The 110,369-nt window shown below is 61.8% G+C and overlaps 7 protein-coding genes and 1 non-coding gene across 14 annotated transcripts; 3 read left to right on the forward strand and 5 right to left on the reverse strand.

Annotated features, from left to right (window-relative positions):
• The first annotated feature begins 5,102 nt into the window (after nucleotides 1–5,102).
• Nucleotides 5,103–14,470, forward strand: NES (nestin). The gene is made up of 5 exons (XM_029055451.1): nucleotides 5,103–5,604; nucleotides 5,694–5,938; nucleotides 7,483–7,607; nucleotides 8,814–8,890; nucleotides 9,110–14,470. The coding sequence occupies exons 1-5, from the start codon at nucleotides 5,130–5,132 to the stop codon at nucleotides 13,720–13,722; spliced, it is 5,535 nt and encodes a 1,844-aa protein (XP_028911284.1). The 5' UTR covers nucleotides 5,103–5,129; the 3' UTR covers nucleotides 13,723–14,470.
• A 4,238-nt stretch (nucleotides 14,471–18,708) lies between these two features.
• LOC100088535 (zinc finger protein 250-like) lies at nucleotides 18,709–25,986 on the reverse strand. 2 transcript variants are annotated; one of them, XM_029056167.1, is made up of 5 exons: nucleotides 25,568–25,986; nucleotides 23,565–23,777; nucleotides 22,748–22,874; nucleotides 22,219–22,317; nucleotides 18,709–21,371 (listed from the first exon to the last, which is right to left on the reverse strand). In XM_029056167.1, the coding sequence occupies exons 1-5, from the start codon at nucleotides 25,628–25,630 to the stop codon at nucleotides 19,936–19,938; spliced, it is 1,938 nt and encodes a 645-aa protein (XP_028912000.1). In that variant the 5' UTR covers nucleotides 25,631–25,986; the 3' UTR covers nucleotides 18,709–19,935. The 2 variants fall into 2 exon arrangements, with proteins under 2 accessions (XP_028912000.1, XP_028912001.1); XM_029056168.1 differs by lacking the exon at nucleotides 25,568–25,986 and adding an exon at nucleotides 24,749–24,884.
• A 3,739-nt stretch (nucleotides 25,987–29,725) lies between these two features.
• BCAN (brevican) lies at nucleotides 29,726–44,603 on the forward strand. 2 transcript variants are annotated; one of them, XM_029054693.1, is made up of 14 exons: nucleotides 29,726–29,933; nucleotides 32,124–32,219; nucleotides 32,648–33,031; nucleotides 33,851–34,025; nucleotides 34,165–34,292; nucleotides 35,762–36,058; nucleotides 36,854–37,210; nucleotides 37,403–37,537; nucleotides 40,893–41,024; nucleotides 41,806–41,964; nucleotides 42,873–42,955; nucleotides 43,158–43,302; nucleotides 43,494–43,687; nucleotides 44,320–44,603. In XM_029054693.1, the coding sequence occupies exons 2-14, from the start codon at nucleotides 32,132–32,134 to the stop codon at nucleotides 44,383–44,385; spliced, it is 2,343 nt and encodes a 780-aa protein (XP_028910526.1). In that variant the 5' UTR covers nucleotides 29,726–29,933; nucleotides 32,124–32,131; the 3' UTR covers nucleotides 44,386–44,603. The 2 variants fall into 2 exon arrangements, with proteins under 2 accessions (XP_028910526.1, XP_028910527.1); XM_029054694.1 differs by having other exon boundaries at nucleotides 32,651–33,031.
• Nucleotides 44,604–45,642: 1,039 nt separating this feature from the next.
• Nucleotides 45,643–47,793, reverse strand: HAPLN2 (hyaluronan and proteoglycan link protein 2). The gene is made up of 5 exons (XM_029055453.2): nucleotides 47,703–47,793; nucleotides 47,106–47,480; nucleotides 46,773–46,889; nucleotides 46,448–46,633; nucleotides 45,643–46,049 (listed from the first exon to the last, which is right to left on the reverse strand). The coding sequence occupies exons 1-5, from the start codon at nucleotides 47,791–47,793 to the stop codon at nucleotides 45,745–45,747; spliced, it is 1,074 nt and encodes a 357-aa protein (XP_028911286.1). The 3' UTR covers nucleotides 45,643–45,744.
• A 4,512-nt stretch (nucleotides 47,794–52,305) lies between these two features.
• Nucleotides 52,306–56,629, forward strand: RHBG (Rh family B glycoprotein). 2 transcript variants are annotated; one of them, XR_003755931.2, is made up of 10 exons: nucleotides 52,306–52,480; nucleotides 53,190–53,382; nucleotides 53,627–53,777; nucleotides 53,923–54,070; nucleotides 54,907–55,073; nucleotides 55,157–55,294; nucleotides 55,474–55,607; nucleotides 55,942–56,059; nucleotides 56,250–56,323; nucleotides 56,407–56,421. XR_003755931.2 is itself a non-coding variant. In XM_029054829.2 (10 exons), exons 1-10 carry the CDS (start codon nucleotides 52,306–52,308, stop codon nucleotides 56,485–56,487), a joined length of 1,383 nt encoding a protein of 460 aa, XP_028910662.1. In that variant the 3' UTR covers nucleotides 56,488–56,629. The 2 variants fall into 2 exon arrangements, 1 of the variants encoding a protein (XP_028910662.1); XM_029054829.2 differs by having other exon boundaries at nucleotides 55,942–56,063; nucleotides 56,407–56,629.
• A 512-nt stretch (nucleotides 56,630–57,141) lies between these two features.
• Nucleotides 57,142–57,277, reverse strand: MIR1362 (microRNA mir-1362). Its single transcript, NR_034757.1, has one exon. It is a non-coding gene; the product is annotated as a microRNA mir-1362 (primary transcript).
• Nucleotides 57,278–69,231: 11,954 nt separating this feature from the next.
• On the reverse strand, nucleotides 69,232–88,535 carry MEF2D (myocyte enhancer factor 2D). 4 transcript variants are annotated; one of them, XM_029055822.2, is made up of 12 exons: nucleotides 88,336–88,535; nucleotides 79,464–79,695; nucleotides 79,099–79,302; nucleotides 78,184–78,321; nucleotides 76,628–76,823; nucleotides 76,038–76,094; nucleotides 74,714–74,913; nucleotides 74,506–74,526; nucleotides 72,372–72,501; nucleotides 72,007–72,205; nucleotides 71,331–71,634; nucleotides 69,232–70,588 (listed from the first exon to the last, which is right to left on the reverse strand). In XM_029055822.2, the coding sequence occupies exons 2-12, from the start codon at nucleotides 79,515–79,517 to the stop codon at nucleotides 70,577–70,579; spliced, it is 1,515 nt and encodes a 504-aa protein (XP_028911655.1). In that variant the 5' UTR covers nucleotides 79,518–79,695; nucleotides 88,336–88,535; the 3' UTR covers nucleotides 69,232–70,576. The 4 variants fall into 4 exon arrangements, with proteins under 4 accessions (XP_028911655.1, XP_028911654.1, XP_028911652.1 ...); XM_029055821.2 differs by having other exon boundaries at nucleotides 72,007–72,244; nucleotides 72,372–72,498; nucleotides 88,336–88,532; XM_029055819.2 differs by having other exon boundaries at nucleotides 72,007–72,244; nucleotides 88,336–88,532.
• Nucleotides 88,536–94,126: 5,591 nt separating this feature from the next.
• On the reverse strand, nucleotides 94,127–107,513 carry IQGAP3 (IQ motif containing GTPase activating protein 3). Its single transcript, XM_039910845.1, has 34 exons — nucleotides 107,453–107,513; nucleotides 106,918–107,011; nucleotides 106,362–106,518; nucleotides 106,165–106,242; nucleotides 105,484–105,560; nucleotides 105,118–105,185; nucleotides 104,527–104,909; nucleotides 104,175–104,363; nucleotides 103,924–104,084; nucleotides 103,408–103,529; nucleotides 103,136–103,287; nucleotides 102,735–102,822; nucleotides 102,205–102,375; nucleotides 101,886–102,031; nucleotides 101,614–101,787; nucleotides 101,322–101,405; nucleotides 100,952–101,023; nucleotides 100,703–100,772; nucleotides 100,287–100,486; nucleotides 99,738–99,890; nucleotides 99,481–99,644; nucleotides 98,774–98,998; nucleotides 98,415–98,555; nucleotides 98,230–98,311; nucleotides 97,785–98,020; nucleotides 97,433–97,565; nucleotides 97,234–97,336; nucleotides 96,271–96,412; nucleotides 95,989–96,076; nucleotides 95,694–95,897; nucleotides 95,275–95,447; nucleotides 95,045–95,146; nucleotides 94,804–94,912; nucleotides 94,127–94,416 (listed from the first exon to the last, which is right to left on the reverse strand). The coding sequence occupies exons 1-34, from the start codon at nucleotides 107,511–107,513 to the stop codon at nucleotides 94,303–94,305; spliced, it is 4,716 nt and encodes a 1,571-aa protein (XP_039766779.1). The 3' UTR covers nucleotides 94,127–94,302.
• Between the last annotated feature and the right edge of the window lie 2,856 nt (nucleotides 107,514–110,369).

A 110,369-nucleotide genomic window follows, 5' to 3' on the forward strand; every position in this document is an offset into this window, starting at 1 on the left:
GAGCCGGCACCAACTCCTGCCGCTGCGTGGATATCCCGAGTCGCAACGAACCCGATCACCACCACCAGTGACACTTAATGAACACCTACTGAATATCAAACAATGCACTAACCACCTGGGAAAGTTCAACAGGAGCCGGACGGCCAATCCCTGTCCTCTAGGGGCCGAGGACCTAGCAGGGTGGACTGAACGTATACATATACGCAGCATCTAGAAATAGAGGGCGCAGGAGGAGGAAAAAGGAGAAAATGTGATTGCCTCCCCCTCTAAACTGTAAACCCGTTGCGGGCAGGGGAATGTGTCCGCCAAGTCTCTTGCATTGTACTCTCCCAAGTGCTTGTGCGGTGCTCGGCACATAGTAAGTGATCGATTAAATACGACTGGTGATGATGACGATGATGATGATATGGGATGCATCGGGAGCAGCCAGGACCTTCTGGAGTTGGAGGCCCTGGGTCTAATCCTAGTTCTGGCTCTTGCCCCCCGTGTGACCTTGGGCAAGTCACTTAACCCCTCTGTGCCTCAGTTTCCTCATCCATAAAATGAGGATTCGGAATGGGTCTGGGAGTCAGAAGGACCTGGGTTCTAGTCCCGGCTCTGCCCCTTATCCGCTGTGTGATCTGGGGCCAGTCACTTCTCTGTGCCTCAGTTCTCTCATCCGTAAAATGAGGATTAAGACTGTGAGCCCCAGGTGGAACATGGACGGTGTCCAACTCGATTCTCTCGTAACTACCCCGGCACTTAGAACAATCCCCGACACGATGTAAGCGCTAAACGAATATCACAATTAGGATGATGATGATGATGACGATTCCCAAATCCTCTCCAGCCCTGACCTCTCTCCTTCTCTGCGATCTCGCATTTCCTCCTCCCTTCAGGACAACTCCAATCGGACGTCCCGCCGACAACGCCAACTTGTCCCAAACAAGTACTCTTCATCTTCCCACTCAAACCCTGTCCTCCCCCGACTTTCCCATCACTGTAGACACACCTCCATCCTCCCATCTCACAAGACCATCCCCAAGGTGGAAGAGGCACGATTTCACTGTCCCGATCCTAGAACATTTTAAAGACAAAGTCAAACAAAGTTGCATCTGAAAACTGGGAATCCATGGCTGAGGACAGACCTGCAAGGAGCACTGCCATCATGAAGGACGTGATTCTTTTTGAGCAGAAGCTTCATGGGAAGCATTGTACTCTAATGGAAAGAGCAGAGTCCTGAGAGTCAGAGGACTTGGGTTCTAATTCCAGCTCTGCCCCTTGTCTGTTGTGGGACCTTGGGCTAGTCATTTAAGGTCTCTGTGCCTCAGTTCCCTCATCTGCAAAAGGGGGATGCAATACCCAAGCAGCGTGGCTTAGTGGAAAGAGCCCAGGCTTGGGAATCAGAGGTTGTGGGTTCTAATTCCAGCTCTGCCCCTTGTCTGTTGTATGACCTTGGGCTAATCATTTAATAATAATGTTGGTATTTGTTAAGCGCTTACTAGAGCACTGTTCTAAGAGCTGGGGTAGATACAGGGTAATGAGGTTGTCCCACTTGGGGCTCACAGTCTTCATCCCCATTTTACAGATGAGGTAACTGAGGCCCAGAGAAGTGAAGTAACTTGCCCAAAGTCACCCAGCTGACAAGTGTCAGAGTGGGGATTCGAACCCATGACCTCTGACGCCCAAGCCCGTGCTCTTTCCACTGACCCATGCTTAAGTTCTCCATGCCTCAGTTCCCTCATCTACAAAATGGGGATTCAATTCCCAAGCAGCGTGGCTTAGCGGAAAGAGCGCGGGCTTGGGAATCAGAAGTCGTGGGGTTCTAATCCTGGCTCCGGCCCTTGTCTGTTGTATGACCTTGAGCTAATCATTTAAGTTCTCTGTGCCTCAGGTCCCTCATCTGCGAAATGGGGATTCAATATCCAAGCAGCGTGGCTTAGTGGAAAGAGCTCAGGCTTGGGAGTCAGAGGTGGTGGGTTCTAATCCCAGCTCCGCCCCTTGTCAGCTGGGTGATTTAGGGCAAGTCACTTCTCTGGGCCTCAGTGACCTCATCCGTCAAATGGGGGTTAAGACGGTGAGCCCCGGGTGGGACAACCTGATGACCTTGTGTCTAGGGAAGCAGAGTGGCTCAGTGGAAAGAGCCCGGGCTTGGGAGTCAGAGGTCATGGGTTCGAATCCCGCCTCTGCCACTTGTCAGCTGGGTGACTGTGGGCGAGTCACTTAACTTCTCTGTGCCTCAGTTACCTCACCTGTAAAATGGGGATAAAGACTGGGAGCCTCACGTGGGACAACCTGATGACCCTGTATCTCCCCGAGCGCTTAGAACAGTGCTCGGCACATAGTAAGCGCTTAACAAATACCAACATTATTACCCCAGCGCTTAGAACAGTGCTGGGCACATAGTAAGGGCTTAACAAATACCATCATCATTATTATTAATAACGAATAGGATGGCATGAATGAATGGTGGGGAGGAGGGGCTGCGCCCCCCCCCCGCCCCCGCGGACCGGGACAACAGCGCCCCCTTCCGCCTCGAGGGGGGAACGGGGTCACCGCGCTCTCTCTTTCTATTGGCCAAGAGCCCGCCCCGTCCCCTCAGTCCCCGCCCCTTTTCCTTTTTCTCCCTTCTCATTGGCCGTTGGCGACGCCCTGAGTCCCACCCCCGCCTTTTCATTGGCCGAAGCCAGCGAGCCCCCGCCAACCCGCGGGCTCCGTCCCGCCGCTTCCCGCCAGGCCGCTCCCCCATTGGCCGCTCGCTCGAGGCCCCACCGGGAACCTATGGCTTGGAGGCCCGGCCGAGGGCGGGAAATTCGAACCGTCGCCCGGACAAACGTTGGAGCTGGAAAGGCAGCTGGAAAGGGGGACTCTTCCCTCCCTCTGCCTCCATTTCCCTCCTAATAATAATGTTGGTATTTGTGAAGCGCTTACTATGTGCCGAGCACTGTTCTAAGCGCTGGGGTAGACACAGGAGAATCAGGATGTCCCACGTGGGGCTCACAGTCTTAACTCCCATTTTACAGATGAGGTAACTGAGGCACAGAGAAGTGAAGTGACTTGCCCACAGTCACACAGCTGGCGAGTGGCAGAGCTGGGATTCGAACTCATGACCTCTGACTCCAAAGCCCGTGCTCTTTCCACTGAGCCACACTGCTTCTCACTGCTTACTCTGTGCAGAGCATTGTTCTAAGCGCTGGGGGAGATCCAGGGTCATCGGGTGGGGCCACGTGAGGCTCCCAGTCTTCATCCCCATTTGACAGAGGAGGTGGCTGAGGCACAGAGACTTGCCCACAGTCACCCAGCTGACAAGTGGCAGAGCCGGGATTCGAACCCATGACTTCTGACCTCATCCCGCCCCGAGGTTAGAGGTGGTAGAGTCAGGCGGAGGGTCGAACGGGCCAGTCAGGTTCCGGGCTGGTTGTCCCGCGTCCCCGGGGTCCAGCTGTCCTTCCATCACACTCGTCTTAATAATAATAATAATAATAATAATAATAATAATGGCATTTGTTAAGCGCTTACTATGTCCCCAGCACTGTGGAGGATACAAGGTGATCAGGTTGTCCCCCGTGGGGCTCCCAGTCTTCATCCCCATTTTTCAGACGAGGTGACTGAAGGCCCAGAGAAGTGAAGTGACTGGCCCAAAGTCACACGGCTGACAAGCGGTGGAGCCGGGATTTGAACCCATGATCTCTGATTCCCCACCCCGTGCTCTTTCCACTGAACCACAGGGTCTCTAGACCACTTCGAGGTTGTGTTTTTTTGTCCGTTTTATGCTATTTGTTAAGCGCTTAGTATGTGTCATGCACTGTTCTAAGCGCTGAGGTAGATACAAGGTGGGACACAGTCCCTGTCCCAGCCGGGGGCTCACAGTCATCATCCCCATTTTTCAGACGAGGTGACTGAAGGCCCAGAGAAGTGAATAATAATAATAATGACGGTATTGTTAAGCGCTTACCACGTGCCAAGCGCTGTTCTAAGCGCTGGGGTAGATCCCAGGTAAACAGGTTGTCCCACGTGGGGCTCAGAGTCTTAACCCCCATTTGACAGAAGAGGTAACTGAGTCCCAGAGAAGCGAAGTGACTTGTGAGCCTGTTATTGGGCAGGGGCTGTCTCTATCTGTTGCCGAATTGTATATTCCAAGCGCTTAGTACAGCGCCCTGCACAGAGTAGGCGCTCAATTGGATTGGATTGGATCCCGGCTCTGCCACTCGTCAGCTGTGTGACTGTGGGCAAGTCACTTAACTTCTCTGTGCCTCAGTGACCTCACCTGTAAAATGGGGATTAAGACTGTGAGCCTCGCATGGGACAACCTGATGACCCTGTGTCTACCCCAGCGCTTAGAACAGTGCTCTGCACATAGGAAGCGCTTAACAAATACCAACATTATTATTACCCCAAGGCAGCCTCTGACTCCCAAGCCCGGGCTCCTTCCCCTCAGCCACGCTGGCCCACGGCCACCCAGCAGACGAGTGGCGGAGCAGGGAACGGAACCCAGGTCCTTTGGACCGCCCGGTTAGACCGTAAGCCCGTCAAAGGGCAGGGGCCGTCTCCATCTGTTACCGATTAGTCCCTTCCAAGCGCTTAGTCCAGTGCTCTGCACAGAGTAAGCGTCAATCAATACCATGGAATGGATGGGGAAGCAGCGTGGCTCAGTGGAAAGAGCCTGGGCTTCGAAGTCAGAGGTCATGGATTCGAATCCCCGCTCTGCCACTTGTCAGCTGGGTGACTGTGGGCAAGTCACTTCACTTCTCTGGGCCTCAGTCACCTCCTCTGTCAAATGGGGAGCCTCACGTGGGACAACCTGATGGCCCTGTATCCCCCCCCCCCCAGCGCTTAGAACAGTGCTCTGCACCTAGTAAGCGCTTAACAAATACCAACATTATTATTCTTATGAATGAACGACTCCCAGGCCCGGGCTCCATCCTCCGGGCCGGCCTCCTGGTCCCCCGCCTCCTCTCCACGCTCTTCCCGGGCCGTCCCCGCCCTCCGGGGAGTTAACGGGGGGCCGTGGGACCCCGCCCCTCGGGCCCCGCCCCCGGCCCGGCCCGCTAGGACTAGCGGCGGGCAGAGCGGCCCTGCGGCCATTCCCGCGGCCGTCCCGGTCCCGGTCCCGGTCCCGGTCCCGGTCCCGGTCCCGGTCCCGGAGGGAGATGCCGGGCTGCCGGGCGGCCCCCGACGGGGCGGACGAGCGCGGGCAACTGGGCCAGCTCAACCGTCGCCTGGGCGCCTACGTGTCCCGCGTGCGGGCGCTGGAGGCGGACAACGAGCGGCTGCGGGCCGAGCTGCGGGCCGAGCTGCGGGGCGTCCGGGGCGGCGACGGGGCCCGGCGGGCGCGGCTGGACGAGCAGCTGGCGGCGCTGAGGGCGGCGCTGGGCCGCCGCTGGCGGGAGCGGCAGGAGGCGGCGCTGAGCCGGGCGGGCCTGGCCCACGAGGCGCGGGCGGTGGCCGGGCGCTGGCGGCGGGAGCGGCGGGCCCGGCCGGGGCGGAGCGGCGGCTGGCGGCGGGACGCCGGCTCCTGGAGGCGGAGCGAAGGGAGCGGGAGCGGCTGGGGCGGCGGGCGGCGCGCCTGGCCGGGGAGGCGGAGGAGCTGCGCCGGGCGCACCGGGAGGAGCGCCACCAGCTACGGTGCCCGCCGGGGGTCCGGGCGGCGGCGGCGGCGGCGGCGGCGGCGGCGGCCGGTCCTCCCCCCGACCCGGGGCTCCCGGACGTCCGAGCCTTCGCCGAGCAGCTGAGCCTCGTGTGGCGCCAGGCGGCCGCGGGCTGTGAGCGGGCCGGCACCGGCACCGGCACCGGCACCGGAGCCGGGGCGACCCCCGGCCGGGCGCTGCAGGCCCGGCACCGGCTGGACCGCGAGCGGCTGGACCGGGAGCGGGGGGCGCTGCGGGAGCGGCGGGAGGCGCTGCGGGAGCGGCTGGACCGGCGCTGGACGGAGCAGAGAGCCGAGGCGGAGCGGCTGCAGGTCAGCACCGGGCCCCGCCCGGCCCTCACACCTCCAGATCGCACGGCGCTTCCCTTCCTCCTCTCCCACCCACCGGCCCCACGGGGGACCCACGCTGCGCCCCCACCCCGAGCCTCTCCGGGACCCCCGGAAAGTGCGTGGCACCCACTAAGCGCTTAACCAATACCGCCGTCGTCGGCAGCGTGGCTCGGTGGAAAGAGCCCGGGCATGGGAGGCAGAGAGATCATGGGTTCGAATCCCCGCTCTGCCACTTGTCAGCTGGGTGACCGTGGGCAAGTCACTTCACCTCTCTGGGCCTCGGTTCCCTCATCTGGAAAATGGGGATGAAGACTGGGAGCCTCACGTGGGACAACCTCATTACCCTGTATCTACCCCAGCGCTTAGAACAGCGCTCGGCACGTAGTAAGCGCTTAACAGATGCCAACATCTTTATTATCAGGAGAGGAGAGACTCGGCCCCGAGGGTGCGGGACCCGGGAGTCCGTCTTGGCTGTCTCCACCCCTCGGCCCCCTCCCCACATTCCTCCTCGCCCTCCAGAAGCTCCGAATTCCTGCGCCGCGGCAGCCGGGCGGGTGGCTGCCTCCCAGCTGGGAGTGACAGCTGCGGGGAAGGGGGAGGGGGCGGCCCGGCGCCTGGGGAATTTCAGGAAAAATGCCCTTTGTCCGGAGGAGCGGGGGAGGTCGGGCGGGGAGCGGGGCGCAGATGCCCTCCAAGACGCTCTGGGGCCCCGCCCCGCCCCGCCCGGCCCGCCCCAGCCCACCCTGGCTCCACAGGTGAGGGTCGCAGCTGGCTGAGGCGGGGAGGGGGAGCAGGCAAAAACCGAGGCCTCCCCGGCTACAGGGGCGAGGACCCCGGGGGTCCCCCCGCCCCCCCCCAACTCTCCATCTCCCCCCGAGCCGACTCGACGGAAAAGAAAGCAGGCACGACTGATAATAACTACGGTATTTGTTAAGTGCTTACTATGTGCCAATCACTGTTCTGAGCCCTGGGGTAGATACAAGGTAATCAGGTTGTCCCACATGGGGCTCACAGTCTTAATCCCCATTTGACAGATGAGGTAAGTGAGGCACAGAGAAGTGAAGTGACTTGCCCAAAGTCACCCAGCAGACTGGAGGTGGAGTCGGGATTAGAACCCACATCCTCTGAGTCCCAAGCCCATGCTCTTGCCACTAGGCCATGCTGCTTCCCACTACCATCGCCGACTCCATCCCCGCTGGACCACGGACCACTGTCGCCCCCGGGGACTACCTAGCGGTCCCTCCTTCCCTCCTCCATCGGGCCACCCGAGGCTCCAGCTGGGGGACGAGGCTCCAGCTGGGGGACGGAGGGGTGAGGGGGGTTACGGGCAAAGCCACTGTTTCCACCAGCAAAGCCCGGTCTGGATTTGCTCACCCCTGGGGCCCCAAGCGAGGCAGGAGCAGACCCCAGTTGGTTAGTTTTCTGCAGCCCAACCCCTCGAGGTGACACTTGGGCGGGTGTGGTGGAGGGGATGAACGGGGTGGGAGGGCCGGCCCCACCGCCCGACGCCCGGTCCTGTCCCGCAGCGGACCACCGAGGCCCTGGAGCAGGAGAAGGGGGCGTTGCGGGCGCAGATCGCGCAGATCCTGGAGGATCGCCAGCAGCTCGTCCACCTCAAGATGTCCCTCAGCCTGGAGGTGGGCGCCTACAGGTCTGTTGCTCCCGCCGGGACGCCCGCCAGCCAAAACCCGGCCTCGCTTGGGGCTGAGGGCTCGGGGCTGGGGGCAAAGAAGGGCGGGAAGACACAGGCTCCGGAGACGGTGGGAGGCCGCGGCCCCTCCTCCCCACCTCCCCCTCCCCAGCAAGGGTACGGATCCCACGGGAAAAGGCTCAGAGTGATCCCCAGGCCGCGGGGGACAAAGGAGGAGAAGAGGGGGGAGGGGGGAGAGGGGGGCGGAGGCCGATTAGCATAACAAGGGCCCTGTCCGCTGGGACAGGATGAGGTCATCGGGAGGGGAGGGGGGAATCCGGGAACTCTCGAGGTACAAAGGGGGTGCTGGTGGAGATGGAGGAGGAGGACAGGCCAGGCCAGTGTCTGCCCAGCGACCAGGGGCCGGACTACTGCCCTGTCCTGCCCCGTGTCTTAGAAGAACGGACAGGACTCAACCGGGCTGTGAGATCTTCAGGGGCTGCTTTTCTTAAAAAAAACAAAACCCCCCAAAATACTGCATATATCTCCCCACTCCTCAAAACCAATCAATCCACGGCAGTGATTGAGCAGTAGTGTGCAGAGCACCGCATCAGGTACTTAGGAGAGTACAATACAACGGAAACCTTTAATGGCCGCCCTTCTACCTCCTCATCAAACAAATCAGGTCCCTCAATTAGTTCTCTGCCTCCTACCTCACCTTGCCGATCTCTTAAGCCAACCCAGCCTGCATGCTTCGCTTCTCCAACACCAACCTTCTCAGCGTACCTCGTTCTCGTCTTTCTCACCGTGAGCCCTTTGCCCACATCCTCCCTCTGGTCCGGAATTCCCTCTCTTTTCCTATCTCCCAGACCACCACTCTCTCCACCTTCAAAGCCCTACTCAAATCACACCTCTTCCAAAGGCCCTCCCTGACTAATTCTTCACTTTCCTACCCTTTTCACCCTTCTCTAGTCTTCACACCTGGCTCTGCACTCCTTAAGTCCTTTGAAACCCCCCCCTCCCCGCCCCACAGCACTTTTGACATCTCCCTCGGCTGCTTCCCCTATATGTAACTTATTTTAATAACTGTCTCCCCCATAGGTTTGTAAATTCCTCGGGGTGGGAGAAGAGATTGAGTCTATCAACTCTATCTACTCTCCCAAGCACCTAGTACAGTGCTCAATAAATACCATTGCTTGATTGACTCCTCCCTCCTCTCCTTCTCAGGACTCTCCTGGAGATGGAGAGCTCACGGTGGCAGGTGCCCTTCTTGGACCCCAAACCAATCAACGGTTTCTACCTCGGTGAGCCCCCAGCCCACCCCCACCCCTCTTCTTACTAGTGGGAGGAACAAACCCCATACTCTGGGGTTTTCTGCTTGGGCTTGGGTTTTCTACCAATGGTCAGAATATCCTGGGAATGAGCCCCATTGGTTAGGCGAGGGAAAGGGTGTTGGGGTGAAGCCCAGGGAGGCCACCCTCCTGCCCTGCCCCTCATCCCCTCCCCCTTCCCTCTGCTTCCAGAGTCTGAGCTGGAGAGGAGCCGCGGCTCGGGCAAGTTCCTGACGGCCGACAGCCGGAGCCTGGACCCCGGCCCCTCTCTGTCCAACTCCTTCCCTGCTTCTGTGGTCCCTGCTACCGGAGCCTGGGGCCTACCCCGGGCCAGCACCCCGCTCCCCCTGGGACAACTGGAGCTGGAGACCCCGGGGACTGTGGGGCTGGAGCTGCCAGGCAGGGCGGGGTGGAGCGTCATGGAGGAGGACCAGGAGGAGATGGCAGGGGAGGAGGGAAGAACACAAATGGAACCGGAACCCCTGAAGAAGAGCGCAGAGGGACCCAAACTTCTAGAAACAGCGGGTACTGAGGAAACCAGAACCATGGACAAGGCGGAGGAGGAAGAGGAAGAGAGGGGGGAGGAGGGGCTGGTCGTGGTGGCAGGGGAGGAAGGAAGGACTCAAATGGAGCTAGAACCAGAACCTCTGGGAAAAAACCCAGTGGAATCCAGACCCCCAGAAACAGCAGACCTTGGGGAGACTGAAGCCATGGATAACATGACCAGTGAGGAAGAGGAGGAAGAAGAGGAGGGGGAAGCAGTGGAGGAGAGGACTCATATGAAACCAGAGCCGGAACTCCTGGAGGAAAGACCAGAGGAATCCAGACGGCCAGATAAAGCAGGTCCTGACTGGGCTGGAGCTGAGGAGGAGGAAGGGAAGGAGGATAAGGTTTTAGTGGTAGAGGCTGGTCAGGAAAAGAAGGAAAGGCCCCAAACGGAATCCGAGCCAGAGCCCCTGAAACTGAATTTAGTAGAAAACAGAAACCCAGAAACAGCAGGCCCAGGGGAGGATGGAGCTGAGGATGAGGAGGCTGATGAGGAGGAGGAGATGTCAGTGTCAGAGGGGAGGTCCCGATTGGAGCCAGAGCTCCTGGAAGTATGCTTGGTGGGCTTCAGACCCCCAGAAAAAGCAGACCCTCGGGCCGCTGGAACCAAGAATGAGGAGGCTGAAGAGAAGGCAGAAGAGGAGATAGATGAGGTTGTAGTGGCAGAAGTTGGAAAGGAAGAAAAGGGATCCCAAATAGAGCCAGAGCCCCTGGAAGTGAACTCGATGAGTTCAAGACCTCTAGGAAGAGCAGGGCCTGGGTGGGCTGCAGTTGAGAACAAGGAGGCTGAGGAAGAGGAATTCGGGGAGGAGGAGAGGAGGACCCGAATGGAGTTGGAGCCAGAATACTTGGAAGCCAGCTTGGTGGGTTCCAGATCCCCACAGATAGGAAATCCTGAGGAGGCCAGAGGTTTGGATGACCAGGTCAGTGAGGAGGAAGAAGAGGAGGAGAGGGCCCAAGTGGAATCAGAACCAGAGCCTTTAGAAGGAATCTCGATGGGCTCCAGGCCCCTAGAAACAGCAGACTGTGGCCAAGTCAGAGCTACAGAACACAAGGCTGATGAAGAAGGAGGGGTGGCAGCGGAGGGAAGGACCCAGATGAAGTCAGAACCCCTGGAGGAGAGATGGGTGGAATCCAGACCCCCAGAAACAGCAGGCCCTGGCTGGGATGGAGCTGAGGAGGAGGAGATGATAGTAGCAGAGGCTGGACAAGAAAAGAAGGGAAGGTCCCAAATGGAATCAGCACTAGAGCCCCTGGAAATTACCCTAGTGGGAAACAGATCCCCAGAAATGGCAGGCCCTGGCTGGACCAGAGCAGAGGGCAAAGAGACTGGTGAGGAGGTGGAGGAAGTAGGAGCAGCAGAGGCTGGACAGGAAGAGAAGGGACGGACCCATGTTGAATCGGAGCCAGAGCCTCAGGAAATGAACTTGTTGAGAAACAAGCCCCTGGAAACAGCAGGTCCTAGGGCAGCTGAAGACATGCAGGCCGAAGAGGAGGAAGAGGAGATGTCAGGGATAGAGGGGAGGATTCCAATGGAGCTGGAGCCAGAGTCCCTGGAAACAAGCTTGGTGGGCTCCAGACCTCTAGAAACAGCAGGTCCTGAGGAGGACAAAGTCATGGGCAACCAGGCCAATGAGGAGAGGGAGGAGAAAGAAGAAGAGGAGGAGGAGGAAGAAGAAGAGGAGAGGGCCCAAGTGGAATCAGAGTCAGAGCCTGTGGAAGCAATCTTGGTGGGCGCCAGACCAGCAGAAACAGCTGGAGCTGAGGATGAAGCTGGTGAAGAGAAGAAGACAAAGAAGGAAATGCAGGTGGAGAAGGAAGAGGCAGAGATGAGGCCCGCAGCAGAGCTGGAGTCCCTGGAGGAAAACTTGAGGGGAACAGACCCCCAAAAAACAGCAGCGCTGGGGGAGGTTAGAGCTGAGTACAGGGAGGACGAGGAGGAGGCGATGGTGCCAGCAGCAGCCCAAATAGAGCTGGAATCCCTGGAGAGGAACTCAGTGCGAATAGACCCCCAAGAAAGAATAGCCCTGGAGGAGGTTGGCGCTGACGAGGGGGAGGATAATGAGGAGGAGATGGGGCCAGCAGCAGAAGGGACAGCCCAAATACATCTGGAGTCCCAGGAGGAGAACTTGGGGGGAACCAAATCCCCAGACACAGCAGCCCTGGGAGAAGTTGGAGTTGAGGATGGGGAAGTCATTGAGGAGGAGGAGGTGATGCCAGCAGCAGAAGAGACAGCCCAAATGGAGCTGGAGTCCCAAGAGGAGAACTCTGGGGGAATCAAATCCCCAGACACAGCAGCCCTGGGGGAAGTTGGAGTTGAGGATGGGGAAGTCAGTGAGAAGGAGGAGGTGATGCCAGCAGCAGAGGAGACAGCCCAAATGGAGCTGGAGTCCCTGGAGGAGAACTCGGCAGGAACCAAATCCCCAGATACAGCAGCCCTGGGGGAAGTTGGAGCTGAGGATGGGGAGGTCAGTGAGGAGGAAGAGATGATGCCAGCAGCAGAAGAGATGGCCCAAATGGAGCTGGAGTCCCTGGAGGAGAACTTGAGCGGAACCAAATCCCCACAAACAGCAACTCTGGGGGAAGCTGGAGCTGAGGATGGGGAGGTCAGTGAGGAGGAGGAGGTGATGCCAGCAGCAGAAGAGACAGCCCAAATGGAGCTGGAGTCCCTGGAGGAGAACTCAAGGGGAACCAAATCCCCAGATACAGCAGCCCTGGGGGAAGCTGGAGCTGAGGATGGGGAGGTCAGTGAGGAGGAGGAGGTGATGCCAGCAGCAGAAGAGACAGCCCAAATGGAGCTGGAGTCCCTGGAGGAGACCTCAAGGGGAACCAAATCCCCAGATACAGCAGCCCTGGGGGAAGCTGGAGCTGAGGATGGGGAGGTCAGTGAGGAGGAGGAGGTGATGCCAGCAGCAGAAGAGACAGCCCAAATGGAGCTGGAGTCCCAGGAGGAGAACTCGGGGGGAACCAAATCCTCAGATACAGCAGCCCTGGGGGAAGCTGGAGCTGAGGATGGGGAGGTCAGTGAGGAGGAGGAGGTGATGCCAGCAGCAGAAGAGACAGCCCAAATGGAGCTGGAGTCCCAGGAGGAGAACTCGGGGGGAACCAAATCCCCAGATACAGCAGCCCTGGGGGAAGCTGGAGCTGAGGATGGGGAGGTCAGTGAGGAGGAGGAGGTGATGCCAGCAGCAGAAGAGACAGCCCAAATGGAGCTGGAGTCCCAGGAGGAGAACTCGGGGGGAACCAAATCCCCAGAAACAGCAGCCCTGGGGGAAGTTGGAGCTGAGGATGGGGAGGTCAGTGAGGAGGAAGAGGTGGCGGAGATGGAGGAAAGGGTTCAAATGAAGCTGGAACCAGACCTGGAAAAGAGATTGATGCGATCTAGACCTTCAGAATCAGCAGGGTTTGGGTGGGGAGGAGCTGAAGTCCAGGAGACTAGTGAAGAAGAGGAGGAGGCAGCGGTGGAGGGAAAGACTCAGGTGAAACTGGAACCAGAGCCCTTGGAAGAGAGATCAGTGCAATTCAGATACCCAGAAACAGCAAGCTCCAGAGGGGCTGGAGCTGAGGAAGAGGAGACCACAGCCGAAGAGGAGGAGGCAGAGGGACTAAGGCAGACTCGGGGGAGTCCCACAGAGTTCGGGGAGGAGATAGGCAGTGGAGCGGTAGGTAGGACGAGCTCCCAGCCTGGGCCGGAGGTAGGAGGGAGCGGGGCTGAAGGGTGCCCAGCTGGGAAGGTGGACTGGTTGGAGGTTGGCACAGACCCCTTGCCCCTGGGGGCCCAACCAGGGGTTCCCCTGCCCCCTTCCCAGAGCCCTAGACCTGATGACAGCATGGGGGGTTTCACCTGCCTCCACTTGCCCGGGGACCCAGGGGAGCCACCCACAGCAACACCCACCTCGGACCAAGACGGAGGGGACTCGGACGGCTTCGCCGCTGATTCTGAGGAGGAGGAGAGTGAGGAGGGCGAGGAGGGAGGGGATGGTGGGTACCCGGGAGGTGCGGCAGTGGGGGACTCTGACGCTGATATAGCCCGGGACAGCTTCAGTGCTGCCTCCTCCTCCTCTTCTGACTCCCCCAACGGCGTCAGAGCCGGGCCACAGAGAGCCCTGCCGTTCAGCCCGGCCGGGGAGGTCTTCAACGGGGCCGGGCAGCTGGGGGGATGGGACCCGGAGCCTAAGGGGCCGTGGCTCCCCTCCCTGATCCGCCCTGGGCTCCCTCGGAGGGACGAAGGCGATTCCTGGTCCTCCGAGGATGATTGAAGTGGGTGTCTCCTGCAGCTGAAATCCCTCGTCCCTCACCTGATGTTCCCCCCACCCAACCGCTCTCCTCACCATGGCACCTCAGACACCAGCAAAGACGGAGGTCTGGGTCTTGGGGGCCATGCCTGATCCCCCCGCTGTGGTGTCCGGGTCGGTGTGTGTGCTTTTTGTGTGCATAGGACCAGGGGACCTAGATTCTGAAAACTGGCCCTTCCCCACCCTCCCTCTTCTCTCCCCTTTGGTGTGCCGAAAGGATGGATGGCTTGAACTCATGGCCGGTCGAGGATGCTAGGCCCATGGGCAGCTGAACACGTGGACCTTGAGTGCCCCCAAAAGATCACTGGACAGAACTCTGTCCCTGACTCCATGGCCTAGTGGTCCAGAACATATCTCTCACCTCCTGGGCGGTAGGAGGCTGTGCATATAGAATGACCCACTGCAAGTCTTGGGCAACCGAGAGAACCAGTCAGATGCCCTGCTGGGCTTATTATTCTTTCTGGGGGGTAGGGGAATTCCTCTGATCTGATGTGAGTCTCGCTCCTCTCTCCCCCCTCCCCCACCCACCTCCAATCCCAAACCCTGTCACGCGAGAGATTTACCAAATAACCCAGGGCACCCTGCTTTCATGCAATCCAAACCTGGCTCAAAAATCTTTCGGAATGCTCTAAAATGTTCCTAGGCCAATCTAGGACCAAACACCAGACAGCCAGCTGCTCCCTGACACCAATCCAAAAACGCTCCCAGACCTTGTGGCCCATCCTGTAATCTTGTCCTAGAGCAATTCAGAAAAACCACCAGATCACCTGCTGTGCTCTAGAATCTCCCTTCAGGGCGCCTAGAATTGGATTAAGAGAATCAGCATGGCATTGTTGGTAGAACATGGTCCTGGGAGCCAGAAGGTTGTGGGTTCTAATTCCACCTCTGCTACTTTTATGCTGTGTCACTTGGGACAAGTCACTTCACTTCCTCTGTGCCTAAATTACCCACGTGTAAAATGGGGCTCGACATTGTGAGCCCCATATGGGACAGGGACTGTGTCCAATCCAATTTGCTTGTTGCACCCCAGCACACAGTATAGCACCTGGGGCACACTGAGCGCCTAAGAAATACCAGTTATTATTATGGCACCCTAGCAGATTTTTCCTCACAACCCCTGATCCCAAGCCCTGGAATCACAGACACTAGGCTCGGCCACCGGTCAACGCCAGAGGAGAAGGTGCAGGTCAACGGGTAGCGTGGGTGCAGGCAGCGTGGATGCTGACCGATTGACGGGGGAGCCCTCCCGATTCATCCGGACGAGCACACAGTCCAATTGGGCGTCAGAGGAGCCCGGGCAGGAAGGCCAGCCCTGCCACCCCAAACGAGAGCCCCCAACCCTCACCCTGGCACCAGCTCATCTACTGATAGTCCTAAAATGGATCCTGGGCCCCAGGCCGTTTCAACAACAGAGGTTCCGGCTCTCCGCCGCCTGGGTCTTCTGGATCGAAAGGACTTTGCAGCCCGAGCCGGGAGGAAACCATCCCAGAAGCAGCTCATCGACTCTACCGAGGCTGGAAGCATCAACACCCCATGCTGTCCTCTGAAACACGGGCCTGGGCCACCTTGCCCCGATCCTTCCCGGGGGGAAAAGGGTGAGCGGAATTGGTGACCCAAAGCCCCACCCTCGGCCCATACCTCTTTGCTTCATCCCAGGTGGCTGTCGACGTCCCTCCTCCAGAGAAACGGCTGGCTTTCGGGTCTGGGGGCAGAGAAGGGGCTCGGTACCCAGGTTCTCTGTTGCCTTCGGAGGAGGGTTCAGGAGGCCTCCTTGAGTGTGGGAGCCACGGCGGGGGCTGCTGATTAATAAAACAAAAGTCTCAGCCTGAGGACTGTTTACCCACGGGAGAAAGGAAGGGGAAAAAAAAGGAAGGAGGGAGAAAAGTAAAGAAGCAGGAAAGATGGGTCGGGGAAAGGTGCCTTGAAGCCTCCCTCTCCCGGGGGGTTAAAAAGCGAGCTTGGAGAGGGCTGCTGGATAGAGAGGGGAAGATGCCCCTTGAAGGGCCCCGTGAGCCCCAATTCGCCATCCCCCAAGTGGCCTGGCCGCCCCGACTGTGTCCCCTTTCCCTTCGGTGGAGGAGGGGAAAGCGGACAGCTTGGGGCCGGTGGGGTGAGGCGTGACGGGCCTGGAGCGCCTGGGTCCCGTTGCGGCCGTGGACTCCGGCTGACCCCCAGCGGGGGGGGCGACGCGGGGGCAGAGGGAGCCCGTCTGGCCGTTGGCGCCGGTGGGATTACAGGCTCCGGCTGCCCGGACCTCGCCCCCACCCCCGCCCCGGCCCCCAAATAGCCCCGAGGTGGCGGCGGCGGTTCCCGAACTGGGGGTGTGGAGTGGGGGGCGGTCCTGGCCCCGGTGTGACCTGGCGGGAGGTGGGGGTGGGCGCAGACCCATCCTGCCCCTGCCCCGGGGCCTAGGCCGCGATCCCGGCGAGACCCCGTCGGATTTAGCGGAAAGAGCCTGGGTTTGGGAGTCAGGTCGTGGGTTCTAATCCCCGCGCCACTTGTCAGCTGTGGGACCTTGGGCAAGTCACTTCACTTCTCTGGGCCTCGGTGACCTCATCTGGAAAATGAGAATGAAGACGGGGGGAGCCTCACGGGGGACAACCGAATTCCCTTCTATCTCCCCCAGCTTTAGTACAGTGCTTGGCACATAGGAAGCGCTTAACAAATACCAACACTATTATTATTGTATCTTCCCCAGCGTTTAGAACATGTTTGGTACATAGTAAGCGTTTAACAAATACCAACAGTATTATTATTATTCGGGCCTGGTTGTGAAACTCGAGCCCCTAGAGCCCGGAAGCAGGGTACAGGCCGGGATGGGGGGTGGGAAGGAGGTGTCGGAGACCCCCTATTCCGCAGTCACCTGGCTTCCTAACGCGCTGCAAACTCGGTCCCGCTGAGCCTGGGTCCCCCCACGCTGTCCATTGTCCAGGACCAGCGCCGGCCCACGTGTCCAGCCCGCCGCCGAGCAGGGGGTCGAAAGGGGCGAGGCCGAGGGGTGGGAGCGAAGAGAATGAGGGGCAGAAAGAGAGAGGGTCCCAAGCACCGCGTAATAATAAGGATGTTGGTATTTGTATTTCAGCGCTTACTATGTGCAGAGCACTGTTCTAAGCGCTGGGGGAGATACAGGGTCATCGGGTTGTCCCACGTGAGGCTCACAGTCTTCATCCCCATTTCACAGATGAGGTCACTGAGGCACAGAGAAGTGACACGCCCACAGCCACCCAGCTGACAAGGGGCAGAGCTGGGTATCGAACCCATGACCTCTGACTCCCAAGCCCGGGCTCTTTCCACTGAGCCAGCTGCTTCCGTTCGAGTGAACTGACTTTGCTTCTTGGAGTGGGGTGCGGGAAGCCGGGGACGCCCGCTTCCTGAGAAGTAGGTAGTCCTACTGCATGGAGCACCGGCCTGGGAATCAGACGACTCATCCTTTGTGTGACCTTGAGGAAGTCACCCAACTCTCCACCTCTGTTTCCTCACTGTAAAATGGGGATTTAAATACCCGTTGTTCTCCTATTTAGACTGTTACTCCCATGTGGGACGCGGACTGGGTCCAACTTGATCGACTCATATCTACCCCCAGAATCCACTCCCCCACTCAGGCCCGGGGGTCTGCTTTGGGGTGACAGTGTGGACCCGGAGGCCTGGCATTGAATGGCCAGATATATCATCACGTCTGAACACCAGCATGGTGCCACCTACGCTTTAATACACGTGCCTCCAGACCAAAGGCGATAGGCAAAGGGCTAGGGTAGAACCCGGATCTCTCGACTCCCAGTACTGTATTCTTTTCACCTATCCACGCTGCTTCCCAATCCCCATCAGCATTTTTGAGCTGCTTACCAGGTGGAAGCTTACCAAGGAGCGTACCAGGCTCTTGGGAGGGGAGAGGTTGCAAGAGGCAGGGGAAGACGCCACTAAGGAGGGAGAGGGACCTATGGATGAATGGAGATTGGGGGAGCCTCCCAGAGGGCTGGAGGTGCCCCCAAACCCCTGCCCCTACAGCATCAAGGCATTCCACCCACATTGGGCACTTGGTCTCCCCCACTGCCCCCTTCCTCGTGCAGGTCCACAACCCAAGCTCACCCATAATGCCATCATCCTCCACTTATCAAGCTTCTTGGGCAAGGAACGGGCAGGATGGCACCCCCACATTTTGCTATCTCAAGTACATCATCCTCTACCCACCCCTTTGATCCTGCCCAAGACCCCCTACCTTACCTCCACGGTGGCCATTTCCTCAGGGAAGCAGCATGACTCAGTGGAAAGAGCCCGGGCTTGGGAGTCAGATCTAATCCCATGGGTCTAATCCCATGGGTCTAATCCCAGCTCCGCCGCTTGTCAACTGTGTGACTTTGGGCAGGTCATTTCACTTCCCTGGGCCTGAGTTACCTTATCTGGAAAATGGGGAGTAAGACTGAGCTCCACATGGGACAACATGATCACCTTGTTCACCACCCCACCCCCGCGCACAGTGCTCTGCACATAGGTAGCGCTTAACAAATGCCATCATTATTATTCGGAACGGAGCCGGTCACTGGGTGCTCAGATCCATCGCTGTGAGAAGCAGCATGGTCTAGTGGGTAGAGTCCGGGCCTGGAAGTCAGAAGGACCAGAGTTTCAACCCCTCCTCCGCCACGTCTGCTGTGTGACCTTGGGCAGGTCACTTCACTTCTCTGAGCCTCAGTTACCTCCTCTGTAAAATGTGGATTGAGACTGTGAACCCCACTTGGGACAGGGATTGTGTCCAACCTAATTTGCTCGTATCCATCCCAGCACTTAACACAGTGTCTGGCACATAAGCAGCACCTCACAAATACCACAATTATCATCGCCAGCCTCTCGACAGGTTGATGGAGCCCCATCCTGCCCCAGAAGAAACATTCACCTGGGCTTGTTTGCAGGCAATGGTGGGTGGAGGAGAGGAGGAAAGCATTAGACACACCAGGCGAGGAGTAAACATGAACTATATCGGCCCAAGATGCTACCACAGGAAAAGGAAGAGGGAGACAGACCCTGAGGCACTTGCTACATCTTCCGAAGTCCACGTAGCCCTGGCTGACCCGGGTTCCCAGGCAGGAGAGTGGCCGAAGCAACGTTTAATGGTGGCTAGAACAACGGAAAGGACGCGGGATCAGAGAGTGGATCACAGACTGAGATGTGTGAGAGCAGAGAAGAAGTGTGGACAGCCTCTCGCCCCACGCTCAGGTTAAGGGCCACGGAGCACATGGGCATTCCTTCCCTGAGATCTCAGCATAGAAAACCATGGAATCCCAAACCCCAAAAGAAAATTCTGTCCCGACCTATTTCACCCATTACCAGTTACACGGAGAGGCGAATCTCACCGCATGGAATTGGTGATTTTCTCCTGGGCCAGTCCAAAATCAGCAGTGGTGGGTCAGAGAGAGGAGCAGAGGGTCAGCGGAGAGAACTGGAGGCCTCCAGATAACCACTTGGGAAAACCTGACTCGGCCCCACTGGTGGACAAGGCTCTCCATCCCTGGCAGGGAAGGCTAACTTCCTCGGAAGACCCGGTGGCCTCTGAGAAATGTAGGTCACCTGACCCCTTTGCTACCCGGGTTCTGTAGGTTTTCCCTTCGCTTCCCTGGCCAGACCTGATTCGAAACCTCTTGGCCGCATGAGACGGGCTGCACCGACCACCTATCGAGGGAGGGGAGGGAGCGCTGTGGGGCCGGACCCAGAAGGCTGCGTGGAGGAAGCGAGATTCCCCCTGCGGTGGGTGGGGAGGGTTGTCAAGACTCAGTTTCCTTGTGTGGCCTGGAACAAACAATTCACTACCTCTAGGGTGGTCGGTCCCTCCCACCTTGGTCGACTTCCCAAGGCCCCCAGTCCAGGGGTGTTCCTGGACCTTCGGGACGCTCCCCGTCAGTGAGGGGAGGTTGAGAGTTACAGCTTGCGGGGTCCTCCTGCGAGGCACCGCCAACCCCCTGTGGAGCACGACCTCTGACCCGGACATCTTGCCCTCCCCGCCAGTCCTCCCGGGGTTATTCGTCCCTACGGTGACACCCTCTCCCTACCACCCTCCAGAGCGCAGGAGGGGGAGGAGCCCAGGCTATTCCCCGGCCCTGACCCCAGACCCCTGGCTTTCATCCCGTGGGGGGCATCCCGGGTGGGTGAGCCCCCCGAGCCGATCCCACGGCCACACCGGTCGCCCCGCTAGGCCTCCTCCTCCGAGTGCATCCTCCGGTGGTGGACGAGGCTCTTGTTCACGCTAAAGGCCCGTCCGCACCGCTCGCAGACGAACGGCTTCTCGCCCGTGTGGGTCCTCTGGTGGTGGGTGAGGTTGGAGCGCTGGCGGAAGGCACGGCCGCACTGCGCGCACGGAAACGGCTTCTCGCCCGTGTGCACCCGCCGGTGCTGGCTCAGGGTGGAGCCGTCGCGGAAGGCCCGGCCGCACTGGGCACACACGAATGGCTTCTCGCCCGTGTGCGTCCGCCGGTGTTTGATGAGGGTGGACTGGTGGCCGAAGGCGCGGCCGCAGTCCTGGCAGCGGTGCGGCTTCTCGCCCGTGTGCAGCCGCCGGTGCTGGCTCAGGGTGGAGCCGTTCCGGAAGGCCCGGCCGCACTGGGCACAGACGAACGGCTTCTCGCCCGTGTGCGTCCGCCGGTGCTTGATGAGGGTGGACTGGTGACCGAAGGCGCGGCCGCAGTCCTGGCAGCGGTGCGGCTTCTCGCCCGTATGCAGCCGCCGGTGCTGGACGAGGGCGGAGGCGCGGCCGAACGCCGCTCCGCACTGGGAGCACACGTGCGGCCTCTCTCCCGTGTGCGTCCGCTGGTGCTGGACCAGAGTGGAGCTGTCCCCGAACGCCCTCCCGCACTGCTCACACGCGAACGGCTTCTCTCCGGTGTGCAGCCGCCGGTGGTAGACGAAGGTCGACCGGTGGCTGAAAGCCCGGCCGCACCGCTCGCAGGAGAACGGCCTCTCGCCCGTGTGCAGCCTCCGGTGCTGGACCAGGGCCGACCGATGGCCGAAGGCCCGGCCGCACTGCTCGCAGGCGAACGGCCTCTCGCCCGTGTGCAGCCGCCGGTGCTTGAGGAGGTCCGAGCTCTGGCCGAAGGCGCAGCCGCACCGCTCGCAGGCGAACGGCTTCTCCCCGGTGTGCAGCCGCCGGTGCTGCGTCAGGGTCGACCGGTGACTGAAGACCCGGTCGCAGTGCTCGCACGCGAACGGCTTCTCGCCCGTGTGCAGCCGCCGGTGCTGGACCAGGGCCGACCGGTGGCCGAAGGCCCGACCGCACTGTTCGCACGTGAGCCGGGCATGGCGGGCAGTGGGTCCCCCGCGGGAGCCCCGGCCGCCACCTCCGTAGCGATCCTGGGGCTCCTCTGTGGCGGGGTCGCCGGGCCGGGCCGCTGGACTCAACCTCGGCCCCGGCGGTCTCCCGGATTCTGAGGCCCTCTGGTCTGCCCCTCCCCGGGCCGTCACTGCTCCGTGGCCGCTGCCCGGACGGGGGCTTGCCCGTGTGGCCTGGCACCGGCCCCCACACGCATGTCCTCCCCTACCCTCGGGGATGCGGGCAGCCTCCTCCCCGGGAGGGGTTGACGCATGGCCTTCCTGGATGGTAGGGTCCTCGCTCTCGGCTCCCGCCTCGCCCTCTGGAACACACACGGACCGTGTCAGGCATCCACACCCGGGGGCAGGACAGGGGAAGGGGGCGGGGAGGGGGCCGAGGCTTGGAGAGGCCCAGGGGAAGCCACACGGCCCTGAGGGCCAGTGAGATGGGAGACGGCCGGAGAGCAGAAGGCACAAGCGTGGCCGAGGGTGGGCCGGGATCTGGGGTGGGCAAGGAACACGCAAGGGCAGCGGGCAGTGTGGGCTCCCGAAGGTCCATGGATGGTCAGGATCCCCTGGAGCAGACTAGGGCCCAGACACAGTCCCCCACACACGGCATCCTGTAAGTCCATGAGTCAAAGTGCCCATTCCTGGCTCTCAGTGGAGCGGGTGAGCAGGGAAGAGGGCCAGGGGCAGAGCGGGCAGAGGAGGGGCAGGGCGGGCAGAGAAGGGGACCAGGAACAAGTAGAGGGGAGGATAGGGCAGAGAAGGGCACCAGGGGCAGGGTGGGTGAAGAAAGAGGAGGTGGAGCAGGCAAGGAAGGGAAGGACGAGTGGGGCAGGGCAGGCAGGAGGAGGAGCAGGCTGGGGTGGGTGGAGCGGTGCACGATACGACATGGAAAAGCATGAAATCCAAGGAAGGGTCAGGGAGAAGAGGACTGGGAGAGGGGGGTGGGGAGAGTGACACAGAACAGGGCAGAGACCCATCTGCTGGGTGGCCCTGAAGCCCCTTCCCCAACTCGGCCCACCAAAGGGGGCTCCAACCAGCCCCCGCCCAGCAGTCCGACCCGCGCGCTGCCTCCGAGGCTGGACCGGCCCTTCTCCCCGTCACGACAGCTTCTCTCGCTGTCCCCCAACACCACCCCGTGCCTCACCTCCCACCTACGCTCACCATGGCGGGCCCCTCCTGGGGCCATTGGGTCCTGGGCTCCCGACGGCCCCGCCCCTCGCTCCAGCTGGGAGATCACTGCCGGTTTGGGGCCCGGAAATCCTGTTCGTGGAGAGGAAAGGGACGTGACGGTCGGTGACGGACACGTGCAGCCACCCCCGCAATCCTGTGGCCGGGAGTTGGGGAGCAATCCCCACGGACGCGGGCGGGATAGACCCGAGGATTTGATATCCTGCCAGGCGGACTGAGCTCTAGACTGTCAGCTCGCTGCGCCAGAGCTCTGTTGTGCCATATTCTCCTAGGCACTTATTCCAGTGCTCTGCACGTCTTAAGTGCTCAACAAATGCAACCGATCGACCGACTGAGCTAATTGCGCTCAACCATTTGCAACCGTCAGCTCTGCCGCCTCCTCCTGGGGGTAGGGAAGGACCCGTGTTGCGACCGATCCCCAGCACCTAGGATGGGAGCCTGAAGTTCCGGGGCCGAGTCCCACCGAATCCCCCCCGGCCCTCCGCCCCGGGGGGGCCCTTACCCAGCCAGACCACGTGCGCGTAGTTCTCCAGCATCACGTCCCTGTACAGCCGGCGCTGGGCCGGGCCCAGGCACCTCCACTCGGCCCCGGTCAGGGGCACTGCCACGTCCTCAAATGTCACCGCCACCTGCAAGACCACATTCCTGATGCCCGGGACCCCGCCGGGGGCGGGGCCTGGGATCCCCAGCTGGGACGGATCTCCCCGCAGTGGGACGCCCGAAGGGAACCCGACAGACCATCGCTCTCCTCACTTCAAAGCCTTATTAAAAGCCCATCTCCTCCAAGAAGCCTTCCCTATCTGGGCCCTCATTTCCTCTTCTCCCACTCCCTGCCGTATCGCTTTTGCACTTGGATTTGCTCACTTCATTCACTCCTCCCTCAGCCCCACAGCATTTATGTTCATATCTGTCATTTATTTATCTAAACATCTGTCTCCCCCTCTAGACTGTCAGCATATAATAATAATGTTGGTATCTGTCAAGCACTTACTATGTGCCGAGCACTGTTCTAAGCGCTGGGGTAGATACAGGGTCATCAGGTTGTCCCACGTGAGGCTCACAGTTAATCCCCATTTTACAGATGAGGTAACTGAGGCACAGAGAAGTTAAGTGACTTGTCCACAGTCACACAGCTGACAAGTGGCAGAGCTGGGATTCGAACTCAAGACTTTCCACTGAGCCACGCTGCTTCTCTATTGTGGGCAGGGAACGTGTCTACCAACTCTATTATACTGTACTCTCCCAAGTGCTTAGGAGAGGACTCTGCACACAGTAAGTGCTCAATAAATACAACTGATAGACTGCTTGACCACGCTCACCTGGGACCTGGCAGTCCGGCACATCTCGGCCATCCCACAGCAGGGGATCGGGGAGCCCGGGTTGGGGTGTGGACAGTGGGGATGAGGGGGAGAATCCAGCCTTCGTCTGGGAGACTCGTGTGGGCGGAGCCCCGCTTCCCCTGCTAAGGGTGACAGGATGGCTGGTCCCCGGGGACAGACGCCGGTCGGTCTCTGGTGGCCAAAAGTGTAGACCTGTGGGCGCGGACACAAGCCGGGTGAAGGGGAGGGTGTGGGCTTCAGAGACACACGAGGAGACGGAGAAGGAGAGTCACCCGGAGAGGGAGAGACAAGGATGCCCCAAGACCCCCTGAGATAACCAGATAAGAGACATACAGTGTGGGGAGTTTGAGGCCCGTAGGGATAACGGCGGAGCCCGGGGTGGGAGGGGACAGAGGGAGCGGGGCGGAGGGGACGTGGGGGTTTGGAGGGCCGGGGGATGTGGGGGCTTGGAGGGCCGGGGGATCAGGGGTTTGGAGGGCAGGGGAATCTGGGGGTTTGGAGGGCCGGGGGATGTGGGGGTTTGGAGGGCCGGGGGAGGTCTGGGGGCTTGGAGGGCCGGGGGATCTTGGGGTTTGGAGGGCCGGCGGATCTGGGGGCTTGGAGGGCGGGGGGATCTGGGGGTTTGGAGGGCGGGGGGACGTGGGGGTTTGGAGGGCCGGGGGATCTGGGGGTTTGGAGGTCGGGGGGGATGTCGGGGTTTGGAGGTCGGGGGGGATCTGGGGGTTTGGAGGGCAGAGGGATGTGGGGGTTTGGGGGCCCGGGGGACCTGGGAGTTTGGAGGCCCGGGGGATCAGAGGAGCAGGGGTTCGAAGGCCCGGGGTCTGGGGGGTCGGGGGCCTGGAGGTCTGGGGGGGGTCGAGGTCCAGGGTCCGGAGCGTCGGTAGCCGGGGGGCTAGGGAGTTAGGGCCCGGGGGGTCGGAGGTCAGGGGCCTGGAGGGTCGGAGGCCCGGGAGCTGGGGATCCGGGGGTCCCGGGGGGTCCCGGGGGGGAAGGGGGCTCCCGGTGCCACCTGGCCGCCGCCCCCCGGGCCGGAGAGGGGCAGGAGGCCGCGGCCGCAAGCAGAGCGCCGGGATCCTCTCTAGGCAGCGGAGGACTCGACACCTCTATGGCCCGCGCGGCCGGGTGGGCCTGGGGGGGGCATCGGAGGCCCCCACTGCTATCACCTCACCACGGCCCCCCGGGGACGGGCCCCGCCGGACCCTGCCCCCGCGCCGCGAACCCGGGAGCGCGGACGGGGACGGGGGGACGGAGGGGAAGGGAGGGGGGAACGAACGCCCGCCGGAAGTGCCGCGCCACCATCTTCGCCCCACTCCCGGACGCTTCCGGGTCCCCTCTAGGCTGGCGGAGGACTCGGCGACTCTATCGTCGGGCGCCTTCCGCTCCGCCTCTCCCTACACCTTCCCGCCCTTCCCTCCAGGGGGCGCAGCGAATAATCAATCGATCGATAGCCAGGGTACTGATTCAGCGCTTGGGAAAGTCATAATATTCATACTGTGGGTATTTGTTAAGCGCTTACTCTGTGCCAAGCACTGTTCTAAGCGCTGGGGTAGATACAAGGTCATCAGGTTGCCCCACGTGGGGCTCACAGTCTTCATCCCCATTTGACAGAGGAGGAAACTGAGGCCCAGAGAAGTGAAGTGACTTACCCAAGGTCAGACAGCTGACAAGCGGCGGAGCCGGGATTAGAACCCAAGACCTCTGACTCCCAAGCCCGGGCTCTTTCCACTGAGCCACGCTGCTTCTCAATACACAATATGCACTTGTAGGCATATCCTTATATTCTACTATTTCCCCTACCTGGAATTAATTTTAAATGTTTGTCCGCAACCCGTCGACTGTGAGCTCCTCGTGGGCAGGGATCACAACTACCAAATCAGCTGTATTGTATTTTCCCAAATGCTTAGCACAGAGCTCTGCACACAGTTAGTTAGACCTGGCACATAATAACCGCTTAACCAATTGCCATAAAGAAAACGTCCCACCTGCGGAGGGCTCCGAGAGGGCCGTGAGCCAGCCTGCTTCGCCAAGCCAAGTCGCGAACCCATGAGGGGTTGGGGACACCAGGCTGGCAGGAGTCGGGAGCCCTTGGGCCGAGGAGCCTGAAGCCCCTTTAGGGGACACCCCCACCCAGCCCCTCATGGACCCCTGCCAGGCCCCTAACTCCTCAGCGTCGGTTTAAAAACCCTCAGTCCCCTCGCCCTCTCCTACTTCACCTTACTGCTCTTCTACTCATTCGATAGTATTTACTGAGCGCTTACTATGTGCAGAGCACTGTACCAAGCGCTTGGAATGTACATTTCGGCAACAGATAGAGAGAATCGCTGCTCAATGAGGGGCTCGCTCCAATCCACCCCACACACTCTGCTCCTCTAGTGCCAACCTACTCGCTGGGCCTACATCTCTCCCTTTATTCACCCCCCTCAGCATGTATGTCCATATCCGTAATATATTTATTTATATTAATGTCTGTCCCCCCCCCCATATTATAACCTCACCGTGGACAGGGAATGTGTCTACCGACTCTATGTTGTTTAATTGTATTCTTCCAAGCGCTTAGTACAGTGCTGTGCACACAATAAGCACTCAATAAATATAATCAAGAGATTGATTGATTAGTCAGAGAGAAAACCAGCGTGGCTTGGTGGCTAGAGCACAGGTTTGGGAGCCAGAGGATGTGGGTTCTACTCCCGGCTCCACCACTTGTCTGCTGTGAGACCTTGGGCAAGCCACTTCACTTCTCTGTGCCTCCGTTACCTTAGCGCTGGGATAAAGACTGTGAACCCCACGTGGGACAACCCAATTACCTTGTATCCTCCCAAGCGCTTAGAACAGTGCTTGGCACATAGCAAGCGCTTAACAAATACCACAATTATTATTAGTATTACAACCCGCTTACCTTGTATCTACCCCACCGCTTAGAACAGTGCTTGGCACATAGTAAGTGCTTAACACATACCATAATCATTATAACTGTTATTATTACAACCCAATTACCTTGTATCTACCCCAGAGCTTAGAACAGCGCTTGGCACATAGTAAACGCTTAACAAATACAATCATTATTATTATTATTATTATTATTTTTACAACCCGCTTACCTTGTATTCATTCAATAGTATTTATTGAGAGTTTACTATGTGCAGAGCACTGTACTAAGCGCTTGGAATGTACAATTCGGCAACAGATAAAGACAATCCCTGCCCATTGACGGGTTAATGTATCTACCCCAGCGCTTAGAACAGTGCTTGGCTTATAGTAAGCACTTAACAAATACCATCATCATTATTATTATTATTATTATTACAACATGCTTACCTTATATCTATCCCAGCGCTTAGAACAGTGCTTGGCACATAGTAAGCATTTAACACATACCATCTTCATTATTATTATTATTATTATTATTAGAACACGCTTACCTTATGTCTATCCCAGCGCTTAGAACAGTGCTTGGCACATAGTAAGCATTTAACACATACCATCATCATTATTATTATTATTATTAGAACACGCTTACCTTATATCTATCCCAGCGCTTAGAACAGTGCTTGGCACATAGTAAGCATTTAACACATACCATCATCATCATTATTATTATTATTATTATTAGAACACGCTTACCTTATATCTATCCCAGCGCTTAGAACAGTGCTTGGCACATAGTAAGCACTTAACGAATACCATCATCATTATTATCATTTTTATTACAACACGCTTACCTTGCATCTATCTCAGCGTTTAGAACAGTGCTTGGCACATAGTAAGCGCTTAACACATATCGTAATCATTATGGTTATTATATTTACAACCCAATTACCTCATATCTACCCCAGGGCTTAGAACAGTGCTTGGCACACAGTAAGCACTTAACAAATACCATTATTATTATTATTATTATTATTAATACCCAATCCCTCGATCGTAATTCCTGAGCGCTGAGTGAGCCCTCCGTGGGGCCCGCCCTCCTGGATCCCCCGCTCCCTCTGTCCTTGCCTTCCTGCTCCCGATCCCGATCCCGATCCCGATCCCGATCCCGGTCCCCCCCGACCCCCCACCCCCGGGCGGGTCTCCACGTGACCGCAGGCCATCGGTGACGTCACTTGCCAGGCCTTTTCCCCCCACCCCCCACCGTGGGAAATTCCCGCCCCCCTTCTCCCGGCGACCGGACAGTCGCCAACCCCAATCTGTCACTCGCCCAAACCGAGTGGTCGGGGCCGGGGGGCCGGGGGAGGGACGGGGGGCGTCCGGAGCCGGAGCCCCATCAGCTGGGACCCCCCCCCTCTGCGGGAACAAGGACTAGCATCGGGGGCGGGGGACCGGACGAGGAGGAGGAAGAGGAGGAGGGGGAGAGGGAGAAGGAGAAGGAGGAGAGGGAGGAGGAGAGGGAGGAGGAGAAGGAGGAGAGGGAGGAGGAGAGGGAGGAGGAGGAAGAGGAGAGGGAGGAGGAGGAGAGGGAGGAGGGGGAGAAGGAGGACAGGGAGGAAGAGGGTAGAAGGAGGAAGGGGGGAGGGGAAAGAGGAGGAGGAGAAGAAGCAGGAGAGGGGGAGGAGGAGGAAGAAGAGGAGGGAAGGTGGAGGAGGAAGAGGAGAGGGAGGAGGAGGAGGAGGGGGAGGAGGGAAAGGGGGAAGAGGAGGAGGAGGAAGAGAGGGAGGAGGAGGGGGGCGGCGCCCCCCGGGGCTGGGGGATAGGGGTCGGCGGGTCGGCGGGGCGACCTGGGTCCGGGGAAGAGAAGGCTGCCGACGACCCATCACCCCCGAGATCCGCCCCTGCCTCTGCCACCGCCCTTCATTTATTCATTCAGGGAATTGTATTTCTTGAGCGCTCGCTCACACCTCGGCTTCTCCCCAAACGAGGGGGCGGGCTGCTAAACCCTCTCAAGGTCGCCCCGTCCTTCCCCCTGCCTCCCTGCCTCCCTGCCCATCCCCCGCCTCTGGGCCTCCCTGCCTCCCCACCTCCGGGCCTCCCGGCCTCCCTGCCTCCCCGCCCCGCCCCGGCCCGTCAGGCGCTCCGGGAGTCTGTCCCAAGGTCTCAGGCTCTCTGGGAGTCTATCCTAGTGTCTCAGGCTCTCTGGGTGTCTATCCCAGTGTCCCGGCCGCTGCGGGAGTCTCTCCCAAGGTCTCAGGCTCTCTGGGAGTCTATCCTAGTGTCTCTCCCAAGGTCTCAGGCTCTCTGGGAGTCTATCCTAGTGTCTCAGGCTCTCTGGGTGTCTATCCCAGTGTCCCGGCCGCTGCGGGAGTCTCTCCCAAGGTCTCAGGCTCTCTGGGAGTCTATCCTAGTGTCTCAGGCTCTCTGGGTGTCTATCCCAGTGTCCCGGCCGCTGCGGGAGTCTCTCCCAAGGTCTCAGGCTCTCTGGGAGTCTATCCTAGTGTCTCTCCCAAGGTCTCAGGCTCTCTGGGAGTCTATCCTAGTGTCTCAGGCTCTCTGGGTGTCTATCCCAGTGTCCCGGCCGCTGCGGGAGTCTCTCCCAAGGTCTCAGGCTCTCTGGGAGTCTATTCTAGTGTCTCAGGCTCTCTGGGTGTCTATCCCAGTGTCCCGGCCGCTGCGGGAGTCTCTCCCAAGGTCTCAGGCTCTCCGGGAGTCTATCCTAGTGTCTCAGGCTCTCTGGGTGTTTATCCCAGTGTCCCGGGCGCTGGGGGAGTCTCTCCCAAGGTCTCAGGCTCTCTGGGTGTCTATCCCAGTGTCCCGGCCGCTGCGGGAGTCTCTCCCAAGGTCTCAGGCTCTCTGGGAGTCTATCCTAGTGTCTCAGGCTCTCTGGGTGTTTATCCCAGTGTCCCGGCCGCTGCGGGAGTCTCTCCCAAGGTCTCAGGCTCTCTGGGAGTCTATCCTAGTGTCTCAGGCTCTCTGGGTGCCTATCCCAGTGTCCCGGCCGCTGCGGGAGTCTCTCTCAAGGTCTCAGGCTCTCCGGGAGTCTATCCTAGTGCCTCCGGTCCCCTGGGAGTCTATCCCAGTGTCTCCGCCCCGGGGCCAAGCGGCCGCTTTCCCGGTGGCGGCGGTCTCCTTGGCAGCGCGGGGAGGGGTCGGGGGGGGGGGGGGCGGAGCGGGCGGAGGGGGGGGCGGATGAAAGGAGGTTCTGTCTCCCTGCGGGGTGGGGGGTGGGGGGCACCTGGCTCCGGCCCCCTGACCCCCCTCCCGCTCCCTTCCCCCTCCCCTTCCACCCCCGCAGCCGCCGCCGCAATCTCTTGCTGCAGGACAGCGCCGGGAGGACCCGGACGCAGGGGCCGCGGGGGCCGCGGGGGCCGGAGGGCCGGACAGGCGGACCCCAAGGTCAGAGGGGCCGGTGGACGGACAGAGGGCCGGGAAGAAGGGACCCGTCCCCAAATCCTCCCCTCCTCCCCCCTCCCCGGGCAGGTGAGTCCCCCCGCCCCCTCCGGCTCTTCCCCGCCCCGCGCGCGCCCGGACTCCGGGGTCATTGATGATCGATTATCGATGGGGAACTCAAGGAGGGGGGGCGGGGATTCGGGGGAGGGGGTCGAGGCAGGGGTTTCAACGCGGTGACCTCGGGGGAGGTCATGGTCCGTGGGGACTGGGGAGAAGGGGGCGGGGGGCGGGGGGACGGGCCGCTTCTGGAGAAGGAGAGTGAAAGACCACCCGTCTGCGACCTGGGGACGGAGACCGCGGGGGTTGGAGGTCCTAGGGGTTGGAGACCCCGGGGGTTGGAGGCCCCGGGGGTCGGAGGTCCTGGGGGTTCTGACTCTCAACCGCCCCGACCCCCTTCACCATGCCTCTCCGCCCACACCCCCATGCTACAGTTCCCAGCCGGAGCCCTCACTCATTTATAAGCCCTGACAATCATTCATTCATTCAATCGTAATTATGGAGCGCTTACTGTGTGCAGAGCTCTCTGTAATAAGCGCTTGGAAAGTACAATCAAGCAATCGTATTTATTGAGTACTTATGGTGGGCAAAACACTACTAAGCGCTTGGAAAGTACAATTCGGCAACAGATGGAGACCATCTCTACCCAACAACGGGCTCAAAACAGCAATAAAGAGAGACAATCCCTGTCCAGAGTGGGTTTACAACCGAGCCCGGTGGGGCGCACCTCCTCCGGGAGGCCTTCCCAGACTAAACCCCGCTTTTCCTCAGCTTCCCCTTCCCTTCCGCATCACCGCGGCTCGCTCCCTTTGCTCTTCCCCCTCTCCCTGCCCCATAGCAGTTATGTGTGCATGTATGTATCTTTCTATAATTCTATTTTATATTGATGGCTGTTTACTTGCATTGATGTCTGTCTCCTCCGCCCCACCCCAGACTGTGAACTCGTTGTAGGCAGGGATTGTCTCACTTTATCGCTGCTTTGCACTTTCCAAGCGTTTAGCACAGTGCTCTGCACACAATAAGCGCTCAATAAATACGATTGAATGAATGAATGAATGAATGAATGAATGAACAAATGAATGGGAGTCTCCCCTGGAGCCCAGCCCGAAGGGATCCCGCCCCCATCGCTACCCCGGCCCCGCCCCCATAGCGATTCCGCCTTCTCCTCCTCACTCCCTCCACCCCAAAATAAGTGGATCTCCAAGCGCCTGGATTCCCTGTCCACAGCTTGGGATCTGGGAAGCTGTGGTAGGTGCCGGGTGAGGCAGAGAGGGAAACTGAGGAATAGGGGAGGCCGTCAATAAATCGTTTTTATTGAGCGCTTACTGTGTGCAGAGCACTGTCCTAAGCGCCTGGGAGAGTACGGAACAGCCGGTGGACTCGCTCCCTGCCCACAGGGAGCCGATGGTTTAGAGAGGGAGATAGATATTAATATAAATAAAAATTGATATATACAGAAGTGTTGTGGGGCTGAGGGAGTGGTGGATAAAGGGTGCAAATCCAAATGGGATAAAGAGTTGACACAGAAGGGAGTGGGAGAAGAGGAAATGAGGACTTTGTCGGGAAGACCTCCTGGAGGAGATATGGGGAGAGCGATCGTCTTTCGGACATGAAGGGGGAGGAGGCTCCAGGTCAATGGCAAGACGTGGGTGAGGGGTCGGTGGTGAAACAGACGAGATCGAGGTAGAGTGAGTAGGTTGGCATTCGAGGAGCTAAGTGAACGGGCCCGGCTGTAGTAGGAAATCAGGAAGGTAAGATAGGAAAGGGGCAGAAGTTTCTGTCTGATGCAGGGGTGGATGGGCAGCCACTGGAGGTTCTTGAGGAGAGGGGAAACATGAACCGAATATTTTTGAAGAAAAATGATCCGGGCAGCAGAGTGAATATGAACTGGAGGGGAGAGAGACAGGACAAGATGACCCCATTCCTTTCCCTCACCAGGTGCCAATTGTAAAAATCCCTGAAGGCAGGGACCCCCGTCTACAACTACTTTGCTCTCCCAGTCCCCGCCAAGGGAGCAGGTGGGACAACTGGCCCCTGGTCAGAGAAAAGAAGGGGGTCACCTTGTCCATGCTCCTGCCTAAACCGTTCCCAACTCCCCCCACCCCCGGCTAATCCTGGTTTAGAGGGAGCAGCAGGCAGGAAAGAAGGCAATGGGAGGAATAGGCTGATCTGACCTGACCTAAGGAGACACCGACTGGGGTCCTGGGTTGTCCCCGTCCCTAGTCCCCAAGATGAGCCGGCTATCCCTGCCATCGCTGCTGTGGACCACCCTGGTGCTGACCACAGCGCTGACTGCCGCCGTGCCCGTGGATGGATCAGGTACCTCCCTCTATCTTCTGCTTATGAGAAGCAACATGGTTTAATGAATAGAGCAAGGGCCTGGGTGTCAGAAGCACCTGGCTTCTAATCCAGACTCTGCCATATGTCTGCTGAGGGACTTTGGGCAAGTCCACTTCTCTGGGCCTCAGTTACCTCATCTGTAAAATGGGGATTAAGAGTGTGAACCCCCTTGTGGGACAGGGATTTTGTCCAGCCTGATTAATTTATAACTGCCCCAGCGCTTAGAAAAGTGTTTGGCACATAGTAAGTGCTTAACAAGGACTACTATTATTATTATTATTATTATTGCCACCCCCCTGAATGCCCTGACGACTTGTCAGATCCTGCCCTTGGACCAGGTCATTCTGGCTTTCCCTCCCGCCCCCCCGTCCCCGCACCTCCCTTCCCCTGTTCCCCTCTCTGTCCAGCAGCAGGTGACAGCCGGGGCCTCCGGGTGACCATCGCGGCCGTCGGCCCCCTGCGGCCGCCCCTGGCGGGCAGCGTGTCCATCCCTTGCCACATAACCTACCTGCAGCTGCCGCCCCCCGCCCCCGCCTCCGGCCGCTCGCCTCGGGTAAAGTGGACCTTCCTGTCTGGTGGGCGGGAGACGGAGATCCTCGTGGCCCGAGGAGTCAAGGTGAAGGTCAGCGAGCCGTACCGCCGCCGAGTGGCCCTGCCTGGCTACCCAGCCGACCCCACCGATGCCTCCCTGACCCTCAGCCACCTGCGCACCAATGACTCCGGCCTCTACCGCTGCCAGGTCCAACATGGCCTGGATGATGGGCGGGATGCCATCGAAGTCAAGGTCAAAGGTGAACCCAGGGGGCGCTTGGGGCTGGGGGGCAGGGGGAGATGGACGACCAGAAACAGAAAAAGAGGTGGACGGATGGATGGACAGCCGGTCGGACTTATCGTGGGGTGGGGTTAGGATAGAGAGACAGGCCGGGAAACTCAGTCAGTCCGTGGTTCAGAGAAGCAGCTTGGGGTAGTGCCTAGAGCGTGGGTCTGGAAGTCAGGAGGTCATGGGTTCTAATCCCAGCTCTGCCCCTTGTCTGCTGTGTGACCTTGGGCAGGTCGCTTCACTTCTCTGGGCCTCAGTTACCTCATCTGTAAAAAGGGGATTGAGACTGTGAGCCCCACGTGGGACAGGGACCGTGCCCAACCCAGTTGGCTTATATCCCCACCCCCAGCCCTTTGTATAGTGCCTCGCACCTAGTAAGCACCGTGCTTGGCATCTAGTAAGCGTTTAACAAATACCATTATTATGTGCTTAATAAACACGATTATCATTACTGTTGCTCAGGCATACGGAGGGGATCAGGGCAGATGGTCTTGGCTGCGGGGAGCCTGAGCCCTGGGAGGAGGTCCGAGGGAGTGGACGAGAGACAGGAGAGACAGGCTGGGGGGTGGGGAGAGACAGGAGAGAGGGGGACGGGGGAGTGGGAAGGGAGGGGAGAGGAGAGAAGGGAATTCATTCGATCGCAGTTAACGCAGGGCACCGGGAGGGAGTATAGAGGGGACTGGGGGGACCGGGCCCCCCCGAGACCCCTGCCCTGCGCGGAGTGAATGAGAGGATGGAAGGAGGGAGGAGGGAAAGGGCGGAGGGTCCAGCGAAGCCGTGCCCCCTCCAGGGGTGGTTTTTCTGTACCGCGAGGGCACGGCCCGCTACGCCTTCTCCTTCTCGGCGGCCCGGGACGCCTGTGTCCGCATCGGCGCCGCCATCGCCACCCCGGACCAGCTGCGGGCGGCCTACTGGGGCGGCTTCGAGCAGTGCGACGCGGGCTGGCTGGCCGACAGGACCGTGCGGTGAGGACCGGGCGGGGAGCCCCGCGCCGGGGGCCGGGGGAGGCCGGGGGGGCCGGGGGGGCCGGGGGGACCGGGGGGGCCGGGGGGGCCGGGGGCCCGAGGGACGGGAGGCCGGACCGCCGTGTCGCCTGTCCCCCAGGTACCCCATCCAGACCCCGCGCGAGGCCTGCTTCGGGGACATGGACGGGGTCCCGGGCATCCGGAACTACGGCACCGTGGACCCCGAGGAACTGTACGACGTGTACTGCTACGCTGAGGACCTGCAGGGTAACGCCCCCTCCCCTTCTTCCTCCTCTCCCCGGGTCAGCCGCTCCAGATCCCCCGCGTCTCCGCCTTGCCTTCATGATAACAATGTTGGTATTCGTTAAGCGCTTACTATGTGCCGAGCACTGTACTATGCGCTGGGGGAGATACAGGGTAATCAGGTTGTCCCACTTTGGGCTCACAGTCTTCATCCCCATTTGACAGATGAGGTAACTGAGGCACCGAGAAGTCAAGTGACTTGCCCAAAGTCACCCAGCTGACAGGTGGCGGAGCCGAGATTAGAACCCACGACCTCCGATTCCTAAATCAGTTCTCTTTCCACTGGGCCACGCTACTTCTCAACCGCCCCCTCAAGACTATGCGAGACCCTCTCCCTCTTCCCGGACTGCTTGGAACCCTCCCCTGCAGAATATCACTTCCCTGGGCCCCAGTTCCCTTATCTCTAAAATGGGGATGGAGACTGTGAGCCCCACGTGGTGGGACAGGGACTGTGTCTAACCCGATTTGCTTGGATCCACCCCGGCACTCAGTAAGCCCTTAACAAATACCATAATTATTATTGAGAACGTGAGCTCCACGTGGGACAGGGACTAAGGCCATCCCTTTTTGCTCGTATCCACCCCAACGCTTAGTAGAGTGCCTGGCACATAGTGAGCCCTTAACAAGTGCCATAATTATTATTGAGATCGTGAGCCCCAAGAGGGACAGGGACTGTGTCCAACCCCATTGCTTGTATTCACCCCAGCGCTTAATAGAGGGTCCGGTGCACAGTAAGCGCTTAACAAGTACGGTAATTATTACCGAGGCTGCGAACCTCCTGTGGGACAGGGACTGTGTCCAACCCGATTTGCTTGTAGGCATCCCAGCACTCACGGTTATTATTATTATTATAATAATCATGCGTGTGACAGAACCCGAACCCTCCCCTCCGCCCCCCTCCTTCCCCCTCCGCCCATGCCCCAGGGCTGCGGATGAAGAGAGAAGCAGCGTGGCTTAGTGGCAAGAGCCCGGGCTTAGGAGTCAGAGGTCGTGGGTTCTAATAATAATAATAATAATGTTGGCATTTGTTAAGCGCTTACTATGTGCAGAGCACTGTTGTAAGCGCTGGGGTGGATACAGGGTGATCAGGTTGCCCCACGTGAAGCTCACAGTTAATCCCCATTTTACAGATGAGGTCACTGAGGCCCAGAGAAGTCAAATCCCGGCTCCTCCACGTGTCTGCTGTGTGACCTTGGCCAAGTCACCTCACTTCTCTGCGCCTCAGTCTCCTCACCTGTCAAATGGGGATGGGGATGGTGAGCCCCAGGTGGGACGCCCTGAGGACCTTGTATCTCCGCCAGCGCTTAGAACGGCGCTTGGCCCATAGTAAGCGTTTCACAGATACCGTCGTCATCATGATTATTATGACCGACCCCCGCCCGTTCCCCTCTCGTCCCCTCTCCCCCCGCCCCGCCCCGCCCCGCCCCGCCCAGGAGAGCTGTTCCTGGGCGCTCCGCCGCAGAAGCTGACCCTGGCTGAGGCCCGGCGGTACTGCCGGGCTCGGGGCGCCGCCATCGCCACGACGGGTCAGCTGTTCGCCGCCTGGAGCGGCGGGCTGGACCGGTGCCGCCCGGGCTGGCTGGCCGACGGCAGCGTCCGCTACCCCATCGTCAGCCCCCGGGAGCGCTGCGGCGGCGGGGCCCGGCCCGGCGTCCAGACCGTCTTCCTCTTCCCCAACCAGACCGGCTTCCCCGACGCCAGGAGCCGCTTCGACGTCTACTGCTTCCGAGGTGCCCGCTCCGCCCCCGGCCCCGGATCCGCCCCCCATTCCCCGGGCACCTCGGCCCTTCCCCCGGCCCCGAAGCGGCTACTCCTCCCGGTCCCCCCAGGACCCGGGCCCGGTCCCCCCGGTACTTTCTGCGCTCCCCTCGACCCCGGCCGGACCCTCCCGGTCCCCTCCGTCCACCCCGCGACGTGGGCCCGGTCCCCCCCGCTCTCCTCTGTCCTTCCTCCCGGTCCCCTCCGTCCACCTCGCGACCCCGGTCCGGTCCCCTCTGTCCTCCTTCCCGGTCCCCTCCGTCCACCCGTGACCCTTGCCCGTCCCTTTGCCCTCCCCCACCCGACGGCCGGACTCCTCCCGGGTCCTTCGTCGTCCCCTCTGCCCTCCCCCGGGCCCTAACCCTCCGGATTGCGGTTCCCTCTGCCCTGCCCACCTCCCTGGACCCTGCTCCGTTGGCCCCGGACCCGATCCCCTGCGCCCCCGTGTCCCCCCGCCCCGGGCCCTCACGCCGGCCGCGGCTCCGCCCGGTCCCCCGCTCCCCTCGCCCTGGTCCTGCCCCGACCCTGTGCCTCCCACGGGTGGAACCCCAGCCTCCCCCGCCCCCCGTCCCCTCGGTCTCCAGCTCTCACCCCCCGCCCCGAACCCAGCCTCCCGCTCCTGGGTCCCCCGGCACGGGGCCGTCGGGGCGGGGGTGAGGTGGGGGAGGAGGGAGCGGCCCTCCCGCTCCCCCCGGTGTCCCCCCGGCGTCCCCCCGGTGCCCCCCGGCGCCCCCCGTCCCCACAGCCGGCATCCGCTGGGCCCGCAGAGTCCGTCCGGAGCCCCACGGCGGAACCCCGGGACCTCGAGGCTTCCGACGGCGCCGGGCTGGCGGAGCTGGTGACCGTGTCGGACGAGCTGGCTGAGCTGACCTTGCCGGGGCCCCAGGGGGAAGCGGAGTCCCGAGGGGCCATCTACTCCATCCCCCTGCCCTTCCCCCTGCCCGACCCCACGGAGCCCCCCGGGAACCCCGCCGACGCCCTGGACGCCCACCGGACGGCCGAGCCCTACACTGACCAGCCCGCGGCCCTCACGGCCGACCCGGCCGACCCAACCCCCGAGGAACGTCCTGACCCCCACCATCACCACCACCACCAGCACCAAGACGCCCGTGGGACCCCGCCCGGTAAGACCCCCTCCCCCGCCCCCGCTCCCATGCCCTACTCCCTCTGCCCAGCTGCTGGATTTCCAGCGTGGGTTTCTGCCCAGCCCAGGGGCAGGGGGCGGGGGGCGCGGGGCGTCCCCAGGACTGACGGGACAGTCTCCCTCCCCTCCCCGACCCCTCCCCGTCCCTGGCCCTCTCCGTCCCGCTCCCCAGGAGCTGCAGAACTGGGCCTGGAGCCCACCGCCGCGGCAGTGACAGCGGGGGAGGGGCCGGACGGGCCGCAGGACGGAGAGGAGGACGAGGAGGAAGGCCGGGGGGCAGAATCCTCCCCCGAGCTGCCCCCCACAGGTATGGAGCCGGCGGAGACCCCGGAGACCACTCCCCCAGCCCCATCCCCCAGGCCGGAGCGGGTGCCGGGGGGCGGGGAGGGGCTGGCGGCGGGGCAGGGGAGGGGTCGGGGGGAGGGGAGCGGGGCAACCCCGACCCCGTCTCGGTCGCCGGCCCCCGGCCCCACCGAACGAGCCAGCCGCGGCCCCGCCTCCGCTGGCGGCCTCCCCGCGCCCGTCCTGGCCCTGGCCCTGTGGGCGGCCCTGTGGGCCGGACTCTGACCGACTGACCACCACCCGACCCTTCGTCCGCCTGCTCCTCCCGCCCTCCCTCCCCCCACCCCCCCCCAATTGCCCCTGCCCCCACCCGGGCCTGTCCGTCCGTCTGTCTGTCGTTCTGTCTGTCCTGTCAGGACCGCAGCGGTCCCCCTGGTCCCCCGGGGTTTCCTGGGTCCCTCGGCTCCCCGCTTCCCCCAGCCCCATCCCCTGCCTCCTGGAGCCGTTTCCCCCCCCCTCCCCGCCCCCTCCGGGCCCCGCCTTCTCTACTTCTGTGAAGTATGTTTATATCTGTTTCCATGGAAATTAGCTCACCGAATAAACCGGATTAAACTTCGCTCTGGAGATCAGACCATCCCCTAGTGGCCCGTCTATCTCGGAGTCTCCACGTTTCTGAGTTTACCCCTCTCTCCCTCTCTTTCTTGCCCCCCACCCGTTGTGTGTGTGTGCGTGTGAGTGTGTGTGTCTATGTGTGTGAGTCTATGCCGCTGAGTTAATCGCTGTACCTCTCCACCTCTGGAATTATCTCTGATCCTCTCACTTTCCCCATCTCTTCCTGTCTTTCCATCTGTCTAAATCCGTGGGGTCTTGGTCTCTCTGTTCTTCTGATCTCTCTCTCCTCAGTGTCTCTCATCCCCCTCCGTTGATTAGCGCCTCCCCTGCCCCGACCCCCCCACCCCCTGGCTAGTCGCTACTAACCTTCGATTTTGCTGTCTTTATCTGGGACTACTCAGCCTGGGAAGAAGTAATAATAGTGTTGGTATTTGTTAAGCACTTACTATGTGCCAAGCACTGTTCTAAGCGCTGGGGGAGATACAGGGTAATCAGCTTGCCCCACGTGAGGCTCACAGTCTTAATCCCCATTTTACAGATGAGGTAACTGAGGGCCCGAGAAGTTAAGTGACTTGCCCAAAGTCACACAGCTGACAGGTGGCGGAGCCGGGATTAGAACCCATGACCTCTAACTCCTAAACCCGTGCTCTTTCCACTGAGTCACCTGCTGTTCCACCAGCTCAGGGGTAGAGCTCTGTGTGTGTGTGTGTGTGTGTGTGTGTGTGTGTATGTGTTGTTGGGGGGGGGTGGAGAAGGATCCAGTCTGCTGAGCGTCTGAGCCATCTCCAGACAAGTTAAGATCCAGACCCCTCTGAGTGGGGAACCTGGGAGAGACGTTTCTGGGCCTCTTCCCAGGGAGGGCAGAAGAGCAGGAGGATGGTATAGTCAGAGAGAGAACACAGCTGACAGGGGCCAGGCAGTGTAGACAAACAGAGTCACGTCTACCCTTTCTACCCACTCCTAGCAGATGATCCGAGGGAGTACTGGTGGTTTTCTGTGCAGTGTAGACTCAGCTCCACTCTGACTCGCCTCTAATCTCACTAACTACCTCTCCCGCAACTTCCCTGACTGTGGGTGCGGCTTCCCTAGGCTCCCAGCCCCTCAGCCCCGCAGCCCGCCAGGCCCCCGACCCGCAGAAGAGGAAGAGGCAGGCTGGTAGAGAGGGCAGGAAGATGCGGCTTTGAATGCCCACTTCCTCGCTACTCACAACTCTCTTGACCAGAAATGATGTGTCCGCCGTGTTGGAGGGGAGTGGGGGGGAGAGGGGTGGCCAAAGAATTTCGGGTGGGTTGTGGGACAGAGCCTGAAGTTTTAGGACCTCTTGTCACCTAACCTGGAGGAGAAGTACCATACAACACTAATGGCATTTATTGAGTGTTCACTGGGTGCCACGCACTGTTCTAAGCACATGAGGAAGTTCATAAGTTAGGTGCACGTTCCCTTCCTAAGGGGAGCTTTGTTACCCCAGAAAAGAAGTGATGGAGGAGATTTCTACTGGCAGGAAGCGAGGTCATGTTCCTGCCCAGAAGTTAGGTCACGCATCAAAAGGAAGGCATGTGGCTGCCAGGAAGTACCAATGTTGTTAGTTTGGGGGGTGGGATGTCTGTGGCGGGGGGGGGGGGGGGGGAGAGAACACCTATTTATGCATGGAATGGTAATCGGGGGAAGTTTCTGGATCCCCAGGCCCCAAGTGTTCATTTCATCTATCCCTCTGTTTTCAGAAAGGGCTATGAACCAGCTCTGGAGAACATGGGCTGGTTCTGTGGTGGAAGGGATGATGTTTGGAGCCCAGCAGGGCCATCAGAATTAGGGAATAATCATAACAATAATAATGATGATAATAATAACGTTTGTGAAGTGCTTACTATGTGCCAACCAATTGGATGAGACAGACTGTGAGTCCCATGGGGGACAGGGATTCAAGGGGAGGGAGAACAGGTATTGAATCCCCATTTTATAGATGAGGAAACTGAGGCAGAGACCAGTTTAGTGACTTGCCCAAGGACTCAGAACAGGCAGGTTGCAGAGCCGGGATTAGAATTTACGAACTCTCACTCCCAGTTCTGTGCTCTTTCCACTAGGCCACACTGTTACTCTAGGGTGAGTGGAGAGGTGGCACATAAACAGGGAGCAGGATGGGATTATTTCTGCGACAGTCGGACCTCTCCACCTTCTTGGGCTGGGCTCCCTCCCTCTATCATCCCCGCAAGGTGACAGAGGTCACAGATGCCAAGATGGACCTTGGGAGGTCACCTGAGCCAATCTCCTGCCTTCAGATCAAGCAGGAAGGCTCCTGAATTCAAATCATTCCACCACATCTCTTGGGGTTTCCTTGAGGAGGTGGGGGAAGAGGTCAGGTGAAGATCAAAAAGAGGTTTGGGGGAAGGAGGTGGGATTTGGGGGAGTATCAGAGGCGATTCAGAAAAAAGTCTGCTCGCTGCCCAGCAGGGGCAAACCAGAAAATGGGAATTTGGCCTCACCAGCCTGAATCCTGTGGCCGCCTCAGTCCCCGGCCCGGCCCGGAGGAATGACCGGACCGTGCAAAGGCCGGGGACCCGGGCCAGATCCTGTCATCTTGGGGGGTGACAGGCTCTGCGGAGGCCCGCGCCCGTGCCCCAGAACCGAGGTTGAGTCGGGATGGGGGAGGGGCGCAGCCGGTATGTGCATGTGGGGCCGGGGCGGGGGGGAGGGTGGTGCTGCAGCAAGCAGGATGAAGGACAGACAGCGGGCGGAGGAGCCGCATCGAGCCGGTGTCTGTGTGTGTGCAGGCGGCTGTGAGCCGAACCCGTGCCAGAACGGAGGCACGTGCTACGAGGATCCGGGCGCCGACCGCGGAGCCGGAGGGGCCGGGATCAGCTGCGTCTGCCTCCCCGGCTACGGGGGGTCGGTCTGTGAGCTCGGTGAGGGGGCGGGGGGGACCCAAGGGGGACAGCGGGACAGGGCGGGGTGGGGGTGGGGGTGCCCATCTGCCCCTTCAGGGACCTTTCCCCCACCCTGTCCCCAAGCGGCCTCCCCGCCCCCAGCCAGGCCCTGGACCCCTGGCAGAATTTCTCCCCTCCAAAGCTACTCCCCTAACCCCGGCCTCCCGCCCAGAGCCGCTCCCTTCACCCTGACTTCCCGCAATAGCTGCTCTCCTAACAAGAATAACGATAGAGAAGCAGCGTGGCTCCGTGGAAAGAGCCCGGGCTTGGGAGTCAGAGGTCATGGGTTCTAATCCCAGCTCCGCCGCTTGTCAGCTGGGTGACTTTGGGAAAGTCACTTAACTTCTCTGTGGTTCAGTTACCTCATCTGTAAAATGGGGATTGATTGTGGGACAACCTGATCACCTTGTAGTCCCCAGCGCTTAGAACAGTGCTTTGCACATAGTAAGCGCTTAACCAATATCATTATTATTATAGTACTGGTCCTGCGCTTATTATGTGCCCGGCACTGTTCTAAGCGCTGGGGGAGATCCAATTTAATTAAGTTGGACACGGTCCCAAGTCCCACAGGGGGCTCACAGTCTCAGTCCCCACTTTACAGATGAGGGAACTGAGGCCCAGAGAAGTGCAGTGACTTGTCCAGGGTCACGCAGCAGACACGTGGCGGAGTGGGGATTGGAACCCGGGTCCTTCTGACTCCCAGGCCCCCTCCCTCCGGGGTCGGTCCCCTAACCCCGGCTCTCCCGGCCCCCTCCCCCAGAGCTGGCCCGCTGCGGCCCCGGCTGGGACAGCTTCCAGAGCGGTTGCTACCGACACTTCCCGGTGCGCCGGGCGTGGGCGGAGGCGGAGAATCAGTGCCGCCGCCTGGGGGCGCACCTCGCCCGGATCGGCACGGCCGAGGAACAACGATTCGTCCACGGTAATCGCCCCCCCCCGCCCCCCCCCCCGCCCCGTCATTCATTCATTTATCCATTCATTCATCCATTCCTAATAAAATAAAAATAAACGGTGGTATTTGTTAAGCGCTTACTATGTGCAAAGCACTGTTCTAAGCGCTGGGGGATACAAGGTAATCAGGTTGTCCCACGTGGGGCTCACAGTTTTAATCCCCATTTTGTGGGTATTTGTTAAAGCGCTTATTACGTGCAGAGCACTTTTCGGAAGAAGCAGCGTGGCTCAGTGGAAAGAGCCTGGGCTTTGGAGTCAGAGGTCATGGGTTCGACTTCGGGCTCTACCACTTGTCAGCTGTGTGACTGTGGGCAAGTCACTTCACTTCTCTGGGCCTCAGTTCCCTCATCTGGAAAATGGGGATTAGCTGTGAGCCTCACGTGAGACGACCTGATTACCCTGGATCTCCCCCAGCGCTTAGAATAGTGCTCTGCACATAGTAAGCGCTTAACAAATACCAGCATTATTATTATTTTCTGGGGTAGATACAGAGCAATCAGATTGTCCCACACGAGGCTCCCAGTCTTCATCCTCATTTTACAGATGAGGTCACTGAGGCCCGGAGAAGTCAAGTGACTTGCCCACAGTCACACAGCTGCCAAGTGATTCGAACCCATGACCTCTGACTCCTAAACCCGGGGTCTTTCCACTGAGCCAGGCTGCTTCATTCATTCGGTCGTCTTTATGGAGCCCTTACTGGGTGCAGAGCTCCGAACTAAGCGCTTAGGAAGTACAATTCTGAAATAAAGAGAGACAATCCAGGGGCTTAGAGCTGCGCTTAGAGATCCTCGGGGAGGGGGAGGAGGGTCTCCCTGGAGAAAGGGGGGGTCCCCTCCCCTTCCAGCCGGTTGACCCGCCCCCGCCCCCGCTGCTCCCCAGAGCGATACCCGGAATACCAGTGGATCGGACTCAACGACCGGACCATCGAGGGTGACTTCCAGTGGTCGGACGGCACCCCCCTGGTGAGATTCCCCCAGACCACCCTTATCGACGCCCTCCTCCCCCAGCCCCTCCGGTGCAACCTCCTCGCCCCCACACATAGCGCCTAGTACAGTGCTCTGCACCTAGTAAGCGCTCAAGAACTACGACTGCACACATCGACTTCCCCACCCGCGCATTCTCTCCTCAACCCCGCGCCCACCGCCCCCTCCCCGCCCCCCGCAGCTGTACGAGAACTGGCAGGCCGGACAGCCGGACAGCTACTTCTTGTCCGGGGAGGACTGCGTGGTCCTGGCCTGGCACGACGGAGGCCGCTGGAGCGACGTTCCCTGCAACTATCACCTGCCGTTCACCTGCAGGGCCAGCTTGGGTCAGTGGGGACGGAGCGTCCTGGTCAGGGTTGGGGTCATCTGCGGGGCCAGACGGACACGAAGGCGGGAGCCCGGAGGGAAGGGGAGGCCGGAAAGGATGGGGCTCCGTTCTTGGTCCACTGTGACCCACTGGACCGCTCTCTGAGAGAAACTGCTCCCCTGCCTCGCCACCCTCCCCCCGTCTCCCCAGTGACCTGCGGGCCACCCCCCGAACTGGCCACGGCCGTGCTGACCAGCCGCCCCCAGCAGCGCTACGCGGTGGGCGCCGTCGTCCGCTACCGCTGCCGCTCGGGCCTCAGCCAGAGAAACGCGCCCCTCGTCGCCTGCCGCCCGGACGGCCGCTGGGAAGCGCCTAAGATCACCTGCCGGGCCCCCGGACCCCAGGTCGGTGTCCCCGGACCCAGGCCCAGCTCCCCATCCCCTCACACCCCGGTCAGTGTCTCAGTGTCCCCAGACCCCGGCCCAGCTCCCCATCCCCTCAGACCCCGGCTCAGTCCCCCAGACCCCGGCCCAGCTCCCCATCCCCTAGGACCCCGGCTCAGTCCCCCCGGACCCCGCCCAGCTCCCCATCCCCTCGCACCCCAGCTCAGTCCCCCCTGACCCCGGCCCAGCTCCCCATCCCCTCGAACCCCGGGTCAGGTCCCCGGACCCCAGCCTAGTTCCCCATCCCCTCAGACTCCGGCTCAGTCCCCCCGGACCCCGGCCCAGCTTCCCATCCCCTCAGACCCCGGGTCAGTCCCCCCGGACCCCGGCCCAGCTCCCCATCATCTCAGACCCCAAGGAGCCCCCCCAGCACCACGGTCAGTCCCCTTGGAACCCTCCCGCCGCCCTCTGGACCCCCATCTATTCCCCCGACTCCCAGCTGCCCTCACCGGCCATCCAGTCCCCACTCCCAGTCAGCCCCACAGGGTCGGGATGAGACCCTGGGAAACCGGAAGGGGCAGAGATCAGAGGTCGGGGGCGCCTCCGCCCCAGCTCCTCTTCTGCAGTTCCAGTCACCCCTTTGTCCCCCACAGGTTCCCAAAGACTCGGAAGAGTGGCCTTCGGGCGGGGGCTGCTGGGCCTCGGGGGGTCGGTGTTGAAAGAAGGAGGTGTGGCGGGGGAGCCGAATCTTCCGGTGACCCCAGCCCCTTCCTCACTGATTGGAAGTGACATCAGGGGACAAGGGCCAGGAAAAAGCTCCAGGGCAGGCTGGGATCGACAGGGTTCCCCACAGTCTCTGCTCTCTTACTTTCCCTTGGGGTGCAAGGGGCCAGAGAAGGATGTGTCCTCCCAAAATAAATCTGCATTGCACCTGCAACTGGCCTCGGCCCTTCGGCGGGGGAAGGGACTTGTCTGGCCTTACCGGCAGGGAAGGGAACTGAGAGGGGGATTCTGGTCTGGAGGATCTGCGGGTCATCATGGCCCTCAAGCCTCAGGCCTCTGCCTGACAGGGCTGCGACGGCGTCTACTGGCGGGACAGGGGCTGCTCTGCTCCCACCCAAGACCACCCAGGGAGACACGTGGCTGCCTGGGACTGACACCCAGCCTGGGTACAGGCTCTTGTCGGAGATGAGCCATGAAGGCCCCATCTCTTTCTACCCACACTCTGTCCAGCATCATTCATTCATTCAATCCTATTTATTGAGCATTTACTGTGTGCAGAGCACTGGACTAAGCGCTTGGGAGAGTACAGTACCACAATAAACGGACACATTCCCTGCCCAACTCGAGGTTACAGTCTAGAGGGAGGAAGACGGACATTAATATAAATAAATAAATTACAGATATGGACATAAGTGCCGCGGGGCCAGGAGGGGGGAAATCCCCCACCCTTCTCCACAGTCTGCCAGCTCATCAGGGACACACGTACCCACACACAAACGCACCCTCCCCATATATCCCTTCCCCACCCCCAGGAAAGGCGGAGTCTGTGGGATAGAGATTGAATTAATCTGGGGAGATCGGTTCTTCCAGGCCGGACACAAGGCCCGGGGCCCGGCAAGAACGTAAACAGTGGTATTTATTGAACACTTACTGTGTGCTGAGCACTGTACTAAGCTTTGGAGAGTACAAAAGAACAGAGTGTTGGCCATGTTCCCGGTCCACAAGTGTACACTCTAGAGAGGAAATCTCCACAAAGCATCACTCCTCCCCATTCCCCTCCCCCCGGCAATAGTGGGACTGGATTCCTGACAAGAAGAGGTGGGTGCTCTATCAGCTTTCTTGTCTACATCGTCGGCAACGCTGGAAAGGGGAGCCGGTGGCCCTCCGATGGTCCTCCTGAGCTGGTGGAGTTTCTCCTGAGCGGGCAGTGTAGACACCGCCGCCCCCCCGCCCCCCCCCCCCCCGCCGATTGGAGGCTGGGGTGGCGTAGACGTGGCCGCCTGGGCCTCCGGCTTCTGGTGGGGGTGGGACGGAGGGTGGCGGGGTCTCCAGGGTGGGGGTCCAGGGCTCAGAGGTCAGAGGTCAGGGGTCGGGAACGGGGTCTCGGCGTAGCAGTAGGCGCCGTAGGAGGGCAGGTGCGGGCGGGGGAAGCCGAAGCTGCGGACGCCCGGGTCCTGTTCTCCGCCGCAGCGGGGCCGGGGGTCGGTGATGGGGAAGCGGACGCTGCCGTCGGCCAGCCAGCCCCCGTCGCACCGATCCAGGCCGGCGAAGCGCCAGGCCGCGTACAGCTGACCCACCAGGGCCAGCGACGCCCCCCGCGCCCCGCACGCCCGCCCCGCCTCCGCCAGGGTCAGCCGGCCCGGGATGAACGTCACCCGGCCTGAGCGGGGCCCAGGGGCCGGGGGGAGGGGGACGCGGTGCCGGGGGGGGCCGGGGCCAGGGGGACACGAGGTCGGGGGAGAGGGACACGAGGCCGAAGGAGGGGGACACGAGGCCGGGGGGGGGCGGGGGTGAAGGGGACAAGGGGAAAGGAAGTCAGGAAAAGAGGAATGGGAAGGAACGGGGTCGGTATTCCAAGCCCCGATCATCCAGGCCCCTGCTTTCGCAACCCCCCAGCGTCCCCGCATATACCGCGCCCCCGGTTACACCCCGCCCTCGGCTGCACCCCGCCCCTCTCTCCGTCCAGCCCCCGGTTACACCACGCCCTCGGATGTACCGCCCCGGCCTCCCCCCCCCCCCCCGCCCCTGCCCCCGGCTGTACCGCGCTCCCGGCTGTACCAGTTAGCGATGAGGTGAAGCAGAAAGCGTCGAAACGGTCACGTCGAGGGTCGCGGGGCCCGTAGACTCGGATCCCGGGGGGCAGCCCGGGACCCCCGCAGGCCGCGCGGGTCTCCAGGACCGGGTACCGCACGGAGCCGTCCCGCAGCCAGCCCGCCCCGCACCAGTGCAGGCCCTCAGTCCACGCTGCGCCATGTTCACGGGGAGGGGAGGGGAGGGGAGGGAGGCATCAAAGGGGAGGGGGAGCCGGGACACCTGCGTCCACCACCTCTCCTCCCTCCGCCTCCCGGCCAGATGCCCAACGGGGACCCCCCCCCCCACTCACCCCGATAGAGCTGGTCGGCCGAAGCCAAGCGCCCATCTTGGCCCTCACAGGCCTGCTCCGCCTGGGCCAGGGTCAGCTGGTAGCGGCCTCCGCGGGGCTGGTAAGGGAACACCACCCCTGCGGACCCCCGGCCGACCCGGGGGGCGGGTTTGAGGGAGGGGAGATGGTGCCCCGGAACTCAGGGTCCCGACGTCCATCCTCCCTCTCCAGGACGCCTAGGCCCTCAGCCTAGGCTGCCCCCCCACCAGGCTGCCCCCTGACCTCCAGGCTGCCCCCCGACCCACGCCCGGCCTCTGCCCCCGCCCCCCGGGCTGCCCCCTGCTCTCCCCTCACCCTCCAGCTCCAGACTGAGCCCGACGCTCTCGTCCTCCAAGCCCAGGACGAGTTGGCAGCGGAAGCGTCCCGGGTCGCCCAGCTCCAGCGGCCCGAGGACCAGCGACATGTCGAGCCGGTGCCCCCGGCGCAGGCGGGCGCGGGCGCCCAGGGCTCCGTAGGGCCGGGTGGCCAGGTGGGAGGGGCCGGAGCCGCGGCTGGCCAGCACCAGGACCAGGGTCTCGGACGCCCGGGCCGGGTCCACGCGGCTCCAGCGCACGGCGAATCCCCCCGGGGGCGCCACCCCCAGCATGCACGGGAGGGTCGCGGAGCCCCCCCGCCGCCCCCACACCTCCTCCCGCACAGGGCGGAGCAGGTAGCGGGGTTGGGGGGCTCCTGGAGCGGGGGAGGTGCGGTGGTCAGAGGGGGCCGGGGTGGACCCCCGCCGACGACCCTCCCTCCCTTCCTTCTCACTTCCTCCTCCTCCCCTTCCTCCTCCTCTTCTTCCTCTTCCCACCCCCCCAGCCCAGGGCCGCCCCCACCCCCACCCCCTTGGCCACTGTCGGGGGACGCGGCGAGGACCGGACGGTCCAACCGAGGGGCGACCCCGGGGCTCACCTGCCGTCGGCGGGGCGTCGGGGAGGAGCGGGGAAGCGGAGGGCGTCAGGAACAGGAGCAGGAGCAGGGGGCGGAGGGGGTGGCAGGACATGGTGGGAGCTGGGGGCCGGGTAAGGGACCCTGGGTGCCCCCCCCCGAGAGAGGCCGGGGGGATGGGGGAGCAGGCGACGCAGGGCCAGGGGCGGATGACCCCTAGGTAGGCCGATAACAGATCGATCCCCGAAGATCTCAAAGGCCCCTAACCGGGGATGACTGAGGAAGGGGTCAAAGGGGCTCAGAGAGGGTGAGGCCTGGCTGCGGGTCACACAGCGAGGGGCCTCAGGCTTGGGGGAAGGGGGGAGTCCGGTCCGACCGCGCCGGCGGTCGAGGCGCTCGCCCCGGCAGCAGGGCCAGGTCGCTCGGCGAGGCTCAATGCTCCCCGAGAGGGGAGGTTATCGCTCCGGAGACACACAGCGGGCGAGGACGCGGGGGTCGGCTGGGGGTCAGGCTTCTCCCACGCGTCCCGGACCCTCGAGGGGTCGCGGACAAGGGGCGGGAACAGGGAGAAGGGGCCCGGAGGAGGCGCGGAGGGGGGTAGACGGGGACTGACCCTCCCCCCACCCCCCGGATCAACAGCCGCCAGAGGCAGGGTCCTCCGGAGGGCCTGCCTTGGACGGAGACAGGGATGGGGACGGCCGAGATCAAACGGGAGGGGAAACTGAGGCACGGGAGCGAGGCAAACTCCGCGGAGAGACGCGAAAGGACAGGCCGGGAGCTCCCAGGAACTTGGGTATCCCGACTGCCGCCCCCGCCACCACCGTGCCAGGGGTCAGGCCTTGCCCCCTCCCCCAACTCGAGGTGCCCCCTACCTGCCTGGCTCTGTCCCCCTCCCGCTGTCTGGGGAGCCTTAGGCAGGCGGTCGGCGGCCTTCCGCTCCCTGACCCCGGCCCCGCCCCCGGCGGCAGCGGCCGGAGCGGCTTGTCCGCTGGACAGAGCCACGCATTGTCCCCCGGGGCCCCCCCGCCTGGCCCCCCGGCCCACGGGAGACACGACGCGCTTTCTCCGCCCGCGGAGCGCTGGAGACGGCGGGACCAGAACCGCATCAACAGCCGGGCCGGCCCGGGCAGGGCAGGGCCGGGAAGGGCCGGGAGGGAGATGGGCCTTGGGGGGAAGGGAGGGCGGGGACTGACGGTTAGAGAGGGTGGGGGTCGGGGGGGTGTCAAAGGCTGGGGGGGCGGGGGAGATTAGGGGACAAAGAGTTGGGGGGGGGGGAAACAGCCGAGGAGGGAGAGGGGGGTGAGGAGGAGGAGGAGGGGAGGGGTCCGGGGGCATGGCCTGGTAGGATGCCCTCGGGACCCTGGGGTCAAGGGTCTGGGGGTCAGGGTGGGAGAGGGTGGGGGCGGGGCCGGAGAGACACAGAGTAACTGGAGGCAGAGACACAAAGACCCAGAGCTGGAAGTCGGGAGATATCAGGATCTGCCCTATTTCGATCTGGGGGGGAGGGTGGCTGGAGAGGCAAAAGGGAGGGAGAGGTGGGGGAGGGCGAGGAGGTCCCGGCCTGGGAACTACATCTCCCACAAAGCGCCGCGGTATCAGCGCGGCAAACTCCCGGCGGCCGTTTTCGGGGGGCGGGGGTGATGGGGGGCGGGGAGCATTGGGGACCTCTGAAGGCCAGGGGCCCCGGGGATCCCGACTGGGTCGGAGGCAGGGGGATGAGCGATATGGAAAAGGGTAGAGGGTCAAAGGGGCCGGAGAGCGGAAGGCTGTGGGTTTGTCCCCTACCCTTGTCCGGTGGGAGAGCCCCACACCCCAACCTTCCACCCCTTCCTTATCCCTGACCTTTTCATTCAATCGTATTTATTGCACGCTGTGTTCAGAGCACTGTCCTAAGCGTTTGGAAGAGTACAATAGAACAATAAACAGACGCATTCCCTGCCCGCAACGGGCCCACAGTCTACAGATAATAACAGGGTTATTTGTTAAGCGCTCACTATGCGCCGGGCACTGTTCTAAGCTCTGGGGTGGATGCAAGCAAATCGAGTTGGACACAGTCCCTGTCCCACATGGGGCTCCCATTCTCAATCCCCGTTTTTCGGATGAGGTAGCTGAGGCCCAGAGAAGTGAAATAATTTGGCCAAGGTCACATAGCAGACAAAGGGCAGATCCGGGATTAGAACCCACGACCTTCTGACTCCCAGGCTGGTGTTCTAGCCACTAGGCCATGCTGCTTCCTTGCAATCCGGAGGGACCCCCAAGGGCGGCGGGGTAGGGGGGACCTCTCCTCGAGCTCATCGCCTTCTCGCCCCCCAGCACGGAGACCCGGCTCCTCCAGGGGTCCCCACTTCTCCCACGTTTTCTGCCGCTCCTGGGGGGGCAGCGGCTTCCCTCGCTCCTCCTCAGACCCCCTCCCCGGGACTCAGACGCAGCCCCCACCTCAGACTCTTCCCCCCCTCCCTCCACAGACCCCGTCCCCGGGCTCCCCGGGCTCTCCGGGCTCATAATAATAATAATAATGGTATTTGTTAGGCGCTTGCCATGTGCCAAGCACTGTTCTAAGCGCTGGGATAGATTCAAGGTTATCAGGTTGTCCCACACGGGGCTCAGAGTCTTCATGCCCATTTTACAGATGAGGGAACTGAGGCACAGAGAAGTAAAGTGACTTACCCAAAGTCACCCAGCTGACAAGTGACAGAGCCGGGATTAGAACCCACGACCTCTGACTCCCAAGCCCGGGGTCTTTCCACTGAGCCACACCGCTTCTCAGAAGGGCTGCCTCAGAAGCGAGGGGCCCTCCTGGCCCTGACACCCGAGGTCTGGGGGCTCGGGGGGCCCGGGGTGTCCCTCGGGGCCGTCACATCTTCCTGCCGGGGCCGACCCCCGCCCGGGGCTGTCTGTCAGCGGGAGGGGGACACACATCCAAAGGGGGGGGGGGCGCGCCCCAGCGCTGGACGAAGGGCTTCTCCTCCTTATCCCCATCTTCATCATTAGCGAAATTTACTAAACGCCCACTGTGAGCAGAGAGGACTGCACTAACAGCCTGGGAAAGTACAAAACCGTTGAAGATGCTGCCGATGATGCTATTTATCAAACGTTGTGCCAAACGCTGTTCTGAGCGCTGTATAAGCAGATCGGACACAGCCTCTGTTCCACACTGGACTCACAGTCTAAGAGGGAAGGACAGGTATTTCATCTCCATTCTATAAATGAGGAAACTGAAAATTTAAGAGACTTGTCCAAAGCCCGACAGCAGGTGAGTAGCGTACCCGGCATTGGAATTAATCAACCGAGGAATCAATCAATCAATCACATTTATTGAGCACTTCTGTGCACACGACACTGTACTAAGCTCTTGGGAAAGTACACTCCAAGAGTTGGTAGACAAACTCCCAATCCGGTGCTCTTTCCACTCGACATTTTTTCTCCCAGTTTCCCTCTGTTTATGCTAAAAAACAATTTCTACCCGCAAGGAGTGCAGGGGAGGACGGGGAAGACACACAAATCCAATGGATCTACAAAAGGGGGAGGCGAGGAAGTGTCAGCAAAGAGCAGGCAGTGTCGAAAGAAGATGTCAGGATGGGATTCTTGTATGTCCTCGTGTGGGTTGTAGCACTGAATGTGACCGTTTGCATTCATTCAGTAGTATTTATTGAGCGCTTACTATGTGCAGAGCACTGTACTAAGCGCTTGGGATGAACAAGTCGGCAACAAGTTTGCATGTCCGGGTGTGGGTCATGTCCCTGACCGTGTCAGTTTGCGTGTCACTGCATGACCGTATGTGTGTGTTGCGTTGCTGAGTGTGTTGGATAGTGGATCACTGCGTGCCGGAGTGTGCGTCGTCTCACAGAATGTGACGGGTTTACGGGTCACTGCATGCCGGTGCGTGTGACATGTCACTGTCAGTTTGCGGGTCACTGTATGTCCTTGTGTGTGCTGTTACTGAGCGTGTCGGTTTGTGGGTCACTGCGTGTGTGTGTGTGTGTCACGTCACTGATTGTGTCAGTTTGCGTGTCACTGCGTGTCCGTGAGCGTGCGTTGTGTGACTGAGTGTGTCGGTTTGTGGTTCACTGCATGTCCGTGTGTGCGTTGTATGTGAGGGTTTGCGGGTCACTGCCTGCCCGTGTGTGTGTCATGTCACTGACTGTCAGTCTGCGTGTCACTGTACGTCCTTGTGTGTGCTGTCTTCCTGAGCGGGTCGGTTTGGGGGTCACTGCGTGTCCCCGTGTGTGTGTGTTGTATCACTGAAGGTGAGGGTCTGCGGTGGCTGCGTATCCGCCTGTGTGCCGCGTGGCCGAGGGTGTCGGCTTGCGGGTCTGTGCACGTCCTGGCGTGTGCCGGGTGGCGGAGTGTGTGGGTCTGTGTGGGTGACTGTGTCCCGAGGGTGGCAGGTAGTGACCGGGGCCTGGCGGCCTTTCGGTCCCTCCGCGGCCCGCCCAGCCAGGGGGCAACGGCCGCGGCCTCTGTGATCCCAGTCCAGAGGAGGCGGGGAGGGGCGGGGCGGCCGCCCGGGCCCCCCCCCCCCCCCCCCGGGGCGCGGTCCGTCCCCAGGTCAGTCCTTCGTCCGGCCTCTGCCCGCACCGGTCCCGCTGCTCTCCCGGAGGGGGTTGTTCCGGGCGGGTCGGGGGTCATGGGGGGCGGGCGGCCGGGCCTGCGGCTGGCGTCGCTGCTGGTGGTGCTGGAGGCCTCCGTCCTCGGCCTCTTCGGACTCCTCGTCCGCTCCGGGCCGGACCGGGCCGCCGCCAGCAACGGGACCTCCGCCGACGGCCACGCCCAGAACGACGACTTCTACCGGCGCTACCCCAGTGAGTGCCGGCGGACCCCCAAACCCCGGGCCCCGGACGGTCTAACCCGCTGCCCTCTAGCTGCGCTCGCCGTCCCACCCGCCGCAGATTCGGGTCTCCACGGCAATGGGAGGGATGATAAGGATGGTGTTTGTTAAGCGCTTACTCTGTGCCGAGCACCGTTCTAAGCGCTGGGGGAGATAGGTTATCCCAGGTGGGGTTCACGGTCTTAATTCCCATTTAAAGATGAGGTAACCGAGGCAAGGAGAAATGAAGTGGCTTGCCTAAGGGTCTGAGCCCACGGCCTCTGACTCCCAGGCCCGGGTCTTTCCACTAAACCACGCTGCTTCTCTAGGGATGCAGGGCAGACCCTCGACTCCAGGGGGTCGGGGGCCCTCGGGGTCGGCTCCCACTTTGAATCGGCGATGTCCCTGCCCCCACTTTCACCTCGGGGGGTCGGAGGGGCGGGGACGGCGCTGCCGCTCTTTCTTCTGTCTGCAGGTAAATAGCGGAGGGTCAGCGGTCAGCGGCCCGGGGTCACGGACGAATGAGGCTGGGCTGACCCGGCCCTGCTCCACCCCCTCTCCGGGCCCCTCTGACCCCTCCCCATTCCCCTTCACCCAGCCCTAGCGCCCCGCTTTGCCCTGCTCCCCCCGACTCCGGGCTCAACCCCCGACCCCTGGCTCAGACCCCGACCCCTGGCTCAGCCCCCGACCCGCGCTGACCGTAGGTTTCCAGGACGCTCACGTGATGATCTTCGTGGGCTTCGGGTTCTTGATGAGTTTCCTGCAGCGCTACGGCTACAGCGCGGTGGGTTTCAACCTGCTGCTGGCAGCGTGTTCCCTCCAGTGGGCCACGCTGGTGCAGGGCCTGGTCGAAGCGCTCCGCCACCGCCCGCTCCGAGTCCTCGTCAGCGTCCAGAGGTGCGGGGGGCTGCGGGACGGCCGCTGGGCAGACGCGGGGAATGAAATGGCGGGGGGCTGAAGGAGCGAGAGGGCCAGGAAGTGTCTGTGTCTTTTTGTGTGTTTGTGTGTGAGCGTGTGTTTGCGTGCGTAGAGGGGAGGTCTGGTTCCTTTCCAGAAACTCCAGCGTCGCCACCCCCTCCCCCTTCCTACTCCCTCCGCCTGCCCCCCGCCCCCCAACCCTGACACCGACCCCCTCCCCCAGCATGATCAATGCGGACTTCGCCGCCGGGGCGGTGCTGATATCCTGGGGCGCGGTTCTGGGCAAGGTCAGTCCAGTCCAGCTGCTGCTGATGGCCATAGCCGAGGTCACCATCTTCGCCGCCAACGAGTTTGTCGTTCTCCACCTCCTGGGGGTGAGTGCGGGGCCGGGGGCCGGGGTCAGTCTGGCATGGGTCAAGCAGGGGTTGATTGATTAGCGGGGCTAGAGGGAGAGAGAGAGACCCTCCCCTCTTCCGACCCGAGACTGAGCTCTCCCTCTGTCCCTCCGTGACCCACTAGGCGCGGGACGGGGGCGGCTCGATGACCATCCACGCTTTCGGCGCCTACTTCGGGCTGATCGTATCCCGATTCCTGTACCGACCGCAATTAGCCAAGAGCCGCCATCGGGCCCGGTCGGTCTACCACTCGGACCTCTTCGCCATGATCGGTGCGGGGCTAGATCGGGCCCGGGGGGACACGGGCTGGGGTTGGGGCTGGGGCAGGGGCAGTAGCTGGGCCAGAGGCTGCGTGGGCCCAATGGGCTGGCTGGGCGGGGGGGGCTGTGGCTTGTGGACGTCAATGACACCCCCCCTTTTTCCTCTCCCTCCCTCTTTCCCCTCTTCCCCAGCGCTTAGTACAGTGCTCTGCACACAATAAGCGCTCGATAAATAAGACTGACTGTCCCTCCTTTCCCTTTCTCCCCCTCCCTCCCTCCTCCTCTTCTCTCTCCTCCTCTCTCAGGATAATAATAATAATGGTATTTGTTCAGCGCTTACTATGCGCCAAGCACTATTCTAAGCACTGGGGGGAGATACAAGGTAATCAGGTTGTCCCAGGTGGGGTTCACAGTCGTCATCCCCATTTTCCAGATGAGGCATGGCTCAGTGGAAAGAGCACGGGCTTTGGAGTCAGAGGTCATGGGTTCGAATCCCAGCTCGGCCATTTGTCAGCTGTGTGACTTTGGGCAAGTCACTTAACTTCTCGGTGCCTCAGTTACCTCATCTGTAAAATGGGGATTAAGACTGTGAGCCCCATGTGGGACATCCTGATTCCCCTGTGTCTACCGCAGCGCTTAGAACAGTGCTTGGCACATAGTAAGCGCTTAACAAATACCAACATTATTATTATTATTATTAGGTCACTGAGGCCCAGAGAAGTGAAGTGACTTACCCAAAGTCACCCAGCTGGCAAGTGACGGAGGCGGGATTCGAACCCACGACCTCTGACTCCCAAGCCCGGGCTCTTTCCGCCGAGCCCCGCTGTTTCTCTCTCTTCCTCCCTCAGGTTCTCTGTTCCTCTGGATATTCTGGCCCAGCTTCAACTCAGCCACTGCCCAGGCGGGCGCGGCCCAGCACCGCTCGGCCCTCAACACCTACTACGCCCTAACGGCCAGCACGGTGACCACCTTTGCCACATCCGTGACGGTCAGCCGGGAAGGCCGGCTGGACATGGTACGGGCAGGGCCGGGGGCGGAGTCGGGGCCGGGCGGGCCGGACCCTGGGCTGACCCCGGCCCTCCCCGCTCCGTCCCGCAGGTCCACGTGCAGAACGCGGCCCTGGCCGGGGGCGTGGCGGTGGGGACGGCGGCCGAGATGATGGTCACTCCCTTCGGGGCCCTGGCCGTGGGAGCCGCGGCCGGAGCCGTGGCCACGCTGGGCTACCGCTTTCTGACGGTGAAGACACGCGGCCTCGCCCCCGGACCCGCCCCCCGGCCTCCCCTCCCCGGCTTCGCCCTCAGTCCCGAGACCCCCATCACCCGCGGGCCCCCCAACCCCTCCCCCCGCCGCGTGTCCCTCGCCCCCCCGCCCCCCCGCCACTTCCCCCGCCCGCCCCAACCTCTGGCTCCTTCCAGCCGCTGCTGGAGTCCGGGCTGCGGGTCCAGGACACCTGCGGAGTCCACAACCTGCACGGGCTGCCGGGCCTGCTCGGGGCCCTGCTGGGGGCGGGGGTGGCCACCCGGGCGGGGCCCGACACCTACGGCGACAGGTCAGTCCCCGGGCCCCCCACGCCGGACCCAGACCTCTCCCTCCCTCACCCGGCCCCTCCTCTTGCTCCACCTCGCCCCTCCAAGCCCTCCAAGACCACCCTCCAAGCCCCCGTTCACCACCCTCCATAGCCCCCAGCTGGTAGTGATCCCCAATCACTCCCTCCAACTGCCCCCCGTTGACCACCCTCCGTGCGCCCCAGCTCATGGTGACCCCCATGACTGCACCCCCCGCTCTATGCCCCCTCTATGCCCCCCGCCATACCTTTCCGTTCTTACCCCCGGTGTCCCCCTCCTAACCTGCCCCTGCCCCGGGCTGACCCCACGTGCCTCCAGGCTGGACGACGTGTTCCCGCTGGTGGCCGGGGGACACCGTTCGGCCTGGCTCCAGGGCGGCTACCAGCTCTGCGGTCTCCTGGTCACGCTGGCTACGGCGGTGGTCGGCGGTAGCCTGGTGGGTGAGTGCTGACGGGCGTCTCCTTAGCTCCTCTCTCCTCCTCCCTCCTCCAGCGAGGCAGACTGGGAGGGGGGCGGGAGGACGGGACCTGCAGAGGTCAACGGAGCCCCCCGCTCCCCCGCCATGCCCCCCGGGCAGGCCAGGAGACTTCCGGACAGGTTGACCTCTCTTTTCTCCTCCGTCCCAGGCCTCCTGCTGAGACTGCCATGTCTAGTCCCCCCTCCGGACGCGCTCTGCTTCGAGGACCAGATCTACTGGGAGGTGAGCATCATCACCCCCACCCAAGCCCCCAGCCCCCCTTTCCCCCTGCCCGCCGAGTCTTCCTCCCCCTGTGCTCCCTCTAGCTTCCTGCCGAGTCCGAAGAGGACGCAGGACCAAGATGCCTGGAGCCCGTTCTCACCGAGGACCCGGGGCTCCGCGCCTGATCACCTCCCACCTCACCTCCCAGCCTCCTCCCTTGTTCACACCGAGACCCGACGGCTCAGAGAGGGCGTCGGGCTCCACCGGTGTCACACAGCACTGCAGGAGGCCACAGGGAGGGAATAAATCAATCCCTAATAATAATAATAATGGTATTTGTTAAGTGCTTACTATGTGCCAAACATTGTTCTAAGCGCTGGGGTAGATACAAGGTAGCCACGTTGTCCCATGTCTTAATCCCCATTTTACAGATGAGGTAACTGAGGCCCAGAGAAGTGAAGTGACTTGCCCAAGGTCACAGAGCAGACAAGTGATGGAGTCGGCATTAGAACCCAAGACCTTCTGATTCCCAGGCCCGTGTCCTATCCACTATGCCATGCCGCATCCCTTCTTCCGGCGTAGTCTGATCCGCCCCTCAGCTCCCTCCTGCTTGGATGGAGAGGGAAGAGTCGGGTGTGGGGTGTGGGATGATTCGCGCTGGCTTCCTGGGGAACAGTCAGAGCCGTGGGATGGTCCGTGCTGGATCACTGGGGGGAGAGTCAGGGGTGTGGATGGCCTGTCCCTGACCATGAAGTTTGAGGTCCAGGGGGGTGACCAGCGCTCGTTTCCTCCCAGAGCTTGGGGGCCGCTGTCGAAGAGAGGGTGGAGTGATGGGCGAGCGAATGTGGCTAACGTGGGGGTCGGTGGGGTGTCTCTGGTTCGGCCTGCCTCGTCCCCGTCCAGCTGGACTGGAAGCGCTTCACGCCTTTCCTGTCCGGTTGGCGGGGTAGACTCCGGCCGCCTAGAAGCCAGTCGGAGAGAGGGGCCCCTCTCTTTCCTGCTCTCTCTCTCTGAGTTAAATGCGCACATTTGGGATACGTGGGAGTCCTCCAGACAGGTCGACCTCTAAGATCGGAGATCCCGGGGCGGGCTGACCGGCCCGTGTCCCCCAGGGCCGATCCGCAGCCAAACCTGACCCAGTGCTTCGCAGGCCCAGAACCGGGACGGCGGGGGAAACACAGAAGACATTTCTCTACCTCTCCCGGCCTCGATCTCCGTCTCCACCCACCGCCCTCCACTGTCTCTGTCTCTCCATCTCGCTCTGTCTCTCCTGGGGAGAGCTCTGACCGCCCACGCACCATCCTGACGGCTGGGGGAAGGGGCGCGGACATGTCGGGGGGCTCGCAGGCCGGCAGCGGGTGGGGGGGGGGCTGAGAAGGGGAAGGGGCATTAGGGAGAGGGGCGAATTCTGCAAAAACAGCGATAGGCCCTCGACAGCAGGGAGAGAAGCTACGGCCGCGCACATCACGGCTGGTAGAGGGCTGATTGATGGATGGGTGGATGGATGGGTGGATGGATGGGTGGATGGATGGGTGGATGGATAGACGCCGCCCCAATGAGACCTGCACCTGCCCGGACTCCGCCTTCCAGCGATTGTCACAAGGTTTTTGGAGTGTTCGGGACTCGGGATAATAATAACAATAATAATATAATTATTATTACGGTACTGGTTAAGCGCTTACCATGCGCCAAACACTCTTCTAAGCGCTGGGGTAGATACAAGGCAATCAGATTGGCCACAGGACCGGTCCTACATGGGACTCACATTCTTAATTCCCATTTTACAGACGAGGTAACTGAGGCCAGAGAAGTTAAGCGATTTGCCCAAGGTCATACATCAAACATGTGACAGAGTGGGGATCAGAACCCAGCTCCTTCTGACTCCCAGACTCGTGCTCTATCCAATATAGCCGGCCGCTTGCTGTTCTCCGTGCCGCTCTGTCCCGTCTAGCTCTCTTCGCGGTCTACCCCCTCTCCCTCTTGCTGCAACGCCTACCCGTACCTCGCGCGGGCCCGGGTCCCAGTCCCCCCTCCTCCCCGCCCCCCCCCCCCCGGTCTCGTCCCCCTTCTCTGCCCCACCCCTTACTGGCTCTGGCACCGGGGGAAGACGGAGTGGCTGGGCCTCCGACGAAGCCCCCTCCCCCTGCGCCCCCCGCCCCCCCGCCTCCCGTTGCCGGGAGACGGAGCCGAAGCGAGGAGATGCGCCCCGCCCTGGCACCGGGGCCGTGGGAACGGCACCGAGCAGCCGAGCGGCCCGAGACGCCCCCTACCCGGCCCGCCCGCGGGTCTCTACCCTCTGCCAGCTCCCCCGCCCCTCTTTCTCCGGTCCCGGGCTCGTTTCCATCCCATTCGGACCGGTAGCCCGAGGGCGCGGGCCCTAGGCCGGCACCAGAAGGGAAGCCGGTGACAGAGACGACCCTCCTCACCAAGCCCCGAAGGCCGGGTGAAGCGAAAGTCAGAGAAAACCCCCCTCACCTGGCGCCGCCCTCCTCCCAAGCCAGGCCTGCCCCTTTCGGGCTCAAAAAAATCAAATCGGACCCTCCCCGCCACACCGCACGACGGAAGAGTGGTGTAGGGGTGGTTGCGGGGAGGGGATGCTCAGGTTCAGCTGGGGAGGGGGGGGTCAAAGGTCGGGGAGGATTCCAGCCCCCTAGGGACCCTGCGCCTGGAGAATCTAAATCCGCGCCGCCCCCCCCCCACCACCCCAGACTCTAGGGGACCCCGGGGAAGCCCGGGCTTTTTCGGTGGGGATCAGGGAAAATGGTGGCGCCCCCCCCGACCCCGACCCCGACCCCGACCCCGGAGTCTCACTCGGAGAGGGGAAATGGGGGAGATAAAAGTGGGCGGCGGCCCCCTCCCGCCCGCCCGCACACCCCTGCGGCCCAGGCCCTCCCCCGGCCCGTCCCGCTCCCACGCCGGAGTGGTCCCGCTTGCATGCAAATCGCCTTCATTATGCAAATCGAATGCAAATTAGCCCGGACGAACTGGCTGGCCCGCGCCTTAACCCCTGCCGGGGCCAGCGGGAGGAGGGACGGAGGGAGGGAGGAAAGAGGGAGGGAGCGTCCCGTTCCTCTCCTCCGTTTCCCCTCCCCCGGCCCCGTCCCAACGTCTCGCCCCTTCTCCGGAGCCGAGCTCGCCGTTCTGGGTCATTCGGGGCCCAGCCCGGAGGCAGGGGTGAGACGCCTTGACCCCACTGAAAGTAGGGCGGAGGGAAGGGAGCCAGTCGCGGCCCCCTTGATCTGCAGAAATAAAACCGCCACAGAGGAGCTTCGAGACCCCACAATTGCCTCCGACCCCTCTCCGGCCCTCTCCTCACCAACACACGGTGGTTCAAACCTGCGGAGGATCCGTCCCTGAGACTGCTCTCCGAGTGTCCTTCCTGGCCTCGGCCCAAGCTCCACCCAGGGCTCCCTGCAGACCTCCTCCTCCAGACAGCCTTCCCAGGCTACGTGTGGTGTGTGTGTGTGTGTGTGTCCCTGCCCGTCTGTCCGTCCCATCTCCCCCAAGCTCGGTAACCCTCCCGAGGGCAGGGACCGCGTTTCTCCTTTGGACCTTTGCTTCCGTTCCACCCACGAGGTCATGAAGCTGGACAGATGGAAGCCGAGGAGGGCAGTGGGTGAGACTTCCTGACTCAAAGGATGAGGAACTGCCGGGCGAGGCAGGGGCTGAGACCCGTTTCCTTCCTGGGGGACTTCCCTGGAGCAGCCAGTTAGTTATTAATGATAATAATAATAATGGTATTTGTTAAGTGCTTACTATGTATCAAGCACTCTTCTAAACGCCGGGGTGGATACAAGGTAATCAGGTCGTCCCATATGGGGCTCACACTCTTAATCCCCATTTTCCAGATGAGGTACCTGAAGCCCAGAGAAGTGAAGTGACTTGCCCGAGGTCACACAACAGACAAGTGGCAGAGCTGGAATTAGAACCTGCGTCCTCTGAGTCCCAAGCCTCACCTCCCAAGTTGAACAGCTTCCCCCGCCCCCGGCCCCTCTAGGCCACGCTCAGACAGGCACACACCTCCTCCTCCGGGGTGGTCTCCCGGCTTCAGCACCCAACCCCAGGGGACCTCCAATCCGTTTGGGGTGGGGAGGGGCTGGTGAGAGGTCATGTCGTCCCTTCTGGGGCCTTCGGGCCCTCGGCCCGGGCTGCGTCTTCACGGCCTCTCCGTTCCCTCCAAACCCCGGCAATCCCCTGTCCCCGCCGTGAGCCCGACCGGGCCCCGCCTCGCCTCTTCTCGGGGTCGGGGGGCACCCCCCCCGCCCCGGCCGGCCCCCGGCCCGAAGCTGCCCTGGCCGGTCCTCGGCGTCGGCGTCGGTGGCGTGAACTCGGGCTGTTTTTCCTTTCGGTTAGCCAGCTTTATGGGATCGCACCTCGCTCATACAGCTGGGTAACCAAAGACAACAACCAACCCCGGACACGGGCGCGCCGGCCCGGACGGACGGACGGATGGACGGACCCAGGGAGGCGGCCCGGGGGCGACGGGCCGGTCAGGCGGCAGGGCCACGGGCCGCGGGGCGGAGGGCGGGACGGGCCCGGGGCCCTCCCGGGGTTGGGGCCGGGGGTCGGAGGGGTCTGGGGGGGTCGGGGCTTGGCGAGGGCACACGAAGCGGGAAGGAGAAAGAAATGGAAAAACAGCGTGGCAAGAGCCCGGGCTTGGAAGTCGGAGAACTTGGGCTCTAATCCCGGCTCCTCCACTTCTCTGCTATGTGACCTTGGGCAAGCCACTCCACTGCTCTGGGCCTCAGGTACCTCATCTGGAAAACGGGGATTAAGTTTTTGAGCCCCACGTGGGACAACCCGATTACTCTGTATCTACCTCGGCGCTTAGAACAGTGCTTGGCCCATAATAAGCTCAGAACAAATGCCATCATCGCGATTATTATCGTTAATAATAAAAACAAGAGCAACATTGGGATGGGGGGAGGGATAGGGTGGAAGGGAAGAGAGGGGACACACGGGCAGCGGGACAGACGTTCACACGGACCCCCCTCCCGCACTTACCCTGCTCCGGCTCCTGCGCCGGCCCGACCCCCGCCCGGCTTTAGGCCCCCGGGGCTGAGGGCGGAGAGGGGAAGGGGCAGGTTCCGGGGGTGAGCCGGGCTCCCCTGCATCGCCCCCCACCCCCCCCACACACCCCCAGCCCCGTCTGTCCGTCTGGGTGTGTCCGTCCGTGTCCGTGTCCGTGTCCGTCCCTCCTGGCCCCGGCCCCGGCCCGTGGACACTTTTCATTCATCCTTTCCGTGCACCCTCCCAGGAGCGGCTCCCCATTGGCCCCTGAGCCACTGACGTCACCCGACCCGCCCCCGCCCCCCGCCCAGACCCCCACCCCTCGCCCCCCCCAACCCCCCTCTTGGGCCCCGTTAAGGGGGCATCAGGTAGTGGGGGACCCAACGATTTCAGCCCCCTCCCGGTGCCCGCCGTGGGTTTGGAAGCCCCTGCGACTTGGGGTGGGGCAGGGTCTCCCCCACGATGGGGATTCGGGGCGGGCGGCCCCCACCGTGCCTCTCAGAGACGAGGACCCCCATCACCCTGGGCCAAATCCCCCAGTCCGGCTGTGACACTCGGGGAGCCTCACTAATAATAATGGTATCTTTTAAGCGCTTACTATGTTCTATGTGCCAAGCACTGTTCTAAGCGCTGGGGGAGATACGAGGCAATCAGGTTGTCCCACGTGGGGCTCACAGTCTTAATCCCCCATTTTACAGAGGAGGTAACTGAGACACAGAGAAGTTAAGTGACTTGCCCCAGATCACAGAGTTGACAAGTGGCGGAGTCGGGATTGGAACCCACGACCTCTGTCTCCGAAATCCGTGTTCTTTCCACGAAGTCACGCTGCTTCTCAGAGGAGTACTATGGCGTAGTGGATTAGAGCAGGGGCCTGGGAGTCAGACGGTCATGGGTTCGAATCCCGACTCTACCGGTTGTCTGCTCTGTGACCTCGGGTAAATCGCTTCATTTCTCTGGGCCTCAATTACCTCATCTGTAAAATGAGGATCGAGGCCGTCAGCCCCATGTGGGACTGGGACTGTGTCCACTCCAGCGCTTAGTACAGTGCCTGGCACATAGTAAGCGCTTAACCAATATCATTATTATTATTATTAATCAACAGTCAGTCAATCGTATTTCCCAGCGCTTAGAACAGTGCTCTGCACATAGTAAGCGCTTAACAAATACCAACATTATTATTATTATTATTATTTATCGAGAGCTTACTGTGTGCAGGACACTGTTTGGCCTTGGGCAAGTGGCTTAACTTCTCTTTGCCTCAGTTACCTCATCTGTAAAATGGGGATGAAGACTGTGAGTCCTTGGAGGGACAGGGACTGTGTCCAACTCGATTTGCTTGGATGATGATGATGATGATGATAATGATGGCATTTGTTAAGCGCTTACTATGTGCCAACCACTGTTTTAAGATACAAGGTGATCGGGTTGTCCCACGTGGGGCTCCCAGTCTTCATCCCTATTTTAAAGGAGAGGTAACTGAGGCACAGAGAAGTTACGCGGCTTGCCCAAGGTCACCCAGCAGACGAGTGCCGAAGGCGGGATAACCCTTCTAGACTGTGAGCTCGTTGTGGGCACGAATGTGTCTGTTTGTTATATTGTTATATAACATATATACTGTGCAAGCATTTAGCACAGTGTTTTGCACGCAGTAAGCTCTCAATAAATGCGATTGAATGAATGAATGAATTGTAACCCACTCGAAGACGGTAAGCCCCTGGCACCCACGGACACAGGGTGGCCCGGTTGAAGCCAGCAGTCGTTTCGCCTACCGCCGGGCAGTGCCCCTCGCCCTCTCCCCAGAGGCATCAACGAGGCCAGAGCCCTCAGTCGCCGCCCGCAGCTGTACCTGGGCACGGGGAAGTGTCTCCGGGCCCGGCCTTTCTGGGAGGGAAAAAAAAACCCGATTTAATTCCCAGTGTACGCCTAATTAAGGCGGCCTCCGAAGCCCGAGAACGATCCGTATTCCCGAAATCTCCGGATATTTGGGGGGGCGGGGGGCTGGGGGTTGGGGAGGCTGGGGGTTGGGGGGCTGGGCCGGCAGACCCCCCGCCCTCTTCCTCCCCCTCCCCCGGACCCGCGTTCCCAGGAGCCGCAAACACTAGGCCCTTGTCTGGGGCTGCGGGGCGGGGGGCGGGAGGCGGCCGGGCCGGGCCGGGGTCTCGGCGGTCGGAGACGTGTCCTGCAGCCCAAACCCGCCACACTTTTATTTTCCGAGTCTCCAAGGGGCGACCCCAGCCCCGTAACCCGCCTCCCGCGGCCCAAAATCAGGCGAGGAGGAAGGACGGAAGGAAAAGCGGTGGGGGGGGGGGGGGGGAGGAGGGGAGGGCGGGCGGGTGGAGGAGGGGGGGAGTGAAGGAGGGGGGGAGTCCCAGGGCCCGAGTCTCCGCCCCCTCCCCAGGTTATAGACTCTGGGCGTCCCCAAAACGGAGGGGTAATTAGGCCTTAATTAGCATATATGCAAAATAACCAATCGCCCCTTGCTGGAAGCCGATGACTCCGTTTTACCCCTCGCCACCCTCCCCCCGGACCCCTAAACTGAAAGGGGTGGGATGAGGTCGTCATAAGAAACCCCAGCTTCCTAGCGGTTTAATTTCTTTCAAAGGAGGCTGGGTTCTTCCGTGAACACCCGAAGACTGAAAGCGTGTGTGTGTGTAACCGTGTGTCTTTGTACAGTTGTGTGTGGGGGCTTAAGAGTTTCCACGCCCGTCTCTGGAGTTGTGTCCCTTCCCCACAGTGTAGCGGGGTCAGGGCGGGACGAATCCGCTGAGTGACCGAAAGACCCCCAGCACTCCGGTCCCTTTCCCCCGCTCCTGGTCCCCTACCCCCGGCCTCCTCCGCCCTCCTTGGGTCCCCCAAGTTTCCCCACGTGAAGGCCCGGCCTTGCCCCCCCTCTGTTCTGGACTGAGGACAGGACGCCGTTCGGATGGGGTGGGGACGAGCACCAGGCAGAGGACATTCTGAGCCTGACCAAGGCTCTCCCACCCTGGCCCAGCCCCCTCCCATCCCCACCTCCTCTCTTCCCCATTCCCACTCCTGGCCTGGAACTTCCTTCCCTCTTCATATAGCAGCATGGTGTAGTGGCTAGAACAGGGGCCCGGGAGTCCGAAGATGGTGGGTTCTAACCCTGGCTCCGCCCCTAGTCTGCTGCGTGACCTTGGGCAAGTCGCTTCACTTCTCCGGGCCTCAGTTACCTCATCTGTAAAACAGGGATCGAGACTGTGAGCCCCACGTGGGACAGGGACTCTGTCCAACCCTATTTGCTTGTGTCCACCCCAGTGCTTAGCACAGTGCCTGGCACATAGTAAGCACTTAACAAATGCTACATTTATTATTATATTCACCAGGCCACCACTCTCCCCACCTTCGAAACCTTGTTCAAATCACATCTCCTCCAACCGGCCTCCAACTCTTTCTCCCTTCTGTGTCAGCCTTACATTTGGATCGGTCCCCTGTAATATTAATTGTGGTATTTGTTAAGTGCTTGCTATGCACTAAGCACAGAGATAGATACGAGTTTATCAGCTTGGACACAGTCCCTGCCCCACGTGGGGTTCACAGTCTCCATCCCCATTTTATAGATGAGGTAACTGAGGCCCAGAGAAGGGAAGTGACTTGCCCAAAATCACACAGCAGACAAGTGTCAGAGTTGGGATGACCCACGAAGGACCCAAGACCTTTTGACTCCCAGGCCCGTGCTCTATCCACTATGCCATGCTGCTTTACTCACCCCGCCCTCAGCCCCACAAGCACTTTTGTTCATATCCATAATTGATTTTCATGCCCGTATCCCCCTCTAGACTGCAACCCCCTTGTGGGCAGGGAACTTGTCGGTCAACTCTATTATACTGTATTCGCCCAAGGATTTAGCGCAATGCTCGGCCCACGGTAAGCTCTCAATAAATAGTATTGATGGATTGAGAGCAGAGGGCCTAAGAGGCAGAGGACCTGGGTTCTAATCCAAGGTCCACTACCTGCCTGCTGGACAACTTCCCTGTGCCTCAGTTTCCTCATCCCGGTCCTCTCCCAGACTTCTCTATCACCGTGGATGGCACGACCATCCTTCCCGTCTCTCAGGCCCGCAATCTCGGTGTCATCCTTGACTCGTCCCTCTCGTTCACCCCACACATCCTATCCGTTACCGAGACCTGCCGGTTTCACCTCTACGATATCGCCAAGATCCGCCCTTTCCTCTCCACCCAAACGGCTACCTTACTATTACGGGCTCTCGTTATATCCCGGCTAGACTACTGTGTCAGCCTTCTCTCTGACCTCCCTTCCTCCTCTCTCGCCCCGCTCCGGTCTATTCTTCACTCCGCTGCCCGGCTCATCTTCCTGCAGAAACGATCGGGGCCTGTCACTCCCCTTCTTAAACAACTCCAGTGGTTGCCTATCGACCTCCGCTCCAAACAAAAACTCCTCACTCTAGGCTTCGAGGCTCTCCATCACCTTGCCCCTTCCTACCTCTCCTCCCTTCTCTCTTTCTACCGCCCACCCCGCACGCTCCGCTCCTCCGCCGCCCGCCTCCTCACCGTCCCTCGGTCTCGCCTGTCCCGCCGTCGACCCCCGGGTCACGTCCTCCCGCGGTCCCGGAACGCCCTCCCTCCTCACCTCCGCCAAACCGATTCTCTTTCCCTCTTCAAAACCCTACTTAAAAATCACCTCCTCCAAGAGGCCTTCCCAGACTGAGCTCCTCTTCCCCCTCTACTCCCTCTGCCATCCCCCCTTCACCTCTCCGCAGCTAAAGCCTCATTTTCCCCTTTTCCCTCTGCTCCTCCACCTCTCCCTTCCCATCCCCACAGCACCGTACTCGTCCGCTCAACTGTATATATTTTCGTTACCCTATTTATTTTGTTAATGAATTGTACATCGCCTCGATTCTATCTAGTCGCCATCGGTTTTTACGAGATGTTCTTCCCCTTGACGCTGTTTAGTGCCATTGTTCTTGTCTGTCCGTCTCCCCCGATTAGACTGTAAGCCCGTCAAACGGCAGGGACTGTCTCTATCTGTTGCCGACTTGTTCATCCCAAGCGCTTAGTACAGTGCTCTGCACATAGTAAGCGCTCAATAAATACTAAATACTATTGAATGAAAATGGGGAGTCAGCACTTGTTCTCCCTCCCACTTAAACTGTTAACCTCATGTGGGACGGGGGCTGGGTCCCTCCTGATTGTCTTGTATCAACTCCAATGCTAGTATCGGGTTTGGCACATAGTAAGTGCCATTATTATTAGAGAAGCAGCGTGACCTAGTGGACAGAGCCCGGGCCTGGAATAATAATAATAATATTAGTATTTGTTAAGCGTTTACTTTGTGCCAAGCACTGTTCCAAGTGCTGGGGTAGATACAGGGTAAGGAGGTTGTCCCACGTGAGGCTCACAGTCTTCATCCCCATTTTGCAGATGAGGTAACTGAGGCACCGAGAAGTTAAGTGACTTGCCCAAAGTCACCCAGCTGACAAGCGGCGCAGTCGGGATTAGAACCCATGACCTCTGACTCCCAAGCCCGGGCTCTTTCCACTGAGCCACGCTCCTTCTCTGATAATAATGGTGGTATTTGTTAAGCACTTACTACGTGCCAAGCACTGTTCTAAGCGCTGGGTGGATAAGGTGATCAGGTTGTCTCACGGGGGGCTCACAGTTTTCATCCCCATTTTCCAGATGAGGTCACTGAGGCCCAGAGAAGTGAAGTGACTTCAGAAGGACCTGGGTTCTAATTCCAGCTCTGCCACTTGTCTGCTGTGCGACTTTAGGCAAGTCACTTCACGTCTCTGGGCCCCTGTTACTTCAGGTGTAACATGGGGATTGAGAGTGTGGGCCCTGGGTGGGACAGGGACTGTGTCCAACCCAGTTGGCTTGTCCCTACCCCAGTGCTTAAAAAAGTTCCTGGCACATAGTAACATTTAACAAATACCACAGTAATTATCATTACTATGATCAAATACCACAATTATTATTTTTTGACCAAGTCTATGGGAGCAGAGTGATAATCGCATGGCTAGGGCATTAAGAGTGCGGGCTTGGGAGTCAGAGGTCATGGGTTCTAATCCCAACTCTGCCACTTGTCAGTTGTGTGACTTCGGGCAAGTCACCTCACTTCTCTGTACCTCATCTGTCAAATGGGGATGAAGACGGTGAGACAACCTGATCACCGTGTATCTCCCCCAGCGTTTAGAACAGTGCTCGACACATAGTGTTTAACAAGTACCATCATTATTATTATTATAATGTTGGTATTTGTTAAGCACTTCCCATGTGCAGAGCACTGTTCTAAGCGCTGGCATAGATACAGGGTCATCAGGTTGTCCCCCGTGGGGCTCACAGCCTTCATCCCATTTTAGAGATGAGGTAACTGAGGCCCAGAGAAGTGAAGTGACTTGCCTACAGTCACTCAGCTGACAAGTGGCAGATCCGGGAATCGATCCCATGACCTCTGACTCCCAAGCCCGTGCTCTTTCCACTGAGCCACGCTGCTTTTCTGGAAGATGATTCAGGCCAGGTAGACAGCATGGCTCAGTGGAAAGAGCCCGGGCTTGGGAGTCAGAGGGCGTGGGTTCGACTCCCGGCTCTGCCACTTGTCAGCTGTGTGACTGTGGGCAACTCACTTAACTTCTCTGTGCCTCAGTTACCTCATCTGTAAAATGGGGATTATCTGTGAGCCTCACGTGGGACAAACTGATTACGCTGTATCTTCCCCAGCGCTTAGAACAGTGCTCTGCACATAATAAGCGCTTAACAAATACCAACAGTGTTATTATGTGCCTCAGTTCCCTCATCTGTACAATGGGGATGAAGACTGTGAGCCTCCCATGGGACAACCTGATGACCCTGTATCTCCCTCAGCGCTTAGAACAGCGCTCTGCACATAGTAAGTGCTTAACAAATAGCAACATTATTATTAGGGTCACCGACTGCAGGGGGATGGACGAGGTGACCCGCGCCGCCGCCGCCGCCGCCAACCCGAGTCCGCTTCTCCGCCAGCTCCCGGCCTCCCCCTAGCGGCCAGCAGCAGAACTGCCGGGCCCGCCGCCGCCCCTAACCTGCATCCCTCCTGCTGCAGCCTGGGGGTCCCCTCCGAGATTTCTTCCCGACCTTTGTTTCCCTTGGACGACCCCCCACACACACACACACCCCCGCCCCAACCCGGACAGGCGCGCACGCACAGATGACAGGAGGCGGCCGCTCAGAAAGGTGTTTGTTCTCTTTATAGCAAACAGTGAAAGTCTCCAACAAAATCGTGGAAAGACCCTGCAGGGGGCGGGGGGCGGGCTGGGGGAGGGTCCCTCCCGGCCCCCCTGCCCGGAGGCGGCTCCGAGGGTGGGTGGGGGGCTCCATCACCGGGGCGGGGGGGCGGGATCCGCCCGACCCGTCCCCGGTTTGGGCCCCGCTGGGGGTGGGGCGGACACACGGAGGCGGGGGGGGGGGGGTCGGGGGAGGGGGGGGTCGGGGGAGGGGGGCGCGGCGTCGGTGATTGTCAGGAGGGAGGGGGCAAGGGGGTGCAGCTCGCCTCGGGCCCCCTCCCCCACCCTCTGCCCGGGCGGGGGTCCCCGGCCCCCTCCCACCCGGGGCCAAACCCTGGAGCCGGGAGGCCGAAGAGGGCTGGGGCCTGGGTCCGGGGGAGGTCAGTTAAAAATATAGAGCGATATAGTATTTATAGATCCACAGTCTCTGTCCTCCACGTTCGCTTGAAAACAATAAATAATCGAGAAGCGCATTCGATACTTCCTGACGAGGGTGGGGAGCGGGTCGTCACCCCTTTCGGGGCGTCGTCAGAGGGGCTACATCCTGTACACCGTCCCTGTGTGAGACCCCAGGCTACAGCTGACATTGGAGTGAGGGGTGGGGGGTTCCTCCCCGGGCCCGCTGGGAATCCGGGGAGAGGGGGGGTTAGGCAGGGACCCTCTCCCCTCCACGCTGGCAGTGTCTACACCGGCCTCTGGGAGTGACTCCTGATGGGAAGAGGAGGAGGAGGAGGAGGAAGAGGAGGAGGAAGTCTGGCTGGCCACTCTGATCAATAAGGGCACCTGGACTTTCACCCACCAGACCAGGCCCGCTGCCCTCGCCAGTGCCAGGCGTGGGGAGGAGCAGCTGGCAGGAGGTCCGGGGCCAGAACCCGAATCCTTCCCAGGTGACCCCTCCCTTCTTTCTCTCTTCCCCAGGGGACGGGGGCTTTTCTGTAATGCAGGGGTGGGGGTAGGGCAGAGGGCACGGAGGTTTGGGGACACAGGTGAGCCCTGTGTCCGTGCCCCCCCGGCCCCCCGGCATCTCCCTCAGTAGAGGGTCGAGCGGGGCGGGCGTAAGGGGGAGGAGGCCTGGGGGCAGGAGGGCCTGGGGGGCGGTCTCTACAGTGGTCCGGTGGCTTCGAAGTCATTATAACAATATAACTTTGACAAAAATAGAATCTCATTTCATATCAATACACAGAACGGCTTCAGGGCCCTTTCAACTGCTGCTGGAGGGGCAGGGGGTGGGGGGGGAGTTTGCTATTTACAGGGACGTGTGCCGAGGGGGGGTCGGGGCAGAGGGTGCTGGGGGGGCAGAGGTAGCAAGCTGGTAAATTGGGGGGGGCAGGTTCGTGGAGGCCGGAAGGGTTGGGGGAGTCAGGATCTCAGATGTGCTGGTGCGGGGTGGGGGAGGGAGAGGGGCAGCCCCCGGGACCCCCTCCCTCCCCAGCAGGCGAGGATGGGGCGTAGGGAGGCCCTAACCACGACATCGCCTCCCGACTCCCCTGCCCTGGGCCCAATCGGGGAGGGGGCCCAGGCCAGTGGATGCCAGTGGCAGGAGCAGCGGGTTTCATTCACGAGAGTGCGGGGCGGGGGGGCGGGGAAGGAGAAGAGGGTAAGAGGGCGGGAGGATGGGGAAAGGGAGGGGGTCCCGGATTTCAGGACCCCCAGCACCTTTGCTCCCGTCTGCTGTCGTGCAAAGCCCCCTCGCCCCTCTCCTCAGTCCTGGGCCATTCCCCTCCTCCCTCCCCCTCTACCGTGGTGGTCCGGCGTGTCCCCCCGCCCCTCCCCTCAAGCCAGGGTAAACGCAGAAGACACAGTTGACTTGACCACAACCGTCCACAGTAAACAGGAACAAGACGGGGGGTGGGGGAGGCAGCAGCGGGACAGGGGGCTGGACACCCCCCCCCCCCCGCAAGCCCTCCCCCAGGCGGCCCCGGAGGGTACCCAGGAGGGGGGGCAGGTGTGGGGGGGGGCGGCGGCGGCGGTGGCAGCGAGATTAGGATTGTCATTTTTCACCTTCCGGTCGGCGGGAGAAGGAGAGTTTACTTCAATGTCTGCAGAGAGACGAGAGACAGAGATGGAGAGAAGCAGAGAGAGAAATGGGGAGAGGAGAGACAAGAGAGATAGAGAGGACGTCAGCATGCGTTTGGGTGTGGGAGTAATCAATAGCGGAGATCGGGGTGCAAAGACCCCTGGGCGGGGGGGAGGGGGTCACCGAGTCCGGGACAGTCTCTGCGGCATTAGCTGCTCGGGTACAGCATGCCTGGACCTAGGGGGCTGGACACTATGGGTCCTGGTCAGGGGAGGGACGCAGGCTGGATGCATGGCCGGGGTAGGAGGGGACACGGAGTAGCCCCCCGAGGGGTCCGATTCCCACACGTGCACGCTCTCCCAGAGTTTAGGACAGTGCTCAGGGTTAAGCGCTAAATAGAGAGGCAGTGTGGTTCACTGCGAAGAGCACGGGCCTGGGAGTCAGGGGACCTGGGTCCTAATCCCCACTCCCCTGCTGTGGGACCCGGGCAAGTCCCTTAACTTTTCCGGGCCTCAGTCACCTCATCCTTAAAATGAGGATTCCAAACCCGTTCTAGCCTCTCCTTTAGACGGCGAGCCCCATGTAGGACGGGGACCGTGTCCGACCCGATTAATCTGTATCTATCGTAGCGTTTAGAACGGTGCTGGATGCCTAGTCAGGTATTATTATTATCGTTGTAGTAATACTATTACTACAGCTACTGCAGCAGAAGGGATTCAGGTCAGATTCCAGAGAGGCCCTTCCCGGGGGCGGGGGGCAGTTACCCAAGTGTCCAGCCGCAAGCGCTTGGCGGAGGGGCCGTCGGGGCCCTCGGGGGGCCCGGGAGGGCCTCCGGGGGGGGCGCCGGGCCGGAGGAGCCCGAGGGCCGGGCCGACGGATCTGCGGGCGTCCTCGCACTCAGCTCCCTCGTAGGCGCCGCCGACGGGCGAGCGTCCGGCCACGGGGAACGGCGGGGGCGCCGCCGGGCTGCGCGGGCACCGGTTTGGGGACACCGGCTCCGATTTGATGCTGACGTTGGGGCTGGTGTTGACTGTGAGGGTGGCGACGTGGGGGAGGGGGCTGCCTTGTCTGGGCCGGGAGAGAGGCGGGTAGAGAGGGCGGGGGACAGGCGGGGAGGGAGAGAAAGAGAAAAAGGAGAACGAATATTTTTAGTCGCTTCCTTCGAGTCGGATCACCCCCCCCGGCCCGAAAGGTTGCCCGAACCGGGGATGCGGGGGTGGTGGAGATGGGGGAGTAGATGGTGGAGAAGAGAAAGGACCTTAGCGGTTAACAGAGCTTTGCAGAATGGTGCCGGCCCGCCCGCCTCATCTGTTGCCGAATTGTACATTCCAAGCGCTTAGTACAGTGCTCTGCACATAGTGAGCGCTCAATAAATACGATGGAATGAATGAATGTATGAATCCACCGGCCTGGCCCCTGCCCGCTCCCCAGAGCACTCACATTAAGTTAGTCAGGGACACGGGGACCAGGTGGGGCTGCTGCGGTTGCTGCTGCGGCTGCTGCTGCGGCTGTTGTTGCGGCTGTTGTTGTGGCTGTGGCTGTTGTTGTTGTTGCTGTTGTTGTTGTTGTTGCTGTTGCTGCTGCTGCTGCTGCCAGGCAGTGACACTGCTCAGGCTCAGTCCTCCGGGCGAGTTGAAGGCTGGGAGAGAAGTCAGCTCTGCGCTTGTCAGCTGGTAATCTGGCAGAGGCGAAGGGCCGGCTCCATGGGGACCCCAGCCAGGGACCCGGGGCCGGCCGACCCTCGCCGGGGCGCCGTTAGAAGCCGGTCCCCCCGCCCGCCCCCCGGGCCCGCCCCGGCCCCGCACCTGTGTTGTACGCGGTGGGCATGGAGGGGAAGGGCAGGCCCTGGGTCAGCAGGCTCGGGGTAGCCACGGAGACGATGGGAGTGCTCAGGGCGTGGGTCGTCGGGGGGAGTCCCAGGCGCTGTGCGTTCTGCTGGGGAGAGGATAAGGCGACGGGGCAGGGGGGCAGTTCAGGCAGCAGGGTGGGGTGGCCGGACCCCTGGGGATGTGTGTGTGTGGGGTCGGCTGGGTTCACCCAAGCTCCTGCTTTCTTGGTTACTTGTCTCGGGCCACAGACTGGTTCTCTTAGCTTCAGAGGGGCCTGGATATCTCCAGGGCCCCGGGGAGGAGGAGGAGGAGGAAGAGGAGCAGGAAAAGGAATGAGGACGAGGGAGGAGGAGGAGAAGAAAGGTAGGAGGAGGAAGAGGAATGAGGAGGAAGGAGGGAGGAGGAGGAGGGGGAGAAGGACGAGGAGGGAGAGGGAGAGGAGGAGGAGGGGGTAGGTGAGGAGGATGGAAGAGGAAGAGGAGGCAGAGGAAGAGGAAGAGGAGCAGGGCCCGTGCGACAACCACCAGTCCAGTCGTCTCCACAGGCCCCGCTCAGAGGAGGGCCCCGGCCTAATGGCTTCGGACAGCCGCCTTTGCGGTCCTCCGTTTCGGGGTCTGGCTCTCCAAATCCGGGAGGCTGGGAGGCCGCGGCCCGCGCTGACCCCGGGGGAGGCTCCGGCCGGCAGGACCGACTCCGCCCGGCCCGAGAACCGTCGGGTTTTCCGGGCGGTCTGGACCCTGGCCAGGCCCGGCAGCTTTTGGAGCAACTGCCTTCATGGTTGTCCGCTCGCTCTCCGGCTTCTCCGCAGCCAGAGCCGCAGGGAGAGGTCGGACAATTCGTCCCAGGGTGGGTAGCCGCGCTCCTTCCCGGCCCCCAGCCTGGCCGCCTGCCCCCCGGGGGCAGGGGTAGAGGCAGTAGGGGCAGCGGCTTGGAGAGAAGGGAGCATTGCACCCCTCCTCCCCAAGGGAAAGATCCATTTGGTGTCCAGAGGTTCTAGAGGGGACGCCGCCCAGACGGGCACCCTATCGGGCCGACTGGGTCAGTGCCTACCCCGGGTGAGGAAAAAGGGGCATGCACAGGTGATGCCACATGTGCTAAAGGAAGTAGTGTGGCTTAGCAGATAGAGCACCGGCCTGGGTGTCAGAAGAACCTGGGTTCTAATTCTGACTCCGTCACATGTCTGCTGTGTGACCTTGAGCAAGTCACCTCACCTCTCTGGGCCTCAATTCCCTTATCTGTAAAATGGGGATTACGAGGGTAAGTCCCACGTAGAACGGGGACTGTATCAGATCTGATTGGTTTGTAGCCCACCAGTGCTCAGAACAGTGATCGGCCCATAGTAAGTGCTTGACAAGTACCATAATTATTATTATTAATAACAGCTGTACATACACAACCACATGTAGTTGTACACACACAGGTGTACACAGTCACATAAAACTGTACACACCCAGTCCCACATGCAGTTGTACAGTTACACACAGTCACCCATACAGTCGTACACCCAGTCACACACACAGGTGTATACATACAGCTGTACACACACAGTTATGCACAGGTGCACACACGCGGTCTGTCATACACACGTAGCTGCACACGAGCAGCCACACATTATCATTACTATTTTGATGTTGGTTAATCTGTTCTAGGCACCGGGGTTAGTACGAGGTAATTAAGTCTGAACCCAGCCCCCGTCTCACCTGGGGCTCACCGTCCAAATGAGAATGGGTATCGAATCCTCATTTTACAGGTTAGGAAACTGAGGCCCAGGGAGGTGACTTGCCCAAGGTCACACAGCAGGCGATCGGAGGGAGGATTAGAACTCAGGTCTGTGCTATTTCCGCTAGGCCACACTACTTCACTGACGTGATCAGGGATTCCCCAGCCACCCCACCACACACGCCCAACTGTACGCTCACAGCTGCACACCACACAATCACATACGCTCGGCGGTACACCCCGGGCCCCCTCCCCAGCTCTGTCTCATACACATACACGGTGACACAATCGCCCCAAACCCGAGTGGCCCACCCAAGTCACAAACACACAGGAGCCCACGGTGACCCCGGCCGCCCCCCGCCCCGGGTCCCCTCTCCCGCGGGTCACTCACCAGCTCCGCCTGCCCGTCCGTCTGTGTGAAGCAGAAATGAAATCAATGGAAGGGCGAGCCTCCCTCACCCCTACTCCCCGCCCCGTTCTGGGGCCATCCCATCCAACCCCCTGCCTCCAGCCAGATTCGCTCTTGACCCAGCTCGGACGGTCGTCCCTCGGCGCCTCCCCCCGCCTCGGCTCCGGCCTCCCTCCACCTCCACACTCACCAGCTGGGGGCCGAGGGCCTTGGGGCCCTGCGTGGTGATGACCCTCAGGTCCGGCTTGCGGCCGCTGACCCCGAGCTGGGTGGGCGGCGCGGGGGGTGGCGGCGGCGGGGACTTGGCCGGCAGGACCTTGAGCGGCAGGCCGGACCCGTTGGACACCGGCAGGAGCCCGGGGGACGTCCGGGCGCTCACGTAACCGTTCCCTGTGCGGAGCGGTCGGGGCTCAGGTCAGGGGCCGGGAGGACGGGAGCGGGGGCAGGGTGCGTGCGCGGGCGTGGGAGGCAGGGTTAAGTCCCAAGTCGTCCGTCCGTCCTTCCGTCGGCCCCCAGGGCCGCCACTAATCCCAGGGAGGGGGTCGCCAGCCCCGGTGGGCTCTGGGGATCCTGTCACGGTTCTGATTCACTGCCCCCACCGCACACATACACACACACACACATATCACACCAGGAGGAGCAGAAGTGAGAGTCCTCTCTGCAGCCCCAAGTGAATTCAGATTCACATCCTGGCTCTGAAAGTTGTGGTGTTTCCCCACCTCTCATTCATTCATTCAATCGAATTTATTGAGCGCTTACTGTGTGCAGAGCACTGTATTAAGCGCTTGGGAGAGGACACTACAACAATAAACAGACCCATTCCTTGCCCACAACGAGCTTGCAGCCTAGAGTGGGGGAGACAGACATCGATACAAATAAATAGAAATGACAGATATTTTTCATAAGTGCTGCGGGCTGAGAGGGGGAAGAACAAAGGGAGCAAGTCAGGGTGACGCAGAAGGGAGAGGGAGAAGAAGAAAGTGGGGGGCTAGTCTGGGAAGGCCTCTTGGAGGAGATGGGTCTTCAATAAGGCTTTGAATGAGGGGAGAGTGACTGCCAGATTTGAGGAGGGGAGGGAGGGAGTTGTGGGCCAGAGGCAGGATCTGGGCGTGGGGTCGGCGGCGAGGCACAGGGAGCAGGTTGGCATTAGAGGAGCCGAGAGCGCGGGCTGGATTGGAACAGGAGAATAGTGAGGAGAGGTAGGAGAGGGCAAGGGGATGGAGGGCTTTAAAGCCAAGGGTGACGAGTTTCTGTTCGACGCAGAGGTGGATGGGCAACCACTGGAGCGGTTGTACGGTGGTTACCACGCTAACCTCCTTTAGACTAAGCTCATCGTGGGTAGGGAACGGGTCTGTTATACTGTACTCTCCCAAGCGCTTAGTCCAGCGCTGCGCACAAAGTAAGCACTCAACAAATACGATCGACTGATCTCTGTCCCAACGGTGCAGATGCGGCATGTCGTCCCCTCCCCAGGCCCCGCCCCCCCACTGCAGGCCACCCCTCTCCACACTCACCGACGGGGCTGGGGCAGGCGCCGTTACTGCTGCCCAGGTCTCCGCCCAGCAGGGCCCCTGCGAGACAGGCAGAGATGCCGTGTGACCTCGGTGGGGCGTCCTGACCTCTCTGAGCTCAGCGAGGCCCGGAAACGCCCCAGAGAGGGAGAATGGGAGCAGTCCCCAACCTCATACCTCTGAGCGACCGCTTCACACGCCACCTGTCCCTGCCAGGGGCACGGTTCCTGGCCGTGTTGACACCCCCACCCCTGCCCAGCTCCAGCCCCCGTGAGGACATACACCCCTCAGCCCCCAGACATGCAGACGCAACCCCAACCCCGGTCCCCCGCCATGAAGGCACACACCCCCAGCCTCCAGCAGGAAGATACACCCCCAGCCCTTGTCCCTGGCTGTGAGGACGTGCCCGATCATGCAGACCCTCCTCCAGCCCCTGGCCATGCGGACACCCCTTCCCCCAACTGCACTGACTCCCCGACAGGACACTGGCTCCTAGTCATGGGGTCACGCCCCCTCCCCTATCGAGTCCCCAGCCCCCACCCTTCAGCCAGAGACAGACAGAAAGACAAACACACACCCACACACACACAGACCTGCGCTGGCCGGCCGCTGGGGCAGACCGGGGGACACGGTGTTCCTCTGGGTGGCCGGGGGCTGCGGCGACATCAGGCGGGGGTCCGCCAGGACCGGGGAAGGCAGCGGGGCCCCGGGGCTGGTGAACTGCAGGGCGCTGGGGTTCGAGACGGGCACCGTCACGGGCATCGCAAAATTGGGGGCCGGGACGGCGGACTGAGGGCGAGAGAGCCAGGGCCAGTGGGTCGGCGCGGTCGGCATCACCTGCTCAGCCCCTTCATTGGTCCGCGGCGCTTCTTACGCTCTTACTACGTGCCAGCCGCTGTACTAAGCGCTGGGGTAGTTCCACGCTAATTCCCGTCCCACCTGGGACTCGTGGCAGGGTGGCGAGTGGGGGTGTATCCCATTTAACAGATGAGGTAGCTGAGGCACAGAGAAGTGCGGTGTCCTGCCCGAGGTCACAGGGCAGATAACTGGCAGAGCCAGAATTAGAACCCGGCTCCTCAGACTCCCAGGCCTGGGCTCCTTCCACTATAATAATAATAACGATGGTACTTGTTAATCGCTGACTGTGGCCCAAGCACTGTTCTAAGCTCTGGGGTGGAGACAAGGTAAGCAGGTGGGACACAGTCCCTGTCCCTCATAGGGCTCACACTCAATCCCCATTTTACAGATGTGGTAACTGAGGCCCAGAGAAGTGAAGTGACTTGCCCAAAGTAATAATAATGTTGGTATTTATTAAGCGCTTACTATGTGCCGAGCACTGTTCTAAGCGCTGGGGTAGACACAGGGGAATCAGGTTGTCCCACGTGGGGCTCACAGTCTTAATCCCCATTTTACAGAGGAGGGAACTGAGGCACAGAGAAGTTAAGTGACTTGCCCACAGTCACACAGCTGACAAGTGGCAGAGCTGGGATTCGAACTCATGAGCCCTGACTCCAAAGCCCGTGCTCTTTCCACAGAGCCACGCTGCTTCCCACACACAGCAGACACGTGGTGGAGGAGCCGGTATTAGAACCCATGACCTCATGACCTTCTGACTCCCAGGCTCATGCTCTAATCCACTGGGCCACGCCGGAGTTGGACGGAGTTCAACTCTCCCCCGCCGGCCTCGTGCTGTGTGACTTGGGGAGCGATGCTCGCCCTCTCAGAGTTCCGGTTCCGGCTGCCCTGTCTTTACCTCCCAGGAACTGTATCACTGGCAGAGGAGGTCCCCTCCCACCCCCCGTCCCGTCCCCCCCGGTCCCCGCCCCCTCCCCCGGGTCCCTCCCCAGCTCAGTCCTGCTTTCCCTTGGTTTCAGCCCCAGGAGAGGGGCTTCCCACTCCCCACCCCTCCTCCCCGGCCCGAGGAGCTAATAGCTCACTCTGACCCTGGATCATTTTCTAGCCTGGATCCCAACCCTCCCCCAGGCCAGAGACAGCAGTCGGGGCAAGAGAGAGAGGCGGTGACCGGGGCAGGGCGGAGGGCAGAGGACAGGGGCGGGGAGATGCCAGGCGGGGGCGGGGAGACAGGCGGGGGCGGGGGGACGCCAGGCGGGGGCGGGGAGACGACAGGCGGGGCCGGGGAGACGCTCACCCCGTAGCGCTTGAAGAGGACGTCCAGGTCGTCGCTGGCTCGGCGGAACTTCTCCTCCAGCAGCGGGGACTGGTCGATGGAGTCGTCCCCGTCGGCCTCGGGGCTGTCGCACCCGTTAAAGCCCTTCTTCCGCAGCGTCTGCCGCACCACACCACGACACACAACACCGCACCGCAGCCCGGCGTCAGCCTCGGCAGTGAACCCCCGTTGGGCCCCCACTCGCCACCCCGCCAACCCTCCCCCGCCTCTGCGGGGCCCCGGCTCGCCAACACGCTGACCCCCGCCATCCCCCTCACCCTCCCACCGACAGATGGACCATCCAGTTTAGGACCAAAGACCCGGGTCTCGTCGGACCCCTGCCTCCCCGCAAGGATGGTGAGGGGCCGAGGCAGAGGTGGCGAGAGAGATGGAGAGAGGCGGCGAGAGACAGAGGGGGGGGGGGGCGACAGAGACAGAGAGAGGTGGTGACAGAGACAGGTGGCGACAGAGACCGAATGAGGCGGTGACAGAGACAGAGGCGGCGACAGAGAAATTTGGCAACAGGAGAGAGGCGGCGACAGAGATGACGGAGAGAGGTGGCGGCGGAGACAGAGAGGCGGAGACAGTGATGGTGAGAGGCGGCGACGGTCAGCCAGCGACCAGTGGTCCGACCAGTGACCGAGCCGAGAGGTCGGCCTGCAGGTGGCCGGGGGCCGTGGTTGGAGGGAGGGCTGCGGGACAGTCACCCTGAGGAGGGGGAAGCTGCTTAAGCCCCCTCCCCTCCCTTCTCCCCAGCCCCCACCCCAGCCTTCATTCCCGCACCGGGGAGCGCAAATGTATCTCTGGTGAGTCCCGGGGACCGTGGGAGTCCCAGCAAGGAGGTTCTGGCGGCGGGGGAGGGGGTCCCGGGGGTCGGGAGGGGGTCCCGGGCCAGACCTCGATGATGTCTGTGTTGGTGCGGCTCTCGTGCGGCTCGTTGTACTCGGTGTACTTGAGGAGCACCTTGTCCATGTCGGTGCTGGCGTACTGGAAGAGCTTGTTGGAGTGGTTGAAGATGATCAGGGCGATCTCGCAGTCGCACAGCACGCTCAGCTCGTACGCCTTCTTCATCAGCCCAAACTTCCGCTTGGTGAACGTCACCTGGCCCCGGGGGGAAGACGGGACGGGGGGTCACGGCGGACCCCGGGACCCGCCGGGAGGAGGGGGCGCGGCGGGCCCCGAGACCGACGGGAGGATCGTGGAAGGACCGAAGGACTCCCGCCTCCTCCCCACACCCCCCCGGAGCGCCGCTCCCCAATCACCTGGCGGTTCCTTTCATCCGTGATCCTCTGAATCTGGATCTTTTTCCGCCCCATTTTCTGGCGGAGCGAGGAGCGGGGAGAGCGACGCGCTGGCTCCGGGGTCCTCGGCGGGGGTGGTCACGCTGAGGTCATGAAAGGTCACAGGGCGTGGGATGCGGGGGGCTGGGGGGGTCGGGTCGCCCTGGCCTGCTCAGACCTCCATCCTCAGAGTCGGGGCGCCAGCGGGTGGTGCCTGGGGGTGCAAAATAATATAATAATTATGGCATTCGTTCAACGCTTACTATGTGCCAAGCACTGTTGTAAGCGCTGGGGTAGATACAGGTTATTCAGATTAATTAAAACAGATCTCCCCGACTTTGGCACCAGGGATTGTGACACTCCCCCTCCTTAGCCCGGGGAGGTTCCCCCAAAAAGAGGAGGGGGAAGGGAGGGGGAGAAGAAGGAGAAATAAGTGGGGGGAAGGGGAAGAAGAGGGAGAACCAAAGGAGGCGGGAGAATCCACCCCATAGAGACAATGCCCTGGTTGAAAGGGGGTCCGGAGTGACAGTGCCAAGATCTGTAGGGGGAGATCGGGTAATAATAATAATAATAATGATGATGATGATATTTTTAAGCACTTGCTATGTGCAAAATAATCGGGTTGGACACAGTCCCCGTCCCACACAGGGCTCAGTCTTAAACCCCATTTTACAGGTGAGGGAACCGAGGCACGGAGAAGGTCACACAGCGGACAAGGGGAGGAGCCAAAATCAGAACGCAGATTCCCCCACGCTCTATCCAGTAGGCCACGCTGCTTCTACCGATAGGACAGGAAATTTAGTATCACCACCACCCCTCCAAACTTAACCCCAGGGCTCGCCGCCCGGGGAAGGATGTCAACTATGTAGACAATTCCATAATTACCCCCAACACAGACAGCGGGCATTACACCGGGGACTACATAAAGGACCACTGCTACTCTCATGAACCAAGGGTCAATCGATCTTCATATTTATTGAGCGCGTCCGTCTGGTGTCGGAGCAGGGTACTAAGTGCTTGGGAGAGTACATCAGAACAGAGATGATAGACACGGTCCCCGCCTGCCCTCAAGGGCCCGACAGTTTAGAGAGGGAGAGACGGACAGTAAGAGAAAAAATGTGGACATAAGTGCTGTGGGGCTGAGGGACGGGCGGATAAAGATAAGCGCGTGCAAAGGCACAAAGAAGGGAGTGAGAGAAGTGTCATTCAGATCAATATGGCCATTTTTCCTTATTTCCTCTCCAATTGACTTTTGGGCCACAGGGGGTCACTGAGACAAGGGAACGGCTAGATTGGAGAAGCAGCACAGCCTAGTGGATAGAGCCCGGGGCCTGACCGGAGTTCTTATCCACTCGTCTGCCGTGTGACCTCGGGTAAGTCACTTCTCTTCCCTGGGCCTCAGTTTCCTCATTTGTAAAATGGGGATTAAGAGTGCGAGCTCCATGTGGGACAGGGACTGTGTCCAACCCGGTCTGCTTGACTCTACCCCAGCGCTTAGTTCAGTGCGGATCAGCGGAAAGAGCCCGGGCTCGGGAGTCAGAGGTCGTGGGTTCTCATCCCGGCTCCGCCACTTGTCAGCTGGGTGACTTTGGGCAAGTCACTTCACTTCTCTGGGCCTCAGTTACCTCATCTGTAATATGGGAATTAGGACTGTGAGCCCCACGTGGGACAACAACCCGATTACCTTGTATCCTCCCCAGCGCTTAGAACAGTGCTTGGCACATAGGAAGGGCATAACAAATAGCATCATTACATAGCAGGTGCTGAACAAATACTACAATTATTATTATCATTATTGTTATAGCATGGCCATCGCAGCCCGTACGGCATCACTATACCAGTCCATAGAGCATCGTGCAAACACTGTGTCAGTAAATAAGGCACCGCCTTCGACTACGCACAGAACAAGAGGAGGAATAGGCTGGACCGGGAGGTGGGATGAGGTCGTCATGGTAACTGTAGCGGGGCAACCGCACCCCCCCACCCCCCACATGGAGCAGACAGAGCCCATGGGGTCATGATCGCCATGGAAACCACATCTCTTTCTCTCCCTCTCCCCCAACTTTCCCTCGTGTCCCCACCAAAGTGTGGGCCCAAGGAAGGGCAACCAGGGAGGTCTTCCTGGAGTCCAACTTGGCAGCCTTTTGATGCCTCCCACTCCACTCTGGCCCCTGGCCCCAGAGAGACACACACATACACACAGTGACACACTCACCTACCCAGAGCTGTCCACAGAAAAACACAGACACACATACACACAGTGACACTCATCTACACAGAGGCGGCCCACAAAAACACAGTCACCCCCACATCCAGTGACACTCATCACACAAACACAGTCACACACATACACAATGACACTGATCTATTCAGAGACGGACACGCAAAAACACATTCATACACACAGTGACACTCATCTACACAGAGACATCCACAAAAAAAAAACACAGACACACACTCACACCCAGTGACGCTCATCTACACAGAGGCGTCCACACACAAACACAGTGACGCCCGCAGACGTACACAGGACACAGGTACATGCACGCGTGCACACACGCACACGTTCCCTGTCCTGCTCTCCCGCCCAGAGAGCTATGCCCTCGGCGGGTGGCCTAGGGGACCCCTGAACTGCTCCCCTCCGATGCCGCTCAGGCGGCAGGGGGACTAAGGGGCGTCCCAACCCTCCCTCCGCCTCTGCAGAGTTTCCCATGCTGACCCCCCCCACCCCCACCCCGCCACACACACATACACACACACAACCACCACCAAGAGGCAGAAGTGAAACTGGGAGGGGTGAGGGGGAGGGAGAAGGCGAGGGGGACGCGGGGCGGGGGTGGGAGGCCCAGCAGGAAGGAGGAGGTGGGGTCCAGAAGGGGGGCTCTGCCCTCCCCTGGTCTGACCCACCTCCGACCCCCAGCCCTTCCCCAAGGCAAACACACACACACTATGCATACACATCTATGCTCTGACCCGCTCAAACCAGGCTGGGGCTGCTTCAGTCATTCAGTGGCATTTATTAAGTGCTTACTATGTGCGGAGCACTGTACTGAGCACTTGACACACTTCAATACAACAGAGTTGGCACACACGTTCCCCTGTCCACGGCCAGTGTACAATCTAAAGGGGGAGACCATCTACTAACTCTATTGTCCTCTCCCCAGGGCTCAGCACAATGCTCTGGACACAGAAACCGGAAGCTCCTTGAGGACAGTGATCGTGTCTACTATATTGTACACGCCTCAGCACTTGGTAGATAGAGTGCTCCGAGAAGCAATGTGGCCTAATGGAAAGAGCACGGGCCTGGGAGCCAGAGGACCTGGACTCTGACCCCGGCTCCACCACTTGCCTGCTGGGTGACTTTGGGCAAGTCACTTCACTTCACTGTGCCTCAGTTTCCTCAACTGTAAAATGGGGATTTGATGCTTGTCTACTGATGCTGGTGTACACTCCTCAGCGCTCAGTACATTGCTCTGCGAAGCAATATGGCCTAGCGGATGGAGCCGGGGCCTGGGAGTCAGAAGGACCTGCGTTCTAATCCCGGTTCCGCCACTCGTCTGCTGTGTGAGCTTGGGCAAGTCACTTCACTTCTCTGGTCCTCAGTTCCCTCATCCGTAAAATGGGGATTAAGACCGTGAGCCCCACGTAGGACAAGGACTGGGTCCGATCTGATTATTTTCTATCTACCCCCACGCTTAGAGTGCTTGGCACATAATAAGTGCTTAACAAATACAAGTATTATTATTATTACTTAGACTGTGAGCCGCTGGTGGGACAGGGACTGTGTCCGATCTGATGAGCCTGTATCCACTCCAGGGCTTAAAAGAGGGCTTGACACATAACAAATGCCATAAAAAACAAAAAAGAAAAACCGGGGTGGGGGTGGGGGGCCCGGGAGTTAGGCTTGGAGGCGGGGCTCTGGAGGGAGGAGGAGGAGGAGGCAGAGTGACCTCTCTCATCCCGGAGGCCGGCGGGGTTGAGGTTGGACCGAGGCCGGGGCCCCTGTAAAGGTGAGTCAGGATGACCACGCCACCTGTCCACCCCTCGGTCGGTCCACCCGTCCTTCCGCCCTTATCTTTGACTGTGGCCACGCCCGGCGCCACAGAGCCAAGATAATGACACTAAAACCCGCCCGTCTCACTCACCGAGTCTCCCCGGTGGCTCCGGCCTCTGAATCAGGGACCAGAAATACATATGGGTACTCTGTGGAGCCCCATATCTCTGTGTGTGTGTGTGTGCGCGTGTGTGTGTGTTTGTGTATGTGTCTGTGGGGTCTGGATCTCTGTGTTTATTTTAAAAAAAAAAGAATCTCAGCATTTATTAAGCACTTGATAAGTGGAACAGATGCGAGATAATCAGTGCACACTAAGTCTGTGTGTGTACATGTGTGGGTGTGGGTGTCTCTCTGTCGCCGTGTCACTGCATGAGTCTGAGGGTGTATGTGTGTGTGTGTCAGTGCTAGGCCGGTGGTGTTGCTTCCTGGGGCCGTCAGTGTACGTCAGTGCCGAGCCGGCGGTGTTGCCCCCGAGGCTGGGTGTCAGTGGATGTCTATCACTGCTAATAATGATAATCGTGGTAGTTGTTAATCCCTTCGTGTGTGCCAAGCACTGTACTAGAGGCCGGGGCAGGACGCTGTCGCTGTCCCTTACGGGGCCCACAGGCTAAGTATCGAGCCAGTGGCGTTGCTCCTCGGGGCTGGGCGTCGGGGCTGAACCGGTGGTGATGCTTCCCTGGGACCGGCAGCGTAGGCGAGTCGACCGCCGGGCCGGTGGTGTCGTTCCCTGGGGTTGTCGGTCTATGCGTGTCGGCGTGGAGCCAGACACGTGGTGCCCTGGAGTCGTCGCTGTCCGTCTGTCAGTGTCGAGTTTGGTGGTGTGGCTCCTGGAGGCTGTGTCGGTCAGCGTACGCGGGCCAGTGCCAATAATAATAAATGTGGCATTCGTTAAGTGCTTATTGTGGGCCAAGCGCTGAACCGGGCAAGATAATCAGGTCAGACACAGTCTCTGTCCCCTGTGGGGCTCACAGTCTAAGTACTGAGCGGGCGGTGGTGTTCCCTGGGGCTGTCGGGGTATGTGAGTCGGTGCTGAGCTGGTAGTGTTGCTCCGCCACTTGTCAGCTGGGTGATTTGGGGCAAGTCACTTCACTTCTCTGTGCCTCAGTTACCTCATCCGTAAAGTGGGGATTAAAACCGTGAGCCCCACACGGGACAACCTGATTACGTTGTATCTTAGAACGGTGTTTGGCACATAGGCGCTTAACAAATACCATTATTATTATTATTATTACGGTTGCTCCCTGTAGTTGCCTCCATCTAGCTGTATATGTATGTCAACACTCCCCAGAGTTGTCTCTATCTATCCATCCTTATATGTATGTCAGGACTGGGCTGGTAGTGTTGCTCCCGGGTGTTGTCTCTGTCTATCTCTATATGTGAGTACTGAGCTGGTAGTGTTGCTCCCTGGAGTTGTCTCTATCTATCTATATATGTATGTCAATACTGAGTCGGTAGTGTTACTCCCTGGAGTTGTCTCTATCTATCCATCCATATACGTATGTCAGTGCTGAGCTGGTAGTGTTGCTCGCCAGAGTTGTCTCTATCTATATATGTATGTCAGTGCTGAGCTGGTAGTGTTACTCCTTGGAGTTGTCTCTATGTATGACAGTGCTGAGCTGGTAGTGTTGCTCCCTGGAGTTGTCCCTATCTATCTGTGTATGTGTGTCAAGTGCTGAGCTGGTAGTGTTACTCCCTGGAGTTGTCTCTATCTATGTATGTCAGTGCTGAGCTGGTAGTGTTGCTCCCTGGAGTCGTCCCTATCTGTATATGGATGTGAGTACTGAGCTGGCAGTGTTGCTTCCTGGAGTTGTATCTCTATCTATCTATCTATCTATCTATCTATCTATCTATCTATCTATCTATCTATCTATCTATCTATCTATCTATCTATCTATCCATCCATCCATCCATCCATCCATCCATCCATCCATCCATCCATCCATCCATCCATCCATATATGTGTGTCAGTGTAGAGCTGGTAGTGTTGCTCCCTGAGGCTGTGGAAATGTGGAACCAGGGGCTTTGTCCCTTTGCCATCCTTCCCTTCCCCCGGAATCCGGCCTCCCACGCCCCGGTCCTGGGCCGGGGGTCCGTGGGGACCTGCCAGGCCCAGACAGACGCGTGTGGACCCACGGACCGGGGGTGGGGAGGAGGAGGAGGAGAAGGAGGAGGCGGGCACAGAGTCCTCCCCAACACCAGGGCTGCCCTGCTCGTAAAGGCCCAGCGGCGCGGGCAGGGACGCAGCTTCGGGGAAGGGTAATTAGCGGCTATAAAGCGCTTGGAGATCTCAGGATTAAAGGGTCCGGGCCCCCTCCCCCCGCTGACCCCCGTTACCGTAAGTCTTCGAGTGGGGCGAGGCGGGCGGTGGGCGGAGGGCCCGGCCTGCCCAGGTCTGCGGCCCAGCGCGGGGTCGGGGGGAGGGAGACCCGCCCCCTGCCCCCTGCCCCCTGCCCCCTGCCCCCAAGAGGGATCCAGGGGAGGCTGCCCGCCTGCCCCTCCCCGTCGGTGCTGTGTGCTGGCTGACCCGCACACCCTCTCTGGGCCAGGGTTATTAGGCTGCGGGTCAGGCCGGAGGTCATGCGTTCCAAGCGCTTAGGACAGTGCTCTGCACATTGCAAGCGCTCAATAAAGCCTACTGAATGAATGAATGACTGAAATACGGATTTTTCCTGCCTCTGCACCGGGTAGACCTTTCCTCAGGACCGGTCCACACCGACGGACCCGACAGACACACAAACACACAGAGACCACAGCGGCATACACACCCGGGGACACACACACACACACACACACTCACACCCAGCACACACACACATATACACAACCAGCACACACACACACACAAACACACAGACACCACAGAAGCATACACATCCGGGGAGATAGACACACACATATACACACCCAGCACACGCACATATACACAACCAGCACACACACATATACACAACCAGCACACACAAACACCAACACACAGAGACCACACCGGCGTACACACCCGGGGAGATGGACACACACACATATACACACCCAGCACACACACATATACACAACCAGCACACACACATATACACAACCAGCACACACAAACACCAACACACAGAGACCACACCGGCATACACACCCGGGGAGATGGACACACACACATATACACACCCAGCACACACACATATACACAACCAGCACACACAAACACAAACACACAGAGACCACACCGGTGTACACACCCGGGGAGATAGACACACACACACATATATACACCCCCAGCGCACACACACATATATACACCCCCAGCGCACACACACACACACATATATACACCCCCAGCACACACACACATATATACACCCCCAGCACATACACATATATATACACCCCCAGCACACACACATATACACAACCAGCGCGCACACCCCACCGAGACACATTACATAACCTGCTTACCGTACTTTCCCGCTTACGAGGCGCTGCCAAGCCCTCCGCACCCCCGCCTTCTCTTCCAGACCCCTACCCCCCACCCCCACCTCGACCCTTCGGGGTCGTCCGTCGGAGCGACCTTCCCCCCCCTTCAAAGCCTTATTAGTAATAATAAATCATCATCATAATAAAAGCCCATCTCCTCCAAGAGGCCTTCCCCCACGAAGCCCTCCATTCTTCTTCTCGCACCCCCTTCTGCGTCGCCCTTGAGCTTGGAATCGCTCCCTTTCTTCGCCCCTCTCTCGGTTGGACCTACCTATCATTTATATATCGACATTATCGTCCGTCTTCCCCTCTAGGCTGTCAAGTCGTCGAGGGCCGAGACGGCGACTACCCACTGCACCGTACACCCCCAAAGGCTGGGGATAGTGCTCCGCACACAGTGAAAGCTCAATAAAAACCAACGATTGATGGATGGATGGATCGATCGATCGATCGAGTGGGGTCCCTCCCGGTCGGAGGTCCCGGGGGAGGGGGGGGGTCTGGAGTCCCTCCCAGAGGAATGCAGCAAGAAGGATGGAGAGTCAGCAAGGGTCCGGGGGCCTTGCTTTTCCCGAAAGGGGACCGGGGGTCAGGGTGGAGCACAAGATGGGCAGCCCCCTGCCCTCCTGGCCGCAAACCTCCCCCTGGGCCTCAGACCTGAAATCGCGACACCCCCCCCGCCCCCACCTCCCTCATTCCCAGGTTGAACCAGAGCAGCGAGAGGGATGTTGGGGAGACTCGGGTGGTTACCAAGGCAACCACTTCAGCGGTGACAGGACCTTCCACCGGGCCCGAAGGCAGCCCCCGCCCCCTCCCCCCAACTCTGTGATGCTCGGGGGGGGGGGGACGGGACGGGACAGGATGGGGGGGGGGAAGGGGGAGCGGGACTCGGGGCGCCCCCAACCCGGGAGGCCTGGCTGGAGGGGGAGGTCCTGTGGCTCGGGGGATGCTGGGGGCGGGGGGGCCCGGGGACCCCCCCCCCCATGCAGGGATGCCAAGGTGCAGAGTGTGCGCGCACAGTCAGACACACACAGGGCAATCCCGGGGGGGGGGGGCGGCTTTCCCGGGGTCACAGGCCGAGTGACCCCCCCAGCCCCTCCCGGGTCAGGTCGCCCCCCGCCCCCCGCCCGCACCATTTTGGTCCGGGGCGGCGGCAGCAGGAAGAGGAGGAGGAGAAAGGGGAGAAAGGGGAGGCGACGGAGAGGGGACAGGGCGACGTCGGGAGGAGGGGGGGGGGTGGGGGTCGGTCCGGGGGGGGGGGGCCAGGGTCCGTCCCCGGGCCTCCCGGGGGTGGGGGAGGGGGCTCTTAAAGAGGCAGGCGCCTCGTTTTCCGGGACTCACCGCTGCGGCGCCCGGCGTGCGGGGGCTGCCCCCGGGGGGCCCGGCCGTCGAACCCGGCCGGGAAGGGCGGGGGGCTCCCTGGCGGAGGCGGCGGCCGGTTCCTAAGGCGGGGTCCCCGGGGCTGGGGCTGCGGGGGTCCGTCCCCGTCCCCTGCCCGTCGTGCGGGTCGGCGGGTCGGCGGGTGGGTTCGGCTGGGCCCGGCGGGGCTGGGCCGGGTTGGGCTGGGCTGGGCTGGGCTGGGCCGGGCCGGCGGAGACGGGGCTCAGCCTAGCCCGGGCGGGGACGGGGACGGGGACGGGGACGGGAGGGGGGGCGGGGCCCGGGGGGACGGGCGGCCTCGGGACCCAATGGGAGCCCGCGATGGGGGCGCGGGGGCGGGGCGGAGCGGGGGAGACGCCCCTTCCCCCCTCCCCTCCCCCCTCCATCCCCTCCCCACCCCCTCCCCGGCCGGCCGGACCGCTGCCAAGCCCAGCCAAGCTAGGCTGCAGCGCGGAGGAAGAGGCCCGATCCTTCCGCCTGCTGGGGGGCGATGCAAGGACTGGCAGACACACGCACGGGGGGGGGGGGGGGTCGGGGGGGTCAGGGGTCAGCCCCGGAGGCTCCCCAACCCGAGTCTTTCCTGGGACGGAGACACCCGCAGACACCGAGCGAGGCCTTCGACATTATTCTCGTTATTAAAGGCGCGGCCCCTCCCCTTAATTAATTATATCGCGACGGGGGGGGGGGGGGGGGTCAGGACCGTTGCCCCCGATGTGCCCCCCTCTGGGGGTGGGTTAGAGGGGCGCCGGGCAGGAGGGTCCGGCCCGCCTGGGCTGCGTTCATTCGGTCTATTTATGGAGCGCCCACCGTGTGCGGGGCTCTGTACTAAGCGCTCGGACCGTACGATTCGGCGCCAGAGGGAGACCCTCCCGGCCCATGACGGGGTCCCGCTCTCGGTGGGCAACGACCTTCTCCCTCCTCCCCGCCCCAACCCGGGACTCATAGCTCCGCAGTGACGTCATTCACACACACACTCACACACACACACACACACTCCCAGCCATCCGAAGGGGCGGGGTCCCCGTCCCCCCCCCCCTCCCGCCCCCCGAAGAAACAGCTTATTAAAGGCCCGGGAGCTCGAGTCCGTCGGGCCTGGGAGCGGGAGGGATGGCAAAGGCCCCGCTCGCCTTTCCCGACCCCCCCCATCCTCCAATTTCCTTCCTCCCGGGGAAGATCCAGGGCCAGAGCAGCCCAAGGAGACCCAGGCGCCCGACCCTAAAAGGAGGCTTGGCCTACTGAACCCCCTCTAGAAGTTTGGGGCGAGGGTCGGCATCTTAGAAGAAATACGGTAATTTAAAGGTTTTCCCCCCCCCCATCACATCCTCCTATCCCCCCCCTTCGGTCTTCCTCTTCCAGGAAGCCCACCGGAAGGAAGAGGCGCCTGACTCGTCCCCCTACTCCGATTAAAATCTCCTTGGGCTGCCCGGCTTCTTCCCCGGCGAGGTCATCCCATCCATCCCCCTGCCTCCTCCCCGCACCCCGTCCCTTGGCAGCGTGGCTCGGTGGAAAGAGCCCGGGCTTGGGAGTCAGAGGTCATGGGTTCGAATTCCCTCTCTGCCACTTGGCAGCTGTGTGACTGTGGGCGAGTCACTTCACTGGGCCTCAGTTCCCTCATCTGTAAAATGGGGATTAAGACGGTGAGCCTCCCGTGGGACAACCTGATGACCCTGTATCTCCCCCAGCGCTTAGAACAGTGCTCTGCACATAGTAAGCGCTTAACAAATACCAACCTTATTATTATTATTATTATTCTGGTCTACAGCGGCTGGTTCCGGGGAAGCCCTCGAGTGAGGGGAGGACGGGGGTGGAGGGGAGGGGGTCCGGCGGGAAGAGGCACGGAGATAGGGAGATAGTGGGAATGAACCTTGGGCCCGTCCCTTGGCCTTAGAGGCCGGATGTTTAGCCGGAGCGGGGCGGAGGCCGGGTTGAGTCATGAGTCTGGTGTTGGGCTGAGGATTCTCCCCGAGGAGTCGCCCGGGCCGGGCCGAGCCGGCGGAGAAGCAGGAGGATCGGGTCTTGGCTGGCTCCACCCTTGGGCTGCCCTCTCTGCCCTGGACTGCGCCCTCCGGCCAGGCCGGGAGTGTGTGTTGGGGGGGGTGTCTGTAGGTTGGGGAGACTTTGGGGGAGGTCCTGTATCAAAAGCGAGGTGTGGGCCCAAAGTCTCCGTGCGTCTCCCCAGCGCTGCGTACAGTGCTCTGCACACAGAAAGGGAAGTGGCGCGGCCTAGTACAGCGCGTGACGGGGAGCCAGAAGGACCTGGGTTCTAATCCCGGCTCCGCCATCTGTCTCCTCTGTGACCTTGGGAAAGTCTTCACCCCTCTGGGCCTCCGTTCCCTCATCTGCCAAATGGGGATTGAGACCGCGAGCCCCACGGGGGACGGGGCCTGCGTCCACCCCGATTGGCTTGTGTCCACCCCGGCGCTTCGTGCGGTGCCGGGCGCTTAGTTAAGCGCTTAACAAATACCAAAATGATTAGCTCTGCTGGGCCTCAGTTACCCCATCTGTCAAATGGGGATTGAGACTGCGAGCCCCACGGGGGAGGGGGCCTGCGTCCACCCCGATTGGCTTGTATCCACCCCGGCGCTTCGTGCGGTGCCGGGCGCTTAGTTAATAAATACTATTGAATGAATAAGCGCTTAACAAATACCAGAATGATTAGCTCTGCTGGGCCTCAGTTACCCCATCTGTCAAATGGGGACGGGGCTTGTGTCCATACTCCGGTGCTGACATATAGTAAGCGCTTAAGAGATACTATTATCATTATCAGGATTATTAGTAATCGCTCAATAAATGCGAGGGAGAGGGAGGGGAGGGTCCTGGGAAGGGGGCGGGGGAAGGGAGAGGGGAGCGATCTCCGAGCGCTGGGCCGCCCCCTCCCGGCTCTCCCGCGCCCCCTATCGGCCGCCCCGGGGAGAGAGGCGGGCCGCTTGACCAATGAGAGGCGGAGCGGGACCCCCCGCGGCTCCCCGCTCCCCGGCCTCGGCCAATCCGGAGCCCGCCCGGGGCGGCCCGCACGCTCCCATTGGCCGGCGCTTCGCCCCCCGAGAATGCGGAAGGGGAGCCGCGGCCCCTCCCGCCGCGGCCGTTTAAAGGGCCAGCGGGGCGGCGCTCGGACGGTCCGAGGGTCCCGGGGCCCCCTCGAAGGGTCCCCGGGGGCCACCCCCCACCTGCGGCCGTGAGGCCGTGGGGCGGAGGGGGAGGGGGCTCGGCGGCAGGGGGCTCCCCCCCCCCGGGCAGGATGTGGCGCGGTGGAGCAGGATGTGGGGGTCGGGGGAGGGGGGCGGCCGCCGGGCGACAGCCTTCTCCTCCGCTCCCCGCCTTTCCTCATCACGTGGCTTCTGCCCCGCTAACTCTTTGCGGGAACTATTTCGGCGGAAGAACACTGCAAGGGGGCAACCGTGGCCCCCTTCCCCGTTGGGCCCAGCTTCCCCCCCCCCCCCCCCCGCCCATCTTCGACGCCCGTGGGCGCGGCCCCTTTAAATGCAAATGAGCGTCGCCCGCCCGGCCCCCTCCCCCAGCAATCATTGACGTCACGTGTGCGTCAGCGTCGCCAGCCCAACCGGCCGGCACGTGGGGAGGGGGGGCCTTAAAGGGCCAGGCTCCCCCTTCCTCTCCCTCCAAGGAGTGAGGCTGAAGGAGGGAGGACGGGAACGGAGGAAAGGGGGGGGGGGGGGCTGGACTGGGCCCCCCCCCAGATCACTGAGGTGCACTTGGAGGGATAATAATGTTGGTATTTAATAATAATAATAATAATAATAATGTTGGTATTTGTTAAGCGCTTACTCTGTGCAGAGCACTGTTCTAAGCGCTGGGGGAGATCCAGGGTCATCACGTGGTCCCGTGTGAGGCTCGCAATTAATCCCCATTTTACAGATGAGGTCACTGAGGCCCAGAGAAATTAAGTGACTTGCCAGGATTCGAACCTATGACCTCTGACTTCCAAGCCCGGGCTCTTTCCTCTGAGCCACAGGCTGCCCCCCCTGACTTCTGCCACACTAGCCCCACTCCCTCTTATTATAATAATTTGGGTATTTGTTAAGCGCTCACTATGTGCCAAGCGCTGTTCTAAGCGCAGGGTAGATACAAGGCTATCAGGTTGTAAACCCGTCATTGGGTAGGGATTGTCTATCTGGGAGCCTCACGTGGGACAATCTGATGACCCTGGGTCTCCCCCAGCGCTTAGAACAGTGCTCTGCACAGAGTAAGCACTTAACAAATACCAACATGATTATCCGTTGCCAAATTGTACATTCCAAGCGCCTAATACGGTGCTCTGCACATAGTAAGCGCTCAGTAAATACTATTGAATGAATGAACGTGGGGCTCACCGTCTTCATCCCCATTTTCCAGATGAGGTAGCTGAGGCCCAGAGAAGCAAAGTGACTTGCCCCAAGTCACCCAGCTGACAAGCGGCGGAGCGAGGATTAGAACCCACGGCCTCTGACTCCCAAGCCCGGGCTCTTTCCACTGAGCCACGCCGCTTCTCTTGACACTCTCTGCCCTTTGCTGGTCAAGTGCCTAGGGTAGGGGTGACACCCCCTCCCTTTATTGTCAGCTGTGTGACTATGGGCAAGTCACTTCACTTCTCTGGGCCTCAGTTACCTCATCCGGAAAATGGGGATTAAGACTGTGAGCCCCATGTGGGACAACCTGATCACCTTGTAATAATAATAATAATAATGTTGGCATTTGTTAAGCGCTTACTTTGTGCCGAGCACTGTTTTAAGCGCTGGTGGAGATACAGGGTCATCAGGTTGTCCCACGTGAGGCTCACAGTCTTAATCCCCATTTTACAGAGGGGGGAACTGAGGCACAGAGAAGTGAAGTGACTTGCCCACAGTCACCCAGCTGAGAAGGGGCAGAGCCGGGATTCGAACCCATGATCTCTGACTCCAAAGCCCGGGCTCTTTCCACTGAGCCACACTGCTTCTCTTGCCCCTCTTCGCCCTTTGCTGGTCAGGTGCCTAGGGTAGGGGGGACACCCCCGCCCGCACTCTAAAGGGAGGGGAGAGCTTGAGATGGGAGGGTCGGGGGCAGAGGCGAGGGGAATTCCAGGAATTACAATTTACAGTTCCCTCTAAACTGCAAGCTCCTTGTGGGCAGGGAACACGTCTAGCCCCCGTTAGATGGCACGCTCCCAAGCGCTCAGTACAATGCTCTGCACACCTTAAGTGCTCAATAAATACGAACGAAACGGTTGATGACGCCCGGAGGGGTCGGGGGGTATCCTACGGCTGTCGGATGGGGAGGGCGGGCCCAGGAGCCCCGTCTCCGGCCAGGGGGCCCGTCTTCTGCCCTCGCCCCTAAAAGCTCCGAGGGTTCCTCGCTCTCAAAGAGGGAGGAGGGCAGGAGGGTGGGAATTTCCCGGGACGCTTCTAGGACCGTCCAGATCCCCGCTCTCTTCCACTCTAAAGTGGGTCCCTAAATAGCCACGACCCGAACCACGTCCCCCGCCGCTCCCGGCGTCCCCCGCTGCTGTCTGCCCTCCATCCTTCCCACTGCAGCCTCCTCCTTTCCCCCACCAGATGCTGAGGTTGCTGTGGTGGCTGTGGCGGTTGCCACGGCGACACGAGGTTGCCACAGCGACCGCAATCTCACCGCGTGGGCTGTGGGGAGGAAAGGCCCACGGGCCCTGGGGACCGAAAGGATGTTCTGGAAGTGAGGAGGAGTCGGCGGGGGGAGGGGGTGGTCCTCGGCCCGCCAAGACGGGAGGGTGGGACACCGGGGATGGGACGGGACCAAGAGGCGGGGGCCGGGGTGAAGGGGGGGATTTTATTCTCCTGGATGGGAGGAGGGAGAAGCAAGCGGTCGGGAAAGGGGCTGCCCCCACCAAAACCCACGAGGGGGACGAGGGGGGTGGGATCTGGGGCCGAGCGAACGCGTGTGTGTCTGTGGGGAGAGGGGGGTAGCCCCCTTCCGCCGCCCCCCTCACTTCTTGCAGAACTTCCTGTTGAGGAGGAAGAGGAGAAGGTTCACGTTGACTGTCGCCCTGTGGAACAACTTCATGACAGCAACGCCCTCATATTGCAGCTGCAGCAGGTCCTGGGGAAGTTGGAAGGGGGCGGGGGGCGGGGGCGGGGGCGGGGGTGCAGGCTCGGACCCGGGTCCTAACCGGAACCCCTTGGGGTGGGGTTTGGTGGGCAGAGGCTGGAGCTGGACAACCCCCTCTCTGGGGTGCCCTTGAACCCACTTTTCCCCTCTCCCCCAGGGGTGCCCCTTTCCCCTAAAGGGTGCTCCTGAAACCATTCTCCCCATGGGGCGTCCTCGAAGCCACCATCCCCCCACAGGGTAGATGACCTCGAAACCACCCCTGCCCCCAGTCCTCGGGACATCCGGCAGCAGCCCGGTGCCCGGCAGCGGGTGCGGATGGAGCCGGCCAAGCTGCCGCCCCCCCCCCACCCTCGGACCGACCCTCGTGGCTTCCGGCACCTGGTAGTAAAGTTGAAACTGCTCCATCTCGACGCCCATGAACCGGGCAGAGACCTCGAACTGTCCCGCCTGGACCCCCGGGGCGATGTCGAAGATCACGTTGCGGAGCCTGGCGGGACGGAGGGACCGGCTGCACCGCCATCCACCCGGACCCCCCCCAGGCCCTACCCTGTATCCCTCGCGCTGCAGGCTCGGCCGGCCCCCTCCACCCCCCAGACCTCTGCATAGGTCCCGCACTCACTGTTGGGGCGGGAGTCCCTCGATGCCCAACAAGACACCCTTGTCCAGGAGCCGCGTGGCCGTATAGCGCAGGGGTGACGGGGCCTTCCCCTTCCCCGGGCACCTGTAACGGCGGAACACCCGACCGGGGTCGGCGGGGCGGTCTCCGGACCCGGGGCGGTGGGGTGAACCGCCCTCCGTCCGATGGCGGCGGGGAAGGGAGCGGGGGCTTCGCGTCTTCCCGGCCCGGACCTGTCCCTGCTGCCGGCCGCCAGCCCGTCCAGGCACGTCCTGAGATACTGGCCGTAGTAGTCCAGCTGCTCCTCGTGGAAGGTCGTCTTGGCCTCCAGGGCCCGCAGAGCCGCCCGCAGCTTGGCCAGCTCCATCCGCACCCGCTGCCGGGCACCGTGCTGCTGCCGGATGTCCTGAGGACCGGGGGGGAGGGGTGGTTTCGAGGTCATCTACCCTGTGGTGGGATGGTGGCTTCGAGGACACCCCATGGGGAGAATGGTTTCAGGGGCACCCTTTAGGGGAAAGGAGCACCGTTTCAAGAGCACCCCTGGGGGAGGGGGAAAAGTGGGTTCAAGGGCACCCCAGACAGGGGGTTGTCCAGCTCCGCCCTCTGCCCAACGGTTGCGTTTCCCCCCCGCCGGCACCGGGTGGCCCCCGACCTTAGCCATCTCATCCACGATGCCCTGGTAGCCCTCGGCCGGGGCCAGCACCCCCAGCCCCTCCAGTCGCCGCAGGTCCCGGGCAAGACGGCGTTTCTTCTCCTGCAGGGTCAGCAGGGGCGGGCAGAGGTCGTGACCCTTCAGGCCGGGGGTCCGCAGCTCCCGCTCGCGGCGGCGGAGTAGCAGGCGATGGTGGGCGTCCTCCTGGGGGAACGGAAGGAGGGGAGGGTGAGCCCAGGGCGGGCCGAGGAGCCGCGTGGCCCCAGGCCCCCCGGGAAGGGGGGAACCCCCTCACCTGCGCCTGGGACGTCGGGAGGGCCAGGACCTCGGGGACAGTGTCCCCCGCCTGGAACTCTATCACGTCGGCCAACATCTGCTTGGCGCTGCGGCAAAGATCCGGTCGGTCGCTCGGGGAGGCGGAGGGCACCACGGGCAGCCTCCCGCCCCGGGCGGGCAAGAGTCCGGTGGGATGTGTCTCGGGGCCCAGGATGGAGGAGTCCTACCTGCCCCAGAGGGGGTGTGGAGGCGGGGGGCCGGACCGTCCGGCCCCCCGCCCGCTCCCTCCACCTTCACCCACCTCAGCAATAGGCTCCCGGCGTCGGCCCGGTCCGTGTCAGCCTCGTCGGCGGTGGCAGGCTTTTCGGTCAGCGTCAGGGAGATCTCCAGCTGATCCAGCTGGCCGTCCGCCGTCCGGCCGCCATCGGTTTCCTCGGCCACCCCTGGAGGGCGGGCGGGAAAGACGTTGAGCCAGGCGGGTGGGGCCGGAGCTCCGGCTCTGATGGCTCGGAGCTGGGCCCGGGGAGCTCTGAGCAGAAGAGGGAAGGGGGCACGGGGCAGAGGGAAGAGGACCGGCCAGCTAGGCTGGGGGTAGCGATGCCAGCCGGGGGAAGGGAGCACTCCCAGCTCTGCTTGGCCTTCAGGTGAAGGGCGGGCAACAGCCGACGGGGCTTTGGGACAGCTCGGCCTGCAGTTTATTTATTCCTCTTAATCTCTGTCACCCTCCAGACTGTAAGCTTGTTGTGGGCAGGCAGTGCATCTGTTTATTGTTGCATCGTGCTCTCCCAAGCGCTTAGTCACTCAGTAAGCGCTCAATAAATACGATTGAACGAATGAATGACAAGGGTCTCTGGGGACGGGGCTCTCTGGTGACAGGGCTCTCTGGGGACAGGCTTTCTGAGAACAGGGCTCTCTGGGGACAGGCCTCTCTGGGATCAGGTGCCTCTGAGACCGGGGGTCTCTGGGGAACGGGGGTGGTCTCTGGGACCAGTTTGCCAGTCCCTCGGACCCAGCCGTGACAGAGAACTAAAGCAGTGGCTGGAGGGAGGGAGCCGCATGAAGTCTGATGGAAGCAGTGATCGGGGCTGGGTCGGTCACTGAATCAGAGCCCACCGGCCCGACCTACCCACCCGGGGCTGCTCCGTCGAGATAATGGCCCTCCCCTACCCCGCCACATACAAACACACACACACTCTCTCTCTCTCTTCCCCCCTCGCCCCCTCCCGGGCCAACCCAGTCCCCCAGCCCCTCTGGGGCCCGGTACCTAGCAGAGCCTTGATGGGGGGCACCTCCCCCAGGTCTTCAAGGATCCCGTGCAGCGGGTCCCCGGGGTCCGGGGCGATGGAGTCCTGGTGTGCCAGCAGCAGCTGCCCGGACACGAGGGGGGCCACAGTCAGAGGCCACATGGGCGTGCCCCCCGCCCCGCCGACCTCCCAGCGGAGGGGGAGCATCCCCATCCTCACCTTGTGGGTGTTGACCAGCTCCCCGGCCGTGAGGTAGACCACAGGCCGGGCCACGGACACCAGCTCCGCGTACTCATCTACGCCGAAGCGCACTTCCGGCTCCTGGACGCGGCACACCCTGCCCACCAGCTTCCTGCAGGCCGTGGGGACGGGGTGAGGGAGCCTCAGGAGCAAGACCCACGCTGGCTACCTCGGGAGGAAAAGCCCCCCACCCTCCCCCTAGGGTCTGATCCTTCTGCTGCGAGGGACGGGCCCGAGGAAGGAGAGGAGGGGGGGACTGGGGGCGGTGAGGTGCGGAAGAGAGGAGGAGAAAAGGGGAGGGGGAGAAGAGGAAGGGGGGGTTGTTGGAGACCTGAACCGGTGGTGTCCCTCGGTCAGGAAGTCGTTGAGTGGTTGGAGGTGGCAGCAGCCAGGCCCGGGCCAGGTCTGGCCGCTGGCCGCCTGCTGCAGTAGCTGGGCCACGGCCCCGAGGTGCCGCCGCTGGTCCAGGGTCAGGGCCCCGCCGGCCGCCAGGTCCACCACGTCAAAGGCGTCCGGGGCCACCACGGCCGGGTTCAGGAAGCGGTAGTACAGCACATGGCTCACCACCTGCTCCGGGCCGGGGATGGGGCGGGCGGACGGAGGGATGGACGGACAGAATCATGGGCAGGTGTTAGCGGACGCCCCCGCAGCCGGGCTGTGAGATCCAACACCCTCGCCGGGGAGATCGGCAGGGCTACATCTGCCCCTCCTCGTGCTCACCTCCTCCCCGTCATCACCCGCTCCCCGCTGCCCTCTCCCTCTTCCCCCGGCCCTACCTTCCAGATCTCGGCCTCGGCGTCGGGGAATTTCTCAGCCAGACTCGTCCTCAGGACCTTGGCCACGTAGCGCATCCCGTACCTCGGGGGAAGACGAGGTCAGCGCTGCCCCCTTCCTCGGGCCGCCGCCCCCCCACCCCCGCCATCCTCCCCAGCTCCTCCCGCCCCCGTCCCGGGCGACGCACGGGATCCCATCGGCGGAGGCGGTGATGGCAGCCAGGAAGCGCGAGGCCGAGGCGACGAGGCTGCAGATGGCGGCGTCCAGCTGCTGCCGGACCTCAGGGTGGCTGAGGGCCTCGTCGGGGCTGACGTTGTAGGGAAGGGTGCTGCGGGCCGCGGCGGGGCCGGGCCGGGGGACAAAGAGACGGTTGGGGTGAGGGCGGCACCCCAACTTGGGGGGCAGGGGCTGACCGGAGTTTCGTCCTCCGACTCCACCCTCCTGCCCCTCTGTCCCCGGAGGGCAGTGCCCTGTGGGGCTGACGTCATCGTAGGGCAGGGGTAGGGGTGCTCCTCCCTGGCCCCCCTGCTTTGCCCCAGGCCTCACCTCTTCTTCCCGGTCTGAGCCTCGGTGCGGTTGACCCAGGCCTTGTAGACGTCCACGGGGTCCGTGCGGGCAGCGGGGGCCGGGTCTCGCAAGGCGTCCCGGACGGGACCCCCCAGGATGGCCCGCAGGGCGCCCGTCCCGGGCCCGCGCCGGTAGAAGCTGACCACCAGGCGGATGACCGGCGGGTTCCCCGTCACGATGTCGCGGGGCCGGTCCACTCTGGCCCTGGCGGGTGGGAGCATGGACGAGGAGGAAGGTGACTCCCCCGGCTCGGCCCGTCGGCCCCACGGGCGGGGGCCGGTTGACCGAGTTCTGGGTCATCTGTGTCCTCGGTTCCCCTCGCCCGGGTTATCCGTGCCCGGCTCTGCCCACGGTCTGGCCGATGGGAGATCCCTACCGGGTTCCTTCTTCACTCACCCTCTCCATTTTGGCCAGAGAATGGCTTTTTGGATTATTCGTGGTTGTCAGTTATCTGGTCCCTGGCCCCAACTCTCAGCACAAACAACGGGGTCTCGGGCAGGGTCACCCCCCCTTAGCCGGGGTCAGACGGTCCTTCAGGAGGAGAACCCACCCCCCGACCCCGGGTGGGGGTCCGTGAGGAAGACCAAGACAGGACCCAGCCCTCACACTTTGCTCCTCTAACGCTAACCTTCTTCCTGCCCCTCCATCTCGTCTATCTCGCCCCCGACCTCTCGCCCGAGTCCCACCTGATCTCCTCCTGCAGGGCCGCCCGGAAGAGCTGCAGCAGCAGGTAGGCGTCCCGCCGGCCACACGCGTAGTTGAACAGGGAGAACACTACCGGCTCCAGGAGGCGGCTCGCCCGGGTCGGGGGCATCTGCGCGATGAGCCTGGCCAGGTAGGTGGGATGGGTCTGCCCGGAGAGGGGGATGGCGCCGGGTCAGACCCCGAGGGGTGGGGGCAGGGGGAGGTCCCCCGTCCCGGTCCCCCCCGACCCGCCACCCACCTGCAGCAGGTAGAACAGGTGCTGGTAGGCTTCCAGCTGGCGCCGCTTCTCCCGGGTCAGAGATTTGAGTCCCTCGGGCCGGCCGGGCCCCAGCAAGGCTGCCAGCCGCTCCCTGTTCCCCCGCGTCAGCCTCCGGCACTGCGAGGCCACCTCCTGGGGGGAGCCGGCGAGCCCGGGGAGAGGAGGAGGGGAGGGGTCACACAAGCCCCAGGGCTGGGGTCGTGGGGCAGGGAGCCTCGGGCAGTCGGGCCAAATCAGTGCCCGGCCGCCGTGTGAGCGTTCATCCACGGTGTGGCCCGGCTCGGGGCTGGGGGGGTATGAGGGAAGGCGAGAGGTCCCCTGCAGCATGGCCCATCTTGGGGGGAGTGGGGCAGTCGGGGGGTCGGGAGGGGATTTGAGAGGTCAACTGCAATGTGACCTGACTTGGGGGGCGGGGGGTGTCGAGGGGTCGGGAGGGGAGTAGAGAGGTCATCTGCAGTGTGGCCCAGCTGGGGGGTGGGCGCGGGGGGAGCGGCGGTCTGAGGACGGGGAGGGAAAGCGAGCGGTCACCTGCAGCGTGGCCCGGCTGCGGACCAGCAGCCCGATCTGGACGTCCAGGAGGTCGAGGTCCCGCTCCAGCGCGCGGTTGGCCCGGACCCTCCGGCTCAGCTCCGCCTGCAGCCGGCCCAGCTCCGCCCGCTCCTCCCGACCCCGGCTCAGACGCCCGGCGAAGCGGCGCACGACGCGCAGCGGCGGGTGAGGGGCCCGCACTGGGAGGCCCCGGACACGCTCCCGTCAACTGACGTGGCCCGCCGCCCTCGACGCGGCCCGCCCGCCCGCCTCAGCCGCCCCCGCTCATCCCGCCGTCCTCGGATCCCCTTCCCGGGGAGTGGACGCAGGGGACCGGGTGGGGGTCCCGGGTCGTGGGCGGTGGGGTTGGGCGGAGGGGGGGGGGGGTAGGGGGTCGGTTCGGCAGCCGGACTCACACAGCAAGTGGTAGTCGCTCTGCGCCTTCCAGGCCCGGACGCACGCCTGGATCTTCACAATCGCGGCCACCTGCCGGCACGAGGGCCACGTGGGACGCGGCGCACACGCGGGGCACGCGGGACCCGGTGCACACGGGCCACGGCACACACGGGCCACGCCACTGGCCCGACTGCCGCTCCCAGGAGGGGCTGGACTGGTCTGGGGGCAGGGTTGCAGTCTGGGGAAAGGGAGAGGCTCCCACAGCTTACGTTTTCTTGGAAATGCCTCCGCCGCTCTCTGTATCGTCTCTGCACCCGCCACCGGCGCACCCAGGCCTGGATCTGCAGGACGGGCAGATGGGCGAGGGCAGCCGCTGGGCAGGGCAGGGGTGGAGGGGGTGGGCGGGGTAGTGGGTGTCCCCAGCTTTGCCTGGGGGGCTGTAGGGCCTCAAAAGCAACTGTGGCCCAAACCCCAGCCCAAGGGGCAGGGTTGCTGGGCGTGTGAAGGAGGGTGGGGTGAGGGGCGGAGGACGTGGCGGGGGACGCCCGGGGGGGCGCGGTACCGTGAGCAGGGCATGGGATGGCGGGCAGAGCGCGGGACGGTGGACGGGGAGCGGGAAGTCGGTCGGGAGGAGCTCACCTGGATGACAGCTGCCGTGTTCTTCCGCAGAAACACCAGTCGCTCCCAGAACGCTCGCCGCTGTCTGTATCCGCGCCAGCAGGACTGCGGGGAGGGGAGGCCGTGAGACGGGGAGGCCGAGGGGCGGGGAGGCCGGGGACCGGGGAGGCCGTGGGGCCAGGAGGCCAAGAGGCGGGGACGTCGAGGGGCGGGGAGGCCTAGGGACGGGGAGGCCGTGGGGTGGGGAAGCCAAGGACCAGGAGGGTGTGGTTGGGCGGAGCCGGCGGGAGTGGCGGGTGGGGCCTTCCCTTACCTGAATACGGACGGCGGCAGCCCAGCGCCGTGCCCGCAGCTGACGGAGGCGCCCGGCGAAGGCGCGTCTGATGAGGAAGCCCCTGAGCCGCGCCTGCAGCCGCACCACCAGCTCCTCCTGGGCCGCCCACAGCCGCTGCCGCCCGAGTCCCTCGGCCACCGCGCTGACCGCCCCCTGCGGGCCAGGGGATGCCGGGGGCTCAGAGCGGGCGCGGTCCGGAGGCGGAGCCCCCGGGTGTCCTCCCGGGCACCGTCCTCCCCCCGCCCCCCTACCTGGATCTCCTGGCGGGTGAGTGGGGCCGGGGGTGGGCCGGGGGCCGGGCCGGGGGGCGGCGCCCAGGACCCCTCCAGCGTCTGCAGCTGCAGGTAGAAGGCGGAACCGTCCCGGAGCCGGTGCCGGACCCACGGGCTTTCACGCCCTGGAGGGAGGGCCGGGGGTAGAGACGACAGACAGATGGGGCGTCAGGGACCCCACCGCCAGCCACCTTCCCCCGCCCGCTCTCCTCCTCCCCACACTCTCTCAGACTCTTCCTCCCCACCACCCACTTCCACCAACCGCCGCCCAACCTCCTCCTCCCCGACCGGCCACTACCTGAGGGCCGCTTCCCGGTCAGGAGAGCGGTCAGTCGCTGTTGGTAGCCCGCGGCCCCGGCCGCCTGGACCCCACGCAGGCCCACGGCCGGGCAGCCCAGGGCCCGCAGCAACGCTGGCCCCGGCCCGCCCGCCCGGACCACCTGTTCGATGGCCGCCACGCCCAGCACCTCTGAGGCCGGGGGACGGACAGAGGCACGGGAGGGGCGGGGTGGGGAGGGGACCGAGACAGGAGGGGAGACGGACGGAGACGGGGGGAAAGGTGGGGAGACAGACCCAGACACGGAGGGTGAGAAAGGGGGGAAAAAATGAGAGATAAAGATGGGAGACGAGGTGGAGGGTTTGGAGGGAAACAGCTTTCAGACTCACTGCTACTGCAGAGAAAGGAGTGTGTCACCCCCACCCAGACGCCCACTCCACCCCGACGCCCACCCCTGCCATCTGATTTTTTCCTCAGGGGAGGTTTGGACGGGGGGTTGGGGCCTGGCAGCCTCGAAGCAGGGGCAGAGTGGAGGTGGCCCTTGAACTGACCCCTGTGAGCAGCCTCAGTGTCCTCGTTGGCCTGGGCCACGATTTGGCGGATCTCGTCCAGCGTCAACGCAGCATCGGCACCCGCCGCCTGGGGGAAGGGGCCGGGCCGGAGTGGGGGCCGGGCCGCCGGGATAGGGCAGGGTGTAGGCCGGGCTGGGGTGGGGGGCCGGGGGAGGGGCTGTGCCATCCGGATAGGAGAGGGCAGGCCGGGGGAGGGGGCCCTGAGGATTTGAGGTTTGGGTTGGAATAGGGAAGCCAAGTAAGTCCTCTGGGGCGAGGGGAACACAGTGGAGGAGGGCGAGGGAGCCGCGGGGGTCTGGGATGGGGAGGGGGGAGTGAGGCCGGATGGGGACGCTGGGAGTGAGGAGGGATGGGGGAGTCCGGGGGTGCACCTTGCACACCTGGGCGGCAGCCAGCAAATAATGGTAACGGGCGGCAGCATCGGACCGGATGACGGGGTGCAGACGGGCGGGAGGCAGGAGCAGGGCACGGAGGGTCTCGGCTGGGTCGTCCCGCCTCAGCGCCGCGTTGATGACGTTGACGGCAGCGGCCTCTGTGGGGGTGGGACAGGACGGTGAGTGGCACCGGCTAGCCTTCGGGCCGAATGGGACCCCCAGGCCCCCGGCCCCCTGGACCCCCAACCTCGGGTCCCCCCGGCCCCGGGCTCACTCACGGTCGTCAGCCTCCGCCCGGGCCCGCTGGTTGACCCGGCCCACGCAGTCCTGCAGCTCGTTCCAGCACAGGAAGGCCCCGACCCCCCGGGACTCCTTCAGTCGCAGCAAAGCCTCAAAGTAGCTGAGAGGGTAGAGGGTGACGATGCTGCTGCTGATGGTATCTGTTAAGCACCTACTATGTGCCAGACACTGTTCTAAGCGCCGGGGGTGATACGAGGTAATCAGGTTGCCCCCCCGTGGGGCTCACAGACTTAATCCCCATTTTACAGATGAGGAAACTGCGGCCCAGAGAAGTGAAGTGACCGGCCCCAGGTCACACAGCAGACGAGTGGCAGAGCTGGGATTAGAACCCAGGTCTTTCTCTAGCCACTAGGCCGGGGAGAGGGGCGGAGAAGGGGGTGGGGCTGGGGAGAGGAGTCAGTGCTACCGGCTGGAAGCGGGGCCTGGATCTCTATGTCCCCACTGGGGGGTCAGAGGAGCGGGCCCCCTTCCCCGCCCCGCGGTCCCGCGCTCACCGCTGAGCGTTCTCCCCTAGGACCTCGGCCAGGCCGGCGGCGGCGCTGCCCAGGGCTTCCCCCACGGCCCCGGCATCCCCGGCGTCCAGTGCCGCGTTGACCAGGGCCACGGCCGAGAGCATCTCGACGGCCACGAACAGCTCCTCGGGCCCCAACTCCTCCTGCCGACAGACGCCCGGGCGGGCGGTGAGGGTCCTGAAGAGGCCTGCGCCGCCCCCCGCCCCCAGGTCGGCCCGCCCTCGCGCGCTCACCCCGGGCTGCTGCCTCTGCAGGGCCCGCAGCTCCCGCTGGTAGAGGGGGGCGGCCGACGGGACGACGGGCGGCAGGCGGGCGTCCGGGCTCTGCAGCTCGCGCAGGGTCTCCTCGGGCCGCCCGCGCCGAATGGCGGCGTTGATGCGGCCCGCCGCCCGCAACGCTGTGGGTGAGAAGCCCAAGCTCAGCTGCGACGGCCGGAGACAGGGGGCCGGCGCTGAGCGGCGCGGGGAGGGCAGTCCCCACGCCTTGTGACCATGGGCGACAGGGGACAGACCAAAGGGGCTGAGGGGACACGACGAGGGGCAGCCCGCACACCCGAGCGGCCGTGGGAAGGGATGGCCCTCACACCTGAGCATGCAATGGGAGGGGCAGCCCTCCTGACCGAGCCCGCACGGGGAGAGGCGGCCCCCCACAGTCTAAGCGTGCATGGGGAGGGGCGGCACCCGCTACGGAGCGTGGGCAGGGAGGGACACCCCTCTGAAAGACTGAGCATGCACGGGGAGGGTCAAAGCCCACAGGCTGAGCAGTCCTAGGGGCCGGATGGGAGGAAGAGATAGAAGGAGGGAGTGGGGCGCCACGGCTAAGCGGACGGACGGATCTCCCGTCTCCCCGGGTACCGGCCGCCCGATGCCCCGTCGTCTCCCCGGCCAGGAGGTCGGCGATGCCGCCGAAGGCAGGCAGCTGCAGCCCCTGTCGGTCCAGCTCCGATCTGACACTGCTCAGCTCCTCCTCTGTAAGGCAGCCCGCCCCGCAGCCCGCCCCGTCCGTCAGCTCGCCTCCGCCACGGACCCGCCGGGAGTCTCCGGGTACCGGTGAGGGCAGAGAGATGGGACAAGGCCCAGTACATGCAGATTACGGTGCAGGCCTGGGATGTAGCGCGCCCTGGCCGGCTCGAGCCCGCCCGGGGCAGAGAGGGGCTTCCCGGGGAGCCCAACTCACCGGTGAACCTGAGCTGGCCGTCCAGGTCCAGGATCTGCGGGGCCAGGCCCAGCCGGAACAGGTACAGGCTGCGGGGGCCGGGCCGGAGACCAAAGCGTTGGGGGGGGGGGGGGGGGGGGAGAGGTCACTTGCTCACGGTGCTTCTCCCAGTGCCCCACCTCAGCTGGTGGAGACGGTAAACAACCCCCTGCCCACCCCCACCCCATGGCCCATCTTGTCCCAGGGAGATGATAAACCACCCGCTGCCCACCTCCACCTGATGCTCCACCTTGGCACGCAGAGAGAGTAAATAACCCCCCGCCCACCCCAACCCGGGCACGTGGAGAGAGTAAATGGCTCCCTGCCCACGCCCACCCACTTGCCCACCTCAGCGCGTGGAGACAGTACACAACCCGAGGGAGATTCTTGCCATCGTACACATCCGTGGTCTCTGGGTAGAAGATCTATGGGAGGGGAGAAGGGGGGTAGTCAGAGCTCACTGCCCACCCCCAGGGGAATTCTGGCCACCCTGGGGAACAATGACCACCCTCAGGGGAACTCTGTCCACTCAGGGAATATTGACCAGCCGGGGAACACCGGTCGCCTGGAGAACACTGACCACCCAGGGGAATATTGGCTGCCAAGAGAACACTGACCAACCGGGAGAACACTGACCACCCAACTCCGCGGAACCTTTCCTGTTTAAGCTCCTATAGGGGACAGTGCGGGTAGACACGAAGAGGAACTTCCAAACAGGGCAGGGGGATCCCGGACAGTCCCTCCCGCTGTCGAGGTATGGACCAGAGAGGGCCGGGAACCTGGCCGAGATCGCCCAGCACCGGCGGGGACCGATCCACCGTGAGAGCTAAGGATAAGAAGCAGCATGACTAGTGGCTAGACCCCGGATCTGGGAGTCAGAAGGACCTGGATTCTACTCCCAGTTCTGCCACCTGTCTGCCGCGTGACCGTGAGCAGGTCATTTCATCTCTCTGTGCCTCAGTTCCCTCATCTGTAAAATGGGGATTAAGAGCATGAGCCTGGGTGGGGTGGAGTGGGGTGGCGGGTTACCGAGGGGAGGCCGAGGGTCTCCATGGCGCCACGCCAGAAGTTGATGTTGTCTGTGTGACGGAAGTGCAGCCCCGAGGCCTGGGGGAGAGTCAAGGGCGGGCGTCCGCTGGGGACCGGGAGGGGCCCTCCCCAGCTGCCCCTGTGGCCCGGCCGCCCCCCCAAACCTCCCGAACCCTGCCCACCCCCGCTGGGGGCACCTTGTAGCGGGTCTGGTCGGCGTCGTAGATGCGGGCAGGGGGCGCGGCGTCGGGGGCCAGCAGGCTGCCCAGCCGGGCCAGCACCACCCCATTGCGCAGGCTCCGTTCCAGCTCCAGCGCGGGGGGCAGGCGCTCCCCCAGGCACGACTCCAGCCAGCTGCGGGGCCGGCGGGGCAGGGGGACAGGGAAGAGGGGCGGGGGGCACCGACACCCGGGGGAGGGTGGAGAGGGAGGGCGGCGGAGGGCCACGGACATTCGGGGGGTTGGGGCGGGGGGATGGACGAAGAGGGTAGAAAGGGTGGATGGAGTAGGGGCAGAAGGGAACAGATTGGGGAGGGGGTGGGAGGGCCAGATGGGGGAGGGATAAAGGGGGATGGCCGGGGGGGAAGCAAAAGTGTCGACGGGGGAAGGGCAGAGGGGGACAACCGGGGGTCGGGGGGATAGCGCGAGTCACCCGCCATCCTTTCTTGGTGGGTGATCCGTGCCCCCCGTCCCCAGCCCTGAGGTGGTCTGCGAACCCCCACCCGCTACCCGTGGCCCCCCCGGCCCCGCCTACCGCTTCGCCTCCTCCAGGCGGCACAGGTACTGGTAGACCACCGTCTCCCGCCGCTGCGCGTCCATCTCGTCCGCCGTCAGACGCTCCGCGGCGCCTAGGAGAGGGGAGGAAGGAGGGAGGGAGGTTGGAGGTCGGGGTGGGGAGGGGCAAGGCTTCACACCCAGGCCCGCGCTCTCCTCACCCCCTCCCCACCTTGGGCGCAGAGTGGTCCTTACGGACCCCTCCCCCACCCTCCCCACGCATTTAGATTGGAAGCCCCAAACGGGGCGAGGACCGTGTCCGACCCAAGTAACCGACTGGTACCTACCCCAGCGCTTAGAACAGTGCTTGGCATGGAGGAAGCACTGAACAAATACAATAATAATAACAACAATGATAGTGATCCCCATCTTCCCACCCACACGACCGTACTCCCCCAGGCTTTCCCATCACTGTAGACAACACTACCACTCCCCACCCCAACCCCATTTTCCCCTCAACCTCCATATGGCAAACTCCCCACGGGCAGGGATCATGTCTACCTAGTGCGCCGTACTCTCCCCGGCGCTCTTTACAAAGTAAACGAAGGCCACGATTGTTTGGTCCCCGAGATCCATAACCTTCGGTGTTACGCTCAACTCGGCTCTCTCAATCAACCCACGTATTTCATCTGGCACCGAATCCTGTCGGTTCAACTTTCACAACATCTCTAGCCTCCACACTTTCCTCTCCAAACTCTGATCCCGGTATTTACCCTTTCCCGGCGGGATTACCGCATCAGCCCCCTCCCTCCCATCCTTCCTGCCTCCTGTCTCTGCCCACTGCAGTTTATACTTCATTCTGCTGCCCAGATCATTTTTTCTTAAAAAAAAAGTTCCCTCCCACCCGCTCCTCCAGACCCTCCCGTGGTTGCCTCGAACAGAAATTCCTCACCGTCGGCTTTAATGCCCTCAATCCCCCCGCCCCCTGCTACCTCACCTGGCCTCTCTCCTTTCATTCAATAGTATTTATTGAGCACTATGTGCAGAGCACTCTCCTCCTACCACCCAGCCCGCACAGCGTTGGCTCGGTGGAAAGAGCCCGGGCTTGGGAGTCAGAGGTCATGGGTTCAAATCCCGGCTCTGCCACTTGTCAGCTGGGTGACTGTGGGCAAGTCACTTCACTTCTCTGTGCCTCAGTTCCCTCATCTGTAAAATGGGGATTAAGACTGTGAGCCTCACGTGGGGCAACCTGATTACCCTGTATACCCCAGCGCTTAGTCCAGTGCTCTGCACAGAGTAAGCGCTCAATAAATATGATTGAATGAATGAATGAACAATGTCTGGCACATAGTAAGCGCTTAACAAATGCCATCATCAACATCATCATTCCAGCGCTTAGTCCAGTGCTCTGCACAGAGTAAGCGCTCAATAAATACGATTGAATGAATGAATGAATGAACAGTGTCTGGCACATAGTAAGCGCTTAACAAATACCATCATCAACATCATCATTCCAGCGCTTAGTCCAGTGCTCTGCACAGAGTAAGCGCTCAATAAATACGATTGAATGAATGAATGAATGAACAGTGTTTGGCACATAGTAAGCGCTTAACAAATGCCATCATCAACATCATCATTCCAGCGCTTAGTCCAGTGCTCTGCACAGAGTAAGCGCTCAATAAATACTAAGGAATGAAGGAAGGAATATTATTATGATCAGGGAGGCTGCCCGAACAGAGACTCACAAAGACAGACACCCCGCCCCCCCCCCCCCCCACGGACCACCAGTCACGTGATCAGAGCCCCCTGATCTCAAAGCGGGGGGCGCTCTCTCTCTCTCTCTCTGTCTCTCCCCAGCCGGGCCCGGACTCACAGGCGGTCTCCCCGCCCCGGCCCCCATCCATGTTCGGCTCCTTCTCCGCCGCCGCCAAGTCCCGAGTTTGAATCTCCCGCCTCCCCGACCCCGCCCTGGCCCCGGCCCCCCCGGCCGGCCGCCACTTCCGGTCCGCTCCGCGGAGGCCTCTGGGAAATGTAGTGCCCGCCCGGACCCTGACCGCAGTCCGGCCGACACTTCCGGTCCTCTCCGCGGGGGCGTCTGGGAAATGTAGTCTCCGGCCCCATCCTGCCTCGCCTCCCCCCTCCGGCCGCCGCTTCCGGTCCGCAGCGCGGGGGCCGCTGGGAAATGTAGTGCCCGCCCGGACCCTGACCGCTGTCCGGCCGCCACTTCCGGTCCTCTCCGCGGGGGCCGCTGGGAAATGTAGTGCCCGCAACTAAGGGAGCCCCCAGGGCCGCCCCATCGCTTCCCGGCCTCTTCACCAGCCAGTCAATCAATCAATCAATCAATCAATCGTATTTATTGCGTGCAGAGCATCCCTACATTCATTCAATTGTATCAATTGAGCGCTTACTCTGGGCAGAGCACCGTACTAAGCGCTTAGAATGGACAATTCGGCAACAGAGACCATCCCTGCTCAACGGCGGCCTCACAGTCTAAACAGTCTAAACCTTGATCCTTGGGGACTTTAATATCCACATAGATGATCCCAACTACCCTTCCGCTGCCCGCTTTCCATCACTCCTCAACTCCACTGACCTCCGGCTCCACCCCACCTGGCCCACTCACCAACTTGGACACACGCTCCATCTCATCGTCTCCAGCCACTGCGCAATCTCTACCCTCACCCGTTCTGAAATCCCTCTATTCGACCACGACCTCCTCACTTGCCTTCTCTCCCACACACCTCTTCTTTGCAAATCCATCCTGTTCCCCCATCCCCCAGCAGAGACCTGCGATCTTTCGACCCCATCCAATTTTCTTAAGTCATCATGCTCCATTTATCCTCTGGGCCCAAACCACCTTCCTCGATGACCAAATTGACACCCTCAACACCGTCCCCTCTAATGAACTCAACAAACTCACTCCTCTAGCCCTTCGTCGTTCTCACACCACTAACCCACATCAAACAGAAACTCCTTACCGTCGGCTTTAAAGCTCTCCGTCCCCTTGCCCCCTCCTACCTCGCCTCGCTACTCTCCTCCTACATCCCATCCCACACACTTTGCTCCTGTAATGCTCCTCTAAACGCTGACGGTACCTTCTCACTGTACCTCAATCTCAACTATCTCCCCACGGATCTCTTGCCCACGTCCTGCCTCCAGCCCAGAACGCCCTCCCTCTTCATGTCCAACAGACAATGATTTTCCCCACCTTCAAAGCCTTACTGAAGGCCCATCTCCTCCAAGAGGCCTTCCCCTCCTAAGGACTAAGGCTTCCTTTCCTCTTCTCTCACTCCCTTCTGCGTTGCCCTGACTTGCTCCCTTTACTCATCACCCCCTAGGCCCACAGCACCTATGTCCATCTCTGTCATCTATTTATTCATATTAATGCCTGTTATAGTCATTCATTCAATCGTATTTATTGAGTGCCTACTATGTGCAGAGCACTGGTTCTAAGAGCTTGGGAGAGTGCAATATAACAATTAACAGACACAT

Source organism: Ornithorhynchus anatinus, chromosome X5 (genome assembly GCF_004115215.2).
Source record: "Ornithorhynchus anatinus isolate Pmale09 chromosome X5, mOrnAna1.pri.v4, whole genome shotgun sequence".
NCBI classification, from domain to species: domain Eukaryota; kingdom Metazoa; phylum Chordata; class Mammalia; order Monotremata; family Ornithorhynchidae; genus Ornithorhynchus; species Ornithorhynchus anatinus.

Coding starts and splice junctions, on each gene's coding strand:
- NES (XM_029055451.1), top strand. CDS start 5,130: ATGCCGGGCTGCCGGGCGGCCCCCGACGGGGCGGACGAGCGCGGGCAA. Junction 5,605..5,693: donor GAGGAGCGCCACCAGCTACG/GTGCCCGCCGGG, acceptor CGGACGTCCGAG/CCTTCGCCGAGCAGCTGAGC. Junction 8,891..9,109: donor AATCAACGGTTTCTACCTCG/GTGAGCCCCCAG, acceptor CTCTGCTTCCAG/AGTCTGAGCTGGAGAGGAGC.
- LOC100088535 (XM_029056167.1), bottom strand. CDS start 25,630: ATGGGTTCGCGACTTGGCTTGGCGAAGCAGGCTGGCTCACGGCCCTCT. Junction 23,778..25,567: donor CCTCTCGGAGCCCTCCGCAG/GTGGGACGTTTT, acceptor CCGCGCCCACAG/GTCTACACTTTTGGCCACCA. Junction 21,372..22,218: donor CCCAGGAGGGGCCCGCCATG/GTGAGCGTAGGT, acceptor TGTGTGTTCCAG/AGGGCGAGGCGGGAGCCGAG.
- BCAN (XM_029054693.1), top strand. CDS start 32,132: ATGAGCCGGCTATCCCTGCCATCGCTGCTGTGGACCACCCTGGTGCTG. Junction 34,026..34,164: donor CTGGCCGACAGGACCGTGCG/GTGAGGACCGGG, acceptor CCTGTCCCCCAG/GTACCCCATCCAGACCCCGC. Junction 41,025..41,805: donor GGGGTCGGTCTGTGAGCTCG/GTGAGGGGGCGG, acceptor CCCCTCCCCCAG/AGCTGGCCCGCTGCGGCCCC.
- HAPLN2 (XM_029055453.2), bottom strand. CDS start 47,793: ATGTCCTGCCACCCCCTCCGCCCCCTGCTCCTGCTCCTGTTCCTGACG. Junction 47,481..47,702: donor CGACGCCCCGCCGACGGCAG/GTGAGCCCCGGG, acceptor CCCCCGCTCCAG/GAGCCCCCCAACCCCGCTAC. Junction 46,634..46,772: donor GGCCGACCAGCTCTATCGGG/GTGAGTGGGGGG, acceptor AACATGGCGCAG/CGTGGACTGAGGGCCTGCAC.
- RHBG (XM_029054829.2), top strand. CDS start 52,306: ATGGGGGGCGGGCGGCCGGGCCTGCGGCTGGCGTCGCTGCTGGTGGTG. Junction 52,481..53,189: donor CTTCTACCGGCGCTACCCCA/GTGAGTGCCGGC, acceptor CGCTGACCGTAG/GTTTCCAGGACGCTCACGTG. Junction 56,064..56,249: donor GGTCGGCGGTAGCCTGGTGG/GTGAGTGCTGAC, acceptor CCTCCGTCCCAG/GCCTCCTGCTGAGACTGCCA.
- MEF2D (XM_029055819.2), bottom strand. CDS start 79,517: ATGGGGCGGAAAAAGATCCAGATTCAGAGGATCACGGATGAAAGGAAC. Junction 79,303..79,463: donor CGGATGAAAGGAACCGCCAG/GTGATTGGGGAG, acceptor CCCCGGGGCCAG/GTGACGTTCACCAAGCGGAA. Junction 74,914..76,037: donor CGCCTGCCCCAGCCCCGTCG/GTGAGTGTGGAG, acceptor CGCTCCGCACAG/GGAACGGTTACGTGAGCGCC.
- IQGAP3 (XM_039910845.1), bottom strand. CDS start 107,513: ATGGATCTCGGGGACCAAACAATCGTGGCCTTCGTTTACTTTGTAAAG. Junction 98,556..98,773: donor GCTCAGACCGGGAAGAAGAG/GTGAGGCCTGGG, acceptor CGCGGCCCGCAG/CACCCTTCCCTACAACGTCA. Junction 95,898..95,988: donor TCCCGACGTCCCAGGCGCAG/GTGAGGGGGTTC, acceptor CCGTTCCCCCAG/GAGGACGCCCACCATCGCCT.